This window comes from Zonotrichia leucophrys, chromosome 14 (assembly GCF_028769735.1).
Source record: "Zonotrichia leucophrys gambelii isolate GWCS_2022_RI chromosome 14, RI_Zleu_2.0, whole genome shotgun sequence".
Classification (NCBI taxonomy): domain Eukaryota; kingdom Metazoa; phylum Chordata; class Aves; order Passeriformes; family Passerellidae; genus Zonotrichia; species Zonotrichia leucophrys.
Genome location: NC_088184.1, coordinates 14,131,682 through 14,265,859, shown reverse-complemented (window position 1 = coordinate 14,265,859; position 134,178 = coordinate 14,131,682). Strand labels below are relative to the sequence as shown.

The 134,178-nt window shown below is 56.2% G+C and overlaps 10 protein-coding genes across 17 annotated transcripts; 3 read left to right on the top strand and 7 right to left on the bottom strand.

Moving 5' to 3' along the window:
* Window positions 1-8,256: 8,256 nt before the first annotated feature.
* On the bottom strand, window positions 8,257-28,675 carry PRPSAP2 (phosphoribosyl pyrophosphate synthetase associated protein 2). 4 transcript variants are annotated; one of them, XM_064725763.1, is made up of 12 exons: window positions 26,008-26,142; window positions 23,824-23,943; window positions 23,259-23,409; window positions 22,130-22,182; window positions 21,941-22,007; window positions 21,158-21,330; window positions 20,135-20,250; window positions 16,114-16,169; window positions 11,857-12,005; window positions 10,462-10,532; window positions 9,442-9,588; window positions 8,257-8,930 (listed from the first exon to the last, which is right to left on the bottom strand). In XM_064725763.1, the coding sequence occupies exons 3-12, from the start codon at window positions 23,375-23,377 to the stop codon at window positions 8,772-8,774; spliced, it is 1,110 nt and encodes a 369-aa protein (XP_064581833.1). In that variant the 5' UTR covers window positions 23,378-23,409; window positions 23,824-23,943; window positions 26,008-26,142; the 3' UTR covers window positions 8,257-8,771. The 4 variants fall into 4 exon arrangements, with proteins under 4 accessions (XP_064581833.1, XP_064581834.1, XP_064581835.1 ...); XM_064725764.1 differs by having other exon boundaries at window positions 23,881-23,943; window positions 26,008-26,134; XM_064725762.1 differs by lacking the exon at window positions 26,008-26,142 and adding an exon at window positions 28,657-28,675 and having other exon boundaries at window positions 8,620-8,930.
* Window positions 28,676-33,227: 4,552 nt separating this feature from the next.
* Window positions 33,228-34,462, bottom strand: LOC135454206 (chemerin-like receptor 1). The gene has a single exon (XM_064726128.1). It carries the CDS (start codon window positions 34,454-34,456, stop codon window positions 33,371-33,373), a length of 1,086 nt encoding a protein of 361 aa, XP_064582198.1. The 5' UTR covers window positions 34,457-34,462; the 3' UTR covers window positions 33,228-33,370.
* A 1,361-nt stretch (window positions 34,463-35,823) lies between these two features.
* Window positions 35,824-41,320, top strand: SHMT1 (serine hydroxymethyltransferase 1). The gene is made up of 12 exons (XM_064726342.1): window positions 35,824-35,911; window positions 37,042-37,159; window positions 37,435-37,580; window positions 37,854-37,969; window positions 38,060-38,220; window positions 38,371-38,452; window positions 38,672-38,884; window positions 39,108-39,224; window positions 39,562-39,684; window positions 39,845-39,961; window positions 40,074-40,184; window positions 40,582-41,320. The coding sequence occupies exons 2-12, from the start codon at window positions 37,067-37,069 to the stop codon at window positions 40,749-40,751; spliced, it is 1,449 nt and encodes a 482-aa protein (XP_064582412.1). The 5' UTR covers window positions 35,824-35,911; window positions 37,042-37,066; the 3' UTR covers window positions 40,752-41,320.
* SMCR8 (SMCR8-C9orf72 complex subunit) lies at window positions 41,314-50,526 on the bottom strand. The gene is made up of 2 exons (XM_064726341.1): window positions 48,036-50,526; window positions 41,314-46,107 (listed from the first exon to the last, which is right to left on the bottom strand). The coding sequence occupies exons 1-2, from the start codon at window positions 50,381-50,383 to the stop codon at window positions 45,654-45,656; spliced, it is 2,802 nt and encodes a 933-aa protein (XP_064582411.1). The 5' UTR covers window positions 50,384-50,526; the 3' UTR covers window positions 41,314-45,653.
* A 213-nt stretch (window positions 50,527-50,739) lies between these two features.
* TOP3A (DNA topoisomerase III alpha) lies at window positions 50,740-62,254 on the top strand. 2 transcript variants are annotated; one of them, XM_064726339.1, is made up of 20 exons: window positions 50,740-50,864; window positions 51,402-51,646; window positions 52,925-52,984; window positions 53,508-53,581; window positions 54,237-54,312; window positions 54,838-54,946; window positions 55,379-55,522; window positions 56,009-56,179; window positions 56,392-56,492; window positions 56,626-56,700; window positions 56,815-56,897; window positions 57,017-57,224; window positions 57,386-57,571; window positions 57,737-57,866; window positions 58,204-58,317; window positions 58,397-58,562; window positions 58,957-59,100; window positions 59,388-59,510; window positions 59,753-60,483; window positions 61,397-62,254. In XM_064726339.1, exons 2-20 carry the CDS (start codon window positions 51,467-51,469, stop codon window positions 61,573-61,575), a joined length of 3,054 nt encoding a protein of 1,017 aa, XP_064582409.1. In that variant the 5' UTR covers window positions 50,740-50,864; window positions 51,402-51,466; the 3' UTR covers window positions 61,576-62,254. The 2 variants fall into 2 exon arrangements, with proteins under 2 accessions (XP_064582409.1, XP_064582410.1); XM_064726340.1 differs by having other exon boundaries at window positions 51,399-51,646.
* Window positions 62,255-63,302: 1,048 nt separating this feature from the next.
* MIEF2 (mitochondrial elongation factor 2) lies at window positions 63,303-67,842 on the bottom strand. 3 transcript variants are annotated; one of them, XM_064726285.1, is made up of 4 exons: window positions 67,801-67,842; window positions 67,175-67,349; window positions 66,575-66,752; window positions 63,303-65,612 (listed from the first exon to the last, which is right to left on the bottom strand). In XM_064726285.1, exons 2-4 carry the CDS (start codon window positions 67,340-67,342, stop codon window positions 64,579-64,581), a joined length of 1,380 nt encoding a protein of 459 aa, XP_064582355.1. In that variant the 5' UTR covers window positions 67,343-67,349; window positions 67,801-67,842; the 3' UTR covers window positions 63,303-64,578. The 3 variants fall into 3 exon arrangements, with proteins under 3 accessions (XP_064582355.1, XP_064582353.1, XP_064582354.1); XM_064726283.1 differs by lacking the exon at window positions 67,801-67,842 and adding an exon at window positions 67,664-67,784; XM_064726284.1 differs by lacking the exon at window positions 67,801-67,842 and adding an exon at window positions 67,726-67,777.
* A 79-nt stretch (window positions 67,843-67,921) lies between these two features.
* Window positions 67,922-77,725, top strand: FLII (FLII actin remodeling protein). Its single transcript, XM_064725983.1, has 30 exons — window positions 67,922-68,060; window positions 69,036-69,146; window positions 70,192-70,263; window positions 70,390-70,470; window positions 70,774-70,859; window positions 71,001-71,162; window positions 71,257-71,360; window positions 71,451-71,626; window positions 71,706-71,863; window positions 71,953-72,037; window positions 72,316-72,463; window positions 72,577-72,710; window positions 72,822-73,034; window positions 73,115-73,294; window positions 73,368-73,450; window positions 73,530-73,604; window positions 73,822-73,905; window positions 73,971-74,142; window positions 74,225-74,329; window positions 74,534-74,725; window positions 74,930-75,118; window positions 75,209-75,348; window positions 75,463-75,688; window positions 75,876-76,030; window positions 76,139-76,199; window positions 76,273-76,401; window positions 76,481-76,587; window positions 76,724-76,829; window positions 76,913-76,978; window positions 77,137-77,725. Exons 1-30 carry the CDS (start codon window positions 67,998-68,000, stop codon window positions 77,269-77,271), a joined length of 3,798 nt encoding a protein of 1,265 aa, XP_064582053.1. The 5' UTR covers window positions 67,922-67,997; the 3' UTR covers window positions 77,272-77,725.
* Window positions 77,726-77,844: 119 nt separating this feature from the next.
* Window positions 77,845-89,692, bottom strand: LLGL1 (LLGL scribble cell polarity complex component 1). 2 transcript variants are annotated; one of them, XM_064725984.1, is made up of 23 exons: window positions 89,530-89,692; window positions 87,005-87,102; window positions 84,874-84,955; window positions 84,660-84,790; window positions 84,128-84,286; window positions 83,883-84,045; window positions 83,496-83,631; window positions 83,352-83,406; window positions 83,112-83,269; window positions 82,809-83,026; window positions 82,647-82,714; window positions 82,206-82,359; window positions 81,707-81,811; window positions 81,228-81,520; window positions 81,004-81,157; window positions 80,774-80,927; window positions 80,417-80,700; window positions 79,947-80,211; window positions 79,737-79,851; window positions 79,539-79,633; window positions 79,308-79,431; window positions 79,156-79,235; window positions 77,845-78,974 (listed from the first exon to the last, which is right to left on the bottom strand). In XM_064725984.1, the coding sequence occupies exons 1-22, from the start codon at window positions 89,608-89,610 to the stop codon at window positions 79,157-79,159; spliced, it is 3,171 nt and encodes a 1,056-aa protein (XP_064582054.1). In that variant the 5' UTR covers window positions 89,611-89,692; the 3' UTR covers window positions 77,845-78,974; window position 79,156. The 2 variants fall into 2 exon arrangements, with proteins under 2 accessions (XP_064582054.1, XP_064582055.1); XM_064725985.1 differs by having other exon boundaries at window positions 84,675-84,790.
* A 1,449-nt stretch (window positions 89,693-91,141) lies between these two features.
* ALKBH5 (alkB homolog 5, RNA demethylase) lies at window positions 91,142-108,037 on the bottom strand. The gene is made up of 5 exons (XM_064725986.1): window positions 107,757-108,037; window positions 106,760-107,582; window positions 100,931-101,011; window positions 96,624-96,779; window positions 91,142-95,037 (listed from the first exon to the last, which is right to left on the bottom strand). The coding sequence occupies exons 2-5, from the start codon at window positions 107,482-107,484 to the stop codon at window positions 94,854-94,856; spliced, it is 1,146 nt and encodes a 381-aa protein (XP_064582056.1). The 5' UTR covers window positions 107,485-107,582; window positions 107,757-108,037; the 3' UTR covers window positions 91,142-94,853.
* Window positions 108,038-108,636: 599 nt separating this feature from the next.
* On the bottom strand, window positions 108,637-132,099 carry MYO15A (myosin XVA). Its single transcript, XM_064726318.1, has 63 exons — window positions 129,217-132,099; window positions 128,368-128,450; window positions 128,073-128,136; window positions 127,862-127,971; window positions 127,535-127,609; window positions 127,287-127,386; window positions 126,742-126,845; window positions 126,214-126,277; window positions 126,016-126,129; window positions 125,704-125,865; window positions 125,495-125,608; window positions 125,340-125,398; window positions 125,026-125,149; window positions 124,849-124,944; window positions 124,643-124,774; window positions 124,250-124,375; window positions 124,014-124,091; window positions 123,490-123,644; window positions 123,319-123,364; window positions 123,079-123,203; window positions 122,714-122,831; window positions 122,450-122,625; window positions 122,280-122,364; window positions 121,951-122,004; window positions 121,719-121,800; window positions 121,506-121,636; window positions 120,504-120,599; window positions 120,179-120,414; window positions 119,128-119,306; window positions 118,956-119,028; window positions 118,622-118,813; window positions 118,394-118,488; window positions 118,220-118,308; window positions 118,015-118,141; window positions 117,836-117,891; window positions 117,272-117,335; window positions 117,049-117,187; window positions 116,235-116,325; window positions 116,050-116,146; window positions 115,714-115,835; window positions 115,573-115,632; window positions 115,254-115,329; window positions 114,800-114,915; window positions 114,605-114,723; window positions 114,384-114,525; window positions 114,049-114,160; window positions 113,836-113,910; window positions 113,275-113,480; window positions 112,429-112,562; window positions 112,296-112,350; window positions 112,129-112,201; window positions 111,849-111,922; window positions 111,685-111,767; window positions 111,391-111,521; window positions 111,176-111,270; window positions 110,701-110,778; window positions 110,352-110,448; window positions 110,104-110,264; window positions 109,870-110,003; window positions 109,636-109,769; window positions 109,240-109,373; window positions 108,901-109,041; window positions 108,637-108,809 (listed from the first exon to the last, which is right to left on the bottom strand). The coding sequence occupies exons 1-63, from the start codon at window positions 132,097-132,099 to the stop codon at window positions 108,708-108,710; spliced, it is 9,648 nt and encodes a 3,215-aa protein (XP_064582388.1). The 3' UTR covers window positions 108,637-108,707.
* Between the last annotated feature and the right edge of the window lie 2,079 nt (window positions 132,100-134,178).

Below are 134,178 nucleotides of genomic sequence, written 5' to 3'. Positions count from 1 at the left end.
CTCACAGGGGTCTGAGGACGGGGGAAGAGATGAGGATCTGACTCCATGTTTCAGAAGGCCGATTTATTATTTTGTGATATATTATATTAAAATTATACTAAAAAAAAAAAAAGAAAGGATTTCATCAGAAAGCTAGCTAAGAAAGAATGATAACAAAAGTTTCTGTCTCGGACTCTCAGCCAGCTGACTGTGATTGGCCATTGATTAGAAACAACCACATGAGACCAATCCCAGATGCACCTGTTGCATTCCACAGCAGCAGATAATCAATGTTTACATTTTGTTCCTGAGGCCTCTCAGCTTCTCAGGAGGAAAAAATCCTAAGGAAAGGATTTTCCATAAAATGTGTCTGTGACACTGCCCTCCTCCTGCTCTGCTCCAGCACATTCCCCACGAGGTGAGGATCAGCAGCTGATGCAGAGGGGCCCTGCAGGATCATGCAGGGCAAGAGCAGAGGGCTGAGCGGCCCAGGAGGGCTCCACCAGCCCAAAACCCAGGAGGGGAACACAGATCCCTCTTCAGCACAGCCCAAAAAGCCCTTCCCCAGCACTTGAGTGTTAGACACAAGCTCAGTTAAATCAAATCAAACCAGCCACAAGAGCACTTACACCATGAGGATCCTAATTCAGGGCCTCTTCCATGGCATCTGGAGCAGGCTTTACACCACAGCCATGCCAGGCATTCCCAAGGGAGGCACTGCCTGTCCTCAGCTGCACTTGGTGTGTCTGGGAGAGTCCCTGTCAGCACCAGGAAGGAATTCAGCCCTGCAATGACCTCCTGAAGAGGAACCAACCCATGGGCAGCCACGCCATGACCTCCACCAGTGGCTCCTCAAATGTTTCCCCACTGCAAATGCAACCCAACCACAGCTGGATACCCCTGAGCAGCAGAGCACAGCTGAAGCCCTCACCCAGCACAAATCCCAGTGACAAGGCAGAAAATCCCCAAGCAAGGGCTCTCAGCCACCTCCTCCCAGCACAGCCTGAAGTGGGAACCCAAGAAAGGCTCAGCTTTGCCAGCACAGTGCCAGCCAAGCATCCTTGGTGCCTTCCAGCCCCTCACATCCCTCAGAAGGATCCATCACTTGCCACGTCAGCACCAACCAGGAATTTTTCTCCTCTTCCCTGATTTTCTCCCCCTTTTCCAGCAACCCTTCCCCAGAGCCCAGCTGGAAGATTCAGCCCTGGACAGGAGATTTCATCATCGCTTCTCCTGGATTTCTCAATGCTTAATCATTTTTGCAGTCGTCTGCAGATGAGTCGGAGCCTCTGCTATGAGGAAGAAGAGGAATCTCCTCCTCCCTTCCTGCTAATCCTGCAAGGGTGGGAAAAAAATAAAAGCGCATGTGACCGAGGCATTAATAAGACATCCCAAATACAAAAACAAGCTAATTAAAACCAGGTATGACCTATTCATAAAATAAGTTCCTTTCAACCTCAAGAGGAGAGGAGAAACCTTTGAAGTCAGGCTTCATAATCCAGAGAGATCCCTGCCTCCACCAGTGACCTCACCTGGAAACTTGTTCTTGCCCAAGTGTCACTAAAGCCTTCCCAATAAAAGCTGGCTTTGGAGACAGCTTGGGATGAACAATTGGTGCAGCAGAAGCTCGGCAGAACGAGTTCCCCAGGGTACAGAGGAGTCTCCAGGGGCTCTTTGCCAAGGTTAGGATGCCTGTGCAACTCCTCTCACGTTCCCAGCTGGGTGGGAAACCATCTCCCAGCAGGGTTTGGGGCTGCCCTGCTGCACCCTGCCAGGAAATGTGGCAGGTTGGGGAGCAGCAAAAGGAGATTTCCAGAAGAGGAGGGTCTGACATCCCCTCTGCCAGAAAGAAGAGCTGAGGGAGCAGCACTGCTGCAGTGCCTCAGCTTGGGGGAACGTGGAGCAAAACACACCTGAAAACACAACATCTGCAGGGAGAGGAGGCAGAAAGAGCCCAGAGAACCCTGGGCTTGAGGCAGCCCCAGCAAGGACCAAAGAAACCCCTCAGGACACAGCCCTGCCCAACTGCCCCGAGTTTCACCCTTCCCTCCCACACTCGTGGCCACCTCAGGGATGGGGACATCAGGATGGGGACATGGGGCCAGTTTGGGAACGCCCCTGGTGTCTGCAGACACTGATCCCAGCCCACTGCTGGAAAGAGCCATTGTCTGCAGGATTTGCTGTGAATGCAGCCAGATGCCAAGATAATCCCCTCATTAGCCTGGTTCCTCTTCTGCTGCATCCTGCCTGACTCAGAGATCACAGAAAGCTCAGCAGACCAAAGGAAGGGCAGCGGTGGCTGAGGGAAGGCTCGGGAAGGGCAGGTTGGGAGTGTCCGTGGAGCTCCAAACACGAGGCTGGGTGGAGAAGGGCCCAGAGAGCTGCAGAGGCTCCTGCTGGAGCAGGCACTGCACAGGGGTCACCTGCAGGTTCCTCTGGGGCCAGGCAGGAGGTGACACCACAGCACCCCCAGAGCCAAGAAGGAGCTGGGAGGAAGGAGATCCATCCCTTGGATGGCAAAGCCTTGGAGAGGCTGCAAAAAAATGGATCAAGCATGTCCTCATGGCTTGGCAGGACATCAGCTGAGGAGGGAAAAGGGACTGGGAATGCCTGGGGAGAGGCTGAAACCTCAAGTACCAGTGATCTCTTCCTTCAGATTCAGACCAGCAAGAACAAACCATCCCAGCACAAATCCTCCATCCCAGCACAAATCCTATCCCAGCTCCCTTTCCTTTCAGATGCCAGCAGGGATCTGTGAGAGCCCCACAGATCACAGACACACACGGGCTCCAGCACAGCCCCTGAGCTCCTCCTGGTCTTTGCTGGCAGATGTCACACACAGGGGAGTGACTTTCAGTTTACTGGATACCAGGACAACCAGAGATTAATCCAAATGTCACGGCCCAAACTTGCAAGCTGAACTTGCAAACATTGATTATCTGCTGCTGTGGAATGCAACAGGTGCATCTGTGGTTGGTCTTATAGAGTTATTTCTAATTAATGGCCAATCACAGTCAGCTGGCTCAGACAGAGGACCAAGACACAAACCTTTGTTATCATTCTTTGCTATTCTTAGCTTACCCAGCCTTCTGATAAATCCTTTCTTCTATTCTTTTAGTATCGTTTCAATGTAATATATATCATAAAATAATAAATCAAGCCTTCTGAAACACAGAGTCAGATCCTCATCTCTTCCCTCAGCATAAGACCCCTGTGAACACTCACACCCAGAGCTCAGCCCGGGGGCTGGGGCTGCAGAAACGCCGTGCAAGGAGCAATGGCACATCCAGGGACACAGGGACAGACACTGAGCACCTCCTTCCTCAGCCTCTGCTCTGCAGAATCTCTTTTCTTGCTGCCAGCCACCTGCAAAAGCACATTTCTTTCGGCCCCAGCAGAGCCCAGGTCAGATCCACCTGTTCCATCAGAGCAGGGCTGCTCCCTGAGGCAGGTTTTCTTTCTCTGCAGCTTTTCTGAGCTCTCTGCTCTTGATCTCTGTCTCGCTGTCTGCAGCCCCCCGGGGCTGTCTGTGCCAGGCTCTCTCCTGCTTGCCCTAGACCTGGTATCACAGGCTCTGGAGCTGTTTTACCTCGGATAAACCCTTCCCGTGGTTACCAGAGGCTGCACACAGGGAGCTGTGAATGAGGTTAAAACGAGGGGAAAACATCCCTGTGGAAAAGTGCCTCATTTCCAGGCACTCCACAGGCTTGAATATCCTGGAGCTGCTGCAAGGCTCCCTTTCCTCAGAAAACCCACAAGCCCCAAAGGAATTAATTCATTCCCAGTTCAGTCCCTGGCTGTCCCAGGTCCTTTGGGAATGCTGGAAAGCATCACTGCCAGAGATTGGAGACAAACCCAGGCAATGCAGCCCAACCTCTGAGAAAAAATCACCCACAACCTCTGCTACCAGGCAGGTTTGGGTATCCTAATACACAAGCACATCCATCAGGGCCCCTGGAAAGGACCAGCACTGCTGGATCCATCTTTGAGCTCATGGGATGGCTCACCCTCAAGGGCACATTTACACCCACAAATGGCTTCAGATACCCTTGATGCCCTTTTGGGTATGGGGACATTGTGGAGACCCCCCGGCACCTCTGCCAGCAGGAACCTGCTTCCCTCAGCCCTTCAGCTCCTGATGGGACATTTCCCACCAACTCCTTGAGCACCACAAAACCAAATGTTTTGGGCTTGTGGGGTTTTTTTTGTTTGTTTGTTTGTTTTTTTCTCCAGGACCCAAGGACTTTGGGGGAAGCAGGGAATTCAGTCGTGTCCCTGTTAGGAACCTGCAGGGGCTGGATTAGCAGCTCGGCTCCAAAATCTCCTTTTCCCTGAGCACCTGGAGGGAGCTGAGCTGACTCCAACCTCACCGTAGGACACTGGAGAAAAGCTGAGTTAGCAGGGCTGTGTTAATTACCCCCTGCGCGGCTCCTCCCAAAGCTTTCGAGACTGTGAAATGGCCCATCTGCTGCGACAGAGCTCTCATTGTCTTAATCACACGACACGCTGGTGACATTCCGCCCGGAGCCGGCGACAGCGACCGAGCCCTCGCTGCTGGCCAGGAGCGAGGCACCGATCACAGGAGCTCAGTGCCCTGCCAGCCGAACCAGCTTTGGTGCTTCCCCAGGGGATAACTCAGGAAAAGGAGGTGGAAAAAATAAGGTTGGAACTGGAGCAACCAGGGCACGGATGTCCCCGTTGTTACTCAAAGTAAAGTGTGGCCAAAGAGCCCCCGTGTGGGGTGAGGGATATGTGTGTGTATTTAGCAAGAAAATCCTTTAGTACATAAAGATTAAGGTAGCTGAGTGTGATGCTCCCACAGCCCAGCTCATCTGGGCATCCCTGCTGGGTTTGGGATGGACTTTCTTGTCTCCAGGAGGATGAGGAGCCACACGAGGCTGTGTTTGCCACAAACCCCGTGCAAGGAGAGGAAACAACAGCCAGGTTGCCAAGATCTGACAGAAATAAAAGGGGGAAAAAAAGAAACTTGGGACAGCCTACTTTATTGGAGTCACCAGGGGCATGCAGGAATGGTGGAAATGGATGTTTGGCCCCATGGATCCCTCCCCAAGCTCAGAGCAGCCTGTGGGAAAACCCAACAAACTCCAGCATCCTCTGTGCCATGAGAAGGGAAAGGCAGCTCCAAGGACATCAGTTCTGGCAGGAGGAGGTGGGCAGGGTGGGGAAAGCGTGGGCAAGCAGTGCAGAAAGCAGGGGGGGATTCAGTGGGGCTGCTGTCCCTGTGCCCAGGGTGTCACAGAGGGCCACAGGTCTGTCTGTGCTCACTGGCCACCAGGCCATGTCACTCCCAGCCACTGCTGGTGCTCCTGTTCACCCTGCAGGAAGACTGGGAGCAGGAAAGATCAGCACAGAGCACCCTTTCCCTAAAAGCCAGACAAGCCACCAGGACCCAAGTCTCCCAGACAAGAAGCCAAGAGACAGGAGACTCGGTAATTAATGGGAGCTCTGCAACTCCAGCTTAATTACAGCAAACGGTGGCTGCACCCCAGGAACTTGGAGCCATGAATAGCAAAGGAAGCACCTGGAGAGGGGGAAGCAGGGAGGATGTTCGTGTCCCAGTGCCATCCCCAGCAGACAGGTTGGCTAATAGGACACAGCTCTGGCCAGGATTTTTCTGCAAGGCAGAATAAATGCAATTGGAGAGTCTTTATCTGAGGCTGCTGTAGCTGATCCTTGTTGCTGTTATCAGGGCTCTTATCAGGGCATTTGGCTCAACACCCTGTCACAGAGCAGGGGCAGAGCTGCTCACACCCAGCAGACAGAGGCTGGGGGAGAGATGGTTCATTGGTTCATTCTGTGGTTAATTCCACCTTGCTCCCAGGCTATAGGAGCCTTTCCACAGGGGGTAAAAGGGGCAGGGGATTTATACAAAACAGTCACAGAATCCCAGAATGGTTTGGATTGGAAGGGACCTTAAACCTCATCTTGTTCCAAACCCCTTCCACTGTCCCAGAGTGCTCCAAGCCCCGTCCAACCTGGCCTTGGGCACTTCCAGGGATCCAGGGGCAGCCACAGCTTCTCTGGGCACCTGTGCCAGGGCCTGCCCACCCTCACAAGGAAGAATTTTTCCCCAATATCCCATCTAACCCTGCCCTCTGTAGTGAGAAGCCATTTTCCCTTGTCCTGTCACTCCAAGCTCTTGCCCAAAGTTCCTCTCCAGCTCTCCTGGAGCCCTTTTAGGCACTGGAAGGGGCTCTAGGACACCCCAGACCTCTCTTTTCTCCCAGCCAGCTCTCCCAGCCTGGCTCCACACAGCACAACACACACAAGTGAAAACTACAAGAAAATAACAGAAGCTTTCAAATGGCAGAAAATATTCCAGCCCTGGAAAGAAAACTTATTCAAACAAGAAAGCAGAAAGGAACAAAAGGGTCTTACCCATATTCCCATATAAACTTTTAAGGAAAAATAAAGCACTACAACAAGGTCAGAATGCTGAACTGCTGTGAGGGGGTAACAGATCCAGCAGTGGAATTTAACTCCATTCCTCTGCCTCCTTGTTCATCCTCAGCCTCACAGGGGGACTGGATCAGTAACTCATTAGCAGCCCAAGGGCATTTATCATTAACAGGCCAGCAGCAGGAACTGTGCTTCCCAAGGTGCCTGGGTGGGCAGCCTGGCCCCCACTGCTTCTCATCCTCTCCACTCCACCTGATTCCAGCGTCTCACAGATGGGCAGGGCTGAAAAATGTCTGAGTGATGCCTCACATGCTTCCCTCCCTTTCCACCACTCTAACAAGAGCCAAAGGACAGCAGCCCAGCCTTATGTTCCCAAATTCCTGAGCCCTCATCGATATCATAATTGTGTAACTGCATGAAACCAGGCAAAGCTGGGGTTTCTGTGCTTTAAAGCAAAGGTCAAACAGGATCTGGGTGAATGGCTGAGGTGCAGCCTGGCATGGCAAGGGCTGACCAGGAGAGACCCCACAGAAGAGATCACAGAATTATGGAATCATTTGGCCTGCAAAAGTCCTCTCAGATCATTGAGTCCAAGCATTATTCCACATCTACACTGGTGATTCCACCACTGCTCTGGGCAGTCTGTGCCAATGCTTGACAATCCTTCCCCTGAGATTTTTCCTAATATCCAACCTAACCTCTCCTGGTGCAACCTGAGATTGTTTGCTCTTGTTAACCAGGAGAAAAGACCAACCCTCACCTGCATCCTCCTGTCAGGGAGCTGTGGAGAACTGAAGACAGCAATTCCTCTGAAGGAAGAGAGGAGACAGCATGAGACAGGCACAGGAAAGCACCTCAGAATCCCTTCTTTTGGGGTACTTAGCCATCAGTTTGCAGCACTGGACACTTGTCTGAATTGCTCCCAAGACTTCTACAAGGTCTCACTAATAAAATAAACAGGGTGCAGTCAATGTGCCCATCGCTGAGCCAGGTCAGCATTCCTGCTCTCTTTGAAGGAGCCGCAGCAGCTCAGCACAGCCCCGAGAGGAACCGACCTTCCCCCTCAGTGCTCAGCTGGAATTTGACCTGCATTAACACATCCAAAGTACCCACACGTGTCAATAAATCAGCCTGGTGTTTCCATTAGCATTAAGGAAAGCACCTGGTTTTATCCTTTCAAGTCAATGAAGCCTCCAAAGTCCTTGGAAGTTTGTCTCCAACATAGAAACGGTGTCAACAAAGGTTAATTTTCACTTGTGAACACGCCAAAAGCTTTACACTCGTTTGTAGGACATGATGGAAAGATGAAACCAAACAGCCTCGAAATGCTCATCAGTTCCACCACTGTTTTCTTGGTAACAGGTGAGGAACTGGGAGTCTCTGGGGCTGGGAGCTGCTGCCTGCCATTCCACCCACACCTGCCCAAGGAGGGCTGGGAAAACAAACCTGGACAAGTTCAGCTCTGCTCTGTGGCACAGATTTTAGCTCATCCACGCAGTCAGGGCAGGCAAGAAACCTCAAAAAAAACCCCCCAAGTTTACCTGTGATGAGCTGGTTTGGATTTTACCAGCTGGAACCTACATCCTCCACAATATTCCCAAGTCCAAGAGGCACAGAATGGTTTGGGGTGGGAAGGATCACCTCATTCCAAACCTTGCCATGGCAGGGACACCTTCCACTGTCCCAGGCGGCTCCAAACCCCATCCAAACCGGCCTGGGACACTTCCAGAGATCCAGGGGCAGCCACAGCTCTCTGGGAATCTGTGCCATGGTCTGAGCAAGGCCCTGTTGCTCCCTGACCATATTTAAGGACAGTTTGGAAGACAAAGGAGCAGCACATGAGCATTTTTAGAAAGCTCACACAAAACAAGTTTTTATTCTTTGTCGCAGAAAATAAATACAGGTGCATATTCCATATGCTTTTCTATAAAAGCACTCCTACAAAATCACTGGACTGCATACAACAGTACGACCTTTTTGGCTTTTAAAATGCAAATATTATACAGTCACTTCATTGTATTATCATTTAAAGCACTTGTAGCAAGCAGCTTTGGAAAAGGAATGCTTAATTTAGAAGCCAAATTCTTGCCTCAAGTGTTTTGTGGGATTTTTCCATCGTGTATAGTGCAACTACCCTAAAAGCAACTAGAACAGTTTTTCTGTAAAACGTTTATTCCCACCAACCCCCCAATTTCAAAAAAAACCCTGCAAAGGAAAAAAAAAAAGGTCTCAAAAACTGTTCTACCTTGATACTTAAACCAAGAGAAAACAAGAAGTGGCTCAATGGAAATATTAAGGTAAGCACAACGCTTCACAGCTCGTTCTCTGTTCGCTTCCAGTTTGGCCCGGGTGTTTATTTAGAGGAATGAGCTTTAATCATCCACTCCTATATTCCTGAAAAGGTAGGACATGGACTCCCCGTTGTGGATCCTGCGAATGGCTTCTGACAGGATCATGCTGATATCCACAGTCTTGATTTTAGGGCACTGAAGTTTTTGTATTTCATGTGGAATCGTGTTTGTAACAACCACCTACAGGAAGAAGAAATGGTCAGGAAGATGTAGCTCTTTTGTTTTCCACCTTTTAAACTGGAAGGGTGAAAGGGAGTTTTACAGATCCCACAAAACCACCCTGGCTGACAGAACAACATTTTACATTACAGTCAGGGTGACAGTGTCAGGAAGGGCCGTGTGTTGCCATATGTTCCATGTATCCATGGATACTAATGGCACTGTCCCTCCTTCATTCATTCATTCCTTCATTCTGCCACACAGATCCACAGGAGGTACAGAAATACCCCACCCACTGAAGAGAAAGGTGTGCTGACTCTGACAGTCCAGCATCTCACCCCTTCCCACATTTCCCACTGCTATAAAGACACGTGCATGCCAATATTCCAGCACACAATTCCATAGTGAGAAAGCCTGAAGCAGGAAACTCCCATCTAAATCCTTAATGCCAGCATCTGTCAAGAATCAATTCAGGAGAAAATGGCTTTGAAAAGGCCCAAATGCCTGCTCAGAGCTGACACCCCACAGTTACCTCATCGATGGCAGACTCCTCGATCAGCCGGGGAGCATCAGAGGACAGCAGGCCATGGGTGGCCATGACAAAGATCTTGTAGGCCCCTCTCTCCTTGAGGGTCTCAGCTGCAGCCAGGAAGGTGTCAACGTCATCTATGATGTCATCCTGCCAAAATCCCAGAGTCACTGAGGGTTCACCACATCAGACAGACCAGCACAGCTTTAACAAGTGTAACAAACCCCAAAGTACCTCAAACTATCAGAAAATTGTTCTTTTCCTTGACAACCCCGGAGGTTACACTCTGCTTTAGAGAAAAGTGCATCAAGGAATCACAGAATGGCCTGGGTTGGAAGGGATCTTAAATATATCTCATTCCAAGCCCTGCCATGGGCAGGGACACCTCCCTTTAGAGCTGGTGGCTCTGAGTTCCACACAGCCTGGCCTTGAGTGCTTCAGGGATGGGGCAGCCACAGCTGCCCTCACAGGGAAAAAATTCTCCCTTATATCCAATCTACCCTACTCTCCTGTAAGTCTGAGGCCATTCCCCCTTGTCCTGTCACTGCAGGCCCTTATAAATAATCTCTCTCCATCTTTCTGGCAGGCTTTCTTCAGAGACTGGACAGCCACAATGAGGTCAGCCCAGATCCTTCTCTTTTCCAGGCTGAACAATCCCATTCTCTCAGCCTCTCCTCATACAGAGCTGCTCCATCCCTCTGATCATCTTGGTGGCCTCCTCCAGACCTGTTCCAGTAACTCCATGTCCATCACCTCAGCTTCAGTGGCATTTCCAAACCCAGCAGTAGAACAGGGGGGTTCTCCCCTCCTCCTGTGGGGTGCGTGCAGCACCTGAACCCCTCCAGGTAAGCTCTGAACAGAATTCCCCCTGCTCTGCTCAGGGACACAAGGTCCCAGTGCTGCCCCATCCCATCAAAGTCCAGCAGCAGCCAAAGTTCAGAGGCTGACACAGAACAGCTGCCTGATTTCTGCAGCTTTGACATGTTTGATGTAATTGATGAGAACTGATGGCACCTCACTCACCACGATGATAGCTATTCTTCCTCCTACATCTCCAACAACTGTGATGGGTGGCTTTTCCTTGGGAATCAGCACTGGTTAATGGCAGATGTTTTCAGAGGGGGAGAAAGGAGAAAGAAAAGAGGAAGTTTATATAATTTATTTGAACTATGGAAATGTCTGATGGGTCACCACTATTAGAGACATGAAGCAGCAAGATTTCAGCATCACTACTGAATGAAAACCATCAGGATTCTAATATATAAATATTTTAAGCTTAATTAAAATATTAACTATATTAATTTATACCTGAATTCTTTACAATTCAATTAATTCTTAATTTCAGCACAGAAACAGAGTGGCTTGCAGACACAAGCAGTTCAGACACCCACAGTGGTTTATGCCCTGCAGTTCTGGTGGTGCAGCTGAAGGTCACATCCACACTCAAGCAAGAAGGAATCCATAGTATTTGTAGGGGGAGAGAAATCATGTATTTGATTTTATTTTATTTTATTAGAAGGCTAATTATTTTATTATACTATTTTATTCTATATTATATTACATTGTGTCTGAACTGAATCTGCTAAGCACTTAACTTTGCACAAAACTGCACAGAACTTGTGACTGTCAGCCAACAGTCCCAACACACACACTCTTGGCCCTGATGGGTTAAGGAAATAAAACATCCTTACTTTGGTAAACAATTTCTATATTGCATTCTACTTTTGCACAAACACAGGCACAGCAAATGATAAGAATTATTTTTCCTTTCTCTGAGGTTCAGAGAATATGAAACCCAGAAATTTCCTTGGGAAGAACTGTGCCTTGCTTTTCTCTTTGAAGAGAAATGTGGTGACAGAAATCACATGTGATTCACTAAGCAAAAAATGTCATGGTTTGAGCCTGGCACAGAGCCAGTGCCCCCATGAAAATGCCCTCACCCTGGTGTCTGCTGTGAGATGTGACCAGGAATAAGCAAAACAGGCTTTAGCTTAAACATAAAGAACACTTTATTACCTAAACTACAGGGAAATAGGGAAAAACTATAAGGAAAAGAAAAAAAAATTGAAAACCTTACAAAAACCACTTTCCTCCTCCCCACTACCTGACTTTCCCAATCCGATACATTCTCCCAAATCACTGCCCAGCCTGGCACCACACTTTAGTATACTCAAACTTCAGTTCATGAAGAGGAAAGGAGTCCTTCTTGTTCCATAGGCTTCCCCTGGAAACACACTGAAACCTCGTGTGCTTCCCTGTCACTTCGGCATTTCTGAATGTGATTCACTAAGAAAGACGAGGTTATTTTTTCCCCCTCTGTGAAGAACCACTCCTTTTAGCCAATCCATCTGGGCCAAACCCAATCCCTAAACCCCCACGAAAGCAGCAGGTAACACCTTCCCCCCTACACTTACTTACTGGGGATCTCCAGGCTGGGGTGGATGGCAGCCACGTACTTGGCTGTGGGAGGGGAGTGCCGCCCGTCCACCATGTCAGACTCGGCATCCTGGGCTTCCCCGTGGATCACCGCGATGCCCAGGCGCAGGCGCTCGGCAAAGGACTGCGCCCTGCAGGGAAAGGGTTAAACACCAGCAAAGGGTTAAACACCAGGAAAGGGTTAAACACCAGGAAAAGGTTAAAACCCCAGGGAAAGGGTTAAAACACCAGGGAAAGGGTTAAAACATGGTTAAAACACCAGGGAAAGGGTTAAAACACCAAGGAAAGGGTTAAAACACCAGGAAAGGGTTAAAACACCAGGGAAGGGTTAAAACACCAGGGAAAGGGTTAAAACCCCAAGAAAAGGTTAAAACCCCAGGAAAAGGGTTAAAACCCCAGGGAAAGGGTTAAAACCCCAGGAAAGGGTTAAACACCAAGGAAAGGGTTAAAACACCAGGGAAAGGGTTAAAACACCAGGGAAAGGGTTAAAACACCAGGAAAGGGTTAAAACACCAGGGAAAGGGTTAAAACACCAGGGAAAGGGTTAAAACACCAAGAAAAGGGTTAAAACACCAGGAAAGGGTTAAAACACCAGGGAAAGGGTTAAAACCCAGGGAAAGGGTTAAACACCAGGGAAAGGGTTAAAACAGCAGGGAAAGGGTTAAAACCCCAGGGAAAGGGTTAAAACACCAGGGAAAGGTTAAAACACCAGGAAAGGGTTAAAACACCAGGAAAGGGTTAAAACAGCAGGGAAAGGGTTAAAACACCAGGAAAGGGTTAAAACACCAGGAAAAAGGGTTAAAACACCAGGAAAAGGGTTAAAACCACAGGAAAGGGTTAAAACACCAGGAAAGGGTTAAAACACCAGGAAAGGGTTAAAACGCCAAGAAAGGGTTAAAACACCAGGAAAGGGTTAAAACACCAGGAAAGGGTTAAAACACCAGGGAAAGGGTTAAAACACCAGGGAAAGGGTTAAAACACCAGGGAAAGGGTTAAAACACCAGGGAAAGGGTTAAAACACCAGGAAAGGGTTAAAACACCAGGGAAAGGGTTAAAACCCCAAGAAAAGGTTAAAACACCAGGCAAAGGGGTTAAAACACCAGGGAAAGGGTAAACACCAGGAAAAGGGTTAAAACACCAGGGAAAGGGTTAAAACACCAGGGAAAGGGTTAAAACACCAGGGAAAGGGTTAAAACACCAGGGAAAGGGTTAAAACACCAGGAAAAGGGTTAAAACACCAGGGAAAGGGTTAAAACACCAGGGAAAGGGTTAAAACAGCAGGGAAAGGGTTAAAACACCAGGGAAAGGGTTAAAACACCAGGAAAGGGTTAAAACACCAGGGAAAGGGTTAAAACAGCAGGGAAAGGGTTAAAACCCCAAGAAAAGGTTAAAATACCAGGGAAAGGGTTAAAACGCCAGGGAAAGGGTTAAAACACCAGGGAAAGGGTTAAAACACCAGGAAAGGGTTAAAACGCCAGGGAAGGGGTTAAAACCCCAGGGAAAGGGTTAAAACCCCAGGGAAAGGGTTAAAACACCAGGGAAAGGGTTAAAACACCAGGGAAAGGGTTAAAACACCAGGGAAAGGGTTAAAACACCAGGAAAGGGTTAAAACACCAGGGAAAGGGTTAAAACACCAGGAAAGGGTTAAAACACCAAGAAAAGGGTTAAAACCCCAGGGAAAGGGTTAAAACCCCAGGAAAGGGTTAAAACACCAAGGAAAGGGTTAAAACCCCAGGGAAAGGGTTAAGACACCAGGAAAAGGGTTAAGACACCAGGAAAAGGGTTAAACACCAGGGAAAGGTTAAAACACCAGGGAAAGGATTAAAACACCAGAAAAAGGGTTAAAACACCAGGAAAAGGGTTAAAACACCAGGGAAAGGGTTAAAACACCAAGAAAGGGTTAAAACACCAGGGAAAGGGTTAAAACGCCAGGAAAGGGTTAAAACACCAGGGAAAGGGTTAAAACACCAGGGAAAGGGTTAAAACACCAGGGAAAGGGTTAAAACACCAGGAAAGGGTTAAAACCCCAAGAAAAGGTTTCAGTTCTACCAACTCACCTCTCTACAACCCTAACCTGTTTCCATTTTATTGCTCATGTTTCAGAGAGAAGTCAAGCTATCCTAAAATTTTAGGAGAATTCCTAGAGAAATCAGCTGCCCCTCAGGATGGTTTTTTATCAGGTTTGTTAAAGTCAGAGTAACCTTCCAAGTGCCCATATGGGCCTAAAGCAACAGGATGGATGCTGCAAGTCACAAAATGCTGACTGCTCCCTTCTGCTTGCCCAAGAGCCAAAATAACACTTCCCAGCCTTCAGGGATCCCATGCTTCAGCAGGACACAGTTAACAGTAGCCAAGAACAGCCTTGATGTCTGGATTGTCTGCATTTAATAGGAAAAAATACTCTATAAAAAGAGAAAAAACCTGTTCACCTATTTATTTAGTAGTAAATAAAGACAATATCCCTGACCTGCTGACACATAACCTCAGATATCCTATGGAAAAGGGGATCCAGATGATCACTGCCTGACAAACCACACTTGGGAGTTGAACAGCTTGGATTTTTTAATTAGCTGACATGAAGTTCCTTCACACTGCAGTATTTCTTCAACTAAGATTAGAAATTTCTGGAAAGGAGTGTAAGGTCAGTTGGGGGAGTGGGAAAAGCAGAGAGTCAGGAAAATAGGAATTTGCATCCCAGATCCTGGAAGCAGCAAATACCAATGAGCACACCCATCCCAGCTCACCCTGCACACCCAAGGGTTTGGGATCCTGCCCAAGCACCCATCCCAGGCTCCTCTGGTCCAAGCAAGCCCAGCACATCCACAGGGATTCACTCTGCTCTAAATCAGCACCTCAGAGCCTGAATCACCTCCTCTGTCCTTAAGCCTTCCTTCACCACCCAAACAATACAAAGTCCAGACAGCAATTTGCCCATCGTGATACTCAGTTAATTAAAAATGAAGAATCTTCCACCCTGTGGTTATCATACAGTTGCAATATTTTTGCAAGTAGTTAATTATAGGTAATTATTATTACAAACAATAAGAGTTATGACTTAGCAGGAATAATCATATCAATAAAACTGTATTAATTACCTTAAAATGCAGTATTAAACTGAATCAAGTTCAAAGTGACAGCCAAATGATTTATTAATTTCCCAGTGAGCTCAGAAACCACAGAGACATTCTGAACTTCAACACACAAGGGTTCTTTTCCACAAGCAGGGATTCATCAGAAGTATTTTCCTAGATTGTTTTCAGCCTGGATTAGGCTGAAACATCCAATTATCCCTCTCTCAATACAATGTAACTCTTCACATACTGTCCTTAAGCATTCATAGGAGCATGTGAAGAAGCTAAACAATACACTTCTGGGATCCTCTCCTCCACAAATCACTGCATGATGTGCAACTCATCTATTTGCTGCCATTGACAATTAGTGGATAATCAAGCATTAAAATGCTGCAACAAACTCTTGCCTCCACCCAAGAGGCAACACTGACACCGTGGAAAAGAAATGGAAAAGAAACAAATGTAAAATGACCTGGCCAAAACAAAAGAAATCACAAAAAGTATTGCTGGAGAAAAAGATGACAAAAGGTGGTTTGTTACAGAAAATGAGGAAAACACAGAGTATCAGAATTCATTGGCATGGAAGTCCAAATATCTTTTCAACAAAGTCTGGTTTGTCACCACAGCCTCTCTTAAAGCATCATCCAGCTCTTACAGCACCTGCTGACAGCTCTGTAATTCCAGAGGTCAGGAACAGTCAGCTATAAAGCTTCATGGATTAAGAACAGTCACTCAACCACCAGAGACTTCACAATCACAATCATCTCAAACAGCAAACCCAGACTGACCTTCTGTGTTTAGGATCTGCTGTTCTTTGTTATGTCCACATTGAGAAACTCATCTGGATTAATGGCATTACACTTCCAGCCACTTTTCCTCACTTACAGATTTATAATGTAAATGCACACAAATATAACATAATTAAAAACCTTCTTAATCATAAGCACTGCATTGATTTATCACATCCTTTTGTAGGCTTTGTTTTTACTCTCCTTAGATTTATTATGATTACAGCAATGATGTAAAACCTACACAGCTGACAGAGGAGAACTGGGAGGGGTTTGAAGGCTGCATCTTCTAATTATTGAGTATTTGTCCTTGACTTGACCCTAAGAACAAAACCCAACAGAGATTTGCTGCTCTAAGAAAGAGAGCAGATCTTACCCACCTCTTGGCAGATGCAGGAGATTTGGCCACAATTACAGCATTCCTGTAGTCTGGTATCTGTAGTGAATAACAGACAGCAATGTCCACTTCATATCTTTACACAAATTTAAACTCAGTAAGAATCAGAGAACTTTTATTTTGCCAGAATTTTAAGCATTGAACATTTTACCTAAGAAAGTAACCTCAAGAATCCATGGTGCATGATCAGGGTTGACAGCTCAGTAAAAACACATATTTAGAAAATTCAGATATTAACTTCAAACTGTACCTTTTATAAACCCCATTTTATAGTACAGGTAACAGAAAAAGAACTGCTTTAGGACATCAGGGTTACACCCACAAGTGTTAAAACAGGAAACCATCAAAATTAAAGTTTCCTGTTCAAGCTAAATTGTCTTTCATCACTAAAAACTAGCATTTTACAGCTTCCTATTGTGTTATAGAGTACCCCAAGAAAAGTCACACCTCTCCATCACATCACATCACCCTGACTCTTTCTCTGGACCACCAGGAGGGATAAAACTTCCACAGTCACTGCACTGACCCTGGAGGCTCAGTGTCAGTGCTGCAAACACTGCCAGCCTGGTCAGCACCAGGGGATGCTGCTGAAATGCTGCCAGCACAAACCAGCAAGCCTGGCTTTCCCTCTGGTGTCTGACAGCTGCTCCAGTCAGGCTTCACCAGCACAGAGTTTGCTGCCCCTGCCCCAGCTCATGCTGGTTTTTCACTCCAGACTCCTGATCCACATTTAACTGGCATTTTAGTCCCCATCTCTCAAAAGTTTCTTTTCCTCATCTCCATTTTCCCTGCAAACAGTGACTCCACATCAGATTCATTGGTTTGTAACTTCCCAAGCATTCCACCATCCACACTTCCAGTTCTTTCCAACTGCAGTGCCTCTGGTACCCCATTGTACCCCACTCCTTGCAAACTCAGCCTTTTCCTTCACTCTGCTGCCCTGGGATGATCCATCTCTATGGAGAGCAGCTAAAAGGAACCTGTCTGTCCTTCTAGCCCCAAACCACAGTGCTGAGCCAAGCAAAGTCCCACAGAGCAGGTCCTCAGCATCCCAGTGTAAGGGATGGAAGACTCTTCACCAAACACCTGCAAATTGATCTGTGAGGGGTGGAATTCACAGATCTGTGGGGATGACACTGTCGGATCTCAAAATCTCAGTCCTGAGGTGCTGAGCCACCGAGACCACCTTGGGGGGCTCGGGAGTCCTGGAATGTTCCAGAAGTGCCTGGTAGCTGGACTTTAACCCTACACAGGAGACGACAAGGATGAGGGCTTCACCGGGGTGAATGGTGAAGGGATTGGTTAATTAGAGGGTGAGACACAGGGTTTAGGATTTCTGTACAGGGGGGTTTAGAGGAGTAAGATGGAGGAATTGGGGCGTGTCCTGTCCTTCTTCTTCTTCCTCTTCTCCTCCATCTTCTTTGGCCACGGTGGCACCTTTGGATTGGTTATTACTGAGAGTGCACCGAGTTATAAGAATAAATGGTATTGGGGAAAAATGATAAATATTGTACACGTAACCATGGGTATAAAGATAGGTGACTGTCCGGAGGGCAGCACAGTGTGCTCATGGCTGGCTGCTGAGCAGAGCTTTGTTTGGCTGAAAGAAAATCTTTTAGATAAACAATTAATAAACACAGAGACCGAAAGAAGAACTGAAGCCTCTTCTCGTCCTTCGATACGCGGCTGCCCCAAGGCCACCCCGGGCCTTTCCAGGCCCTCCAAACAGCCGAGATAACCGGACAACCCTGTCATGCAGCTCACCACCCTGTCAGATATCAAATACCCATTCCAGAGCACTGAAATACTTGGGGTTTCTGCCAACACAGGCAAAGTAAGTTCTTCCACAATCTGATCCACAATATACAAACTGCACTGGCTGATTATTTCCAAAAGCTCCACCTGAAGTAGGCATGGGAAAGAAAAAATAAGTTCTGAATTTGGGCAAGGGTTCAACCAACAGAAAATAAGAAATTTTTTGAGGACGTCAGGCAACGTTAATAATCCACAATGTTGGTAACTCCACCTATAAAGTGGGAATTCAGCATGTTCTGTCCTTGGCAAACACTGAGTTATACAAGAGGCTACAAAGATTAACATGATGGAAGGTATGGACAAGGCAGGGCCTGTCACTCGACATAATAAAGGCTTTGATCTACTTCAGACACCATTGCCTCATTTTTCCTCTGCCAAATGAACAAATTTGTTCTCAGCTCTTCAAAAATGAAGTCAGAAATGTCATCCCAAAGACTCTGAGGTGTCAACACGTCCATGTAACAAAGGGCTGTGTCACTCTGGGATTAACACCTGCTAAAAGCAAAGAGAAGCCACCAAGCATCCAACATGTGCCAAGCACACCAAACTAAACACCCAACTATTTTATATCACAGGAGCTTCACTGACTGCACTGTCTCCATCCCAGAGCAGCAAGGGATTCCCTTCACATCTAGGCATAAATTTCCAACAGGAAACAACTACAAGCCCTCATTCTCCCAACTTTCAGCGAGATGGTTTTTAACTGACTTTCATCCTTATCAAGCTGGACTCCACCTCATGCTCTTCATCATGATTCCCACAGCTTTGGAAGCTCTGGCATTCCCAGGGCAGGATATGCAGCGAGTTGTGGCCACCAGGAACTGGAGATGAATACTAAACTCCCCCTGAGCAGCAAAGGATCAAAGTTTTAAGCACAGATAAAAGATCTGGCTGGTGAAGGTACTTGCCAGAACAGATCTTGTGTGATCAGATCCACTCAGTTCACTCTGGTTTTAGAAAATCCCCTCATGGATGAGCAGAGGGATGAAGAACTGAAAGTATCTTTTAAAACTTCTCTACAAAGGGTCATTTGTTAGATTGCACAGCACTGTCAGACTCAAAGCTGCAACAATTCTGTGTAAACCACTGAAAGCTCAGGAATCAAAAGGTGCTTCAAGACCAAATCAGGACCATGATCTTGTTATTGACCATAAACCACACTTTCAAGCAACACATAAAGGCAAAACTTGACTTGTGTCTGTGTGTTTTGTTTTCCACTTTTGTTCTTTTTTTTTTTTAAAGTTAGGAAGTGCTTACAGTGTGCAATACTTCTTTCCTGGAACACCAGATGAATGACTGTGGCAAAGCCTGGAGTTTTGTTCTGCCATCCTCTTTGACTCTATTACCAAATGAAATTATAATGAGGAACTCAAATAGATTTTAATACTGTCATAACAAAATCATGTTGGTTTGGGTTTCTTTAAGGGGGTGGGGTGGGGTGTGTTTTGTTTTTTAAATTGAGCCATTCCTAGCTTTATAAAAAGAAATAGCTTGGATTCAAAAGCAAGAGTGAGCTAAACCCTTTCTCTCACCAGGAAGAAAGCATTTGCTTTATTCCAAATTACCATTAGTCAGAGGCTTAACGTGCATCTTATACCTACAATTATCATTTGCACATTTTGTACAGGCCAATCCACCAGGAGCACTTCTCAAAACCCTTATAAAAATAAGATGGAGGCACAGAACATCCCAAGTTAAGCTCCTCAAGTCAAGACATGCAGTCTGAACTAACAGGGAGTGAGATTTCCACCCACCAGCCTGACTTTCAGAGCACTATCAATAGGCTCTCTCATAGTTTACAACTTCCAAATGTTTCTTATTTTGTCATTTAAATTTATGCCCACACAAGCAGCCCTTCCTATAAATGTCAAGGAAACTGGAAATAGGAAAGGAAGAGGACATTGAGAGCAAGAAAATGCTAATTTTTTTCAGTGTTAGGGGAATATATCTAAGAGAAAAACCAGCATTGCTGCATGGGTAAGAAAACATCAGCTCTTCAAGAAAGTAAAAGTTAAATGTGGGGAAGAGAAGAATCAACAGTTCCCAACATCACTCCCTGCCCCAAGTGACCATTCTCCCCTTAAAATTCAGTTTGAAGAGTTATCTTTTCAGAGGGATTTGTTTCACATGCCCTGAGACATGACAAAAAAGAATTTAAAAACCCAACTGTAATAACAGGCCTTCCTCACCTCTTCTTGGATGTACTGGAGTAAAAATGGAGATGCTCTCAAGTTATCAACTGGAATATTGAAGAAACCCTGAATTTCCTTCTGATGTAGATCCATGGTAATAAGATGAGTTAGCCCTTTAAAATAAAATAGTGAAACAAACAGAGAAGCACATTAAGAAAAGTAAGAGAGAACAGACACTTTATTTTTCTAACTTTCACTGCAGTTTGTCCAGAAAATTTCTAAGCTGCATGAGAACACTGAGTGAAAATACATAATAAATTCATTTTAGTTCCTCTTAAGCACACTGGCATTAACATGTTTTGAGGCTTCCAGAGTGACTTTTTGAAAAGAACCTCAGAACCCTGCACATAACTGGCTCTGCAGTGCCACACTGAGGCAGGCAGGATCCTTCTCCACTGGACACAGGACAAAATGGAAGCATTGATTTGTCCAGTGTCACACAGCATGCTCATTAATTCTGAATCCTGAAAAATGGGCCAAGCTCCTGATCAAAAACCACTTCTCCCAAAATAACAGCCCAGATCCCACAGTTTGTTAGAACTGCCTGCTTCTTCCCAGGGATGGGAGTGAAAGGAAAGAAGTAGAAAATGTGTTGAAGGCTGTGAAAATGAATAATCTCATTCTCCCACATGGTCTCAGATGTAAAGGACAAAGTGCATTCATCCAACAAGTAAAAAACAAGACAGAAATGACAAGGCACAACTGTTCCAGACTGCAGGGAAGGCAAAGGATGGTACTGGGAGAGGTGATACCACAGCCCAAAGCTGCTCAGCACAGCAGACTCATTCTGCCAGCTCAGTACAACTCGGTGTAAAATGGTTCTATCCCATTGGGGGTTTTGATGAACTCACAATTTGGGAACATTTCTAATTACATTCTCCTTTTCACGTAGATTTAAACACATGAAAAGCTTGGCAGTTATTTTTAACCAGAGTCCAAACTTGTGTACAGATCTCCCTAAAGCTGGAAGCTGACAGCAGGAGCCCCCTTGCTCTGATTTAAGGACAGCCACATTCTTACCAGCTTTGCACATCATCGAGGCCAGCAACTTGGAGACAATGGAGCCCCTTTTCCTCATCTTGCACTGTTTGCTGTAGGGGAAGTAAGGAACCACTCCAATAATGCTTTTGGCACAGGAGGTTTTACATGCATACACCATGATCAGGAGCTCCATGATGGTGGTATTCACATCCCTGCAACGAGAAACATCTGCTCCTGGAGCTGCTGCACAAAAATCCTCAATTCACCACAGCATTCACACCCAGCAGACACAGAGAGGGCAGATTTTTAGAGAACTGGTCATCAGCTAAGATCTGCATTTCTGCTGCCATTAAAAAAAAAAAAAGTCTTAGCATTTGTAAAGTTCTTTTCAGATAAAATTAAAGAATTTCTGAATCACAGGACACATTGCCCAGGAAACATTCCTCCTACATCTTAACTTTGTGATGGTGCTAGAGACAGGGAGCTGAGAAGAGAAGAATTTAAGAGATTGACATAAACAACAGAATACACTTAGGGAAGGAATGCAGAGACCAAGGGGAAGGCTTTATTTTATTTTTTTTTTATTGCTATAGTCACTACAAATTAAAATTGTAGAAGCTACCTTATGCCAAAGCTGCCTTTGTGTACGTATAAAAACCCAACAAAACCAATACCCCAAACTCTCCACAAGCCTCTATCTAGTTAATATAATCTTATTAAACTGCATCACAAGCATAAAAGGTGATTAAAAATGAAAACAGAAGCATTGCTATGGACAGCCCAGATCAAATGCCAGCACAGGGTCTTTAAAAAGTTACTCACTTTGAAACTGTCTGGATGATAAACACATCCTTCCCTCTCACAGACTCCTGGATCTGCACTCGTGTTTCTGCCAAGAAGAGAAATATGTAACATTTACAGGAGCAAAACTCTTTCTAGAGTCTAAGAAAGGGTGAAGTACATTGAAATCAGTGTCAGGGGCATTTCCAGTGTTGCTCATTAAATGCTCACCTCTGTTTGCCTCTTGATAAACCTGAACCTTCCCCATCTCCACTCCCAGGCGCCTGCAGGAACAGAAATAAGGCAGAAGTCAGGAAGGGCAAATCAAATGTAAATCCCATAGAATACAACAGTCACTGAAAAGGCTGCATTCTGTGGGAGAAAACCAAGGAAAGAAAATCCCAAACCATAAACCCAGCAATTACAGTGAACACTTCTCTAAAAAGCACCTACAATTCCCAAAGCTGCACTGCAGACTATGCTAAACTTATTTTCCAAGCTCAGAACAAGCAGCAGGAAAAAAATGGTGCTGTAAAAATGTAACATTTTGTAATTTTTAATATATTTCTTGCCCTACATATACACACGCACACGTGGCAACATACATGTAAAAATACTGCTTTTAAATCACTCTTATCTATAGAAAAAAGTCAAAGCAGAGTGAAGAGGAAAGAGCAGCAAGCACCATTTTATGGAAAATGGAAGAATAATATCTGCTGTATTTATTCCTTGTCAGCATGAGCTACACCCCATCACTACAAAGAGATCAGAGTATTCTCTGCACTCAAGTTCAAATTCTTTCTACAAATAACCTGGGCTCCTCTGCACTGCCCTTTCTCTCCTAGCACACCCAACTTTGGGTAAATAAGCCTCTGGAAGAAATCCACCTTGTCTAATATTCCCAGTAATGTTATGCATCCTAATTAGCACAGTAAAAATGTACTTAAGTCCTAAAAGTTCTGCTAGAGAAATGCATGGATTTAAGCTAAAGAAATGTTCCCATCCAAAATATCCAGAGAGCAGGAGGGATGGAGCTGTCCTGCCCAAAAACACCCCACTACAAGGAGAGAAAACTTCTGCCATGATGATTTATCACTGTGCAAACATGAATTATCCCACGAGTTTCCTGTGAAATGCTGCAGCCAGTCACAGCCTGCCACAGAACAATTCAAACACAAATTACTCTCTCTGTTATTGAGCTGTTGAAATTTCCTCTCCTATAGAGCAAACTCCATATTCTTGCAAATCATGGCAGTTTTCCCATGTAACTTTCCTTAAATAGGGAAAGAAAAGTGTCCAGTAAAACAAATCCCATCAGAATAACCCCAAGCTGGGAAGATTCCCTGCAGCCTTTACTTACTCAGCAATCCTCCTGGACAGTTCCATGCACGAGGAGTTGGAATTAGCTGAGAACAGCACCAGCCCACCCTTGGTGATATTCATGATGGCCCCAATTTCAGTTGATGGCACACAAAACATCAACCCTAAGTTGTTTTGCCGCTTCTAAAAGACTGCAAGAGATCAAAAGTCATTTAAATCCATGTTAAAAAACAAAACAAAACAAGACACACATTTGCTCTGTTTAAAAAGTGTAATCTTTCAGAACCCTGGATATTCCAACATCATTAAAATCTGTTATCTCCACTTTAAAAGCTCTCCAAAGATCCCCCAAGAAAACCTTCTAGCACCAATTTTTTTTCCTTTTTAACTGTTTTCCTCAGGCTACCATCCAGTAACACTGATACTTTTTTTCCATCACCTTGTCCAGCTCATTTTCCAGAACTGAGCAACGTTTATTGACTTTTCCAAAATCACAAAGACAGGCAGGGGTAGAATTGAGCTAAAAAGAGCTCCTGGGCCCAGGCTAGAAGAGTCTATTGCCAAAGCTGAATCTCTTCCCAGTACTTCTGCAGTTATAAACTTACAAATAAGGATGAAATGTAAGGAAGAATTCAATAAAGCTGGCAGCTGTAAATAATGACCTCTTGCACAGCAAATCCACTTGCTGAAGCAGCTGTTGTCATTCTTTGAAAGCAATATTTCTCCTGTGAAAACAGGAGAAAAATATCAGGAGGAAATCAGTATAATTTGGTTTTTGTTTCAAATAAAGGCACAAACCACTAATCTCACCAAGGACTTGATGGGATTCCATGTTTTTATTATTCTTTGTAAATCACATTTTCATGGTTACTCCTACTATAAAATTTTAGTCAAATAAAAGGGGAAAAAAAAGATCCCATTGACCAGCAGCCCTGGATAGATGGAAGCAGTTTCAACTTAAAATCCTGCTGCATAAATAATCCAATCCTTCATCATCCATTTCAGCATTATTTAGGAGACTGGAAATAGGAAATACAAGTGGCATAATTTAAACCAAAATAAACAGAAGTTACAGTTAAATCAGTAACTTCTTTCCTGGTACACATCTCCCTGCTGAGAAACAGAATTATCTAATAGTCACACCTAATTGGTTAGAAAAAGCTGATGATGTATCAACTATTAAGGACTCCAAAGCAACAACTAAAATAAAGAGTTGGAGAGGAAGAGTTCACAGGAACAGCTGGCGGGGTCTGTAATGAAACTCCTTCACACCTCCTTTACAACCAGACAGTCTGGCTCAGTTTAACTCTGTCACAGGAACCCGATTCACTCTTGTGAAGAGCCAAAGTCAAGTCAGGAACTTCCTAACAACAAATCTGCGGGTGCCAAGGCTGAGCTGGGCTGAATGAAAACGCGCCTGGCACCAGAACTGTGCACAGAGCGCCAGCTTCAGCCCCCAGCACGTCTGAATGTTCCCCTGCACTAAACCCAGAGGGGCCCCCAAAGCAAGACCTGTATCCCTCTCAAATTAAATACCTAAAAAAAACCCCATTTCTTAGCTAGTGTTTCTCTGCTCCGCTGCTCATTCACTCTCTGCAACTCCCAGCTGTCAACTAATGGCCATCACCCATCAAATATTCATGATGGTGTTCAAGATCCATCTCAGCTCCACCAGAGCAAAGAACCTGAAATGCTTTTAGGTCTAACAGCACCTGAGAGCATCCTGCTTGTGGGCCTGGGTGGGAACAGAGTGGAAGCAACTTTCTGTGTTACTAAAAGCATTCACGGAGTGTTCAGAAGGTGTATTTTTATCCAGTTGTGTGTCTTCTTTGTTCCATAGATCTGAAAAGATGAGTTGTTGGTTCCCCACTACTGTTGAGGGTGCACTTTACACCACAATATACTGATGTATTTACAAGCAATAGTGAACATTGCTCTTCATTTTATTGTAGGTCAAGGACTTTCTTGTGGATGTACTTCAGCAGCTACAGGTGGGCTATGGTGTGTGTGGGCAGGGAAGTTGAATTTTAAGGGTAATATGGATATATAAACCTTCAAACAGGTGTTGGGATGAAAGCAAGCTCACGAAACTTTATTAGATGTGCAAAGGCATGACTCCACAGGGGTACATGGGACAATAATCTCAGGTGTGAGGTGGGCCAACCTTCCAAGGTTGAACACAAGCACAGAACAGGCTGCAGCACAAACACCTGCCTTTCCTTTTGGGCTGCACACGATTACACAGACACATCATGATGAGCACAACAATCACTGGGCACACACGGCTTTATGCCTCCATCAACTGAGCACGTCCACACAGAAAGCAACAGAGGCAGGAATAACTGGATGGGATAAGGAATGGAGCCCATGGGATGGAGGGAATCTGCACCCTCTCCCCAATCTCCCCACGGGGAATTTTCCCGTTCCCTCCACACTCACCGATCCCCGTGGGCTGAGACCCTTCCAGCCCACCCTCCCTGCGGTGCTTCGGGTGCTCCAGGTGGGTCACACAGGGCCCGTGTCCCTCATGGATCCCATCCCTCCGCCCCCAGAGCGGCCCGGGCACGCCGCAGCCCCAGCCGCTGCCCCTCACCTGTGGCACCTGCGGGCAGCCCGAGCAACCCCGAGAAGGGGCAGCCCAGGAGAGGGGCTCCATCCCCTGAGGGAAGGGCGACCTAGCCCATTCCTCAGGCGTCGGAACCCCGTGTGGGGATGGGGGATGTCCTGCCCTCACACAGCCGGCTGAACTGGGCTGAGCGGGCGGGAGCGCCCCTCGCTGAATGCCTTACCTGCCGGCTCCGGCCCCCCGGCCCCGGGAGAAGGCGGCCCGGCCGGAGGGGAAGGAGGGGGAGAGGCAGAGGCGGCGGCGGAGCTCAGCCCCTCCGGTGCTCCGCGGGCAAGATGGCGGCGGGGCGTGAGGGAGGGAGCGCGGGCGGGCGGGGCGGGCCCGAGGCGACGCCCCCCCCCCCTTCCCCCGCCGCGCTGAGGGGAGCGGGCGCCATCTTCCCCCTCAGCCCCCGTGCTCCTGGGCACCGGGACGGGTTACAGAATCTCGGAGTTCTTGGCTTTTAGAATCGTCAGTGTTGGAAAAGATCTTAAGGATCATCCAGTCCGACCGTCAACGCAGCAGTACCACGAGACCGCATCACCCACCGCCAGATGCGGGTGGCTCTTTCAACACCTCCAGGTGTGGTACTCCAGCACCTCCCTGGGTACCGGTGCCAATGCCTGGCCACACGGACAATAAAAAGATTTTTCTGATATCTAACCCGAATCTCCCACGTGTTAGCTTCCAAGACCAGCCCCCTCCTCACTACAGCATCATTTCAGGGAGTTGAAGACAATGATAAGGGCCCTGAGCATCCTCCAGAGTAAACAAACCCAGCTCAGCCATCCCTTATAAAAATAAATTTCCTAGACCCATCATCAGCTTTGCAACAAAAAGGGAAGTACAGATCTGAATCCACAGGTGGGAGGATGGGGGGACCCCAACACCACAATTCAGCTGCACCCCTACCAAAAATTACCCCTGGTGCAAAATCCATGTGGAATAATGCAATGATATCCACGGGCTGCCATAATTTTGGAGCTCCCACATCTGCATCCCCACCAGAGAGGGATGGGAGGGCAGCTCCATCCCCACCGGACACCGAGCTACCATCTGGCCTTTGCCATCAGCAGTGTTTATGGAAAAAAAGGCATTTCTGCAAAGGAAATTAAGAACAGAAACTATCAGTGGCCTCTCAGTTCCTTGTCAAAAGCGCACATGATTTATCCAGAGTCCTCTCAGGACTCTCCTTGCCACATGCATCAGTTGAACTGCACAAAGATTCTTTTGACATCTGAAATGAGGCTCTTATTTCAGTCACCCTGCTCAAAAAGAAAAAAAGCTTTATCCCAAGACACCCATGACAAAACTGCTTTGAGGAAGTTGCAGTCATCCCACACAGACACACATCCCTCCTTTAAATACAAAACCCAAACACCATGTTTTTTCCCCAGACTGCGCAGTTAGAACCTGTTTTAAATTACGCTTCTCAGTACGCCCAAGTTGAGCGGCATTTTGTGGATCAGAATTCTAGCATTTAGCATAAAACTACAAAGGTACTTTGTAAACCAGGACACCACTGCAGCTTTTCTCACAAAAAGCAATTAAATTTGCTTATTCCTGGGCTGCAGGGTGCACTGGAGCAAGGCTGATCATCCCATCAGATATTTCTGCCCACGCTGGCCTTAACATAAAAAAAGGAGGAAAAGCCACAGGCAAGCTCACCAAACATGACTGCGAAGGGACAACATTAAATTCATAGTTTGAAACTGTGTTTCTGCCACTACAAGCTGTGTTTTCCACTTTAAATATTCACAGGCCAGTGTTTTCCCCAGATTTCACATTTGTTTCTTGCTTCATGCATTCCAAGATTTGGTAGTTCCCTTTTTTGATTGTTTTTTTTCAACAGAGTCGGAGCTGGAGAAGGAGAAGCCATTTAATGTGGAGTTGTGGAACAGATGTTGAGCACTCCACTGGCAGGCTCACAAAGCCAGGACATCTGTTAGAAATATGTGAGCAGAGAGGCCATCAGTCCTCTTAGATGCTGCAGTGATCCTCTGCCTTTCCTACACCCCCTTTCAAATTACACTGAGGCGTAAGGGAATAGTCCCATCCCTCACCACCCCCATCATTCCCAGCCCATGTTTTTCTGCTTCCAGGCTGGTGCTTCCACACAGTCGATTCAGGATCACTGACCCAAGCAGGTTCTTTTTTTGTTTCAGGGTTTTCAGGACAAAAGGAAGGGGGGTGAGCTTTTTGTTGGCCTCTTCACAGAGCAGCAGAGATTTCTCTCAGCATCATCCTCCCTGGCAGGATCCCGCTACAGGCTGGTGTGGCACAGCAGTTTAATGCAGAACAACCAGAAACAACACATGGTGAAGCACTGAACCATAATGCAATTAGCAGCCTTCCCCAGAAGCATTTTTCAGTACCCCAGGGCACTCAGAATCTGCTGACTGTTTGATTTGTGCTGCCCCAAATTCCTGACATTGCTTAAGCAAACCACAGGACCAGGAACTCAGTGATCCTGTCTTCTGATCCTTTTTTTATAAGGCTACTGCTTTTGTTTTCTTGGAGAAAAAAAGATCCATTTCTTTCCCACCTCTGTCTTCCTGATCAGAGGAACACCAGTTTAAATCTCAGCTCCCAAGGGAGAGGGATTTGTTAATTTGACAATACTCTATTCAAACACTAAGAGTTCAACAAACACTTGCTCCAAGATGAGCACATGGATTTTGTTTCATTTGCAGTGATTCAATCAGCAGCCATCCAAGGAATTCTGAAAATTTGCTGGGTGTGAACACACTGGCTCACAGAGGTTTGTTGTTCTTGATCCAGATGTGACCCTGGCAAGCAGAGATGTGCAAAAAAAAACTCCCCCACACCACACCTGGTCCAGCCAAGGTGAAGGGCACTGCTCATCCTGCTCTGGGCTGACTGACAGCCTGCATCCATCACCTGAGAGAAGATAAATGCTGCTGTCACCCCAGCTCCTGAGCTCCATCCATCACTGCTCAACCAGGCTGGCTTTGGCTTTTGTTTGTTTGTCTGGAGTTGTTTCTGTTTAAAAAAAAAAAAAAAAAAAAAAAGAAAGAAAAAAAGAAAAAATACCAAGGATATTAGAGCTCACCTATCGGACCAGCTGGCAGTGAGAACTATCAGACATGGTGCACCAGAGAAACACTCTGATTTCATCCTGACAGAGCCCTGTGGATAGGTTTGGTCTCTCCCAACTAATAAAGGCATCCCAAAAACATCCTGTACCCTACACAGCCCCTGTGAGCCTGCAGGGAGGTTCTGCAGCACACAGACACCTCCACACTGAGCACAGACCAAAAGCCATCACCTCCCTGCTCCCCTGCCTCAGCTTTATTGCCTAGGACACAACTGTGTCCAGTTTCCAGAAGATTCTGCCTTGGATACGACCCAGCTAGGGAGGCAGAACTCAAAACAACCATAAATGCATTTTGGAATTGATGGAAGGAGGTGTAACTTTATCATATCTTGGGAGTGATCTGGAAATAGCATTCCCCATGTCTGCCAAGCAAAGTGCTTCAATAAAGGTCCTGGAGCAGGGAACACATCTTCTCTGTGTCAGGGGCTGTGGCAGTAGGCAGCACTCATTGCTTTATCAAATATTACTGCTTGGCTGTCTGTGGGAAACAGGCACAGCCTCATTTGTCACAGTCCTGCTCCCCCTGAGTCACAAAGCTCTGACTGAAGGCTCCCTTCAGGGTTTTTTTTTTTCTGTTTCTGACTGCACTCCCAGTTTTGGATCAGTCTGCAATGTTTAGCAGATCTGCCACAGCAGCCCCAGCACAGACACGGGGTTATCTCCAACCAGGGGACGAGAGGTTGTGGGAACACCTGGAGTGTGACAGCTCCTGCACAGACAGACAGCTCGAGCTGGATATCAGGGTGAGGGTTTGGACAAACACTGCACCACCACGGTGGTAGTTTCCTCTTGTTTGGTTCTCACATTCCCCCTGCTTTGCTGTGCGTGGGCAGCTCTGTCCTGCAAAGTCTGTGTAAGATCCTGTTCACGCCAATCACCTGGTGTTTATGGGTGTGGTTTGCCCTGTGATTGGCCTTTGGGCAAAATTGGTTGGACTGCCCAGTGAAATCATGTCATTTTGGGGAATTTGAACAGCTACACAGTCTATGACAAACACTAATTAGTGCTCTGTTCCTTTGTCCTACTGACTGGGTCCCAGCATGGTTTGCCATTTGCCTCACTAAGCTGCAGCTCCTGTCCAAAGGCACACGGGCACTGTGCCCTGTGCAGGCATTCAGTGAGCACAGCAAGGACTTCACTTGGTCACTGCAGGGCAACCTTGCAGATTAAAGCAGAATTCAGTGTATGAGAGCAGATCCTATGCTTTGCATGCACAACTGTGAGGTGCATAGAAAGGTTTGGTACCAGCCTTGGCCCATACACTAAAAAGGAGCTGGAAGAGGTGTAGGGAAGCAGCAAAGTGTATTCTGTGTCCTCCCCAGTTTGGCTCTGACCAGGACCAGCAAGAGCAGATTAATGCTTGTACTGGGGGTGGGACCCTCACTCTGCTGCTATACCAAAAAAAGGGCTGAGCCTTATCAGGACTCTTCAGCCTACTCCACTTAGTGACACTGTTACCAACATCTTCACACAGAAGCTTTCTACCAGAACCTCTCCTCTAATTCACTGTATTATTTCCTGCCTGATTTCAGCAAGCTCTGGAAAAGGTTCTGCTCTCAGACCTCTGTGCACTACCTTTGACCTTATCAAACAAGTCAATCCCCCAGGGTCAAGATTGGGACACTTAAAAGTTTTACTCACCAGGAAAGTCTCACCAGAAGAGAGGCGTGGGAACTGTGAGGCTTCCCAAAGGCTTTTATTGTCTCATTAAGCTCTTCTTAATGAGAATTTCCTCACCTGCTGCAGTCCCTCCCATTCATTTGCATTCACTATCCTGCTGATAGTACTCAAGGCTGTCAGCTCCCACTCCTTCCTTTTTCCTCATAACTATTCCGAGCCCGTTTTTTATCTCCCTGATCTCATCCAGGTCCCAGGGAGAAAATACTTTCTCCTCTTTTGTTACTGCTTGCCACATCCTCCTTGGCTGGTTTCCTCCCTCCATCTCTGCAGCTTCTCCTGGCTCCAGAGCCACCTGCAATCGTCTCCTCCAAGGCAAAGCAGCAACAGCTGCTCGTGGTGAGATCCCTGACTGAAATGCTCACTAAAAACTTGCTTGTTCTCTCAGCTAAGGCTCCCCCCGCACAGCCTGGGATCACACACACCTCAATGCCTGCCCCCCGAACACCACAGCGGCTCTGCCCATCCCAGCCGGTGTTTGTAGGGCGGGGCTGTCGGATCGGCCCCTCTGCAGGACCAATGAGGCAGCGGGTTCTGCACCTTTCTCAATGACTGCAAACACTGGGGGGTTCAGGCTGTTCCACCCCTCCCCTGGCATCTGAAAGAGCCTTGACAGCAGAGCTGCGTCAGAGGGGGCACAGCTGCCAAAGCAGCCGTTCAGCCTCCTCTGGTTGCTGTTGGGAAGTATTTCGCCATTTTTTTCATTCAAGCTTTTCTAGATAAGCATATGGTAAATGGAAATATCAGAGAGAATGAGCTGCCTCCTAGTTGGGAATGAAGGACTGACAATTATCCCTGTGATAATGAGGTAGTCTGAACATGAGGGAACTCGATACAATGGGAGATTTATCTTGGAAGCAGTCCCTTGGCAGCCTGGCCTGCCTTGCTGTCAGCACGGTTTCCCATTGCACAAAGGGCAGGGATCAGACCCAGGATGACAAATCCATCTCTATCCCAAGCTCATCCTGCCCTGTTACCTATGGCTTTTCCATGGTAATTCCTTAGATCACCCAGACACTGCTTCACTTAAACCATGCTGTCCCATGGGACTCTGTACCCACCTTGGATCTCCAAATGACCCAGAAAACTTTCTGCTTTCCTTCCTACCACAAACCAGGTCAACACTTCAAATCCTGACCTTCGAGGCTGCCAGGGTTGAGGAGAGAGGCAAGCCAGGAGTCCAAGGCCTTGGTCCAAGGCTCACGGAGACTCTTGTCACAAGGAATTGTGTGGACTCTGCAAAAAGATAAAGAAAACCAGAGAGAGCAAACCTGGGTCTGCAAAACCTTGACATGGCAATCGATGCTGTAGTTTACCATCAGGAGCAAGTAAATAGCCCCAGAGTTACGTGCTGCATGGCAAACATTGCGGTTTTATCTGCATGACAGGCAGCAATTTGTGACAAAGGTTAAGTCTCTTTGTTCACTCAAGTTTGACGTGTGATGGTCGTGTTACATTCCCCATTCTCAGCGGGTTTGTGCATGAATGTGCCTGTGTGCCTTCAGGATCACGACCTTCATTCAATACTGCATGGCCCAGCAGAGCCATAATTAATCCCCAACATGTTCAGCTGACAGCTCTCATTCATAACATCATCCATGCAGAATGGTGAGGTACGTGTAAATTCTTACAATCCACCTGGGAGTCAGAGATTTTCCAGCCACCGGAGCAGGGAGGCTCCAAGGCAGGTTTCTGACAGGATGAACAGGACAATTGGTAGGTTGGACTAATCTACAGGTAAATTGGGTAGGGCAGGAGAGGGAGGTGTGATACAGTCACTGCTCACTGAGGATGGGCTAGGAATGACAACACCTCGTTGCTGGCATTCCCTGTTACATAACCAACATTTTCTACTCACAAAAAATCTAAGAGGTCCAGAGGCTTATGAAGCCTGTAAGAAAGTCCCCACCTTCTTCACCCTGGACAGTTTGCAAACATGAAGCTTGGCCAGATTCAGCTCAGCCACTTGTTTTTCTCCCAATCACTGGTTTTCAAATGTACCCAAAGGTCTGAAACCCAAATAAACCATAACCATTGTCTGGCAATCAGATCCATGTGCCCCAGGCAAATCCTCACACCCAGGTCATGTCCTGTGTGCCTCACTCATAGAGCTGCTGCTAATACTAGTGGTTTGTTTCCACATTCTAGATATTTAATCTTTTTACCTGCTTGTTCTTTTACCAAAGATGAACCTGCTCAGTCGGGCTGGATCAAGTGTTTATCCCACAGGCAACACAACAGGGTGGGTATGTTTTACACAAGTTTATTGGGGGACAATATTCATTCACCAACAGCACAAAATATCAGATCTCCGCTATTTAAGGGCTGGGAGCATGTCAAACACAAACAGAGATTAGCATTGCTCAGAAACACATCAAATTTGAGTAACACCAGCACAACCACTGATTTGTCCTGTCTGAGGAGAGAAAAGAGTGTCTTAGTCACTATTCCATTCTCTACAAAAATACATACAGCCATTGTGTTTAACCCTATTTCTATAAAGGCTCCATACACAAGAGTCAAAAGACACAAGGAGTAAAATGCTGCTACTTGGACCCACCTTGCTGCAGCTCCAGAGAGCTCTTCCATCCCCATTGTGTGTTCAATCACAGCATATTTGAGACATCTCCAAAACACAAAATCCCACCTCGCTAGCATGTGCAGCCCCTCACAGTCCCCAGTCCCACGATTTGAGCTCTGAAATGAGGGAAATTGCAGAGAAAAGAACGGCCCCTTCCACAGCAGCCCCTGCTCAGACCCTCGGCACCTCCACTTCCGAAGCAGACCTGGACTTGCGCCGGCCGGTCAGGCTGCCCAGGACCGACTCCTCGCTGAGGGCCCCCTCAAAGGCGGACAGGATGGACTGGCGGAACTTCTCCTTGAAATCCGGCCCCACAAAGACATACAGGATGGGGTTGATGCAGCTGTTGAAGAAAGCAAGGCTGGAAACCAAGGGGATCCCTATGTAAAGGGCCAGTTTCATCTCATGGCTGGAAGAGTTGTTGGATATTTCCAGCAAGGAGAAGACGTGATATGGGAAATAACAGAGGAAAAACGAGACTGTGACAGCAATGATGATTCTGTAGGGCTTTGCAGAGTTGGCCAGCTGCCTTCTTTTCAGCTTGACAGCCACGACGCTGTAGCAGATGAGAATCACCACGAAGGGGATGAGGAACCCACATAAGAACCGCGTGACGATCATCGCCTTGTGCCGCACCCTCCACAGCCTGCGCGTCGCCTCCGATGTATAATCATCAGACAGAGCAAAATTATTGTAGCAACTGGTGACGTTCCTGGAGCTGACCAGGGTGTCCCGAAAGACGAGGTATGGGGAGCTGAGCAGCACAGCCAGGCCCCACGTCCCCAGCGCGATCCTGGCCGCCAGCTCCGGGCTCCTGCGGTTGTGAGACCAGACGGGGAACGCCACAGAAACGCAGCGGTCCATGCTGATCACCGTCAGGAGGAAGACGCTGGCAAACATGTTGAGGAAGGCCATGGTGCTGTTCAGCTTGCACAGCAGCTTCCCAAAGGGCCAGTGGAAGCCCAGGGCGGTGTAGGCGATGCTGAGGGGCAGGAAGAAGGTAAAGATGAAGTCAGCTATGGCCAGGTTGAGGAACCAGATGGAATTCACCGTCTTCTTCATCTTGAAGCCTGCAATCCAAATGACGAGGCCGTTGCCTGACACCCCCAGCAAACAGGCGATGCTGTACACCACCATGGAGAGGATGTGCATGGCCCTCTGCAGCCCAGAGTAGTAGTCATGGTCAGTGGCAGTGTCAGGCTGCTCCGTGGGGCAGCTGGCAGAGAAGGGAAAAGGGGAAAAAGAGGTGCTGTCCATCACTAGCAAGCCAAGACCTGGAATCACAACAGAGCTGTTATCTGCTGCTCAAGAGAGGTGAAAATCTTTGTGAGCAACTGTACACAAAATATGTATGAAAAGCTAGATTAGATAAATGAATTTATAATTAATATAAAGTCCCTCTCTATAACATCTGCATCTCACAGAAACCACCTCGACCAGAAAAACCAACCTCAAGTTTGCTGTTGATGTCAGCGTGTCAGAACAACACCTTCAACACCAGCCCACAGCAGCAATCCAGCATGGACCAGCAGCAAAGCCATGGAAACCCAGATCCTCCCATTGTGACCAATCCTCTTTGGATCACCAGTAACAAATTATAGCAGCAAATACTATTTAGACCAGTAACAATGATGTTAACAGACTATTTCTTCACCAAACCCCTTCCAGGGAGGTGCAGAACAACACCTGAGCTATATCCAAGCGTAACCACAGACCCTTTACCCACCCACCACCCTCTGGTGAGCCCACCTTCCTCCTCCTCTCTCTCCCGTTCATCTTGCACTTGCCTTGGCAGACCTGGCAGGACTCACCGTGCTGTTCTTGGCTGCTCTGCCCACAGGGTGGTCTCACCCTCCTGCCTGACTCCCCTTGTGCTGCTCCTCTCTGGGGTGACTCACACTGCCTCGCCCCATTTTCCCATGGCTTGGGATCACGAGGAATTTAGTAGGATCACTTTATTCCCTAATCTTCTTCCTCAATTTATGGTGTGTTGATTTAACCCCTGAAGCCCCAGGGGGTGCAGGTTCTTTGGGGCTGGTTGGCCAAGCCCAAGCACTAACTTGGATGTGATGACTGAAGAAAACACAAAACAAGGCAGCTCCCCTTCCTGAGCACCCCGAAATCCCTCTGGGCACCGGAGGGGGAACAGGGCCAGCTCTGCGCCCCACAACAGCAGCAACGTGCCCAGCCTGTGCCAGAGCCTGGAGACACGGCCTTGGCAGGGGGGTGCCTGGAAATGTCCCTGCCCGCTGCACGGTGTTGGGGTGTCCCATCCTTTGGCTCATGGGGGAAGTGGCGGGACACCGGGAACACCGCAGGGCTGGCGGAGAGGCACCGGGGGATGAATGGTTCAGGCATTGCCACAGGGGTGACAGCATAGGGGTGACAGCAGAGGAGGGGTGACAGCACAGGAGGGGTGACAGCACAGGAGGGGTGACAGCCGCGGGCCCCCCGCCCCTCCCGGCCCAAGGTCACCCGCGCCCCGGGCGCCACGTGCGGGCCGCGCCGCCAGCCCCGCCCCTGCACGGGCCAATGGGAGGCGGGGAGGGGGCAGAGCGCGGCGCTGATTGGCTCAGGTGCTTCCCGAGCGCATTCCCCGCCGCCGTTCCCGGGGCGGAGCGCGGCGCTGATTGGCCGCGGCGCGGAGGGGGCGGGGCCCGGCCGGGCTATGGTAGCGCGCGGGCTTTGGCGCGCTGGCGGAATCGGGAGCGGGTAAGGACCGGGACTGGGACCCGGGCACGATCGGGGTGTGCGGGTGGGGAGAGCAGGGCCGGGGCACGGCAGCCCGCTGAGGGACAGCGCCGGTCCCCGCCACGCGGGGCAGGGCAGAGGGGCGCGCCCCCAGGCTCTCGGGATGTGGGAAGTGATGGAGTCGGGATACAGGGGGTGCAGGTCTAGGTGGAGACAGAGCTTCGGGGATGGGGTTCCCCAGGTGAGGTACCAGGTGTGGGGGAGGTCTCATCCTGCCTGGGAATGGATGCCTCTGTCCCTCCCTGCAGTGAGCCCATCCTGGGCTGGGGGACATGCAGCACCTGCATCCTGCTCGGAGCCACAGCACTGCCCCTCGCAGCCTTTGCTCAGCCCAGCCTCTCCGGCCGTGAGGATTCCCACCCTGCCAGTGAGCCTGGGCTCGGGCCAGAGCATGGCTGAGCATCCCTGCCCAGCAAGGGCGGCGTGAATGGACTTTGGCAGCTTGGCACAAGGAAACCGCGTGGAATTGCTTAATAACCTGCTCACGGACCTTCACCCGTCCTTGGGGGTTAATGAGTAAAAAGATGGATTGTTTTCTGCCAAGGCAGCAGCTAGGCTGTTACTCCTTCCCCAAAAGCAGCATCAATTGGGCCAGAGAGCTCCTGCCAGGCCTGGGCATCACCCATGCCATGGAACCCAACAGAGGCAGAACTGCTGCCTCTCAGGGCCTCTCAGCTCCACAGGATGCTTCAGTCAGGGTTAGGGGCAGGACTCTGACCTGCTGGGGTTTTGCCCAAGGGAAAGCAGCCAAGAGGTTTAAGCATGCTGGGCATCACAGCATGTGTTAAATTGAGATCTGTGGGTACGAGCATTTCACTGCCCTTGAAATTAAACATCAGGCACTGCCGAGCTGGGCAGGGGCAGCTCAGGGAGGGGTGGTGATGGGAGAGTATCAGACATTATCAAAGCACCGGAATTAACAAACTGATCTTAAATCAGCAGGGGAAGCCTGAGGGTTGTGTGTGTTTTCCTCACCCAGCAGCCCGTGGCTGTTCCCAGGGAATACGTGGGATGGCAGCAGGCAGCACTCAGGGAGATGTGGGGGCACCCAGCCCTGCTGCCATCCCACAGACTCCCTGCTCCCCTGGCAGGTGACTCAGAGCCAGCAGCAGCACCATGGCGAGCTCAGCACAGGGCCTGCCCAGCGCCGAGCTCTGGGCCTCCCATAACAAGATGGTGATGGAGCCGCTGGACACCAATGACCCCGAGGTGAGAGCCCCTTCTTGGCTCCTGCCCAGCTGCCTCATTATCCCCCAGCCAGCCATGGGGATGCTGACCTGGTCAAGCCAAGGACGTGGCAGGGTCCAAGGCTGAGCTGCTGGAGCCCATCCATCCTCTGTGCTCTCTCTGGCTGGTCGGGATCAGCTGCACCAAGAAGGGATCACATCTCTGTTCTCCAGCACCTTTCCAAGCCCTGTTCCTGTGGTGGAACGTCCACATCTCCGTGCAGAGATGGCTGAGGCCATTTCTCTCCTCTCCCAAAGGTGCACAGCATCATCAAGAAGGAGAAGCAGCGGCAGAGGTTGGGGCTGGAGTTGATTGCATCGGAGAACTTTGCAAGCCGAGCAGTCCTGGAGGCCCTGGGATCCTGCATGAACAACAAATACTCTGAGGGTTACCCAGGACAGAGGTATGGGGCTGGGGCTAAGGCCCACCAACCCAAACCCTGGCAGGGTGGGAGAGGAACCAGAGAGGGAAGCAGTGTCCTTGTGCTGGCAGCCAGGCTCCTCCAGGACAGGCTCTGACCTTCTCAGCCTCTGTCCTTGGCCACAATGGGACAGTCTCAGCAGGGTCACATCTGCTGTGGCTGCACTAAAGGGGCACCACCCCAGTGTGTCCCCAGCCTGGTCACAGGGCCTGTTCTGAGTCCTGAGTTTGGTTTTATCCTTGTCCTGCACTGCAGGTACTACGGCGGGACGGAGTTTGTGGACGAGCTGGAGAGGCTGTGCCAGAAGCGAGCCCTGCAGGCTTACCGGCTCGACCCCCAGAAGTGGGGAGTCAATGTCCAGCCCTACTCAGGTATTGGGGTGCTCAGGAGAGCCAGGGCAGTTTGCCCAGGCCCCTGTGTGCCCCAGCATTCATACCCAGCCCGCTGTGCTCTCTCTGCAGGGTCACCTGCAAACTTTGCGGTGTACACGGCCCTGGTGGAGCCCCATGGCAGGATCATGGGGCTGGACCTGCCCGATGGTGGCCACCTCACCCACGGCTTCATGACAGACAAGAAGAAGATCTCTGCCACCTCTGTCTTCTTCGAGTCCATGCCCTACAAGGTAGGGAGCTGCTCCAGCCAGAGCCAGGATGCAGTTATCATTAGTGTTGGTGCCTCAAAGTTAAAAGTGCCAGCACTCCCTCCTGCAGGACAGCACTGCAGCTGATCTTCACCACAGCGAGGTGGCTGAATCCTCCTCTTCCTCTCCCAGGTCAACCCCAAGACCGGTTACATTGACTATGACAAGCTGGAGGAGAACGCCCGGCTCTTCCACCCCAAGCTGATCATAGCAGGTAAGGGTCACACCTGTACCAACCTCCCTGGTGGCAGGGCTGGGGTGGCTCCCTGAAACCCATGGATGCTGCAGCGCCAGGAGGAAACCTCCAACACAACCACCCCGCAAGGAGCTTGTGTACAGCCTGCTGGGCTGGCTGCACTGCAGGCCTGCTCCTGGGGCTGTGCCAGGCTGCTGCACATCCGCTCCTGTCCCCTGCTCACCGCTGTCCCCACAGGTGTCAGCTGCTACTCGCGGAACCTGGACTACGCCCGCATGCGGAAGATCGCGGATGACAACGGGGCGTTCCTGATGGCAGACATGGCGCACATCAGCGGGCTGGTGGCTGCTGGCGTGGTGCCCTCGCCCTTCGAGCACTGCGACATCGTCTCCACCACCACCCACAAGACCCTGCGGGGCTGCAGGGCCGGAATGATCTTCTACCGCAAAGGTGCCCGGGGTGCCGAGAGGAACGCTGCAGGCTAACGCTGCTTCCTGCTCCAACTGGGAAAGAGGGAGGGCAGAAAGATCCTGGGAGTGTCTGGGGAGCTTCCCTGGCTCAGATTTGAAGAGGAACAACCACTGTGCCTGCTCTGAGCAGCCAGGGGGTGAAAGCAGCTCGTGGGAGAAGGGTGGCTGTGCTGCCTTGTCACCATGTCCTCCCTGCCTCACAGGCACCCGCAGCGTGGACCCCAAGACAGGCAAGGAGACCCTCTACAACCTGGAGAGCCTCATCAACCAGGCAGTGTTCCCAGGGCTGCAGGGAGGCCCACACAACCACGCCATTGCAGGTATGCAGCCAGGCTGGCTGCCAGCTCCAGCACGGCAGAGGGAGCTGGCAAAGGGCTCCTGGCAGGGCTCTGACCCCCAGCAGCAGCACAGGAGGCTCCAGCTGCCCTACAGAGCTCACAGACTGGGGACACTGTGGCAAAAGGCAGCTGGTGATCCAGCATTGCCCAAGGAGTGACCAAGCCTGTCCTGTGTTTTGGCTCATGGCTCATGCCATGTTAAGGCAAAGGAAGGATCAGTCCATTCATTCATTCATTCAGCTCCTGTATGGCTTCTGCTGGCAGTGCCATTGCGGATGGGAGCCCCCCAAATCTGACCCTGGCCTGCCTCTATCCACAGGGATTGCCGTGGCACTGCATCAGGCCATGACACCCGAGTTCAAGGCTTACCAGCAGCAGGTGGTGGCCAACTGCAAGGCACTCTCATCAGCACTGATGGAGATGGGCTACGACATCGTCACAGGTGAGGACACGTCTCGGCAGTGGGATGGGGCTGACCCTGGGCAGCTCTTCAAGGACACCATGGCAGGGTTCTCTTGGCACAATTCCTCACCCCTTGTTAAATCTCAAGTCTTCTTTTGCTGAAGCACTTCCCCAATCCCACCAAAGTCCTCTCTTTGCAGGGGGCTCTGACAATCACCTGATCCTGGTGGACCTGCGCAGCAAAGGCACAGACGGCGGCCGGGCCGAGCGGGTGCTGGAGCTCTGCTCCATCGCCTGCAACAAGAACACGTGCCCTGGTGAGGGATCCCACAAGCTCTGCCAGCCCCTGCTCCGCCCCAGGAGCCGGGCTGGATGCCCACAGGTGGTTTCAGTGCCAGGTTTGGTCACGGGTGCCTCGTTGTGCTGCAGGTGATGTCAGTGCCCTGCGGCCCAGCGGGCTCCGCTTCGGGACACCGGCTCTGACCTCGCGTGGCTTCCGGCAGGACGATTTCCGCAGGGTGGCCCAGTACATCCACAAAGGTGAGCTGGGGGCTAGGGAGCCTCAGCTCCAGCTCCAGCCTGCATCAGGACAGCTCCCCTGCATGAGGAGGCACCAGCTGGCAAGGGAGAACACCCAGCAAGGAGGAACAACCATCCTACCTCCACATCTGGATGTGAGAGGGCAGCTGGGACCAGCCAGACTCTCCCCGCTGCAGGCAGTGGGCTGAAAGCCTGTCCCTCTGGCAGTTCTCTCCCCGTTGTCCTCAGGAGTTCCAAGTTGTGTCCCTGGGCAGCAAGTGCCTGAGATGGGAAGGAGGGAGGGAGCAGGGCTGTGTCATGGGGGGCAGCAGGGCTCTGTCCCGGGGGGCAGCAGGGCTGGGAGAGCCCTGGGCTGCAGCAGCTGTGAGGGCTGACCAAAACATCTCCATCCTGGCAGGGATTGAGCTGGCTCTGCGTGTGCAGAAGGACATGAGCCCCAAGGCCACGCTGAAGGAATTCAAGGACAAATTGGAGGACCAGAAATACCGTGGGGAGCTGAAGGCACTGAAGGAAGAGGTGGAAGCCTTTGCAGCCACGTTCCCGCTGCCAGGGCTGCCTGTCCTGTAAGGAGACACAGCCGTGCCTGCTCCCAGAGCCACGGGAGCACCCAGGATCACAGCACACCCCCAATCCCCAGCCTGACACCAACACCCCAGTGCCTTCTCCCAGCCCTTCCCTGTGAGGCTGCAGCAGCAGCAGCTCCTCCTTTGGCTCTTACTCCCCCTTCCCCTCCCATGTGGGGCACAGGGACCCCATGAGTACCACCCCTGTGGGGACACCAGCCCTTCACCACTGTGTCACCGAGCACCAGGTCACCCTCACTCACCTCATGGTGCCATCCAGCTCGTGCTGGCTGTGGAGCAGCAGATGAGATGTAGACTGGTCTGTCCACGTTCCCTGGACACCCTGCCCATGGCAGTGTGAGGGACAGGGGCTCCAGCTGCACAGGAACCTCACAGCCACTAAAAGCCCCCCTGGTTTCAGCCTCGAGGATTCCCCTTCATCCTGTGTGCCTTGCCACCTCACAGGCTACGACAGGGCCAAGCCTTGTCCTGAACATCCCTCCTGGGATCACCATCCCATCCTAACCAGGTCCTCCAGTATTCTCTGAGACCCCTTGGCACAAAGCTTAGGTTGAACCATTTTTTAATAAGCATGTTAAAATTAAGAACTGAACCACAACATATGACAAGAATTATAAGCTTTAAAAAATACGACCAATTTTTTTTTTTTTTTTTTTTTGTATTTCAAAAATATCTGAACCCAAATAAATATTTTTTTTTTTAAAAGTACATTTCTCAGACTAGTCATTTGGTGTTAACATCAGTTAAACTCTTGTGCAGTGACACTTACAGCACGACACTAAGACATGCTTGGGTTTCTCCCGGTCACACTCGCCCTAACTACTGACGCAAGCATTCGGCACGCACAGGCACACACACGGAACTCAACATGCAGGAATAGGATACAGTGCTTTTTTAAAATAAGATGAGAATTCATCACAGCCTCCTGGCAGCCTTCAGAGGCAGCTCCAAGCCCAGCCCCATCCCCGTGGCAGCAGCCGTGCTGCCGGCAGGACCGGGTACCCTGCTGCTGCCTTCCAGTGAAATCCGTCCCAGGGAGCAGGGGCTGGGGGTTTGTGACCCCTCCAATGCTGGGGTGCAGTTGGGTGCTCTGACATTGTGCTCTGGGGCAGGGCTTCTCCTGCAGCCTGGGCAGCTCCCTGAATTCCCTCAGACCCTGTTACAGGAGCCTCCTCACTGTGCTGCTGCAAGCCCCGGGTCCGGCCCAGCTCCTGCAATCTGCAGTGTGGGCTGGCTCCCACCACCAGACCAGGGGCTCAGGACCCTCACACTCAATAAAACCCAAAGAATTGGCCTGGGAGCACAGAGCCATCAGCTCCCACCCTGGAGTGCCTCCCCACCCTCCCACCACGGTGAATATTGCTAGAGTATAGGCAGCTCTGAGGAGCTGCTCAGAAGTGATTGCTATCAGATGAGAGGAAATCTGAGCATTGTTCTCTGAGAAATGAAACCTCTGTAGGGTTAAGATCACCTACAGCTATGGCTGAGCCTCCTGGGCTGGGAGCTGGAAGCAGAGGGGTTAGTGGGGAGCAGAGCAGGGCCTGGAAGGAGCAGGAGTGGGGAACGGGAGCCCTCCCTCCTGGCCGGGAGAGGCTTCTGCTCGGGTGAATTCTGATCAGTGAACACCTCCCCTCCCCGGCAGCCGGGGGAGCCAGCGGGGCTGTGCGGGAGGAGGTGGGGACATGCTGGGTGGCAGCACTCACAGAAGCAGGGGACACGGCCATGCAGGGCACCGCTGGCTGGTGAGGGTGGCACTGCCACTGCCAGGACCCCCCTGCTCCTCGGGGAAGGATGGCTCAGGCAAGAGAACGACACACACGTCATGGCAGGAGCTGTCAGTGCAAAGGCTGTGGCTCGTTGTTAGTCTGTGAATATCAAACTGGTCAGGTGCCACACCAGAGATGGGGCAAGTCCTAAAGTGCCAATACAGGATCTGCACTGTACAACAGCAGCAGAACAGAGACAGAGAAATTACAGAGGAAAGAGGAACTCAGCTCCCAGACACCAGCTGCCCTCAGAATCCCCCCAGTTTCTGCCACCACAAGCAGAGAGGGCTCCAAACGCCCAGAGGTGCCACAGCCCGGTGTCCACTCCCCTTTTCCAGTCCAAGTTCAGAGGTTACACTGCTGAGAGGAGCACAAGCACTCCAGGGCGTGTTTCTCCACAGCTCCCAGTTGCAGATAATCCCAGAGCTCCTGTTGGGAATCAGAGATGTTCCAGCCCCCGGGGCACCCTCCCCAGTCAGAGCTGCTGGGTGGCAGAGAGGTGAAGCAGGTCAGACAGGTGGCAGTGCAAGTATTGCTCAACACAGCCTTGAGTATCACATACTACAGGTTGGACAGAGGGAGTAAGAAGTGAGTTATTTCTCAATTTATGAGCACAGCTGAACACCACAGGTCGAAACCACTGTGACTAAAATGAGCCACCACGAATCATCTCTCCCACTCCGTGCTGGAGGAAGACGTGTGAGTGAGTCAGCAGGAAAAAAGTCTGTCTGTCCTTCCCTCCCTCCCTCCTCAAACCCAAACAGCACTGGGTGGTTTCCCAGCAGGAAACAAGCTCCTGGTTGGAGCCCTGCTCCAGAGCAGGCTGCTGGGAGCTTTCATCTGCCTGGTGTCACCTGCATTACTCATCTCCCTCCTCCCCCAGGGAATCTCACCTCAGCTTTAGTGTGGAAGTTTGGGTGTGCATGAATCAATCAGGGGGCACCTTGAGGCACCTCAGGAAGCAGAAAATTGGATGGACAAAGAGCCTTTCACCAGCAGACTCAGCTCACATGAGACAGGAGGGCACAGGCAGGACAGGAGAAGGCTTTGAACACACTGTAAAGGTGAGAAGCTCACCTTCAGCAAAGGCCACACCACCCTGCTTCCAGCCACAACCTCAAAACACCATCACAAACAACCCCTGACCCTGGAAATCCCTCTGGACAGAGCCACGAGGCCAACTTGGCTGAGCCACCACAAACAGCATAACCTTCAAAACACCTTTGTGCCCTGTGGGTTTGTACCCCAGAGAGCCTTTCCAGGGGAGAGGAGGAGGTGGCACAATGCTGAGGCACTGATGGTGGTGCAAGTGACAGCCTCCCCAAGGAGCCTCCCTGCCTCCAGACAGGGCTTTGGAGGAGTGCAGGTCTCACAGCAAGTCCCAGTGGGGTCTAAGCCACGCTGGGGAACCTCAGGCTGTACACAGAAACCTCCCAGGCTCAGAAGGAAGATCACATTCACCTCCAAAGCTGCCTCACATTATCACCATAAACAGAAGTTTAAAAAAAAAACCAACAAACTAAAGAACAGATCAGCTCTTGTATGATGCCAGCTGCTCTCACCCGTAATCAGCATTAAAAAGAATTAAAACCAAGATTAGCTTTCCTAGAAAGACTTTTCTTACTTGGAAGTACCTTGGGAGCTGCTGCTGCCCATGGCACTGGGCAGAGCAGCCCAGGATCACCCATGAGACTCCAGAGGGAAGTGCTGTGCTTGGGCACAAAGCTGTGGGCACTGACAGGAACCACCTGGGAGTGCCACCACGTTGTTGGCACCTCCTTTATGGCACAGAAACTTTGAAAGGAAAAGTTTTCAGTAGCCAGGCTCAGGAGCAGCAGTTCTGCCCCATCCAGAGCCACTCAGGAGCCCTGGGAGAGGTAGGCAGGACATGACAATGGCTCAGCCAGGAGCAGCAATGCCAGCTCTGTTTCACCACAAAGCACAAACGCCAACTCCCCAACAAAATAAAAATAAGTAAAATAAAATAAACTATTATGGATAAAACACAGAATCCAGTACATTCATCCCCGATCTCCTGAGCACTTGCACCTCACCAGCCTGTGCTAACAGCCTGCTGTCTCACAGCGTGGCTCCAGCTGAGCCATCATTCCTCCACCACAAAAAGCACCTCCAAACAGGGCCCTCACCCTCCTTCAGTTCCCTCCTGCCTTTAAACCTTTAAAAAGCCACCCCCGACCTCACACGCTCTGAGCATTCCCAGTGTCCCTAAGGATGCACAGTCCCCCTGCAGCCTGAGGAGCATCCCAAGGCTCCCTGCAGCCTGAGGATGATCCCAAGGCTCCCTGCAGCCTGAGGATGATGCCCAGGCTCCCTACAGCCTGAGGATGATCCCCAAGCTCCCTCCAGCCTGAGGAGGATCCCCAGGCTCCCTGCACACCCAGCAGATGGGATGTGACAAATGAACAAGGCACAGTGCTCTACATTCGCAGCGGCCGGCGCCTCGGGGCTCACCAGCCTTAGGGACTGCTTTCACCTTCCTGATTTTATCCACGCTGGGAAAGCCTTTCTGGAGAGAAGCACGTGTGCCTCCACTGTGCCCCCACTCACCCAGGGACAGCCTATCCTGGGAAGTGCCCAGAAACTCAGTGCAGGAAGGGACAGCACCCACTGTGGCTGTGCACAGGCCTGTGAGCTGCTGCCCTGCCAGGGGGCTCTGAGCTTCACTCCCATGACAGTCACATTGGTGGATACAAAACTTCACATGGCCTTTACACCTCTGGTCACAGCCCTGGCTCCATGAAGGACCTGACAGGGCTCAGGGTTCTGGCAGAAGCATGCAGGACACTGTGCTATGTGGGGGGCTGCACACTGGTCAGTACTGATCCCCGAGATAGCTCACCTCCCCTCATGCCATAACCCCCAGGATGCTGCTGTGATCCACTATAACAGTGCCCCTTCTAACATTTACAGAGTGCCTGATGGTTTATGTGATGGAACACCCAGAAATCCAGAAATCCACTCCCACAGCCCCAGATTTCTGTGGAGCACACACCAACACCTGGGCCCCTTCCCCACGTGTGAGAGCTGCTGCAGACAGCAATGCCAAGCATGGATGAGCTCTGTCAGACCCTGCACGTGGGCACAGGGCCTGTGCAAGGCTAGATTTTGTACAAAAAGCTGGGCACATAGTCAAATCTGAGCAGGGGGTTCCTCCCCTGCCCCGGTTCCTGAATGTAGTGCAGCTTCAGCAGCTCGGCCAAGTACTGCACGATTTTGACATCCTCATTGGCAAGGCCCAGCTGAAGCTTCAGGAAGTTCATCCTGCGATTCACGACGGACTCCTCCGGTTCCCTTTCGCTGATGGGGAGGTGCAAATGGTGGCAGAAGGTGAAGAGGAAGGCTTTGGAGCACAGCTGGGTGAGGATGCTCTGCACGTGCATGTAGTAGGTGCTGCCCCGCTTGATCTGGGTGCGGTGGTCGGCCAGCCTGGCCACCACGCTGCCCTTGTACAGGGGGCACCGCAGGGTCTTGCTGTCGGCGTCCAGGATGCTCAGGTAGCGGCTGTAGCGGCTCAGGGCGTGCAGCACGTTCACCCCGCCGGGGGACACTGCCCTGCAACGGCAGCACACAGGTCAGGGCTGCAGGGCAGCCACAAGGAAGCAGCACGGGGCGTCCGTGCCCTGTATGAGCTAGTGGAAGATCTCTGGGGGTGAATAAAGCCTAAAAGGGGACAAATTGACTCTAAAGAAACCTCGATTCCCTGGATTCCCACGTGCCCTGATCTGTACTGTGCATGCTGCAGCATAAACTGCCTCACTTCAGGTCAGCTCCCTCCCTCAGTGACATGCAGAGGGACTCACAGGACATCTCTGGTGAGCAGACACCTTTTACAGCAGCTCAAAGCCTCCCACTGTGACTCAGAAACCCAAAGCATCCCCTTTCCCAAGAGCTCCCCCCAAATCCCCTTGGAATGGAGCTGTTGTGAGGTGGTTGAAGCCCTGAGTGCAGCAGAACCTTCTGAATTTCCTAAAAGACAGAACCATCCTTAACCCAAAACATTTCGTGGCTGAGCCTATTTGTCACTCAGGTGCAAACCCACAGCTCACAAGGATGCAATTACCCACCGAGCTTAACCTAATGGTATTGAAATGCAAATGAGCAGCCTACGCACACCCTTCAGCTCCTGCATGCTTTGTGCTGACAGCTGCTGGGCTGAGACACAGCTCCCAGCCTCTAACTGGGAGCCCTAACTGGTGTAGGGGCTGCCCCAGTGCCCAGGCAGCACCTGGCCATAGGAGACACTGGATCCTCACTGGAATAAATAGTTCAGCCTCTGAATTCCTTCCCAGAGCCCTCCTACAAATGGTTTGTGGAGAGCAGCCACATTAAACTGAGCACTTAATTAACATTCCACGGAGGAGAGCTGAAATGACTGACACATGTTACAGGCAGCTCTTAAATAAAGATTTCTGTTTATAAAAATGGCATCTAACCACAAATATTGAGCAACAAGTAAACACTTGGGGTTTTTAAAAACCTCCCTGACAGACAGAGAGCTTGTGAGCAGCTGCTGGCAGAGCTGTCATCCTGCCTCACAAGCACAGAAATGAGAGCAAACTCACAGTTTTGGATAATTTCCCCCAGCAATACAATACTCTGCAGCTCAGCAAGCAGGTTTCTGTGTTTTAATTTTCCTGCTGTTTACAAACACTCCTGCAGGAGCTGTTCCAGCCTGGCTCTGAGCACTGTCTGCCACTCTGACTCATGTTTTCCACGCTGGTGACAGCAATGGCCATTCCCTGCCATACCTGCACCCAAAGCACAGAACACATCCTGGAACACACCAAAAAATCCTTTTCATCAACAAGGGCAGGGCCCTTGAGCTGAGCAAACATTCTTTGCTAGTATGAGCTAATAAGTGAAGCCACAGCTCAGGAATGGGTGCTGGGAAGGGGCACTTGTTTTTGGGACAGCTCTCACCCTAAGCAGAGGTTTCCTACAATCCCAACACTGCTCCTGCACAGCTCCAGGGACCTTTCTTCCTCACCAGCACAGCCTGAGGTGCTGCACTCCAATTCTGACCTACAGATCTCATCACTTCTTCAGTAGGCTCCAGAAGGTAAAGAAGGCTCCTCCCCTCAAGCACAGCACCATCTACCCTAAAATTCCAGTCAGAAATGTGAGAAGAGTTCCAGCAGGAGATGGCAAAGCAGAGCACACAAGGAACTCCATGAGCACTTGTACCAGATCATCCAGGAACCCAGCAGGACTCAGATGTTTGTTCTCTGCTTTGCCAGACAAAAACCTCCTGGCCAAATAACTCACCTGAGACAGGCAGCAAGTGCCCAGCAGATGTTTTAAAGATTAACTCTCAAGTGAGGCTGGATGCAGGGATAAATCTGCTCCTTTTCCTACCAGCAGAAATTCGTGGCAGCTACGTTGGTAATTCAGAGACCTCCCCTGCACACTCATTGCCCTCTGAGATGAAGCTCTCACCACACACCTCAACCCTACTTAAGCAACCAGACCCTGGCATTTACCTCTGCAGTCCAATCAACTTCCACTTCTGGAAATCCACCAGGTGCAGAGCGGAGGTGACCCAGTGCTTCACGGGCTTGGCGTACCCACCACAGCTGGGCACGAAGATGGAGAGCGCCGTCACCAGCCTCTTGACCATGGCCTCGTCCTCGCCCAGCACCACCAGGGTCCTGCCGCTGAGCAGGGAGTAGATGGCGGGGTGGGCAAAGGGGTACTGGCGGATGAAGCGCAGCGCGTTCTGCCCGGCCCTCTTCCTGTGCCTGTCCGCGGCCGCCGCGCACGCCGGCTGCGCCGGGGACGGGGTCCTGTCGGAGCACGTGGAGGCGGCGCTGCTGATGAGGCTGGTGGAGTCCGAGCACTCGTCCAGGCTGCTCTTACTCACCTCCCTGCTGCCCGTCAGGCGGCGCGAGTCGGGCTCGTAGGGCAGGAGCCCCCCCGAGAGGGCCTGGTGGGAGGGGAAGCCCCCGCGCAGCCCCTGCTCGGCCGGGCCCCGGTAGGGCTGTGGTGGGATCCGCACCACACCGTCCTCCTCGCACGGCCTCTGCCCCAGCTGCTCGGCCAGCGGCTCCAGGAAACTGGGGCTCTCCTTCCCGATGCAACAGGCAGCATCCACCTGCACCAAGCTCTCCTGCTTGGAGATGTCGTCCTGCCCGTCGTGCGCGCCCGGGTTGGCTCTGGGGGTGAAGCGAAGGCCTCCCTCGTCATCATCCGCGTAGGGCTCCTCGTTAATGGCACTTGGGTAGCTGGCTTTGAAGTCCTCTGGGATGAGGGCCTCGGAGGGACACGTGCTGAGCACCTCGATGCTGTCCTCGCTGACCGTGCGCCGGCTGCCCACCTTGCTGCGGCCGGCCTGGGGGCTGGCCATGGCGGGCAGGCTGGCCTGGCTCTCTGATTTTGTCAGCCCAGAGCCCGACTTCTCCGTGCCCAGCACCTCGATGCTCTCCCCGCTGCTGATGCTGCCTTTGATATCTGCATCCAGATAGTCCAGGTTCTCCTGCTGCTCAGACATCACGGACTCAGACATCTTGGGTTCTTCACAGTCCTCCATTTCCTGCTCCATCTTGATGGGCACACACTCCACGCTGGATTTGTAGGAGCCCAGGCTGATGACCACTTTGGGAGCAAGGGACTCTTCCAAACATTTTTCATCCATGGCATCTTGGCCGAGCCCCTGGCAGCCTCTGTATTGTTTTTCAGGAGGTTTTTCATCCAGGAAAGAGACATCCTCAAAGAGGAAGTTGGTGACACTCTGCTGCTTGAGGAGAGCCCGGCTGATCTGCTCTGTCAGGAGGTAACAAACATCCCCTCGAAAAGTCCTCTCGATATGGTGCAACTGGTCAAGGGTCTGGGTGAAAAAATAAACATCACAGAGCTCCTCCAGTGTCTTCAGCTTCTTGTCAAAGCACTTGGCAGACTTGGCTTTGATGAGTTTGGGGGTGTAGGATGGCACGTGGGTGTAAAGGTGAGTCTCACCAGGCTCAGAGGCAGTTGGGTCCTGATCATGGCTGCCCGCATCAGCCTGGTCCAGGGCACACTCTGGCTCGTAGGCGTGGAATTCAGAGTCCTTCAGCTTCCTGTAGGGATACGACCGGATTTGCCTCAGCAGGTCTTGATGCTCTATGATCGATTTTTCCACGCTGGCCAGCTCGTTGGCCTTCTCAATGGCCTGGGTTGTGTAGTAGCCCTTGTCGTTGGCTTTCTTCTGCTGCTCAGTCTCGTTGTGCAGGACGGTCCTGGTGTAGTCAAGATCTTTCAGTTTCTTTTCCAGCTCGTTGGCAAACGCTTTCCGGTTCCCCGTCTTCAGGCATTCGGAGGCTTTGGAGAACTCGGTGGAAAGTTCCTGAAACTGCTGCATGATTTTGTGCTCGTCAGCAGAAATGTAGGCCATGCAGAAGGGCCTCACAAAGCCCCTGGCTTCCAGGTCATACAGGGTCAGGTGGTGCACGTAGGCAAAAGCCCCTTCCTTGGAGTCCCCCAGCACCACCTTGGAATCCTCCACAAAGTTCAGCTTCGGGTAGGCAGAGCCAGGAGGGTGCCCCACGAAAGATGCCTGGTAATCCACAGACATGATCCGCAGGGAAAAGTAATTGAGATCGAAGGTGCCCGACACTTTGGCGTCATCGGGGATGGTCAGGAGGGGCTGGGGCCCCACTTGCTCCGAGAACTCGGAGATGAGGATGAAGTCCCGGGTGAACTTGGAGCCGGCGACCTTGGCCCAGGGGTTGGCGCCCTGGCCGGAGAAGGGGAACAGCGGCACCGAGTACTCCTCGGGCAGGGGCGGCTCGCGGTACAGATCATCCTCCAGCTCCTCCTCCCTGGTGAAGGCCACCACGTCAGGGGCGCTGATCATATTTCCCGCAGGACGGGACCGACATGGAGCAGCGACGCGCCCCCGGTCCCCCCGCCACCGCCGGGCCCCGCGGGAGGCGCCGGCGCAGCCCCGGCCCGGCCCCGCCGCTGCCGCAGCCCCGGGTTCCCCTCACGCCGCCGCCATGGCCGGAGCCGCCGCCTCCTCACGGACCCGCAGCCATCTTGGAGTCACATGACGCGCGGCCTCTGACCCCGCCGGCAGGAAGCGACGCCACCGCCTCCTCTTCCTCCTCTTCCTCAGCTGGAGTTGTTTATATTTACCGTCGTCGCTTTTTGTCGTTACCGACCGTGGGACGCGCCCAGAGGCGGCGGGAAATGGGGAAAACCGAGGCGGAGCGGCGGCGGGAGAGGCGCCGCGGAGCATCTCGGGAGTTGTAGTTCGTTGGCGCCGCCGCGGCTGCGCTTTACGGCAGGACGTGACGGTGACGGGGAGCGACAGCGGAGCGCGGGAGGTCTGGGAGGTGAGGGGAGAACGGGGAGAAAAGGGCGAAGGAAAAAGAAAGGGAAGGGGAAGGGAAAGGGACAGCCCGAGGGGGATCGGGGGTGATGAGGGGACTGCGTTACCCCGGTACGGGAGAGCCCAAGGGGGGATCGGGGGTGATGAGGGGACTGCGCTGCCCCGGGTAAGGGACAGCCGAGAGGGAGCAGGGATGATGAGGGAACTGCGCTACCCCGGTAAGGAAGAACCCAAGGGGTGATCGGGGATGATGAGGGGGCTGCGCTGCCCTCGGTACGGGAGAGCCCAAGGGAGGGATCGGGGGTGATGAGGGAACTGCGCTACCCCGGGAAGGGACAGCCCCAGGGGGATCGGGGGTGATGAGGGGGCTGCGCTGCCCCGGCTATGGGGGAGAGGGCAGCCCCAGCCCCAGCAGGAAAGGGCCGAGGGACGGGCTGCAGGACCCCCGACAGCTGTGCCTGCAGGGGAGGGGGTGACATCTCCATCCCCCAGGGGCTGCCCCGAGCCTCCCGGTGACCCCGGCGCTCTCTCATCCCAGCAGCACCGGCCCGGGACGCGGAGCAGCAGCAGCAGCAGCAGCAGCATGCCCTGGCCTCACCCCCTGTGATGAACGTGTCCGTGCGGCTGCTCCGCAGGGCCAGCATGCTGCCCCAGCCCTGGCGCTGCTTCTCGCGGGCCGCGGAGGAGGTGGCGCTGCAGAGGATCCGCAAGGTGCTGTGCGTGGCCGAGAAGAACGATGCTGCCCGGGGCATCGCCGAGCTGCTCTCCAACAGGAGGATGCGGCGGGTAGGAACGGCCCGGCCACGCCGTGCTATCCCCTGGGGCACGGAGACAGGGGTTGGGCGGGTCTGTGTTGTGTATGGCAGCTCCAGCACTCCCAGCAGAGCTTGGCATGGCCATTTCACATCAGCACATGGCACACTTGGTACTGGTTTTGTCCCTGGACACACGAGGGTACAAGAATGTTCTGCGGACAGACATCACTTGCCCAAATGTATTTGGGAGTCTCAGGTCCTTGTGGGTTAAGCCGAGTGGGAATTCAGCTCCCTCTGCCTTCCCGTGGTGAGAGCTCCCTGGGTCCTTCCTGACAAGGGCTTCAGAAACTGACACCATCCATTGGCATGCATTTCCCTGTCTAAAAGCAGCACTTCTGCAGCATCAGCAGTGTCAGGGGTTTGCTGGAGGTCACCAAATAAAACAAAAACGGGCTGTGGTTTGGAGAAGAAAAATTAAATTATTTCTACTCTCTGCTGCTCTGGTAACAGTTTGCATAATCACTTCCTGTTTCCAAACTAAGGAATTTCCAAACTAAGGTGCTGCTAGACCTAGGCCAGAATCAGAGAGTCACTGAGGTTGAAAAAGACCTCTGAAATTATTGAATCCAACCCATGATCCCCACCTTGGCACCCAGACCTGAACACTGAGTGCCACATCCAGGTGTTCCTTGAACACCTCCAGGAGTGGTGACTCCACCAATTCCCTGGGCACTTGCAATGCTTGATAACCCTTTCCATGAAGAAATTCTTCCTGATGTCCAGCCTAAACCTTCCCTGGGACAGCCTGAGGGTGTTCTCTCTCACCTTGTCACCTGGGAAAAGTGGCTCCAACCTCCTTTATTTGAATAAAAGGTGTTATTGAGAACCTGGATGCTGACAGTCCCAATCAAGACATCAATCATCCCACCTCTGTAAAAAAAGCAGTAAATACACAATCTAGAAGCTTCCATGAGTCCCAGTTAGGTGGGAGGTAGCCTTGGGGACACTGCTTGTCACTTGGAACAACATAGGAGTTTCTAAAAACTGGCCAGCCCCATTAAATAAATCAGTTCCTCATTATTCATGGGGAGATAACCCTGGCACCACCTTCAGGAATGGTTTAAAATCCTCTTACCTTGGGAATCACCATTTCAGTGCCTCCATAAATGATACAGGAGATTTCCATCCCAGTGTGGACAAAGCAGGGCAGGATGGATTTGTTTCCTGTTAAAAATTTTAATTAAAAAAAATTTAAGAATTTGTGTCCTGTGAAAATCCAGAAACTCAGGAATTCTCCTTTTCCTTCCAGCGAGAAGGGTTTTCCAAGTTCAACAAAATCTATGAATATGATTACCAGATGTTTGGCCAGGTAAGAGTTCTCTCTCCATCTGCTGCTGGATTAATGAAGTACAAATACTAATTAATAAAAGCCATTTCTCAGGAGTTAAAAAACACAGGGATGTTCTGCCCAAAGATGAGAAAAAGTCAGATGTTGTTTTCTTTGCTCCACCACCTGTTTTGTTGCTCTAAATCTTTTAACTTTCTGGTTTTATGTCTGTCAAAAATATGTTGCTGTTTCAAATTGGGAGCTTCCTACAAAAATTGAGGATAAGACCATGGATGGAGCTTGTTATGATGTTGCTCCATCCCTGGAAGTGTTCCAGGCCAGGTTGGATGGGGCTTGGAGCAGCCTGGGACAGTGGAAGGTGTCCCTGCCATGAAAGAGGTGACACTGGATGGGCTTTAAGGCTCCTCCCAACCCAAACCACTCTGGGATTAACAGGAGAAAGGTGTCACTAATCATTTAAACTGAGAACCAAAGGGAGATTTTGGGGCTGTGAGTAGTTTTTGGTGAGTGATGGGCACTCATTTCCTCGCTGTGTCTCTTGCAGAACGTTACCATGGTGATGACATCCGTGTCAGGACATTTACTGGCTCATGATTTTATCATGCCATTTCGCAAATGGTTGGTACCTTGTGGCCCTGGCAGGGAGGGGAAGGGCTCTGTCACCTCCTGGCCCTCACAGGAAGGGCTCTGTCACCTCCTGGCCCTCACAGGAGGGGCTCTGTCACCTCCTGGCCCTCACAGGAGGGGCTCTGTCACCTCCTGTTCCCATCCCTGACACTGCAAGCTCAAAGGGGCAGGGAGCGACTCTGACTCAGAGCAGGGTGATGAGTTCCAAATTTTATAGAAAATAGCCAAAATATTGTTTCAAATTCCTGTCTTCAGAGTGCTAAAACCCCCTCAAGATATAATACTGGTTAAAATACATCAAGGCAGGCACAGGGAGTTAAACTGACCCCAAAATGGGATGGTTTTGTGTTCTTTGTTCAGCTGGGAGCTGTTCTGGGAAGCAAGGTGCTTTCTTTGCCTTACCTCCTTTTGTACTCTGGGCTTCAGATTGGACAAGCTGCTTGTTGCCTTCCAGATTTGCTGTTTTCTCTGGCTGGTTTTTCATTCTGTTGCTTTTAAATGTTACTCAGCATTTCATTTCTGTTGTCTGAAACCAGGCCTGTAATAAAATACATTAATTCCAGTACTTAGGGAGCACCAAGTAGTGTCTCACAAAGGGTCTTTTAGTTTATGTGATGCACACACACGTTTCTCCTCTGTTTTCCAGGCATAGCTGCAACCCTTTAGCTCTTTTTGATGCTGAAATTGAGAAGTATTGCCCTGAAAATTACCTGGATATCAAGGTACATCATGGTTAAGACTTTGAAACTGAGCTCAGGGGTTGGCTCAACAAATCTTGTCCCAGACAGAGGGATGATCTTACCTTTGTCCTTAACATCCACATTTCTGCAGTTTAGCAGATTCCTCCTACATTTCCTAGGACTGTATATGCTGTTCATTTGTGGCACTGAAACTCTTGTTCATGTACAAGTAGTGCAGTGAAGGAACAGCTAAAAATAGAAATGTTTTTTTCCAACAAGGTGGAATTGATGATTGTGTCTCAGTTCTACAGAAAAAGACATTTTTAGAAAACAGATTGTGGCACAACCTGCTCCAAGCCAAACTTTTTAACAGAATTAGATGTAAATAAATGACTCAATTCTTTTAAAAGCTGCCTGATCTCCCGAGACACACAATTACAAAATGTTATTGCAACAACCCATCTCCATGGATACACATTGCATTTGGTGTTCAGTGAGTCATTCTGAAATGAAATGACAGAGCAAGTGGCCTGGAATGTTCTCCCTGTGTTGTTTTTCTCCTCTCAGAGAACCCTTGAACGGGAAATCCAGCAGTGCCAAGCCCTGGTGATCTGGACTGACTGCGACCGAGAAGGAGAGAACATTGGCTTTGAGATCATCCACGTGTGCAGAGCTGGTGTGTAGAGCATCTCCATCACTCTGATTCCATTAATGGTTCAACAACTCCTTCAGCAGAGGCAAATTCTCAATTCTATTGTGTCCAGGTTAAATGCTGACTAATTATAATAATGTGGCCATACTACACCAGAAATGCAACCAGCTGTTGGAACACTGTAGAATCAGTTGACAGCACGATCTCTTAAGCACTCTGACTCAGAGCAGGGTGATGAGTTCCAAATTTTATAGAAAATAGCCAAAATATTGTTTCAAATTCCTGTCTTCAGAGTGCTAAAACCCCCTGAAGACATAACACTGGTTAAAATACATCAAGGCAGACACAGGGAATTAAACTGACTCCAAAATGGTTTTGTGTTCTTTGTAAGTGTTTATCAGCTGCTCCTTTCTGTTGGTGATGGAGTCCCTGTGCTTTCTGTGTGTGTGTGTGCAGTGAAGCCAAACCTGCAGGTGTTCCGAGCACGGTTCTCTGAGATCACCCCTCACGCCGTCAGGGCCGCCTGCGAGAACCTCACCCAGCCCGACCAGAGAACCAGCGACGCCGTGGACGTCAGGCAGGAGCTGGACCTCAGGATAGGCACGTAAACATCTCTTACTGGAACCTCAGCTCAAGGCAGAAATGCCCTCTGTAGTCTCATGAAACTGATTTTTAGATCAGATATGACTAAAAGACATCTCATGTTTTACTGGGAGTGTGCTCTTTGAATCAGAGCATCATCAACTCCCAAGAGTGAATCCAACCTGTGACTGATCCCCTCCTGTAAACCAGAGTCCTGAATGCCACATCCAGTCGTTTCTTGAACATCTCCAGGGATGGTGACTCCACCACCTCCCTGGGCAGTCCATTCCAATGTTTCAAAGCCTCTTCTGTGAAAAAATTCCTCCTGAAAATAGGAAATTTCTCCTTGAAGCAAATATTAAATTTATAGCTCATGCAGCACTGACAAGCTTCTTCAACTGAGTATTATAAAATTAATGCTCAGAATATTAAAAAGATCTGAAGTACTGTGATTATCACTCAGCATTGTTGTACTCAGTTGTGGTGCCCATTTTGTTCCCCCAGGTGCTGCCTTCACCAGATTCCAGACGCTGAGGCTGCGCAAGATCTTCCCTGATATTTTAGCAGATCAGCTCATCAGCTATGGCAGCTGCCAGTTCCCCACACTGGGATTTGTAGTTGAACGCTTTAAAGCCATCCAGGCTTTTGTTCCTGAAGCCTTCTACAAAATTAAAGGTATGTTTGGGGAAACACTCCTGGGCTCCATCTTCAAGGTTTTGATGTGGATAAAAAGGAAAAACATTGGAGCAACTGACACAAAAACGCTCCAGAGATATTTTCCTCTTCCTCTGCCATGAACACTGAGGAAAGATGGAAGGTTTCCAAGCTCCTTTGTGGTATTTCCATTTTGTGGCTCCTGCATCAGCCAGCTCTGTTGTCCCTCACAGTGACCCACGACCATGAGGATGGCAGCGTGGTCTTCAACTGGAAGAGGAACCGGCTCTTCAACCACACGGCGTGCCTGGTCCTTTACCAGATGTGTATGGAGGTAGGAAAGCTTGTAAATAGTTGCATAATCCAGATTCAGCCAAGCATTCCCTGTATCTGTCTTGCTCAAGACTTTTAAAGAACAGTTTGTGTAAACTCCTGAAGGATATGTGGGTTTTGCTTGCTCTGTTTAGGATCCGGTAGCGACTGTTGTTGATGTTGTGAGCAAGCCAAAGAGCAAATGGAGGCCCCTGCCCCTGGACACTGTGGTATGTTTGAACTCTGGGTAGGGTTTCTCTGAAAAGAGCTTTGAACAGATGTTTTACTCACTGCTTTGAATTATCCACTAATACTTTTGGGTTTTCTGGCTCTTCCCAATGCAGGAACTGGAAAAATTGGCTTCCCGCAAACTGAAAATAAATGCAAAGGAAACAATGACAATAGCAGAAAAACTCTATACTAAAGGGTAAGAAAGCAAGACTTGGCTTGGTAAACTTAATTCTTCTAAAACTAAATGGCCTTTTGTTAGAAATGGGAAGCATCTTGGAGCAAGTCTCAAATTGCTCTCCTGTCTTTCTTCCCAAGGTTCATTAGTTACCCTCGAACTGAGACCAACATTTTCCCCAAGGAGCTGAACCTGTCTGCCTTGGTAGAACAGCAAACACAGGACCCAAACTGGGGAGGGTTTGCACAGAGGATTTTGGATGAGGGTGGGCCGACCCCTCGGAGTGGAACCAAATCTGATCAGGCTCACCCTCCCATTCACCCCACAAAATATGCCAGCAACCTGCAGGTGGGTGTAACCAGAGGGAACTGGATGGGTTGTGTTGCTTGATAAATAAAGATAAAATCTTAACGTGATCATTAGCACAAAATCCTCACCTGAGACCCCACTGATTTGTGATGTCTTGTTAATCTGGGAGGACACTCACCCTTCTCACTGTCTGATCTCAGGGCAATGAGCAGAGACTCTACGAGTTCATCGTGCGCCACTTCCTGGCTTGCTGCTCTCAGGATGCCAAAGGACAGGAAACAACTGTGGAGATCGACATTGCCAACGAGCAATTCATTGCTCAGGGACTCATGATCCTGGCCAGAAATTACCTGGAAGTGTATCCCTATGACAAGTGGAGTGATAAGGTAATCCCTTTGAGTAACATAAGTGGGAGAGGCTAAAGTAGCACTTCACTGCCAACTTTAGATCTCTCTGCACAGCATCTTTTGCCCATTTCTGTCTGATTTAGAGCCTTTGTCCTGAGTGAATGGACCAGGAAGCAGTTTCAAAGAGACTCTCCTTCCCTCCAGGTTATCCCTCTGTATCAGAAAGGGTCTCGTTTTCAGCCCACCACGGTGGAGATGGTGGATGGGGAAACCAGTCCTCCCCTGCTCCTCACAGAAGCAGATCTCATTGCTCTCATGGAAAAACACGGCATTGGTCAGTACTGGCAGCGTGGCCTCTTGCTCTTGGCAGAGGGAATTCTCCCCAGGGAATTCTCCAAATGTTGCTGTAGATAAGAAATGACTTAAATGTGCAGAAAAAAGGGATATAAAGGGCAAAGTCCAGACATCCTCAGGAGCCTGCAGAGTGCCTCCAGTACCCAGGGAGGGGGGAAATTTTTTGGTTCAGGGTGTGCTGCCAGCACTTTGCTGACCTCAGTGCCAGCAGGGCACAGGGGCAGTGCTGCTCCTCACCATTAGCTGTGTCCTTGTCCCTGGGCATGGGAGAAATCACGTCTTGGCTCCTGATTTGGCTGACATCTCTGTGCTTCCAGGGACTGATGCCACCCACGCCGAGCACATCGAGACGATCAAGACGCGCATGTACGTGGGGCTGACGGCGGATCAGCGCTTCCTGCCCGGCCAGCTGGGCATGGGGCTGGTGGAAGGTGAGCAGAGAGCCCTCACAAAGGTGCCAGGGGCCTTACTGGCTCCTTCCTTTCACTTACCATCCCACGTATTCCTCAGGCTATGATTCCATGGGCTACGAGATGTCCAAGCCTGACCTTCGAGCTGAGCTGGAGGCTGATCTAAAACTGATCTGTGAGGGGAAGAAAGACAAATCTGTAGTGTTGCAGCAGCAGGTCCAGAAGTACAAGCAGGTCTTCATTGAAGCGGTGGCCAGAGCCAACAAGTGAGTCCTGTCTTTGCCCTCTTCCTTCTGCTTTGTTTTGCTGGGAGGTGCTTGCTGCTCTTCTGGGGCTCAGCCTGGAGTGGGGGATCCTGTCACACTCTTTTCCTGGAGCTCTGCCCCCCATGTTGTGGTATTTGTGTGGGAAAGGATGACTCAAAGCCTGGCATGCTGTCAGGAGTTCCTCCCAGCCAAGGGTTTAAACCAGGATGAGCAGTTAAGATTAAATTTGGGGATGGCAACATGCACTGACCTCTGATGTTGTACCCACACCTTTCCTGTTCCAGAAACGTGGTGCTGAGTCAGTGTGCTTGTGGAGGAGCTCAGAGGGGCTGTGTGGGGGGCAGCAGGCTCTGAGTCACTGCAGCACCTCATTGCTCTGCTCATTTCTTTACAGGTTGGACCAGGCCCTGGCCCAGTATCTGGGAGAAGCTGCAGAAGTTCCAGAGCAGGATGAGGTGTACCCAGCCACGCCCCTTTCTGTTCGGAAATGTCCCCAGTGCAACAGTGACATGGTCCTGAAGACCAGGAAGAACGGCGGGTTGGTGACCTCCCCTCTTGTGGCCTCCTGTGTTGGTTTGTTGTGTTCGTTTCTCCAGGCTTTCATTTTTACCTCCTTTGGTGAAAGCTTGGAAACCTTGGGCTGCAGCTTGCTGACTCCACCAGCTACCTGAGCTGTGTGGACTCAGCTGAATCTCTTCTCAAGTAGGCATTTCCCCTGTAAAATTGCAGTTTTGACAATTTCTAATGGCTGAGAAGACACGAGAAGGGATCCCCAACTGTCTTGAGTTTGCCTCTTCCTCATCCAGCACCTTTGTCCCTCGGCAGGTTCTACCTCAGCTGCATGGGCTATCCAGCCTGTAAAACTGCAGTCTGGTTCCCTGATTTTGTGGTGGATGTGAGCAGGGATGAGAGCATCTGTGATGTGTGTCAACCCCATCCAGTTCACAGGTAGGTCATGCCAGTTATCCCTTGTTGGACATTGGGGCAGAGACTTCCATGGGCTAGGCTGGGCAACCATTTTCCATTCCAGCCTTGGAAAGCTGGAGTAGCACTTGGCTTGGGGATGGAAGGAAGAGGAGTTGGGGAAACTGGCCTCCATATAGCAGAATCAAAACAATAAATAAAAGTCCAAGTGTAAATTGAGGTCTGTTGATGAGAAACTGGGAGACTGACTCTTCCTTTCCCTGCAGACTGAAGTTTAAATTCAAGAAGGGCAGCGTTCCCCCTGTGATGCCCCTGGAGTTCGTTGGCTGCATTGGAGGCTGTGATGAGATGCTGAAAGAGCTTTTGGACCTCAAGTACTTGCACAGATCATCCCAACCTGCACCACCCACCCCCCAACCCGGGCACCACCTGCAGGCCAACCACTCCCTGAACAGATCCAGCAGCGAGACCAGGCAGGCCAGGGGGACCTCAAATGTGGCACGGGGACACCTGCTCTCCATCAACACCCCCAGAACCCCCAGGGCTGCTCCTCCAGCTGCTCCTCCAGCTGCTGCAGACGACGGCAATGCTGTGGTGTGCAACTGTGGCAGCGAGGCGCTGCTGCTGACCGTGCGCAAGGACGGCCCCAACAAGGGCCGCCAGTTCTACAAGTGCGGCTCCGGCTCCTGCAACTTCTTCCTCTGGGCTGACGAGCAGCCACAGGACAGAGGCAGCTCCACGCCGCTCCAGCCCGCTGCTGGGAGAGCCCCAGCAGGATTCCAGAGGCCAGGAGGAGGCAGGGAGCCCCTGGGAAGCAGCAGCTGGGACACTGGAGGTGGCAGTGGTGGTGGCACGGTGTGCAGGTGTGAGCAGCCCGCGGTGACGCGCACCGTGCAGAAGGACGGCCCCAACAAGGGCAGGCAGTTCCACACCTGCCCCAAGCCCCGGGAGCAGCAGTGTGGCTTCTTCCAGTGGGCAGATGAGAACGTGGCACCAGGTATGGCCGGGCTGGGGGCACACTGCAGGGCTGCAGGCTGTTCTTCAGCTGAACAGAACAAGGAGATGCTGGAGAGGGTCCAGGGGAGGCCACAAAGGTGGTGGGGGGTCTGAAGCATCTCTCCAGCTGAGGGAGCTGGGCCTGTTTAGTCTAGAGAAGAGAAGACTGAGAGGGGATCTCATTAATGCATGTCAATATCTCAGGGAAGGATGGTGCCAGGCTTGTTTTGGTGACAGGATGAGGAGCAATGGCCAGAAACTAAAACACAAGAAGTTTGACCTCAACATGAGGAAGAACTGCTTTATATTAAAGGTGGCAGAGCTCTGGAGCAGCTGCCCAGGGAGGTGACAGAGTGACCCTCTCTGGAGACATTCAAACCCACCTGGCATGCCAGGCAAACTGTGCTGCTCCCCCTGCCCTAGTTTGGGGGTACAGGGAAAGAGCAAGTCATTCTGGAGCTTTGGTCAGAGGTGAAACTGGAAAGATGCTGAAAAGAAAAATAATGACAAAACAAGGGTGCAAAAGAGAGAGAACTGACAAAAAAGGACATAACCAAGTACAGAAGGGGAGATGTGGTCTGTGAGAGATCTCCCTCCTCAGACATTGAGCCTGAAGGGGCAAAGTCAAACTTTCAAAATTACTTAGACCCCAAGTTCTTCTCTGCCATGTTCTGTTTCTGCTTCAGCTGCAGACCAGAGCATCCAAGCAGGCAGATCAGCTCCCCCTGTGCTGTTCCCACAGGTCTCTAATGCTGCAAGACAAATAGGGAACATTTCACTGTTCAAACAAGTCTGAAGCAAATGCAGGTTCAGGAATAATCTCAATATCTTTGATCTGCTATTTTGAACTTACCTTGTGTTTCTCACCTATTTATGTTTTCAAAGATCCTTAAATTCAAGTTGTTTATCTCTAGGCCCTTCTGGAGATGACTCTTTGAACCACTTTGGCAGCAATGGATACTCCAGGGGCTTGGGAAGCAAGGCCAAGAGACCAGGCAATCTCTCCTCAGCATCTGCTGCCAAGAAGCCACGGACCTGCAGCATTTGCCACCAGCCTGGGCACACGAGGAAAACCTGTCCTCAGAACCACTGAGCTGGGATGGAGCTGTGAGAGCCTGCCAGGACCAGGGCTGTGAGCTCTGCACAAGGAACTGGACTTTGGGAACAAGTCCCTTGAGTGTTTTTTGGGGGGGCTGGCTGCAGGCTGCTCCTGCCAAGGGATGCCATTTGTTTCAGCAGGGGTTCAACCAGCTTGGAAAAGTGATTCCACCACCAGGTTTTGTTTCCAGCTGCTCTTCTGCTGAGCAGTTTGGGACGGTCTGAACATTTCAAGGAAGCACTTGGAAGCTGAGTCTGTGGAGAAAACTGCACTGCATCATCCCCTGCACCATCCTGGTGTTGTTCCTGGCCTCTCCATGCAGGGAAAAACTGGATCAGGACAGACACCAGGACGGACACCAGGGCTGCCAAGCTCTGCTCAGGCCCTGCCTTTCCACAGTGTGGAATTTAAGTTCCCTTCTCAGTTGATGTTATCTGAGCAACATTCCCCTTATTGTCACCCTTACCTGGGTTGTGAAGGAGGGTGAGGTGCTGAGGAGCTGGGTCTGGTGCTGGCCCTGGAGGAGCTCAGCTGCAGTGCTCAGGAAAAGCCCTCATTTTAGATGGTTCCTGAAGTTGAAGGCAAGTTCTTCCTCAAACTTTGAGACATGCCTTTGTGATGCTGCTAGCTGATGAAAGTAATTTTTGTCAAACTAAATGAGTTTCTTATTAAAATATTATTTAAATTTTAAATTTGATGCAGTGACACCTTAGCTTTCCCTAATTATTTCTTCCTACATCAAATAGTGAAGCTTTTACTGTGAAAGCATCCAGCCAAATCTTGCTCTTTCCAATCACTGGAACAATAGAGGAGCTTTCTTGGCAGAAACTCCCCACAGCAATTTAGAAGTGAGCTACAAAGAGATGGGAAAAAGTTTTTATCTCACCAGCTGCATCTGCTGATCTGGGACAGACAGACAGAGCTGGCTGAGCTGAAGAGAAGCTCTGTTTTCCTGTTCTGAGTTCAGGCTGAACTCCCTGGGAAGCCAGGCTGCCTCTTCCCTCGCTGCTGGGGCTTCCTCTGTTCATCAAAGGAGGGGATCTGCAGGATTGCTGTGTGCTCTGCTGCCAGGAGCTCCAGGGCTGCTCAGGGTCCTGCACAGAGCAGTTCCTGGGGCCAGCACTGAGGGGGGACAGCCTGGAGCCCTTGGAGGGCAGCTGGAATCAGAGCCCACAGCTCTGAAAGAGAGCCTGAACCCTGCAGCAGTCCATTGCTATCAGGCCCAAACCCATGCAGACAGCCAGGAGAATTTGGGTTGCATTTCCCTGTAGCCCTCCCTGCCACCATCAACAGCCGTGGCCTAAAAATACCCTGGGCTAAAATACCAACATGACAAGGTTTGGAATGCAGCCACTGAGCCAAGGCAGCCTGGCCAGACACCTTGGAATGGCAGCAGCTGTGCAGGACACAGGGAGAGGTTAAACCTTGCTGCTGGATCAGCCAGGAGCAGCTTTAGGAGCCTCAGCCTGGGCAATGCTCTGCTGAGCCCTCTAAGTACAAGCTCAGTGTCCAGACAGCTCCCACACTGCAGCCAGGCACTCTGGGGCTTCAGGGCTTTGGAAGAGGAGGAGGAGGATGAGGAAGACTGTGCAGGATGGGATCTGACCATCACCAAGCTCTCCAGGACATGCCCTGGGTCGTTCCCAGGAAGGCCACACAGCTGAGGAGTCATTTCAGCCCTTGGCAGGGGAAAGGAGACAAAGGAGAGCTGACAGCAGAGAACCAGTGTGCACAGGGAAGGTTTATTCTCATCACTAACACCTGGGAAGTGGTTTGGAGGAACAAAGGCATTGTCAGACTGGGAGGAAAAGCAGGTTTTTTTCCTCCCATAAACAAGATGGTAGCTGTAAAGAAAACTAAACCACAACAGCTGCTCACAGTGAAGTCCACAGGATTTCTCCAGCTCCACCCACGAGCCAAACCAGCTCTTCCCATTAAATATTAGAATAAATTGCTTTTCTCTGGGACTAGAGCCAGACCAAACCCTACTAGCAGCCACTCAAAGGAAAAGAAAAAAACCATCAAAATACCCAAACAAAATATATCTTCTTAATAAAAAGCATAAACCACTTCAGTTCTTGCAAGCACTCTGCTCACAACATTCCTGCCCCACTTCCCCACCCCATTCCAGGGTGCTCCAGGGAAAAAGGGCCTCAAGACAGCAGCATTACATGTGTGAAAAGGTGACCAGACAGACTGGGAGGGGACAGGTACCTGCAGACAGACACTGGCAGCCAGCCACCCACTGGGGAGGGCAAACAGCCCTGCTGCAGCCTCCAGCTGAAACCAGGAGCTTCCCCAGAGCCAGCAGCGATTTCTCAGGACATCTTCCAGCCAAACACTGCATGGGACAAGGGCTCCTTCTTTGGGGCAGCATCAACACTGTCAGAATAGAGAGGTAGGGCTGAGCTCACCCCTTCTGGCAGCTGCAAGAGTCTCCAAGGAATAAACCCCCATTTGCTATGGCTGTACCATCCACAGGGCTTATTCTGGATTGGCAAAACCCTGCAGGTGGGTGAGGCTCCCCCTGCCCTGAGTGCTGGCACAGTGAGGCCACACAGGGTGCTGGTGACAGGACCAACCCAAGATGTGGCACCTGAGGGGTCTGCAGGACACAGCAGCAGCAAGGGGCTGCTCCCCTCCAGCTCCAGCTGGTCTCAGAGCCTGAGGGGAACCTGACAGCTGGGGCAGGCAGAGGACACTGGAGCCAGAGCCCAAACATGCTTCACTGGGCTCCCAGCAGACAGAACTCACTTGTGTGGTGTGGGCTGCCCTCACCCCGGGCTCAGCAGAGCCTCTGAGCCAAAGGCTCCTTCTGCCAGCACCCACCTCTGCTCAGGCACGTTTTATTCACACAGGAAACGTGGGTTTTTTCCTCATAAAGTGCAAGAACCTTGCCTCTTACTGACTAGTCAACTAGAAGCATCACAGCCCTCAGAGCAGGGAGCAGCAGGCAGGGGAGCAACACCCCACATTCAGAAGCTCCCAACACTCCAGTCACTTCAGCAGGACCTCTGGCTCAGTTATGGCCCTGTAGAGCACAAAGCCCATCTCATCAATTTCCTCTTCCAAGAGCCCGGAGAACAGGTTGATTTTGGGGTTGAAATAGCAAGGCAGGACTCCTTTCTCCAGGGAAGCCACCAGCTCCTCGAGCACCTGCTGGAACCTGTCAGCAAGGCTCTCCTGTGCCCAGTCCGAGGTGGTGTCACTGAGGTGCAGGATCAGGTGGGTCACAGGGCTGCCCCCCAGTTTGTGCAGCCTGGGCTGGCGCTTGCAGGCGCCATTGAGGATGCGCAGGCAGAGCTGCCGAGCCCCGGAGTCAGCAGCATCCAGCTCCTTCAGCCTCGACACCTCCGCCCTGTAAAAGCTCTCCAGCCACAGGTTTTCCACCGGTCCTTCAGGAGGAACAGCCACGAGAACCTTGTCCTCCATTTCCACCACTGGCAAGAGGGTGATGCTCAGATCAACCTGATCGTGTTTGACTTCCAGCTTCAGCTCCCGGGAGGCCACCATGGGGTGGATGGCACAGCCCAGCAGGCCACCGATGGCAGGCCAGTTGATGGAGGCCACCAGCAGCTTGTGGAGGATCTCGTTGAGCACGCTGGAGGACAGGTACCTGCCCACCATGAACCTGTCCCAGGGGCTGCACCCACGAGGGAAATAGCCCAGGTCGATCCTCTTGATCATCCAGTACTGGGGGTTCCTCACCACGGTGTCCTCCCCTGAGATGAGGCTCCAGAGCCCGGCGTCGAGGACCAGCGGGAGCATGAGGTGGACGTGGTCAGCTGCCAGCACCTCGAGGCCATCGAGCAGGGCCCCGCTGAGGGACGGGCGGCCGAAGGGCAGCTCTGGGAATTTGCTCCTCAGGAAGTTCTGCAGTTGGCTGCAGATGCTCCTGGCCAGCTGTGGGACAAGGGACACTTGGAACTCGGGCACGGCCAGCTGGCTGCTGTGTGAGAGGAGCTTCTCCTGCAGCGTGAGGCTGGACTGGACCTGAGGAGCCCCCAGAGGGACAGAGGAGCCCCTGGGATCTGTGGGGGGAAAAAGGAGAAGTCACAGCTCTGAGCACATCACCTGAAACCCTCAGCAACACAAGGTGGGTGCCCAGCTCTCAGCCCACCCCTCTGGAGCTGACACCAACCTCACCAAGGGCCCCCATTGAGCCCACTGATGTTAAGAGCACTTCTCAGCCTTGCAGAGCCCAAACCAACCCCAAACCTGGCTGTTCCCAGCCTCACTCCTCAGCCAGGGATGGGAGCCAGGCAAGGGACCTGCTGCCAGGGTCAGAGAATCACAGAATGTGCTGAGTTGGAAAGGACCCACAAAAATCATCCAGTCCAGCTCCTGGCCCTGCACGGACACCCCAACAATCCCACCCTGCCCCTGAGAGTGTTGTCCAAACACTCCTGGAGCTCTGGCAGCCTTGGGGCTGTGCCCAAACACCTTCTGGGGGAAGAACCTTTTCCTAATATCCAACCTGACCCTCCCTGACACAGCTCCTGCAGTTCCCTCACGTCCTGTCACTGATCATCAGAGGGATCAGTGCCTGCCCCTCCACCTCCTCACACGAGGATCCTACACACAATCCTGCTCTGGGCCATTATCTCAGGACATGCCCTGGACCCAGCTGGGCCAGTTTCCCACTTGGACAAACGCCATCTCCACAGGCAGCTGGACAAAGCAGCCTTTGTCTGCAGCAGCTCCCAAGCACACCTTCCTGCAGGCACAGCTGACCCAGAAAACGAGCACAGCCAGAGGAAACAACCCCCAACAGCCCTGCCAGGACACCCTGGTGTCACCACAGGTCCTGCTGAGATCCTGTTTCCACAGGCATTGCCTAAAAAGGGGCTGAGGCTCGGGAGCCTCCCAGGAGGGCAGGCTCAGTGGGGTCGGCTTTCCGGACACCGAGATAAAAATAACACAGAGCTCTGGCAGGGCCACCCAAGCAGGAGCACAGCAAGGTGATCCTCCTGCCCGGGCACCAGAGCCTCACCTGGCACCACGGGCTGGGCTGCAGACAGCAGGGGCTCGCTGAGGTCTTCCCTCCTCTGCTTCTTGGCGGGTTTTGGTGTTGCCTTGATCAATGGCAAGTCCTGCCAGCTGTCCTCCAGGGATTTCTGCTCAGCTTTGGGATCGCCCTCATCCCGAGGGCTGGTGGCTCGGTCGATCAGCTGGAGGGAATAAAAAACCCAAGAGGACAAGTTGTTGTCTTTGTTTTCCATGATTTATGGGTGACAACAGCCCTTCTGGAGCACACACGTGGGGGGACAGCCCCACTCAAGGCTTCTGCTCAGAGAAATTTGGGGGGGGGAGCCACAAACGTGCACATCGTCTTCATACAGGTTTTATGTGGAAAACAGACACCTAAATACAACTTAAGTCCCTTTTGGGATGGAAAAGCGTATCCCAAATGCTCCAGGCAAAGACAGATACATGCAGCTCCATGCTTACAGCACTGCTACCAGCACCAGTGCCATTTGTGCCATATGCAAGGAACCATCTCAGCAGCAAACATCGAGATTCGGGGCACACTGGGGCCAACCCAGCTCTCCTGGGCACCTTTCTGGTGCCCTGATGCCCATCCCAGCCTTACCCTCTTGACAGCCAGCGTGGCGATGGCCAGCACGGCGGCGCCGCTGACGCCCAGCACCAGCCTGGCGTTGGCCAGCAGCACATCGAACACGCTGCCCAGCCCGTCCAGGACGCTGCCCAGCCCGCCGCTCTCCTGCCGCCGGCCCCGCTGCTGCCAAAACGCCGCCATGGTCACCCTGCGGAGAACGGGAGGGTCACCCCGGGCTGGGGGAGCTGGCACCCCGGGACGGGCACAGCCGCAGGGTTTGGGGAATAACGGGTTCCGCTGCTCCGCTCTCCTCCGGGATAAAGGCTCCCGGCTGGGTGCGGGCAGGGGGCAAGGGTCACCCCGGGGAGCGACACACCGGGGAAGGGACACACCGGGGGAGGAAGGGGCAGCCCCGGGGAGGGACACACCGGGAAGGAAGGGACACACCGGGGGAGGAAGGAGCAGCCCGGAGAAGGAACGGACACGCCGGGAAAGGGTCACCCGCTCCTCACCCAGCCCTACCGCAAAGCCTCGCGGGGCACCGTGGCGGTACCGCGGGAAGGGAGCCCCCCCCCACCACTGACCGAGGGGGACACGGGCACCGGGACCTGCCCGGGCCCGGCGCTGCCCGCCCGCGCGCGCCCCCGCGCCGCACTCACCGCGCGCCCCCGGCGCGGCCCCAGCCAATGAGGGCGCAGGCAGCGTGGCCCCGCCCACCAGCGCGCGGAAGTAGCTCCCGGCCCCGCCCAGGCCCCGCGTGCGTCACGGCCGGGGCGGGGCTGGGGGCGGGGCCTGCCAGGGGCGGGGCCTGACGGGGCGCGGCGCCGCCTCAGGGTCCCCCCTCCGCCCTTCCGCCATGGCGGCCACCGGCGTCCTGCCCTTCGTCCGCGGCGTCGATCTCAGCGGCAACGACTTCAAGGTGCGGGGGAGAGGGAGCGGGGCACGGCCCGGCACACAGCGCCTCGGCGGGACCGCGCCCCGCGGGGCTGTCAGGCCTGGCTCGGCCCCCAGGGCGGGGGAATCCCGGCCCCGGCCCCGCCCGGGGTGGGTGACCCGGGGCAGTCCCAGTCCCTACCCGAGTTGGGGGATCCCTGACCCCTATCAAGCCGCTGTGGTTGAGCAACCCGGCCCCCAGTCCACGGGGTCCCAGAGAGACCGGTGATCGCCGAGCCTCCAGCTCCCGATCCCATAAGAACTGGGCGATCCCACAGGACTGGGCGATTCCGGCTCCGATCCCATAGGACTGGGCAGTCTCAGCTCCCGATCGCATAGGACTGGGCGATCCCAGTTCCCATTCCCATAGGACTGGGCAATCCCATCTCCCCTTCCCATAGGACTGGGTCTCCATAGCCCCCAGCTCCCAGTCCCCTAGGAATGATTGATTCCCATCTGCCAGCTCTGATTGCCCTAGGACTGGGTGATCCTGGCTCCCGATCCCATAGGACTCGGCAATCCTAGCTCCCATTCCCATAGAACTGGGTGATTCCAGCTCCCAATCCCATAGGACTGGGCGATCCCATAGGACTGGGCGATCCCAGCTCCCAATCCCATAGGACTGGATCTCCATGACCCCCAGCTCCCAATCCCCTAGGAATGATTGATTCCCATCTGCCAGCTCCCAATCCCCTGCCAGCTCCCAATCCCAATCCAATTCCCATCCCAATCCCCAATCCCCAGCCCTCTAGTTCCCAATTTTATGGGCCAGCTTGATCCCAATCCCCACATCTCCCCATCCCCTAGCACTGGGTCATCACAACCCCACACTTCCCAGTCCCATAGCACTGCTCGATCCCAAACCTCCCCTGACCAGAGAGCCTCAATCACACTGAGATCCCCAGATCCTCATCCCATGGGGCAGTTCCTCACCCTCCTCCTCCTCCTCCTGTCCCTGCAGGGCGGGTACTTCCCGGAGCACGTGAAGGCCATGACGAGCCTGCGCTGGCTGAAGCTGAACCGCACGGGGCTCTGCTACCTGCCCGAGGAGCTCGCTGCCCTCCAGAAGCTGGTGAGCCCCAGCTGGTGGTTTGGGCTGGAACGGGGCTCCCCTGTCCCGCTGGGGCTGTAGGATCTGACAGGATCCCTGCCAGCCTCGTGGCTCAGCAGCAGATGCTCATGTCTAATAATAGCACTGAGCTACAGTGTGTGGTTGAAATGGGATGCAGGAGCTGTCAGGAGTGGGGTTGGCGTGGCCTTGCACTCAGTTTCACCTTGTTTTCCTAGAAAACCAGATTAAAAACCGTGCTTAGATCCTCTACCCTGTAGCAGAAGGGAAGGGTGATGGTTACAATGGGGGCAATCAAGGTTTTTGGGGCTTTTTTTCCTTCTCCTTTGCTGAAGTATATAAAAAGCAGGAGCTGGCTTTGTTTTTTGGGTGGTTCAGCCAGGCCCTTGGTGGGGTCATGGCTCAGCTTGGCTTTGGTGGTGTCCACAGCACATCAGGGACCTCCTCCTGTCAGTGCCAGACAAACTCAGGGCTTTAAACACTGCCAGGAGTCCCCATCCCTGTGCCAGGTGCAGGGAATCCCTCAGTGCCAGCCCTGCCAGCCCTGCCAGGTGCTCGGGGGCCACAGCAAGACTGAAATCCTGGCATCCCACCCACAGCCTGCCAGTGCCTTGTGTTCCTGAGCAGGCAACAGCCGGGCTGTGATGCTCAGAGCAAAACATTTCCCCAGGGAAATTCCTCCCACCCCAGCAGTGCCCACGGCTGCCTGCTCCCAGTGAGAGAGGCACTTCCAGGGACTGGGATCTGTGTGCACAGGGACTGTGGGGGCCAGCTCTGGGCATCCCAGGGCACCCCAAACCCCACAGCAGGGCTGAGGTGTCCTCATCCCCAGGGGATGAGGGATGTGGAGGCAGCACAGGCACGCTGGGCCACCAACCAGTTTGGGACTGGGAGTGTGCCAGCAGCCCTGTGTGTGACAGGGCTTCACAAGTCCCCAGCTCTCCTGGGGTGGAGGAGCCTCCCCATCAATCTAGGGGCTCAACCCTTGCCCTGCACAGCCCCAGCTCCTCTCTCTGCTCACTGGGGCTTGTCTGGGCCTTCCCTGCAGGAACACCTCTCCGTGAGCCACAACAGCCTCACCACACTCCATGGGGAGCTCTCCGGCCTGCCCTGCCTCCGGGTGAGTGTCCCCCCCTTCCTCAGGGTCCCCAGGCACCTCTGGGGTCTGAGGGCACACACAGATCACACCTGGGCACCCTGGGGGCTCAGCAGGCAGCTGCATTCCTGCCTCTCTCCCCCTTTGCAGGCAATTGTGGCTCGTGCAAACAGCCTGAAGAACTCAGGAGTCCCTGATGACATCTTCCAGCTGGATGACCTCTCAGTGCTGGTGGGTGCACAGTCTCCTCAGCTGATGCAGGAGCCAGCTCACACTCCTGGGTCCCATTCCTGCACCTTGGTGACTCCTTGGGAGCACCAGCCCCAAGCCCACGGCTGAGCTCCAGGGCAGCTGGCTGTCAGCAGGGTGACCCTGTGGCAATGCCTCCTTTAAAGGCTGATGCCATGGATGGGCTCCCTGGGGTCCCTGTGTGCTGGTCCAGCTGCTGCTGTGCCCCTGGAGATGCCCCCCAGTCCTGAGGTCTGGGTGGTGGTGGCTGGGGGTGACAGTTGCTTTGTGCTCCCATTTTCCCAGGACCTGAGCTACAACCAGCTCACAGAGTGTCCCAGGGAGCTGGAGAATGCCAAGAACATGCTGGTCCTTAACCTTGGCCACAACAGGTGGGTCCAGGCTAGAGTGACCACCTCCCCTTCCTGTCCATGGCCACCTCCATTGGTCATACTTTGCTCCCTCTGCAGGAGGGAGACTCAGGGCTGGTGTGCTGGTCCTAGGCCCTCCTGAATTTCCCCATATCCCTGCAGCATCGACACCATCCCCAACCAGCTCTTCATCAACCTGACGGACCTGCTGTACCTGGACCTGAGTGACAACAAGCTGGAGAGTCTCCCACCGCAGATGAGGCGCCTGGTGCACCTGCAGACCCTCATCCTCAACAACAACCCCCTGCTGCACGCCCAGCTCCGGTACAGCCCCGCTCCCCAGGCTGCCAGGGCTGGCACTGAGGCTCCTGGCACATCCTGACCCTCTCTGTGCCCTCTGGCTCTCCCTGCTCCTCAGGCAGCTCCCAGCCATGACAGCCCTGCAGACCCTGCACCTGCGCAACACCCAGCGCACGCAGAGCAACCTGCCCACCAGCCTGGAGGCCCTGGTGAACCTGGCAGGTAGGGCTGGGGCACCCACAGAGCCCTCCAGGGGCTCTCCCAGCCCCAGTGGTGGTCTGGCTGGTGGTGTCACCCCCTTTCTTTCCCCAGACGTGGACCTGTCCTGCAATGACCTCAGCCGTGTCCCCGAGTGTCTCTACACCCTGGGCAGCCTGCGGCGCCTCAACCTCAGCAGCAACCAGATCACAGAGCTGTCCCTCTGCATCGACCAGTGGACCCAGCTGGAGACCCTCAACCTGTCCCGCAACCAGCTCACCTCCTTACCTGTATGTCCCTGCCCTTTTGTGCCACCCCTGCTCGTGGTTCTGTGGTTCTCCCTCACCCCACCATCTCCCCCTTCCCCAGTCGGCCATCTGTAAGCTGACCAAGCTGAAGAAGATGTACCTGAACTCCAACAAGCTGGACTTTGATGGGATCCCCTCGGGCATTGGCAAGCTCACCAACCTTGAGGAGTTCATGGCAGCCAACAACAACCTGGAGCTCATCCCTGAGAGCCTGTGCAGGTAAGGAACACACAGCTGGGTCTGCTGTGTCCCCAAGAGGGAACACAGAGGTTGTGTGGTCACAGGTCACAAGGATCACTGTCCCACAGGTGCTCCAAGCTGAGGAAGTTGGTGCTGAACAAGAACCGCCTGGTGACTCTGCCAGAGGCCATCCACTTCCTGACAGATTTGGAGGTGGGCACCCAGAACCTCTCTGCCTTGGGCTGGCTCCACCACGGCCCCAGCACCTCCCTGGGACCCCAGGGCTGTAGGGTGGGCTGGATGAGGTGAGGGCAGGGGAGCTCAGGGCCAGTCCCTGCAATCTGCCCCATGGTTCAGCCCAGGCTGTGGAGCTCCTCCACATCCCCTCATCTCACCAAAGCCTGAAGTGCTCCGGAGGTCTCCATGCCATGCCACACTCCAATGTCCCTGTGAGCAGGTGCTTCACCGAGGTGTCTGTGCCCTCCCTGCAGATCCTGGACGTGCGAGAGAACCCCAGCCTGGTGATGCCCCCGAAGCCGGCGGATCGCTCCTCGGAGTGGTACAACATCGACTTCTCCCTGCAGAACCAGCTCCGCCTGGCCGGCGCCTCCCCCGCCACCGTCGCTGCCGCCGCCGCGGGTACACCTGCAGGGAGGGGGGCACGCAGCCCCTGCCTTGGCACAGCCCTGGCAGAGCCTGGGCAGCCAGCCCTGCTCCACAGGGTGCCCCTCACCCTGTCCCTGTGTCCCCAGGGAGCAGCACCAAGGACCCGCTGGCCCGCAAGATGCGGCTGCGGCGGCGCAAGGACTCTGCCCAGGATGACCAGGCCAAGCAGGTGCTGAAGGGGATGTCAGATGTGGCCCAGGAGAAGAACAAGAAGATAGAGGTAGGGTCTGGGGTGGGAGAGAGGACCTGAGGGCATCACAATGTCCCTGTCCTACCTTGGGTTCTGGCAGGGTTCTGGTCATCCCTAATTTGACCCGTTCCCGTCCCACAGGAGAGTGGGGAGGCAAAGGCACCGGACCTGAAGACACGGCGCTGGGACCAGGGCCTGGAGAAGCCCCAGCTGGACTACTCAGAGTTCTTCAGCGAGGACGTGGGGCAGCTGCCCGGCCTCTGTGTCTGGCAGATCGAGAACTTTGTGCCCACGCTGGTGGACGAGGCTTTCCACGGCAAGTTCTATGAAGCCGACTGCTACATCGTGCTCAAGGTACCCGGGGACGACCAAGGGTCTCCTGCATCCCCTGCCCGGAGCTGCGGCCATCCCATCTCACTCCCTGTCCTTCCCAGACCTTCCTGGATGAGAATGGTTCCCTGAACTGGGAGATCTACTACTGGATCGGGCAGGAGGCCACACTGGACAAGAAGGCCTGTTCAGCCATCCACGCCGTCAACCTCCGCAACTACCTGGGGGCTGAGTGCCGCAGCATCCGGGAGGAGATGGGGGATGAGAGTGAGGAGTTCCTGCAGGTGAGGCCAACCCCCAGCTCTTCTGTAGCCTCCAGCCCCTCCTGTCCCACCCTCACCCCCTCCCTGCCCCCAGGTCTTTGACAATGACATCTCCTACATCGAGGGTGGCACAGCCAGCGGTTTCTTCACCGTTGAGGACACGCAGTATGTCACCAGGTACAGCTGGGGACAGGGGCTGGGGGGATGTGTGGGGCAGGCAGTGCCCCATGTCCCACCATGGCTGTCCCTTCCCCAGGCTCTACCGTGTCTATGGGAAGAAGAATGTCAAGCTGGAGCCGGTGGCACTGAAAGGGACATCGCTGGACCCCCGGTGAGTGGCCAGGGGACAGAGGGACCTTTAGAAGGTTCAGCAGGATCCCCCTGAGACATTATAGCTGCAGTTCTGTGGTGCAAATGGGCTATGCCAGCACCTTTCTACAAAAATACGGGTTCAAACCCCCCCTTGGTGCCCTGCAGGGATCCCCAGGATGGGGAGGATGCTCAGCACACCCCATTCTCTCCTGACTCCTCTCACCTCTCTCCACCAGGTTTGTTTTCCTCCTGGACCACGGCCTCGACCTCCTGGTGTGGCGTGGGAGCCAGGCCACGCTGAGCAGCACCACCAAGGCCAGGTAGGGCTGGTGGGGGTGCCGGGGTGTGGGGAGCCCAGCTGCCATCTCACCTGCTCCCACTGCAGGCTCTTCGCCGAGAAGATCAACAAGAACGAGCGGAAGGGCAAGGCCGAGATCACGCTGCTCACCCAGGGCCAGGAGACCCCCGAATTCTGGGAGGTGCTGGGGGGGCAGCCCGAGGAGATCCGACCCTGTGTCCCTGATGACTTCCAGCCCCACAAGCCCAAGCTGTACAAGGTGGGGATCTGCATCCATAGGGCCACCAGCCCTGCTGGGGTCCTTCAGCCCCCACTCACCTCTGTCTCCATCTCCTCTGCAGGTTGGCCTTGGACTGGGCTACCTGGAGCTTCCCCAGATCAACTACAAGCTCTCTGTGGAGCACAAGAAGAGGCTGAAGGCTGATCTGATGCCAGAGATGCGCCTGGTAGGATGGGGCGGGGAGGTTCTCCCAGTCTGACCAGTGGGACTGGTTCCATGCCCCTTGTGCCTCCAGCCGTGCCCTGGGAGAGGGAGGTTCAGCCAGCAGCGCCTGGCTGGGGGATGCTCTGCTCTGCTGGGAGCTGGCTGGGTGATTTCCAGCTGGGAAAGCCTGCAGGTGCCTGACCCCTGTCCCCTGCGGTGCCCTCAGCTGCAGAGCCTGCTGGACACCAAGAGCGTGTACATCCTGGACTGCTGGTCCGACGTCTTCATCTGGATCGGGAGGAAATCCTCGCGGCTGGTGCGGGCGGCGGCGCTGAAGCTGAGCCAGGAGCTGTGCACCATGCTGCACCGGCCCAAGCACGCCATGGTCACCAGGAACCTGGAGGGCACCGAGTGCCAGGTGGGGCACAGACCCCTCAGATGGGTGCTGGGTGCCTGGGAGGGGGCTGAGGCCGAGGGTCTGTTACCTGCTCCCCAATTTACACCTTGAAGGACTGGACGTGGCACTCGCTGCTCTGGTCCGGTTGATGAGGTGGGGATGGGTCGCAGGTTGGATTTGATGTTCTTGGAGGTCTTTTCCAGCCTTAGTGATTGTGTGCTGCAGGTGTTCAAGTCCAAGTTCAAGAACTGGGATGACGTGCTGCGCGTGGATTACACGCGGAACGCCGAGACCGTGCTGCAGGACGGGGGCCTGGCCGGCAAGGTGCGCAAGGACGCCGAGAAGAAGGACCAGATGAAGGCCGACCTCACCGCGCTCTTCCTCCCCCGCCAGCCCCCCATGCCCCTCAGCGAGGTAGGGCTGGAGACCCCCATGGATCCCCCATGGCCTGGGCTGGGTGCTGATGGAGGGGCTGGGGGCTGACACAGCTTGTGGGGGCCACAGGCGGAGCAGCTGATGGAGGAGTGGAACGAGGACCTGGATGGCATGGAGGGCTTCGTGCTGGAGGGCAAGAAATTCACTCGCCTGCCCGAGGAGGAGTTTGGCCACTTCCACACCCACGACTGCTACGTCTTCCTGTGCAGGTGACAGCTGGTTTGTCCCCTCTCAGGGGCTGCTGGACCACCTTGTCCCCAACGTCCCTGCCCAGCCCTCCCGACTGTCCCACCCCTCACATCACTCCCTGTTCCCACCCTCAGGTACTGGGTGCCAGTGGAGTACGAGGAGGATGAGGAGAAAAAGAAGAAGGGTGAAGGCAAAGGGGAAGAGGAGGGTGAAGAAGAAGAGGAGGAGAAGCAGCCTGAGGAAGACTCCCAGTGCATCGTCTACTTCTGGCAGGGCCGGGAGGCCTCCAACATGGGCTGGCTCACCTTCACCTTCAGCCTCCAGAAGAAGTTTGAGAGTCACTTCCGTGGCAAACTGGAGGTGACACAGTTTAGGGGTGACACAGGGGTGCCCCAGCTTTGCCCCTCTTCTTCCCCATCCCCTCTCTGCCCCTCAGGCTGAGGCAGGGGACAGCAGCAGAGATGGGAGCTGGCAGGGGGGTGCAGCTGGGGCTTGGAGCTCTGTTTGGGAAGTCCCAATGCCCCTTCTGACCCCCACCCCTGTGCAGGTGGTGCGCATGACCCAGCAGCAGGAGAACCCCAAGTTCCTCTCGCACTTCAAGAGGAGGTTTGTGATCCACCGGGGCAAGAGGAAGGACAGGGTCAGCACCCCCCAGCCCAGCCTGTACCACATCCGCACCAACGGCGGGGCCCTCTGCACCAGGTCAGTGCCAGGCAGCACCCACGGGTGCCACATCCACAGGGGATACCTGCTGGTGGGCACAGCTGCCAGCTCTCCCTGATTTGTGCCTCGGGGGGGCTCCATCTCCAGGTGCATCCAGATCAACACGGACGCTGCTCTGCTCAACTCCGAGTTCTGCTTCATCCTCAAGGTACTGAGCATCCTCAGGGCTGCCTGGGGGCCCTCCTGCCCCTCTGGGCAGCCCTGACCCCACTGTCCCCCAGGTGCCTTTTGAGAGCACGGACAACCAGGGCATTGTCTACACCTGGGTGGGCCGGGCAGCTGACCCCGACGAGGCCAAGCTGGCTGAGGACATCATGAACCACATGTTTGATGACTCCTACAGCAAACAGGTGAGCCGGGCTCAGTGCCACCTTACCTGAGTGACAGTGACCACCGGGGCCACACTCAGCCCTGTTCTTCCCCTTTCAGGTCATCAACGAGGGAGAAGAACCTGAGAACTTCTTCTGGGTGGGCATTGGGGGCCAGAAGCCGTACGATGAAGATGCTGACTACATGAAGCACTCACGGCTCTTCAGGTGGGCACTGGCCTCAGAGCCCATCCCCTTTGGGAACCAACCAGCCAGAACAGCTGCTCCATCACATCCCTGCCCTCTGCATGAGCCGAGTCCTAACAAACCATGCCTGATGCTGTCCCTGTCCATCTCCCTGCAGGTGCTCCAATGAGAAAGGTTATTTCTCCGTGTCAGAAAAGTGCTCAGATTTCTGCCAGGATGACCTGGCTGATGATGACATCATGCTGCTGGACAACGGGCGGGAGGTGAGCTGGGGACACGAGGCTCTCCTGGGCCAGACCTTCCAGTGGCTCTGTGGGCTGAGCCCAGCTGCTGATCCTTTCTGCAGGTCTACATGTGGGTGGGCACCCAGACCAGCCAGGTGGAGATCAAGCTGAGCCTCAAGGCCTGCCAGGTAAGACCCCCCTCCATCCTGGGACTGCATGGGGGAGGATTTGGGCACTTCCATCTCCCCTCAGGGCCCTGACCTGGGTGCTGCAGAGCTCTGGGCTGGGGAATACCAACCCCAGAGGTGGGTGAGGGCCAGGACCCCACGGCAATGCTCTGCCCCAGGTCTACATCCAGCACATGCGCTCCAAGGACCCCACCCATCCCCGCAAGCTCCGGCTGGTGCGGAAAGGCAACGAGCCCTGGCCCTTCACCCGCTGCTTCCACGCCTGGAGCGTGTTCCGCAAGCCGCCCACCTAAGGTTGGGGGGCACCTGGTGCCCCTGGCACGGCCCCCCTGGCACAGCCAGCCTGGCACCCGCTCTGCCGCCACCGCCAGGCTCAGCCTGGAGCTGCCTCCCCCGAGCTGGGGCCAGGGGGATCACTGGGGCTGTCCCTCTGTCCCCCCCTCTCCCAGCACAGGGCCCAGCTCAGCCCCTGCCCTTCCTGGGGAGCATTCGGGGTGCTGTGGGCTCCTGTCACACCCTGCTTGGGGATGCTGCTGCCCCAAACCAGTGCCGAGCTCCCCCCGTGGCTGGGGGACAAGAGTGACTCCCAGTTTGGGTGGGAGGATGCTTTGCTAAGGAGAACAGGGGGGAGTGAGGGGCTCTGAGCCCTGGGCCTTACAGCTGGTCCCTGCTGTCCTGGGGGATGGATGCCCAGCAGGGATCAGCCCATCTGGATCATATCAATAAAGGCTGTACTTCTCACCTCGACCCTGTCCCAGGCTCTGACTCACTCCCAAATGGGGTCACCCCCAACCCTGATCTTGCCCCTCTGCAGCTCAGCACTCACCTGGCTCTGAGGCTCAGCAAACACCTGCAGCACAGGCAGCTGATATTAAATGCTTTATTTTCAATATTAAAAACCAGTATTTTTAATAACTAAACAATGCTAAATTCATCTTACCAAAAAAAAAAAAAAAAAGATGAGGTTGGAGGAGGGGGGGTTCTACCAGGGACGCTACAGCCCCGGCCTCGGCCGGCAGCAACCGAGCCCGAACCCCCCCAGCCACACACGTACCACAAGGGAGCCCGGGGGGGCCACAGCTCCCCAAAGGAGAGGGGCAGGGCCAGCTGAGCCCCGTGGGAACAGCCACCATGGGCCAGGGGACAGAGCTGGCCCACAGCCACCTGTGTCACCACAGCCCCCCAGGAGGACGAGGCCAGGCTCAGAGCCCAGGGGGGATTTGGCACAGTGAGACCCCCAGGGTGGGGCAGCCCAGCCTGGGGCAGGAGGGGGCTGGGGTAACCTCATCTGCCCCCTCCCAGCACCAACATGGACCAGGAGCAGGAGCCCGTGTGTGATTCCACAGCGTGATCCCATCCCAAACCCACCCCGTGGCAGGAATTAGTGTCAGAAAGGAGCAGCAGGCACAGAGCCCAACCTGGAGAATAGCCCTTGGAGAAGCCACTAAGAGAAAAAGGCCACCTGTGACCCCCCAGCGTGCCCCTCCTCGGGCTGCTCAAGGCCTCTGCTGCCCACCTGGGAGCCAGGGGGGGGACAGTCCCTGTGCAGCAGCCAGAGCCTCCTGGCAGGCAGGGAACGGGGCTGTAAACTGCAGGGAGCCGGGCATGTAAACACAGACCAGGGTACGGGGGGGCCGTGCCCGGGGGCTTCTGGCCCCCCACTGCCCCAAGGGACCAAAACCAGGGGACAAGGGGGGGTCCACAAGCCCCAGCCCTCCCCGTGGAGCCGGGGAAGCAGCAGCATCCCCCAGGAAGGGGGCTCTGGAGCAGGGGACAGTGACACTCGACCGTGTATAAAAAAGGAACTGATCTTCCCCGGGAAGAGTTTGTGCCCCACGGCGCCGGGGCCGGGCAGGGGTGTGGGGAGTGCCGGAGCCGGGGTGCAGATGTTAGAGAGGAGCCAGTCTACGTTACATGGGGAGGGGGCGGGGGGTCCAGTCGAGTCGCGCATCCCGGGAATCCGAGCACTGAGATGGGGCAGGGAGGCCGGCGGTGCCTGTGGGAGAGGCGGATCCTCAGCAGGAGTGGCGATCAGGACAGGCACTGCCCCTGCTCCCCTCCTCTGCAAGCCCCAGGGATCACAACTCCATCCTCCCATGGTGGATCACGAAACCAGGGCACTGTGCTGGGGTCCCAGCTCCAAATCCCACCCCAGGGACCTCCAGCCCCTCACAGACCTCACTTGATGAGGATCCCCGTGGGCCGGGCCTCGTCCTCGCTGGTGTTCCTCAGGTTCTGCTCTGCTTCCTCCGAGGACCTGGGGCAGAGCAGGGTGAGAGGCACTGCCAGGGTCCCTCAGCACCATTCACCCCATTCCCACCCCACTCACGCCAGGAAATCCTTCACTTCCTCCACGGTGATGTCCCCGGTGGTGTCCAGCGGGGTCTCCAGGCTGCTGTTGGGGGAGTCGATGGGGCCGGGCGAGAAGGCGGCCGGGTGCTCCTCAGGGGACCCTGGGGAGTCAGGGGACAGGAGGGATTGGGGACAGCCAGGACACAGAGCCAGGCTTGGAGCAGAGCTGTGGGACACGCTGTGTGTCAGGGACAGGCTGGTCACTCACGGTCACTGTCCGAGGGTGAGTGCTGGCCCTCAGAGCTGCGGGGGACGTGGGTGCCGTTCGCCTGCGGCAGCTTCGGTGTCACCGCTGAGCTGTTGCTGGAAGGAAACAGGGAGAAGTTATGGCCAGAACCAGCATTATGGGGTGGGTGTACAGGGGTTCCATCACAGCAAAGCCCCCCACGCCCCCGAGACAGCCCACCTGAGGCAGGAGGTGTCCTGGAGCCGGGCGACCTCCAGCCGGCACAGTGGCTCTGTCACATTCCTGGCGCTCAGCGAGAAGCGCTCAAACTCCGATGGTGAAATTAGGTAGAAACCTACGGGGGGGACAACAATGAGCCTCAGGCATCCCCCATAGGGCTGCAGGTGAGGTCAACATCCCATCCACACAGATGTCACCTGGTGTCCTCACCTTGGCCGTGCTTGGTGAAGACACAGGAGGCGATGCCGCTGATGTCCTCCTTGCGGATGCAGCTGTAGTGGACCTGGGGCCGCAGGCTGGGCACGGTGAAGATGTGGATGTCCCCCAGGTTGGTCAGACAGGCCAGGCAGTTTTCCAGCCTCTCCTCGGAGCCAGCGCTGGCCAGGCTCACCAGGGCCACCTTCCTCACCCGGCAGCCCTCGTGTGCCGTCAGCTTGAACTTGGTCTTGGCACTCACTTTGGGCAGCGTGAACACCTGGGGGGCAGGAGGAGCCGGGCTCAGGGGAGAGCAGGAACCTGCAGGGTTTAGGGGGGCAGCTTCCCCTTGGATTCACCACCCTAAAACAGGCACAGGAGTGCCCCCAAAACCTGACTGGTCACCTCCAGTCCCTGCGTGATGAGGACAAGGGACATTTTGTGTGCCATCTCTACCACAGCGGGATGCTGAGCCTTGCACTCACTTTGAACTGCTCCTCGGAGGAGATGAGCATGGAATGGCTGCCCTGCATGTCGGGGGCCTTGGCCAGGTCCCGAGACACCTCGTAGGGCTCGGGCAGGGGGTTCCCCCGCCCGTCCAGCACCGCAATGGCCACCACGGGCGCCCGGTGCATCAGCTGGATCTCCTTCCCCAGCACGGCCTCCACCGCCCGCTCCGAGAACTTCTCCTGCGACGGCACCTCCAGGGCGTAGGCGAACACCGAGCCCGAGTTGGTCCCTGCCCACATCGTGGGGCCGTGGTGGGCGGCTGTGGGGGTGGAGCAGTGTCAGACCCAGCCTGGGGGTTTTTCAAGGGGAGAGAAGGAGGGAGGGGGTCTCACCGTCACGGAGGAAGGTGTCGGCAAAGTAGAGGCACCTCACGACCCCCGAAAGCGAATCATCGGCCGAGCGCGGCTCGATCCGCCGCTGCACCGGCGTCATCTCCACCTCGGGGGGACCCGCCTGCTCCGCCAGCTGCGCGTTGGCCTCCTGCACCTGGCAAGGGGACACAGGGTCACTCCCTGCTGGGGGGGACGGGGAGCTGCCACAGCATTCCCTACTCCCTGCCCACCTTGCTGGAGGGGCTGCTGGCGTTGAGCCTCTTCTTGCCCGACACGCGGCTCTTGCGGATGCGGCGGAAGGACTGGCGCAGGGACTTCTTGAGGGACTTCACGCGGGACAGGGGCCCCTCCATGGCCAGCGAGTCGTTGGGGTGCAGCGTACACCTGCGGGCACCGAGGCTGCTCAGCACCCCCAGGCCATCCAGGGGTCCCCAGCACCGAGGTCCCCCCATACCTGGCCAGCACGGGGTTGCGCCGGTAGTAGTCGAAGAGCCCGAAGCCGTGGCTGGTGCCGAAGGCCACGAGGTTCCACTCGGAGTGCAGGGTGACGGCGGTGACGGCGGCGGGGGGCACGCACTGCACCAGCACGCTGGGCTGGAAGCCGGGGGGGAAGTGGAGGGGCCCGTTCCGGGGGGCCAGCCGGTCGTGGCCCTTCCAGGTGAAGCCCTCACGGTCCTGCAGCAGGTCCACGGTGGCCACGCTGACCGCGTGCTCCGACTTCTCGTCGCTCAGCTCCATCACCAGCACCTGCAGGGACAAACACAGACAGGGGGACATGCTGGACCTCCCCCAGACAGCCACCCTGCTGCACACCGGGGGCTAAACCCAGGCTAGGAGCCCTTCAAGGACAATCTGGGGGTCTGTAGGGTCTGTAGCCCCCCCATGCTGTGGGTCCCCAATGGGGAAGCCCCTGCTCTGTCCTTGTCACCTTACCTGCCCCGCCGTGCCAGCCACCACCATCTTGGCCGTGTACTTGCAGAGCGCGATCTTCTGCACGCCCAGGCGCGGGTCATCGCTGTAGGGATCAAAGCAGCCCACCTGCGGGAGGGGACAGCTCAAGGGACAGCCAGGACCCCGCACACAGCTGTGGCACAGCCCCCCTGCACCCCCACGTCCCTCCACCAGCTGTGGCACACGGGCCACTCCGGGCATCACGCCCAGGAGAAGTCTGTCCCCACGCACCCCCCGGCCCTGTCCCCCATGCTGGGGCAGACCCATGGACGGAGCCCACGGAACAAGTGTCCCTTGTGTCCCCACAGTGCGTCACACCGCAGCTGTGCCCTGAGCCGGGGGACACGTCCCCGGGGCGCAGCCGGGATGGCTCCAGCAGGTGCATCCCCCGTGCCCAGCTCTGGGTTTGCCCCCTCCAGTGCTGGCAGAGCCGGCAGGGTGCTGTGTCCATGGCAGCGTCACCCTGCCCAGGGCACCTCACCTTGCGGAACGGAGGCCACTCCTCCTCGCCCGCCTGGTTGAGGCTGTCGTTGTGCTCACAGTCTGTCTGGAAGATGTTGGCGGTGCCCAGCTTGTAGAGGGGCTTCAGGGAGACCCCCGAGGCGTCCCAGAACCGCACCGTGCCGTCCTCGTGCCTGCGAGGGGGGTCCTGTCAGCGTGGGCCCCAACATCTGCCCGGCTAACAAGGGCTGCCTGTGTGCTGGCAGCCACCGTGCCAGAGGGGGGGACACGGGGGACAGCGCAGCGGGTGACACACTCGTGCCCAGGCAGAACAAGAAGGGGCAGCTCTCCCGAAATGAGGGAGTGGATGCCACCACCCCATCACATCCCACCCCATTCCCCCACTGCAGAAATGGGCGTGGATGTGTCCTCCCCTCATTTTAGGTTTTTCAGGCCCCCTCCCTGCTGCCAGCCCACTCACCCAGTGAGGAGAAGCCCCCTCTGTGTGGGCTCCTGGGCCAGGTTCTTCCCCCCATCAATGGGCCAAGCCTGGAGGAGGGATGGAGAGGGGATGGAGGAAGGGATGAAGCCTGGAATGCTGGAAGGGCTCAGCAGGACCCTCCCCAGCACCCCCATCACTGACCGCAGAGGATTGCCGGGGGCTCTGCTGCTCCCCCACGCTGACGATCCTCTCCCAGAGCTTGAGGGGCACGTTGGAGACATGGCAGGAGCAGGTGATGGCAGAGGAGTGCAGAGGCGCCAGGTACGGGGCAGGGATGGTGGGCCAGCCCGGCGTCTGCAGGTCGATGGCCACCAGCTCCTCCTCCACCAGCACCACCAGGGCTCGGGGGTTCTCAAAGCCTGGGGAGGGGGGAGATAGATGGCTGCTGCACGTGGAGACCCCCACAGCAGCACCCGCTGCCCGGGTGGCCCTGGCAGGACGTACCTCCCTCGGGCACCTCTGCGCTCTGCACAGTGAAGAAGTCAATGACGCGGGAGGTGAAGTCGAGCGTGGCCAGGGTCTGGCCCTGCAGCACGCTGACACAGTGCCTGTCACCGTAGCTGGCCCGTGGCATCCCCCCACTGAAGATGATGAAGGGGTTCCTGGGTGGGACGAAGCAGCTGCCATCAGACCCTGGACCCCCAAGTGCCCCCTGTGCCCCCCATGCCCAGCCCACCCACCTACCCTGACTCGCAGGTTCGCCAGAGGATTTTGCTGATGGCTTTGCAAGGGAACGGCCCTGAAACGAACACACCAACACTGGCTGTAGCACCGGGATATGGGGGGATCATCTCCATCCCCAGAGCCCCCCAAACCCCCATCCTGTACCGTAGGGGATGGTGGACATGACGGGCTGCTGTGTCCTCAGGCCGGTGCCGCTCGCTGCCCACACCATGTACCCGCCGTCGCTGTGGGAGCTGACGATGCTCGAACCGCTCTGCTCCCAGGCCAGGCTCTCCAGCTGCTGCGGGGCCACACGGGGGGCTCAGCACTCACATGGGGACACACAGGGACACAGCCCCATGTGGATGGGGACACACACACACATGCACACATGGATGGGGACACACACACACAGAGCCCCACATGGATGGGGACACACAGACACACATGGACACATGGATGGGGACACACAGACACACAGGGACACAGCCCCATGTGGATGGGGACACACACACACACACAGCACCACCAGTCCCATGCCAGCCCTGGTACCTGGTTGCCCAGGAAGAGATGCAGGACAGCACGAGTGCTCTGCTCCCAGAGCACCAGCAGCCCGCGGCTGTAGCCGATGAGGAGCCGGCTGCCATTGCGAGGGTGCTCCTGGATGGACTCCACGGGCCCCAGCGCCTTCCCACAGCGGTAATCATCGGGGACACTGCGGGGGGACAGGCACAGGGGGTCACAGATGGGCTGGGGGTGCTGGAGATGCCGGGGAATGGGGCCTGCAGGGCTCTCACCTCTGCAGGATCTCATCTGGGAAGAGGGTTTTGTCCTCCAGCAGCGTCAGGGTGGGCAGCGTGACAAAGTACACGGCACCGCCCTCAGTGCCCAGGCAGACCATGGCACCAGCAGCCATGGGCAGCACCACTGTCACCCGTGTGATGCCAGGGGAGCAGCTGTGGGGGGAACAGGGGCTGCTTCAGCACTAGGTTGGGTCTGGGGGAGTGTCAGAGACCCCAGACCTGCCCTGCTCCATCCCTCCATTCCCATCTCCCTGAGTGCAGGAGGACAAGGGCAAGGACAGCCTCAGTGCCATTACAGCCATTAATCACTGGTCCAGCCAGCACCATGAATATCCAGAGCTGCTCCCTGCACTCAGCATCTCGGCTGAGCTCAGAGGAGCATCCCAGTGGGGAAAACACCCAAACACCACCACGGAGAGGGGACCTTGGCCACCACCCCGCCCCGGCTGCTCCCCAGCGCCGTTCCCGGCCGGCACCGGCGCCGCCGCAGCCCCGCGGGGAGCGGCTCCGACCCCCGGGCAAGTACTTAGCGCCGGCGGACCCTGGGCGTCCCGGGAGGCCGAAGCTGCGCGTCTCCTCCAGGTGCGAGCAGCCCTCCTTGTGGCACACCTCCCACAGGTGCAGCGTGTTGTCGTCCAGCAGCGACAGGAGCCAGCCCTGGCATGGAGGGGGGATGATAGAGGGGTGTGTGAGGTGCTGGGGGGCTGCTGCCAGGTTCCCCCCCAGGGACACCCTCGTACCTGGCCGGGAAGGAAGTGCAGCTGGGTGACAGTGGCCGTCTCCTTGTGCAGGCCTGTCAGCTCCACGCCTGGTGCGCCATATCTGGGGGGGCCGTCAAAGAAACAACGAGGGAAGAGAACCCCCCCCACATCCTTCCCCAGCAAAATCAGGACCCTCCGAATTCCCTCAGGTTACAGATCTGCCTGCAAACACCAGTTCAGCCCCCTGCCCCCAGGAGAGCCAGGGCAGAGCATCCGTGACTGCACACCATGCCAGAGCTGGTCTGGGCACCACCATCCCCATCTGGGATCCACCAAGCAGGACACTCTGAATCAGCCTGAAATCCACCAAGCACCTCCAGCTGGGACATAGCAGGTCAGGCTGGGATCCACCGACCACTCCAGCCGGGCTGTCCCAGGTCAGGCTGGGATCCACCGACCCCTCCAGCCGGGCTGTCCCAGGTCAGGCTGCGGCCAACGCTCCCAGCTGGGCTGGGTGTGCGAGAGGCGCCGGCAGCCCCGGCACGCACCGGCGGCGGGGTGGGGCTCGGTATGCGCCGGCACAGCCGCACTCACCCGACTGGTCCCGGCTCCTTCGGCGACGCCGCTCGGCAGGAAGGGCAGCAGGAGCCACGGCAGGAATGGGCAGCAGGACTGCACGGAGCAGCCCAGCCTGGCATCCCCGGCACCCCCAGACCCGCCGCTGCCCCCAGCCCGGTGTCCCCAGGGCACTGTGCAGCCCCTCCGGCCGTGCTGTGTGCTGGCAGTCCCTGCCCCTGGCCACCCTCCGGTGCCCGGGGCACGGGGAACCAGCCCGGCGGCTCTGCCCGGCCCGACAGGCAGGAGCTGTCTGGCAGTGCTGGGCACAGCAGAGCCGGCAGAGCCAGGGGACAGCCACGGAGTTTGGGGACAGCAGGGAACAGGGCACGGGAATGCAGCAGGGAGCACGCAGAGGGCTCTCGGTGCTACACGCATGGGGGATGCCACCCATCCTTGCTCATTCTGGGGTCTTTCCCCACCCAAAAGTGTGCCACGAGCTGAGAGCCCTCAGGGCAAGTGGCTCGGGCACATCAGTGTCACCAGCAGGTGGGACGGGGGTCCAAGCACAGGGACCCCCAGCTGCCCCCCCAGGCGCCGGCTGCCCCTCAATGCCGGGCTGTCGGCACTCAGATCCGCCCAGCCCGGCCGGGGAGCACCCAGGGGTGCCCCCGCTAACCAGTAACGCCAGTCAGGCCAGCTCCGGCTGCTGCCTCGCCCGGCCCCGGCTTCCCCGGCACCGCCAACCTCCAGAAGCATCTTTTAGGAGGCAGCCAGAGCAGGGCCGGGGTACCACGCTGGGTACCACCCCAAATCCATCCCCGCAGAGGATGCTCAGAGCGCCGCAGCCCCCCAGAGCCGCATCCCCGCCGTGCCGGGGGGGCTCAGCTGGGACCGGCACCGCGGGCCGGGCGGGCGAGCGGGGCGGCCGGCGACGTCGCGGCCGGGCTGGCACCCGGGCGGCCCCGGCAGAACAAAACACGCCATCTTTGTGCTCGGGAGGCTGCGAGCCGCCGGCCTGGGGGAGGGGGAGCGCGGCCGCCCCCACGCCCCGACCCCGCGGCCGCCCCCAGCCCGCATTCCTGCGGCGCGGGGCCCCCCGAGCACGGCCCGCATCCAGCGCTGGCCGCCCGCCAGCAGAGCCCTCTCAAGTCTCCCTGCACGCTGCCGCCAACAAAGCCCGGCCGGCCCCGCTCGGCGTCCCCCGCTTCGGCCCCCCACCCGCACCGGGCTCCGCGCCCGCCGCAGCCCCGGCCGGTCAGAGCCCCGCTGCCCCCTCCCCGAGGGCTGCGGGGATGAGGATGGACAGGAGCCCCCCGGGATGAGCGGGGTAACAGCGGGAAGGACCCCATTGGGATGCCCCCGAGCCTCTTTTTTCTTGCCCCGGTGTTTTGGGCTCGGTGGGGGTTTCCTGCAGCCGCCCCCTCGCCGGCCGGCCCAGCTGCAGCACAGCTGGACGCAGGGATGGACGGCAGCCGAGTGGGGGCTGCCGGATGGGCCAGAAGCAGCGCAGCCACGTCTCCAAGCGCTCTCCGGGATGGGGACAGGCAGAGGAGCGAGCGCAGGAGGGGCCGGGAGCTCCTTACCTCCTGCTCATGAGGGAGGAAAAGGATACAGCTTGACGGCTCCCGCCTTGGTGCCGATGGCCATCACTCGCAGGACCGGGTCGTAGGCCAGGGCGCTGGGCTGGCTGGGGAAGCCGTGCTCCACCGTCTGCCATGGGGACAGCCAGGTCAGAGCGGGACCCCCCACCTCTGACACCCCCAAACCTTCCACAGCTCCCCTCACCCCCGATCCCGCACCAGCCTGAGCATCACCCCTGCGATGGGGGATCACAAAGATGCTGCTCTGTCCCCCAGTGCCACCAAGGAGGGCTTTGAGGAGAGGGGACATCCCTCCTCATCCCAAAACGCAGCCCAGCAGCCGCACCGCGGGCCGGGGCAGCTCTGACCTTGACCTGTCCCACCGCCCGGCAGCACTTTGGGGATGGGACCCCTCTGCTCTACAGCCCCGCGGTGAGGACACCCCAGGAGAGGCGAGCGGGACCCCGGTGCGACATCGCCGGGCGGCAGAACCAGGCGAGCGGGACCCGCCGGAGCCGCGTGTGGCCCGGGGGCACCTTCCCAAGGAAGTGCGGGCCGTGGGACGTGCCCGGGCCCGCCGGCCGGGAGGGGCTGCCCGGGCAGCGGGGGGACGCGGGGGGCGCCCACCGGGCCGGGCCGCGGTGCGGGGAGCGCGGGGCTCCCCAGGGCAGCCGGGCTGAGCAGCCACGGCGCGATCAGACGATCCGGAGCCAGCCTGGCCGGATCCTGACCCGCTCCCTTTGTCTGGGCCATCCGAGCGGGGCTGCTTTCCCGCACCCGCCGGCGGCACCGCTGTCACCCCGGCTCGGCTGCCCTCCCAAGGGACACCTTCAGCAGCGTGAAAGCGTCCCCAGCCCGTCCCAGGCGTCCCGGCACATCCAAGGGGGTCCCAACACGTCCGAGGGGCGAGGAAGGGGATGCTCGCGGGTGCCGACCCACGCAGGGTGACGGTGAATCCCCCGGGATGCACGGAGCTGGGACAGCAGCACAGGGACAGCACAGCGATGCTTTAGGCCAGAAACCAACACGGTGACACTGGCAAAGACTCCCCAAAAAGCGCTGGCGCGGTTCCCCAGCGCTGCCAGCCCCAAAGGGGGACCCGGCTGAGCCCCCCGGCCGCAGCCCCCGCTCCCGCCCGCATCCGGCAGGCTGTGCCGGCCGGCCAAGGCGCGCTCCCGGCCAAATTACAGCAAATCCCAGGCAGATCTGGAGCTCGGGAGGAAAAACAACCCTTAATGGGAGGCAGGTGGGCAGGCGGCGGCCCCAGGGCTGGCAGAGGGGCTCTCTCTCCTCAGTCTGCCCCCAGCACATCCCACCGGCACATCCCCACGGGCAGGACCAGGCCGGGGCACTGGGCTCCCCAAAAACGGGGGGCTCTGCCTGGGCTGAGCCTCGCACCCCGGCCAGACCCTCACCAGGGCAGCGAGCTGGGGGTCAGGGCTGTGCTGGGAGCTGGCTCTGACCCCTCAGCACCGCACACCCGATTCCCGCAGCCCCGTCCCGCTGCAGGACAGCCCGGGGGCGCTCCGGGGCACCCCACAGCAGCCGGGATGGACAGACTGATGGACACGGCTTGGGCTCATCCAGGGGAGCTGCCGGTGGTCTCATGCCCCGCGGCCACGGCAGCGGAATGGTCCCAAGGCTTCCTGGACAAGCTGCACCAAGTGCCAGGTGGGCACCCGCTGGCACAGGGCACCCCGAGGGAAGGGTCTGGCACCCTGGGGGTCGCTCCAGGGTTGTTTGATGAGCCTGGGGGTCTCTCCCGCCCCAAATGGGGGGTAAGTGGGAAAACTCGGAGGGAGGAGGGGGCAAGAGCTGACCTCTCATGTTCCCCATAGAAACACACTTTTGGGGAGCCAGGGAACCCCAAAAGCCCAGGGGTCCTATCACCACAGCCCTTCCAGCTGCCACAGGGGGTCCAGCCCCCCAATATCCCACCCCTGGGGACACGGGGGTGAGCCTCTCACGGGGGATGCAGCCAGGGATGCTCCAGGGCCAGACAGGGTGCGGGACCAGGGGTCACCCCAAAACGCCCGTGAGCGAGGCCTGGGGGAAGCCGCGGGACAGGGGCAGTGCGGGAACCGGGGCGCTCCGGGGAAGCCCCCAGGAGGGGCTGGGGACGGGGATGTCGCGCTGCCGAGGGGGTCGCATCCGCTCCCGGAGTGCCCCCCGCACCGCACGGGGAGGAGCGCAGCCCCCGGTGCGCATCCCGCACCCGGGGCTCCCGGTGCCCGCCCCCGGGGGTGCATCCTGCCGGGGCGGCCCAGCAGCCCGTCCCGGGATCCCCCGGGAGGAGCGATCCCTGCCCTTTCTGCGTGCCCCTTCCCCGGGAGCGCGGAGGTCCCGGTGCGCGGCTCCCCCGGGGCTTCAGCCGGTCCCGGGGGGCGGTGCCCCGCACGCTGCTCGCCTCCCCGCGGGCAGCATCCCGCCGGGGCACCAGAGCCCCGCGATACCGGGGGCTGCCCGCTCGCCGCACCCTGCCCGGTACCCCCGGTGCCTCCGGTGGTAGCCGCCCCCCGGGATCCACCGCCGCGCCCCCCGCTCGCCCCAGACGCACCTTGCTAAAAGCGAAGAGGTCGTGGCGGAGGCGGTCGCGGTGCGGGTCGGCACCCTGCCGCCGGAACCGAAACTTCATCATGGTTGGGCCGGCGGCGGCGGCGGCGGCGGCGGTGGCGCGGTACCGGGCGGGGCGGGCGCGGCCGGCGGTCCCGGGGCCGGTCCCGGCGCGGCGGTGGCGGTGGCGGGGCCGGGGCGCGGCGCGGGGCGGGGCCGGCAGGGGGCGCGGTGCCCGTGCGGGGTCCCCGGTGCCGGTGCGGGGTCCCGGTGCGCGCGCCCGCCGAGCCCGGGCAGGCACCGCCGGCGGGCGGGGGGAACTAGGACAGTCCGCATCCGCGCGGCAGCGCGCCGCGGCGGCGCGGCGGACCCCGACGCCAAACACCGCGCAGCGGCGGGCCTGCGCCTGCGCGCGCGCGGCCGATGGGACGTGTAGTCGTCCAACTCAACGCCCTCTGCGCTGGGTTTATTTATATTGTTTTTAAAATACTCTTCTTTCGGTTTCTTCCTTCCCCGTGGGCATAGTGAGAGACAGTGAGCCTGCCCCAAGCCTAGTCACCGTGGTCACAGCCCCCCACAAACACGGGGTGTCGTGGATTTAGGGTCTCATGGTGTGCCCCACAGCCATGGGGTGCATCAACATGGCGGCGGCCCGGCTCCAGGCCCGCAGCATCCCGCCGGCTCCCACAATCAGCATCCGAGCCTCATTCCCGGTTGGCCACTCATTCTCCCCACTACGGCACCGGGAATGTTGTTCCCCATTCCCCCCACGGCATCACGGCAAGGTGGGAGGGGGAGCAGCCTGCCCTGCGCCCGGTTTTGGGGTGAGTCAGCCCGGGCAGGGCACGGCTTCCCCTCCCTGCTGACTAACCCGGCCCGGGGGGATCGGCTCGGGGCTGACGCGGGGGCTGGGGCGGAAAACAGCCCGGGGCCAGCGGGGAACACGGCCCGGTGATGGGCTGAGGGTCACGGGGGGATGGATGGAGGGGCCTGGAGCACCGGCACAGCCCCCGGGAGTGAGGGCGGGCAGGGTGGGCCTGCTCTGAGGAGAGAGAAAAGGAGGAAGAACTCGGAGGAGGAAGGAAAATGAAGGGAGTAGTGAAAAGGGGAGGAGAGAAAGAGGCGGAGGAAGGGGATAAGAGGTAAAGAGGTGTGAAGAAGAGAGGGAAGGAGCAGGGAGAAGAGGAAGAAGAGAGAGGAGAGATGGAGAGGAGGATGAGGATGGGAGAGAGAAGGGAGAAGGAGAGGGAGAGGAGGAAAGAAAGGAAGAAGAAAGGAGAGGAGAAGCAATACCACAGACCAGGAGATCCCATCCATGCCCCCTCTGGCACCTCACACCCACCCCATCATCTCCCTCTTGCAGGAGGGAAACACCTGGAGGAAGAGGAGCTCAGACGAGGCCGAAGCCCAGGGTGCTGGAGGAAGGCAGAGATCCCTGTCCCTGCTTTCTAGGACAGCACAGGAAGCACAGCCACCAAGTTTGGCCACCCTGTCCCCAGGGAGATGGTGACTCCCCTTTATTTAGAACCAGTTCCCTGCTCCCAAACCACTTCTCATTCCTGCCAGGGGGGATCGAGGCACATCCCAGCTCCCAGTACCACACAGCCAGGCCAAGAGATGCTTTCTGCTTTTATTCAATTAATGCAGCAATCTATACAAGAAAAAAAAAAAAAAATGAAACCATGAAATTCCAAACCCTGACAGTGAAGAACCAAATTCTTCCTAAGAATCAACTGGAATTAAAAGATTCCCCCACCTCAGACTGTACATAAAATAATCTCTGCTCCATTTACAGCGTTTCACACAGTACTTCTCGTATCTCAAACTTCAGAACTGTACAACTTTGTTACAAACCACGCTTTTTCCTAGGAAAAGCTTACAGAAAAAAATATTGCCACTTTCTTTTTTATTATTATCTTTTTTTAATTTTTATTTTTTTATTGGTAACAAAAAAAAATTAGAATCTTTTAAAAAACAAAAATGAAAGTCAGCCAGAACTTCTAAGTGTGGGCAGGGAAAGGAGCAGAGACATTTCTCAATCGAATGTTTCTCCTCCCAACAGGGAAAAGGGAACACTTTTGGCAGGTAAAAGACTCTGCTGCTGGTGGGGGTCTAGACCCTGGCCCGCCTTGAGTCCTGGTGCTGTTTGGATCCATGGGCTTGGATAATTCCACCACTGAACCTTCTTGAGATACGGTAACAGCAACAAACCCCAATTTCCTCCTGTTCTTGGTGGAAAAGCAGGGATGAACCCCACTTTGCTCTCCCTTCCTTAGGAAAGACAGTTCTGCTCTGGGCTCTGGGCACATGGGCTGTCCCACTGGATGGAGCTCCCAGTGTGGGGCTGAGCACGGACACGCTGTGGGTGGATGGAGAGGTTGGACCACACACAGCCAGATCAGACACACACAAACCAACAGGATCAGGGCTCTGCAGGAGCCTGGGGAGAAGTTTTACCTCCAAATCCGAGCTCACCCCACTCCCTGCTCACCCCCAGCCCGGCCTGATGCCTGTGTGCAGCCCAACAGTGAAAACCAGGAATTCTGAGCCACAGTTCCAACCAGACAGGTTACAGGAAGGATCCAGACCTCTGGATCCATGTGAAAAATGTCTTCTAGTTTCGAATCCAGGTTTCACTCTGCTGTTGTTCAGTGCAAAAGAGTTAAAAAACCATGTTATCTACACATATACATCCGTGTCTATAGAAAATGTCTGTACAAGTGGGGAGTTGGCCCTGCCTGCACGCTGGGGACTCCTCTCCTGAGGGATCCTGCTCCCTCTCTCTCCAAGGTGTCAAGCCCCAAGCAGTCAGGTTAAAAACCAAGAGCAGATGGTGGCTGGAGAGGAGCCCCTCCTGTCCCCCCAGCCACGGCTGCCAGCTCTGACCCACTGCATGGATGGGGACAAGGAAAAGGGGGAAGCTCCCGAGCAGGACATGCAGGAATACCAACACAAGCTGGGGAAGGAATCTTGCACATGTTCAGCCTGCACAAGGAGCAGGATGAGGTGGTGGCTGGGAACAGGCTGGAGGTGTAAGAGCTCAGCATTTCCACAGCCAGCTCCTCATCCCATGGAAGTCCTGCTCTGAAAGGCCAGCTGCTCCAGCTTCATTCTGACACCAGGGTAGAATATCCATATTGGAGAGGGAGGGATAAAACTGGGAGCCAGGAGGGGAGAGGGCAGAGCTGAGACTCTGGCAGTGACCTCTGTCCCCATCTGCACCCACAGCAGAGCCTGGCACCGTGACAGGAACAGGGCATGGCCAGGATGGATCCAGAAACACGAAGCCACCAGGAGGAGAAGGGATCTGTGCTCCCTGCGTGCAGTTTTGCTGTCAGGGGGATGCCAAGCTGCCCAGAACAGGGGGTTTGTAGCCAAGAGCTGGCCTGGATTCGCAGCAGAAAGCTGGTGGGGTGAGGAACATCGCTTCAAATGCTACATGAAAATGGCATTTCCAAAGTTTCACAAGCAGCAGAAGCACAAACTTTTGGGTCTCTGGATTGACAAGCCACATTCTTTCAGAGGCTGTGCCTCAGCACAGAGCCAGTGGGGGCTCTCACCAGGCAAACCAGGCACTGGGGACCTCACCAACACCCCCACAGCCAGCTGAAGGTGATGGCAACGTCCTCTGAGCTCGTGTGACAAGATCCAGCCTGAGCAGAACCCCAACACCAGGTGAAACTCAGCAGGGAAGGAAAAGGACAGTGGGACCCAGATGTCACAAATGTCCTCGATCAGCACTGCAGGGAACAACGCCTGGGGTGGTTGTTTTAGACCAGGAGCCCCTCAAGACAGCAGCAAACAAGTTTCAAAATATATTACATCTTTTTATTGCCAAGCGTGCAGACCATGAAGTGTGTGGGGGACACGACACTAAGAAAAACTACAGTTGGAGGGAGGGCAAAGCAGTAAAAATTTAAAAATAAAGACTACTCCTTACAACTGCCAACACTTGGGTTCAAAGAATCAACTGGAGGAAGTTTTCCTTAAAAGTACAGCTCTAAATATGGCATTGGGCCCCAAACTTTGCAAACACCAAGGCTTTGGTCTGGGCTAACACAAACCAGGTGGGAGGATGATGATGATGATGATGGCAGATGCTCTATCACAACTCCATGGGGCTGAATGCCTGATTCTTCTCAGCATTTCCTGTAGCAACCAGAAAACTCCCTACCCCAGGAACACAGGCAGGAATACGCCAGGAGAAAGCAGGCAACCTCAGTGCTGGATGCACTGAACTGGGGCCAACCTGGAGCCCTGCAGTGTCCCTGCTCCCAGAGCCAGCCTCGGAGGGGACAGAGCTGCTCAGCTCCCCCAGGGCCACAGCAGCTCCTGCTCCATCAGGATGGGACACTGTGCTGGCAATGCTGCACCGACTCAGCTCTCCCCCCCTGGAAGGGGCAGTGGAGAAGGGCTCTTCTGGGGGGTCCCAAGGCACAAACCCTCACAAGCACAGCGTCTCCTACTCCTCCTTGCTATCCCCAGCTCTGGGAAGCAGCACGTGCTCAGTGTGATCCCTCACTTGGCAGCCCTGAGATTCCAATATGGACCTCAGGACAATGCTGGGCCACCTTTCCCTCCTCCAGACCAGCACTGAGAAACCAGAGCTCTTGTACATTCTTCTTGGAGAGGGCAGCGCAGGGACACAGGGCTGCGAGCCCATGCTGGCTTGGGAAAAGGGTCTGGAAAGGAAACCTACGGCATTTAAAACACTAAAGTGCAACAAAAATGTCCTAAACCCTTTGAAATCGATCGCAGCAAGAGGGGTCTGCAAAGCTTCAAACTTCCAGTTACTGCAGGGCATCCTTAAAACAGACCCGACAACCACCAGGTAAAAAAGACCAAGGAGCCCTTTGGTGAAACAAGGAATACCAGCCCACCATGGAATTTCAGCTCCTGGGGTCAAACATCATATTTAGAACATTTGGAAAGGAAAAGTGTTAAAGCAAAAAAAAAAAAAAGAAAAACAAACAAAAAAAAAATCAAAACAAAAATACAATTCTTGAATCTTGCGCAATGAAAGAGTTAAACTTTTTGGTGTTTTCAAAAGAAATCCCAACAGACAACCTGGCATAACTTTATCTGCTTCCTAAGGGAGAGATGCCCACTTGAGCCACGACTCAGGACACCATGTGCACTGGACATGTTCCATCCTCACGTATGTCTCAGCATTCCTCCATTCATAAAACCAAATCCTTCCTGTTTACTCTTCAGCCTGAAAGGAAAAACCAAAACTGAAGCTAGATGGAAGATAGCCAGAGGGAGGAGAAAGTTTTCACAGACTGGAGGCCAATCTCATCAGCTCCACGAGCCTGGCAAGTGCAATCCTCAGTGTCGCCTCATTTTAACCTTCCTGGCGGGGCTGCCGTCCTCCTCCTCATCCTCACAGTCCTCCGTGTACTCGTACGACCGTCGCCAATAGTTCTCAGAGCTGAAGTTGCTCCGTCTCCTATGTTTTGGTAAGAGGACTGAACGCCTGTTCTCCTCCTTATCCATTTCTAGAATCCGTGGCCTGTGCAGAGGGAGGAAACAGGAGTGAGAGCACAGCACGATGGGATCCAAGGGTTCCTCCTGGGTGCTGTCTGCAGTTACCTGCACTGACAGCTCTGCCTGTTTTCCCACTGCTCTCCCAGCACTGGGCACTTGGCAGAGCAGGAACAAATCACCAAGTTCCACCTCCCCAGAGGAGCTGAGAACTTGGCTATGATGGGCCAGCTCCTTCCCTTCCCAAGGCTCTGGCCTTTACCTCCACCAGAACACTTCCAGCCAACCTCTTTAACTTGCAGTTTGTGGCCCCAAGAAAAATCCCTTGGGCAGAGGGTCTGTCTCTACTGCAGCAGAATTTAGAGCACAGAGCTGAGCTCCTTATGGTGCAGGATCACACCACAGCTCCAAAATCCTTTGTCCTCTCAAATATTAACAGAGTGTAATTGTTATTTCTGCAGAGCTGCCTCTGATAACTTTCCAGCAGGACTGGGTTGGTGGGCAGCACACACCACTCACTTTATCTGAGTGGTTCCTGACAGATCCCACTATGATATCCATGAGAATTACCTGTTATACTGGAGCCTCTGAGGCCAGAGAAAGAGAAAAACATGTTTTTCACACCCATCTGCTGCAGGAGCCTAGGCAAGCCATCCCCCACAGCCTGATAAGGTCACACCAGGCTGAAAAACAGCTCAGAGGGATGTGCACATTTGTCCCGCATGATCGCTCCTCTAATCGGACACCCAGGGAAGCTGCATCTGCAGCCCAGCCTCAGACCCTCCTCCATCCTCCAGCCTGCATCCAGGTGAATGAACACTGCTCACAAACAATCCATCCCCACCCTCCTCCCTCCAGGACAGGTTCAAACAGGGCTGGGACTGCGTGGCAGCCAAGCCCTGCGACCAAGTCAACTTTTGGGTTGTACCCATTGTGCAGAGAGTGCCATCTGGATCCTCAGGAAGCTTTGGAATTGGAATATGCAGGACAGCTGGCAGGCTGGCCATCACTCACAGCCATCAGTGTGCTCACACCAAGGTGTTTAAGGGAAGCCTTGCTGCAGAGCTCAAGCTTGTCTGAAACCTCAGCAAGGAGCTTCCCTCAAGGTCAGGCTTAAACATCCACAATTCTGGTTTCTCACACAAAAATGCACACACAGAGCTCTGGAATCAAAACAGGCCTGAGAAGCTTCCCAGGAAGTCCTTAACCTTTCCCAGATAGCAAACCCTCACGTTCCCTCCCAGGACTGCTTTCATAATATAGTTTAACGCAGCTGCACAGGTTGCTTGGCAATAGAGGTCAAAAATGATTAGCTGCAGGGAAACTATTGTTCTGAACGACTGCATTATCAAAAGCCAGCCAAATCTATTGCTTCTTCATTATGCCACTCACAGGATAAACAATGTAAGCTGCTTACAGCCAGAGCTCAGCCTCCACAAGTCTGGGAGGAACGCATAAAGAGCTCATTCTGATAAAACAGATCTGGGCATTGCAGAAAGCACCTGGCAGGTGCAAATCAAAATGGTTTTAAATATGTTCTGAGCCAGGGACCTCAGCTATGCACTGATCCAGAGACAACATCCCAAACAGGGCTGTTAGGAGAGGTGATCTCACCTGTGGGCAGCATCGGGGTCTGCTTTGCGATGGGACCGCTTTGGTTTCAGGATCTGGTCCCGGTTGCTCCCCGACAGGCGGTCAGAGTTATAACCTGGTGGCAACACAGAGCTACTCAGGGATTTTGTTTCCAATCGAGGTGCATCTAGTCTTGTTCTGCAAATATTGAAAGAGAAGAGAATTTGCAAGGAGTTTCTACAGGATCACAGCAGAGCCCTCCACCCCAACCACACAGCTCAGGAGGAGGGGCAGGAATACCCCATTCCACAGCACAAACTGCAGCTTTGTGGTACTAGAAACTTCACAGAATGACAGAATGGTTAAGTTGGAAGGGACCTTGAAGATCATCTCATTTCCAACCCCTTGCCACAGGCAGGAACATCTTTCACTAGACCAGACTGCTCCAAGCTTTGTCCACCTTGGCCTTGGACACTTTGAAGGATGGAGCAGCCACAACTTCTCTGGGCAACCTGTGCCAGGGCCTCAGCACCCTCACAGGAAAGGATTTTTTCCTTATACCTAATTTAAACACTCTCTATCAGTTTGAAGGCATTGCCCTTTGTCCTGCATTGGCTTAGGGACACACAGTCATGAGGTGAAGGCAAAAGGTGCTGAGCTCACTGCAACCCCAGCTCTGGGAGAAGGAGCAGAGCTGCTGCAGCAGCTGTGAAATCCCATGAAATCACCTGGCAATAACTCACAGCTCCAGTTAAGCCACCTGGCTGGGAGATGCCCTGCAAAAGCATCATCACCTGCAACAGTAATAACTGCTTCCACCTGGAAACTCCCTCCTGCCCACGGATCTCCCGGGGTCAGGTGTTCCTCAGCTTGACTGCAAAGTGCAAGGAGTTGAAGTACGAGTCAGGAGGAGGCGTAGCAAACAGAAGCTGCTCCATACATCCCTTCCAGCAGCTCTGCACACACTCAAGCTGTGCTGGAGAGCAAGCACAGCTCATCCCAAAAGAGAACTGAAGGCATGCACAGGTGGAGGAGGCAGCAAAAATGAAGGGGGAGAATCACTTGCTCTCCAGTGCTGAACTTCAGCTCCTGAGGGAGGTTTCCACAGGAGAATCCCAATCTAAACCTCCATTAGGAAGCACATCCAGTTGCCAAGGAGAGCCTCTTCAGCTAATCAGGGTGATGCCAGTCTGGCACAGGCAAAGCTGGGCATGGCAGCCTGAGTTTGCCCAGCGTGCCAGAAACAAGGAACACTTCCACAGGCAGCTGCCAGGTTGGAGCCTGTGCTACTCCACGCTGTCATCCTGAGCTGTTCTGAGCTCCAGGGCTGGACCCAGTCCAGCCTCAACACCAAAGGCCCTGCAGATCCTGCCCGTGACAAGGGAGGTTGTTTAAATACCTCTCAAATACAGCAGCAACCACAGGGCTGCAATTCTAACAAACCAACCCCTAACACACTGCAAGGGCAAGGGAACAGCACCCATGCTCCCTCTGGCCAGGTGCAAGGAGAGGTGACACTAAAATGGAGAATAATATACCTACAAACAGAGAAACTCTGCTTATGAGAGTGAAAGCAGAATGGCAGCAAAAGCCTCCAAAATTGCTTTCAAGACCTGGTTGAGTAGGTCTCATTTCTACACCCACCTCCCACGTTACCTCTCCCAACATCTCATAAATTGAGAGCACCATTCCTCCCCTCCTCTGGCTCAAAGCACTTCCAAACCCTGCTGGCTCCCGGCAGCCCTGTGATCCAACACAGGAAACAACGAGCACTGAAGTGTTTATGACCTGCTTGGTAACCACACAGCTCTGGAGGATCCTGCAGAACCCCACTGCTCCTGCAGCTCCCACAGCTCTGCTCTCCTGCTGCTGTCAGTGGGAACATGCTCAGAGCAGAGCCAGACTCGCTGGGACGCAGCAGGCTCCGGCAGAACTCTGAGCTGAACATCCCAGCTCCAACTGGCATGATCCAGCTGATCTGATCTGAAAGCTCAGGGCTGATCCTCACCACCAAGAAGAGGAAGAGGAGTTTTATGAGGAGGCCAGCAGGGGAAGGAGGTGCTTTCCTGGTTGCACAACAGCCTATTCCAGGCACGGCCGCAGATCCGGGCAGCGGGAACGGCGCTGGTGCAGCGACCCTGGCACAGCAAAGGGCACACTCTGCACACACAGGGACACGCAGGGGACACAGGGAGGTGGCTGCCCTGGCCAGGGGATAAGCAGCAATTAATAAGCTCTAATTGGCAGCAATCACAGCCCAGCCTTTGGCAAACATCGCCACGGATTCACCACAGCTGCAGAGGCTACGCAGAAATAATTCCCAGGGGGTTTGTGCTTTGCTCGAGAGAAAAATCCTGGTGTGGTTTCATCTGGTTTGTCTGTCGGGTTAGCCCCTCACTGTCTGATGGGCAGAGACACTTCTGCTCTGACATGAAGCAAATCAGGCCCCAAAAATCAGGGTGGATGGGCAAACAAAGCCAGCAGAGCTGCAGGCTCTGTCCCTTCAGCAGGAATGCAGCAGCTCAGCTGGGTACAACTGGGGACACCTCACTGCTCCTCCCAGGACTTAAAGGGGGCTTATAAAAAACACAGAAAACAACTTTTTATGTTGGGAGATGGGCATAAGAGGGACCAGTGTTAAAAGAGGGAAGATTTAGATTGGATATTAGAAAGAAATCCTTTGCTCAGACAGCAGTGAAGCACCAGGTTGGACAGGGCTCTGAGCAACCTGCTCTAGTGGAAGGTGTCCTTGTCCATGGCAGGGGCTGAAATGAGGTGATGTTTAAGGTCCCTTCTTGCCCTGATGCACTTTGAGGGCAGCCAGGCTTGACTGAAACAATCCAACACCCTCAGCTCACCAAGGCTGGAGAAAGCAAGAGGCAGAGCCAGTTTAAACAGGTACACTGGACACCTGCACCAGTTTGGGCAGCTTTAGCTTATTTATCTGAGTCTGTCTTTTCCACAAAACTGCTCCACAACCTAGGACAGGCAGCTTCTCTTTCCCAAAGTCCAACCAAAGCAGCTCCAAGGCTTGGAGATGCCTCCTTGTCAGCACTGGTGCTGCCTTTCCCTGGCTGCTCCACCACCACGAACACAACAGCTCTAAGTTCTTATCAGAGCCTCTCACCCCACACCTCACAGGGCCATACCCAGATGTGGGGTGCTTTGGCTGCAGCCTGCCTTTCATCCCACTCTATCTCCTGCCACATCTCACCCTGCCTCCCTGGGTCTGATTTTGCTTGGCAAATGCCTCAGGGCTGCTGTTTTTCCTGCCTTCATTCCATGGGTTTCTCTAACCAGATGTCCAACTCCACTCCACTGGCTTTGTGCCATATCCTCATAATGTTGCCAGACTTGTTTTGAAATCAACTAAGCCATCCAAAAGCTCATCCAGCCTGGATCCAGACCTCTTGCCTGCGAGCCTTATGCCAGCCTGGGCCACAACCACAGCCCTGCCACCAATGCCCACGGTTTTGGCTGGGTTTACAGGACTCAAAGTGTGTATTTTCATTTACAAAGATGTTTCTTGACAGCAGAACTACTGCCAACACCTTTCAAGGCACAATCAGCAAGGGTCAATGTGTGGCAGTCACATGTTTTGGTCTCCTAGTAGAAGGACTGGTAACAGAGGACATTTCTAGGCAGAAAAGGTTTTACTGAGGAACTTTGGGGTGGGGTTAGTTCACTTTGTCTCTCATTTTCTTAAGAGCTTTAGGAACAAGCATTGATTGATGAAATGCCATCAAGAGTGCTTTTCTAGAACAGGAAGCCCCTTTCTAAAACAGCTTATGGAGCTTGGCTTCCCAACACAGACTCAAAGGACAAGCTCTGCACTGAGCACTGAACTCTCTACATGTTTCCCTCCAAGGCCAGTGTCTCGCTCTCTCCCCAGGAAACAACAGCCATGATACCAAGAAAACTTCCTCTGCTTCACAGGACATTCCTCATCACAAGCATCAGCTTCAAAAGACCACCCAGGTAACTCACACACGTGGGTCTCACATGACCAGACACCTGAACACACAGCCCAAAACAAGACAGTTTGATACCCTGGGTGTTTGGAGCTGGACAGCCAAAGGAAAGCCAGTCTGGGCACCAGCAGGGCTTGCAAGCCCAGACATTACAACAAAGGGCTGCTGCACAGAGCCAAGAAGTGATGTTCCCTGCAGGAACAGGTCCCAGCCACTTCCACTGCCAGGCACGGCACGACACAAGTGAGCATCAGTGACACCTAATCAAGGTGCGAGATCAAGCCAGCAAATTAACAAGCAAGGTAAGTTTTCAAGTGTTTAAGCATCCTGACACCACATCCACGTTGATCTTGCTGTCTGGAGGGCTTCAACACTTACTTTCTGAGGATGATGACAGCTCTCCTCTCCTTGATGTCCTGTGGTCGAATGCAGTGTGTGATTTCGTCGGCCGCATACCCACTGACAACAGAAACAAAAAGCCACCATCAGGGAGATGCCAGGCACAAGCAGAAAGTGGTTTCCAGCCTCAACAACTCAGTTTGGCCAGTACTTCCTAACTTGCACCAGGAATTTCTCCCCCAAACACCACCCCCCAGGCACACAGGACTTGCAGGAAAGAACAAACATTGGGAAAGAATCGGGACAGTCAGGGGGTTTTGGGGGGTTTCATAACTCAGTTTTTCAGAGGAAACTGCCACCTGCTCCAGCACTGTGAATAAAACATGTACAAATGTAAAACTGTAGATTCAGACAATTAATTTATGAAGAAATTAGAAAGCAACAGGAGGGCAAATGAGCACATTCCTCCAAAGCATCATCTCAAACATGCCTATGAGAAAAGCCATCTCTCACAGCTCAGGTGTGCACCACACCCAGACCCAAACACGTAACACATCAAGGAGGTTTTTTAGTCACAGAGGGGTGCAGTCATGCAGAGCTGAGCCTCTCACCCCCTTTTCCTGCTCATCATCCTCCCCATCAGATGGCACATCCTCAGCCACCACAAGAACAGCACCAGCCCTAACCCAGCACTCGTGGGGTAACCTACAAATTCAGACCTGCAAACCAAGCTGCACTCCTCTGTAACAGGGTGAAGCAGCTCCCTGGGCTGAGGAAAAGCCAGGCTCAAGCAGTGGCTGTTGTCAGCAGCAGTATTTCACTGTGTGAAATAATTCCAGATACTCCACATTTTCAGCAGGCTGGAGAAAAGCCACGGCCAAGGACAGCCCACTGGAGCATTTCCTGATGGCTGCTTCTGTCTCCAGGTGAAATCAGAGCAGGTGAAATCCCGGTGTGTCCATGGAGAGCAGCCACCAGACCTGCTGTGACACACAAACCGTGCTGGGAGCACATCCCATCACGGCAAGGGTGTGAGCAGCACATCCCAGCGCTGGGGCTGCCCTCTGCCTGCCGTTTGGAGAGTGTCAGCTCACCGAGAGCCCTCTGCAATCCAGCACGGGCTAAAGAGAGGCTGAACACCTCCAGAGCTTCCTCAAACACCCAGCAAGGGCAGCAACACCTTGGGTGAAGCTGCTCAAGCCTGCACGCCCAGCCTGAAGCAGAAATCAGCAGCCCCAGTGTCCCCACAAGGCTTTTCCAGGCCAGGGTCAGGGGCTGGCAGGTTATTCAGGACACCCTGAGCAGGGAACAGAGCTCACACACACAAGTCTTCTCTGGGGACAGGACCGGGTTTTCATGATCTGGTTAGATAAGCCACCCACTCACCCAGAAACGCCTCCTCACACACAGATTTACTGCTCTGCAAGGACAGCTACAAGACCAAGGCCTGACCAGCCGAAGCAGGAGTGGTGTCCATCCCCACCGTGCTCCAGGCATTGCAGAACACAACAAGGGGCTCGTGATGATGCTCTATTATGTTCCTGGAATCTCTGTGTCAAGCTCCAGTGAATTCATGAATATCACCCACGTTAGCATTCAACACAGCATCCTCAGCATCACCCTGAACACCAGGGAAAGGTCTCCTTCCAGACCTGCTTCCAGACCCACAAGGTGTCAGCCTGGACACCCCTTTTCACTCCTTGCCAGGCAAGAACACCCTCTCACCCTTTCCAGATCACTTCCAGAGTGGCACCAGCAAGTCTGTGGTCCCAGATCAAACAACAGCCCCACCACACTGGTCTGAGACCATAAGGGGGACACACCAGTCTGCCCCAGTGCCAAACTGGTGTGGAAAACTCTGCACTATACCATATGTAGTGATGGAGTGCCTCTGCACAGGCAGGGAAATGAAAGGATTATTTGGTTGTGCCACACTTGTGCTGCCTCGTGCCAGCATGAACTTCTCACCCACTGCCCAGCCCTGCACGCCCTGAGGATGGGTGAAGGGGCAGACCCTGAAGAAAAACACCCATAATGATATCAAGGGTCTACACACACATTTCTTGCCCAGAGAAGAAACTCAAAACAATCTGGAAAGGAAAATCATAAATTCCTGCCCACAAGAACACCTGAGTGTGACATCTCCATCCCAGAGCGTTTTCCAGAAGAACAGGGGAAGTGCTGATGTTTTCCACACACTACCCCAAAACAAGTCCCCAATTCCACACTAACCTGTCAAACCTTACACCCCCAACTCTCTCCTGAGTCTTTTTACACCTGGAAGAGCCTCTGCTGAGCCAGAAATGATTCACACAGAGATAAAAGTGGATATTTCTGCGCAAACATCACCAGAAAGGAAGCCTTGAAGTTCTACAGACTTTAACAAGAAAAGCTTGAACAAATCTCTGCCTCATCACCACTGGCACACGTGGAACTTCCTCTGCAGCAGAGCCTGCTCTGAGGGATCAGGCTATTTTGGAGCAGACAGCTGCACAGAGATCCCTCCAGCTGGGAAGGAAGGAAGGAGCTTCATCCTCCAGCGACTCCAACCTGCTCTGACTGCGCTGCCATCAGGCACGCCTGGAGACAACAGGAGGGACACACATCACAGCACTCCCCTGCCATTACAAACTGCCACGAGATGACCCAGAGCACTCTCCAGCTGAGGGAAGCCTGTAAGGCACAAGCTCTGGGAACTTGGGAAATGTTACCTATGCCTTTCGTTCCTCCAGCTGCAGCTGCACTCTTCCCAATGCTCACACAACATACCTGGCATTTCAGTGCTGAGATTTGCCTCCTGTGACAGCAGCTGCAGGGCAGGGATCCACCTGGAACCCCCAGCTCAGGTGGCTCCACACACCCCCTGTTCCTTTCCTTTTTCCCAAGCATTCTCAAAGCACAGATGAAAAGGCAAATTCCTCCATCTCCCTACCACTGCTTCTATCGATTGATGCTCACCAAATTGTTGTTAAAACAAGAAAAACCCACAAGCTGATGGGTCACAGGACTGGGATCCAGCAGCACACCCTGAGCTGATGCTTCCTGCTGGCCTGGCTGCCACTGGGACAAACCTGCAGGAGCTCCTGCTCCCCAGGAAAAGAAGGGACTGGAGAAGGTCATGTTCTAGATCACAAAAGCTACAAGAGCAAATCTTCCCTGCAGATGTGAAAAGGGAGGAGAAAGGGCTCATTACAGGTCATGGGGTGGCTCAGCCTTTGCCTTCTGGCAGAGGGGCACAGCCCAGCCACGTGAATCCTGTTCCACCTCACCTGTCACTGGAGGGCTGAACGCTTTCCAAGCAGTCTGAGGCAGGTGCAGTGTTGGCAAACACCACATCCTGCTTCAGGGCAGGCAAACAAAATCAAGGGAGGGAAATGGGGAAAGCACCTCTACAAAATCCCTTCTGGCTCAGCAGCTGTGAAATCAGGAGCAGGAAGGGGAGAGGGGCAATCTGGGGCCAGTGTGAGAGTGCTGTGGGGTCAAAGAGGATTCCAGGAACATGACAGCTTACTTTAGACCCTCAGGACTTCCACAAGGCTTCCCTGGAAAGGCTGCAGCCACTGACCCAGCAGGATCTGAATCCCAGACATTACAGGCATGCCACCTCTATCTGTGCCCGTTGCCCATCTCCAGGGTAACTGCCTCCAGCAGCTGTTTACCCAGAGGACAAAATGCCAAGTTTGGGGAGTTGACTCAGTCACGACCAAGGGCTGGATTTGGTGCCACACCCCTGAGCATGCTCTGCACCTCTCCTGCTCCTCCTGACTGCTGGGGGGAGATGGGAGAGCAGGGGATCTGCTGTGAGGCCAGGAATTGATCCCAGACGGGATCCTGTCAACACACAACAGTCAGTCTGGCAGAATCTCCCATAAGTGAGTGTAAAGTACCTGCTAACTGCTGTACCAAATTTGAAATAATCCCTGTTTTAAAGTCTATTACTTGCTGGAAGGAGGAACATCTGACTGTGATCAAACTGCAGTGGGTGGGTCAGAAAGCAGCCCTTGGATTTGGAGGGAAAAGATATCAAGGTATCTTCATGTTGTTTGTAGGATTCCTTTAGCTACATTAACAAACTGATTACAGCACCTGAGTGACACTGCCAACAACCCAAACACCCCTGGGAGACACATCACTCCAATTCCATGAGCCCTGAGCCAGCAGCCTCTTCCCAGCAGTTTTGAGAAGGAAGAGCAAGGGTCTGGAATAAGAAAACATCATTCTCTGGTCCTGGAGCAGAGAAAGCATCTCTCTTTCCTCCCACCATCCTCCACTGCAGATCCTCCTCCAGAGTTTTTCAAGAGGCTTTGACTGCAAGACTTGAGGCTGACCCTGCATTAGCAGCTCTGCCAGAATGCTTCCAAGCAGGATAAAACTCTCACTGTCCTTAAAAAACAGAAGGCCTCTGGCTGTAAAAGCAAGGACAACTATTTATCCAGGCCTGACGAGGAAAGACAGCAGAGGGGTTTGCACCAGGAGCAGGAAAATTGGGGCAGAAAGTTTCCCTCCTGGTATCTCAGAGCAGTCAGGGAGCAGAGCAGCTGCCTCACACCCAGCAGTCCATCCCTGGGGATGGAGCTCGCTCTGCAGTAAAAAGATACAGAGCAGGATGGGTCCCCTTGGGTCCCATTTCACAAAATCACCCCGACCTCTGCCCCCCGAGCCCTGACAAACCACCAGGGAATGAGAAAATGTCCTCAGCGCCATTCCCGCCTCCCTCTGCAGCCTCCCTCATCCCTGGCTAATCCACACAAGTTACCTAACACCGGGGTACAGCAAGGATTAGTTAATGTTTGTGCAGCTTTTCCGAGATAAAAGCGACGCGAGATCTCGGCATTTATTATTGATGCACCAGTCAAGGAGGCCGTGTGTTTGTGGGGGGAAAAATTCCTTCCCGAACCCTGCAGCGATCAATTTACAAGCCAAAGCAAGGGATTGAATTACGGCCTGGGAGCCCGGAAAACCGGCCTGGACCTTCACCAGCCCAAAAAAGCCACCCCCCAAAGGAGGATACAGCTGGTAGCACTGCTGGCACAGCCCTGGTGATCCCTGCTGCTGGCAGGGAGCACTCTGACCTTCAGGGACACAAGGGACTGGCAGCACCAATGCCAGGCTTCCAGCTGCCCTCCCCAGGAGCTGGAGACAGCAGGATCCCGGTGCTCCAGCCCTGTCCCCTCACCTGCCTGTCCCCTCACCTGTGTGGGCAGCAGTGGCATTAGCAAGCAGGCGTTCCCCGGTGCCAACCCCAGCCTCACTGCCGGCCAACTGCGTGACCTTGGGCAGGTCATTCCACCTTCCAGGGCTCTTCCTCAGCGCACACCAAGTCCCTTCCTGTGCCCGTGACCCGCTGCACTTCCAAGTGACAATCACGCGGGGCTCTGCACTCTGCTCTCCCCATCGTCACAGCGCAGGGGAGGGCTCAGCACTCCCAGTTTACAGACTGGGAAGGACGGGGCCATTCACACCTCCTCTCCACGGTTAAGGTCAGGTCAGAGAAGCACCGGCCCAGCTAAGAATAGACCCAGGAGCCCTGTCCCTACAGCTGCTCCGCTCTGACCACTCTTGGGCAAAGGATCCATTTTGTGTCTCATCGTGTTACTTTAACCATTCACAGGAACTCAGTGGCCAGCTCAGCTCTGCTCCCACCAGCATTCGCCTCAAGCTCCATGGAGAGGGCACCCACCCAAATCCTCACCCACAACAACGGCAGGACCACCCCCCTAAAATCGCTGTTTCACCCCTACCAGCACAGCGAGCCCCCGAGCACCGACCGGAGGAGGAGATGGAGCCCGAGGCGCCGTCGGGGCGCGCATCCGTGCGCCTCGTGATCCGCGTTACACAACCGGGGCCTCGGCAACGCGGGCGAGTTACCTGAGCACCGTGACGCTCCCCCTCTTGACGGGCAGGAACAGAACGGGCTCCGACACCCGGATGGGCTTGAACTGGAATTTACACCCGAAGCAGAGCGCCGAGTCGCTGAAGAAGGACACGGAGACGATGGGCCTCTCAAAGATATGGATGGGGTCCACGTGGGAGACAATGCAGCCCCCCGGCTGGTAGTCGTTGATGACGGCACTGTTCACAAAGCCCTCGGGGATCACCCGGTGCTCCACCAGCTTCCTGATCACCAAGTCGTGCACCCACTCGGGGATGGCGTCCACCTCCCCCCGCGGGTACAGGCGCTCCTGGCCGGGGCCCCGCCGCTGCAGCTGAGACCCGTACGTGTAACCTTCCCCGAAAAAATACTTGTTCCGCAGCGGCGCCCGGTCCACCGTGTGCTCCTTGTAGAGCCCCTTCTCCGCCCGGGACACCACGTCCTCGATGCGCGCCTCGATCTTGGCGCACTCCTCGGCGCTGAAGAGGCGAAGCTGGCGGATGCCGCTCTTCACTTTCCGAGCTTCCTCCTCCTCCTTCTGCTCCTCGTAGTCGCTGGGCTCGGAGCCGGAGTCCTCCTGGTGCCGCCGCTTGCGCTCGTACGGCGGTTCGGGGGGCTCCCGCGGGAGGCCGCCGCCGCCGCCGCCGCCTTTGTGGCCGTCCCGGTAGGGCATCATGGACTTGAGCTTCTCCCGCAGGTCCGTGTAGCCGCTGCCGGCCATGGCGCGTCCGCAGCCCCCGCCTCTATCGATCCCGGCGCTGCAGGCGGCGGCGGGCGGCGGCGGGGGACGCGCAGCTGCTGCTCATGGCACCCGCCGCCCTGCCGGGAGAGAGAGCCCCGCAGGACGGGGAGGTGAGCACGGGATCCCGGTACCGCGCCAGACCCTCTCCCGGCCCCCCTTCTCGGGAGATGGGACCCCGCTCCCGGCGCACGGAGCTCCCGCCCTCTCCCTCCCTCCCGGGGCAGGGGCGGCCCGGCGGACGCCACACTCACGGCTTGGCCCGGGGCGGGCGCGGACGACGCTGCCGGTGCCGGTGCTCACGCGGCGGCAGGGCCTGGCACATTCCCAGCGGCGGCCCCGGACTCCCTGCCCGTTCCCACCGCCGCGGCTCTGCCCATGGCGGGGGACAACCGGAGGAGGCGTGGGGGGGTCCCGTGCCGTGCCGGGGGACGGCGGCGGGCGGGGGTCTGGCGCGGCCCTTCCCGCTACGTCACCAGGAGCCGGCCCGACATCCCGGATCGCCGCGGGGCCGCCCCGCCCCGCCGCGCACGCGCCGCCACCGCCCCCGGCCCCGCCCCTCCCGCGCACGCACGGACAGAGCGCGCGACCCGGCCCCGCCCCCGGCGCGCGCCCACCGGCGCCGTTAACCGGCTGAGGCGGCCCCGCCCCGCTCCGCCCCGCGCGACGCTGATTGGCCGGGAGGCGGCCGCGAGCACCGCGGGCCGGCGGCTGATTGGGCGGCTGGAGCGCGCGCGCGCGCGGCGGCGGTGGGGAGGGTGGGGCGTGGAGGTGGCGGCGGGCGCGCGGCACAGGCGCCCTCTGGCGGACGCGGCGAGCGCGACAAGCGGGCGGGAGTGACTGAAGGAGGGGGGCACGGGGAAACTGAGGCACGGGCGAGATGGAGGGGAAACTGAGGCACCGGCATGGGGAAACGGACACGAGACCGGTGGGGGAAACTGAGGCACGGGAATAGGAAACACATGGTGATCGGTGGGGAATCAGACACGGGGGGCAGCATCCCCCCTGCGGCAGCGAGCGCAACACAAAACTACGGACACCGAGTCGTGCCGGGCTGCCGGGTGTGTATAAAACCGCAGAAGAACAGCGGGGTGGTGACAGGGGGACAGCGGCCACTGGCCAAGCTGGGGACAGCCCATGGTCACGGCACCCTCTGTCCCCGCTGCCGGGGATCCGGGGTGCCGGGGGTCCGGGCCGTGGCGAGCTCAGAGCAGGGTGATCTCGCTGGGCGGCAGCGTCAGCCTCTTCTCCCGGGCACCCAGCAGCCGCTCCATGTGCGCGGCCACCACGCGGCACAGCTCCAGGCCCTGCAGAGGGACACGCCGATGGGCAGTGGCTGTGCCACCGCTGTGAGAGCCCCAGCAGGGCCTCCCCATGATGTCCCCAGGTGTCCCCGACCTGCTCCAGCTGCAGCTGGGTGATGCCCTGGGCCAGGAGGTCTCCCAGAGTGATCTCCACGTAGGGAGAGCTGGATCCGGCTGTCGGGCGCTGTGTCCGTGTGGACTGGATCTCATTCAGCGAGAACTTGGCCATGAGTTCCTGAGAGGGGACAGGGGGGTGGCCTGTGTGCCCAGGAACCCCTCTAAGGGGACGAGGGAGCCCAGTTTGGACAGGGCTTGGAGCAAACTGGCCTAGTGGAAGGTGTCCCTGCCCCTGGCCAGGGGGTGGAACTGGATGGGCTTTAAGGTTTGTTCCAACCCCAGCCATTCCCTGGGTCCCACACGGCCCCACACCTACGTGGGTCTCCTTGCTGAGGAAGTTGAGGCCGTTCTGGTTGACGGCCAGGATACAGGGCGAAACGATGGCGTTGTTGCTGCAGCTCTGGATGTAGAAGAAGGACGAGCCAAACATGGGGTAGGCGCTCAGCAGCCCTGCAGGGCAGAGGACGGGGGGTCTCAGTGCCCACTGCCACCCCCATCTGCCCAGTCCCCAGGGTGGCCTTGCACCCAGGAGCAGCCAAGGGAAAAAATGGGTGTCCCTGTCCTATCCTGCCCTCCATGTGCAGCACCCCAGGCTCTGTGCAGACAACCAGCATCCCATCCCCATCATCATCACCCTCCAGGCAGCATTACATCCTCATTAGCACTATGTCCTCATTAGCATCGCATCCTCTCTCTGTGGCTGTCCCCTCACCCAGGAACTGTGCCCTGGCCTGGTGGGCGCTGAGTGCCTGGGCTTGCTGCACGTGCTGGGTCACCATCTGCAGCCAGGACTGCGGCTTCAGCAGGCGGAAGAGCTGCGGGGGGACGTAGTCCTGCATCTCCCTCCTGTGTGGGGAGCCCAAGGTCAGGCCCAGCACCCCCCAGTGGGTCCCCAGTCCCACAGGACACGTGTTTCCCCCTCCAGGTGCCCCGTGCCGTGCCGTACGCCGTGGGGAGGAGGTGGCGGTCCTTGGCTCGGTGCTGGAGGGCGGCCAGCTTGGCCACGTGCGGGAAGTGCTGCTCTCCCGGCCTCGCCGGCGGCAGGACGGTGAACAGCCCCTTGAGGTAGTCAGGCAGCACCTGGGAGGGGGACAGAGCACAGGGACACGGCTTGGGGACAGGGCACGCTCTGAGGGCGGCAGGGAGGTGGCCCTGGGGGAGGCTGGTGGGGTGGCCAGACCTGGTTGTAGTGGACGGTGACATAGAGCTCGTTGTCGAACTTGAGGGGCTGGCCCCAGACCACGCGGCGGCACCAGAAGCTGTAGCTGCTGTCCCGGAGCTCGGTCTCTGCAGCCACGTCCAGGACGTATTCCCGGCGGGTCAGGGGCCGCACGCTCTGCCCTGTGCCACCCAGGAGTCTGAGAGTGCCACCACACCACCCACATGGCCGTCCCATCCCCGTCTGTCCCACCCCTGCCGGCTCCTCACCTCTGTCGGTCACCACAAAGAGGATGTATTCCTCCAGAGCCTCTGGGTTCTGCAGCCCCATCTCACAGCACAGCTCCTCGATCACATCCAGAGCCACCTGGGCACAGGGACAGGTGGCTGGGACACTGCCACGTCCCCCTGTTGTGCTCTGGGCCACCAACTTGTCCTGAGGCTCATCCCAGTGATGAGCTGCTTTTCCCAAAGGATGAAGTCCCACAGCAGGGACAGCCAAAGGGTGTAGCACCCCCACATCCACCCCCTCTGGGTGCCCACAGCTGAGGTGTCACCATAATATTCACCATAACCATAATTTTGGGGTGCACTGAGCCTCCTGTCCCCTCTGGCTCACCGAGCACGTCTTGATCTTGAGGTGCCTCTCGATGCCACCGGGCAGGAGGAAGAGCTGGCGCTTGGCGCTGCGTCCAGCCTGCACGGGAGGACACGTTGGGGTGCAGCAAGAACCCCCAGGACACCCCAAATCCTGCAGCTACCCCTAAGGAACCATCCCATTGAGATCATCCTGTCTCTTGCCCATCCTGTCCACCTGAACCATCATGCCCCCAACTCCACGTCCACAGAGCTCCATCCCCACTGGGGACCCCTGAAGGCTCAGGGTACCCCCAAAGTGGTGAAGAGCAGACCCTAAAAAGGGCTGTGCGGTCTTGGGAAGATCCCCAAAAAGGATCAGCTCCATTCCAGGGTGGTGTCTGAGGGAGATCCCAAGCCCACAGGGAGGACCTGACCCCATGTGGGTACCCAGAATTTCTGGGGGGGATCTCAAGCTGACACCAGCCCTGTTCCACCCCGCGAGCCCCCAGCCTCACCACCATGGCCTTGAGCTCCATGCTGCTGGGGAAGAGGCTGCGGCCACCGAACTGCAGGGTTTTCCTCAGGTTCTGCTCGCAGGCTTTGGCGATGCCTGGCAGGAGCAGGGACCGGGATGAAGGAAGGGGCTGAGCTGCTCAGTTAGAGCTCCTCCTGAGCTCTGTGACACCTGGGGTGTCCTTTCCCAGCACCCTGGGGTGTGCACGGCCCCTACCATGGAAAGGCAGCTCCGGGTGCCTGCTGGCATCCTGCAGGAAGGCCAGGAGGAAGGGCCGGAGCACCTCGGAGCACTTGTGGTAGGCAGCGAGGATGTAGAGCAGCCTCCAGCCCCTCTGGCAGCTGTCCCTGTGGGCACAGCCAGGGCTGATCCCCCAAGCAGGGCGAGGGTGCCCACGGTGGCACAGGGATGAGGTCCCCAGGTGTCCCCCAGGCTGGAGCAGCTGGCCTGGCCAGGGTACAGGTGTCCCAGTGCCAGCCTCTGCTGTTCCACGTGGGTGGAGGGACTCACGGCTTGGAGCTGGTGTTGTTGGTGATCTGCTTGATGATCTGGCAGTACACCTCATCCCGCAGGACCTCGTGTGCTGCACACAGCTGGGGACAGGCACAGCTGCCACCTCTCTGTCCACCCTGCCCAGGCCACCGCAGGACTGAGCTCCCCAGGGGTGGATTTACCTTGAGCATGGTGCAGACGATGTCCAGCTCTGTCTGCCCCCGCAGGGGATGGTCACCCATGAACTTCATCACAGCTGGGGACAACAAAGCCACACGGTGACACAGGGCAGCACGTCCCTTCCCCAGGGACACACATCCTGGGCACATGGAGCACTGGGAACACAACTTAACTCCCATAGGACACCCCCTCTGCCCATCCCAGTCCAGCCCCACCCTCCTCCAAGGACAGGGCTGGGGATGGCAGAGGGACAGGGGACAGGACACTCGTGCCCCTGCCTACCTTGGAAAGCCTCAGCAGCCAGTTTGTTGAGGCCACCATCCACAAATTCAATGAGTGACTCCTGAATGGGGATCTGGAGCAGGGGGAGAGGGCCAGCTCTGGACCCTGCTGGGACCTCAAAGGGTGACAGCAGGACAAGGCCACCCCAGAACTCCACCTCCCCATACCTTGGTGAACGTCAGCATCTCCAGCACACTTGGCAACTTCATCCCACGGGAGTCCCTGGCGGAGGGACAGGGGAGCAGGTGAGCACAGGTGTCCCCACCATGGCACAGCCCTGTCCCAGCTCTGGTCACTCACATGGTCCCACGCCGTGCTGCACGGAAATGCCTCTGGGCAAAGGCCAGCATGGGACAGGCACCGGTGACATCCCTGAGCTGCTCATCACCATCTCCCTCCGGACCCTCCACAAAGGTGGCACTGGCTGGGGACACCTGGGGAACAGAGAAGTGGGCACCAGGCACGGCCAGCACCGGGGACAGCCCCGGGCCAGGACCTGTGGCGGTGTTTGAGGGTCCCAGGGACGAGGTGAGAGATGAGAACATTGACTCCATGTTTCAGAAGCCTGATTATTATATTATATTATATTATATTATATTATATTATATTATATTATATTATATTATATTATATTATATTATATTATATTATATTATATTATATTATATTATATTAATAATGCAATATATGTTATTGTGTTGTTATTATTATATAATGTACAAATATATAATAATTGTAAATTATTATATAATGTAATATTATATATATTAAATATAATTAATATAATAGACAATAGTATAATGTATAATATAATATAATATAATATAATATAATATAATATAATATAATATAATATAATATAATCTGAAGAAAATTATATACTAAAACTATACTAAAGAAAGAGAAAGGAGACATCAGAAAGCTAGAAAATAATTGAAAATAAAATCTTGTCACTGCTCACAGCCTCGACGTAGCTAGACCTGTGATTGGTCATTAATTAAAAACAATTCACACGCTGGGTAATCAATTCTCCAAATCATATTCCAAAGCAGCAAAACATGGAGAAGCTGAAGCTTCCCAGCTTGTGAGGAGGAAAGATCCTAGGGAAAGGATTTTTCAGGAGATGTGTCTGTGCCAAGGACTCACCTCGGTTTTGCGGTCCAGCTCCTGGGCAGCAGCAGTGGAGGCCACGGCCACGGCCACGGCCGCCGACGCTGCCACCTTGCCCTGCTTGTCCCTGGGCTCCTCCTTCCTCTCCGCAGGCAGGTGCACGAAGTCGGGCGCTGCCACGGGCTGCACGTACTCGGCAGGGAAGAGCCCTGACCTGCCGTGGATGGCCCCAAACTTCCACCCTGTGCCAGACACACGGTGGGGATGGCCCCGGGCTGGCAGCCACGGGGGTCACCCCGAAAATTCTCTGCCTGATCCTTCCCACCTCGGCACCCCAGCCCTTTCCAGGGATCTGGCTGGAAGCAGCTGCAGTTTGGCATCACTCAAGGGAAAGGTGCAGAACAGGGGCCACCAAAACCTAGTCACCTGAGGGACATGGGTGGGACCTGCAGGGGAGCATCTCCCTGCATCAGGTCAGTGCCAAAAAGACCCCAAACCATCCTGCTGAGGGGTGACAGAGGCAGGAGCCTGCCCCATGCCCCAGACCCAGGAGGGGACACAGCTCAGGGACACACACAGGGACAGTGTGACACCCACCAAAATCCTGGGTGCCAGTCTTCAGCTCCTCCAGGTACATCACCTTCTTGCGGACCACGCAGCCATAGTATTGATCTGCAGGGACACCATGGGGACACCACGGGGTGTCACAGGATGCAAGGCAAGCACACAGCCACCTCCAGGGCAGGGCTAGCCAGCAGTCTGTCCCCCATCAAAGGCATTTTGGCCTGGAGGGCTTTGGGGGTCCCTCACCTCTCTCAGGGTGCTCCAGTGACTGCAGGTGGATGATGTCCCCTTTGTGGAAGCTGAGCTGGCGCCTGTCCTCTGGGCTGTAGTTCCTCACGGCCACCACATACTGGGAGTCCTGGGCACAGGGGGTCTGGCACAGCCCATGCACGTAGGGACACCCACACCCCACCCAGCACAGGGACTCCCAGCACCCACAGCCTCAGCACCATTCCCCAAATCCAGCCACGGTCCCATTCACAGGATACTCCCCTCTGCCCACCCCAACCTGTCAAACACAGACACATGAGCAGGGTCTGACCCCCAGGACAAACCCACCCTGGCCCCAGGGCAGCCCCCACCTTCCTGAGCTCTGTGATGAAGTGGTCCACCATGACCTTGACCTGGGGGGCTTTGGGGGAGAAGAGGATGAGCTTGTCTCCGCGCAGGTTGAACTCCAGCATGTTCCTGGATGGGGTGGTCACGAAGAGCACGTCGGGGTAGCTGGGGCAGGGCGAGGGGAGGCTGAGACACCCGGCATCTGTGGCACCCTCAGCACCCAGCCCACCCTCGCCACCCATACCTGTAGGCTCTCAGCACCCGCAGCTGCTCCCCGGGCACGTTGGTGCCCTTCACCACCCGCAGCAGCTTGATGCCAGCGTGGGACACGGCCAGGATCTGCACACCCGTCCCCACGCTGCCCTGGGGGCCAGGACAGCGCCTCAGCCAGGGTCACAGTGACGCTGTGGGTCCGTGCTGAGCACAGCTGGGCCCTCACCGTGGCAGGGAAGAGGCGGGAGAAGTACACCTCGCAGCCATCCCGGGCCGCAGCAATGATCTCCCTCTTGACGCTCTCGGTGGCCACGGGGCTGAAGGAGTCCAGCTTGTTCTCCGCTGTGGGGAGGGGGAAACACCTCCCGTGAGCTCCCCCTGCCTGGAGAGGATGTGGGCAGAGCTCCCAGCAAAAGCAGGGATGCTCATGCCCTTCCCAAGCCTGGCAGGACTGTGCTGCAGAGACAGATGTGTGTCCCCCGGCAGCTGGCTGAGAGCTGACACAACTTGTGTTGTTGTGGAGCACAAAATTACAGGGGAGTCGCTGCTTTTAGAGGCAAAACCATCCAGGGCTAAGCAGAGCCAGTCCTGGCTTGGAGACAGACATCCAGGAGATGGGGACAGGCACAAGAGTGGCTGGGTGAGAGCCCCCAGGCAGGGAGGGCAGCACACAGCGTTACCAAAGAGGGATTTCAGGCGGAGCCGCTCCTCGTGGCTGATCCGGATGCAGCTGTCAGACAGCACATCATTGAAGATCTGGGAAAGGGGGTGAGGAGCAGTGGGATTGTGTGGGGAGGAGCAAAAAACCCCCCAGCCCCAGCGTGCAACAGCCCCAGTGTGCAATGGCCCCAGCTCCTCCACGGCAGCTCAGCAGGGGAAGGCAGGGTGGGCACAGTGGGAAGGGTGGGCACAGTGGGATGAGTAAACCATCACCCCACTGCGGTGTACCCCAGCTCCCAGGGGACCCCGGGGGGCTGCAGGGCCAGCTCGGTGCCTCACCTGCCGGAAGATGAGGTCGAGCAGCAGTGGGTGGTTGATGTTGTCCTTGGGGTAGAAAACCTGCCAGGAGAGAGACCAGGGCTTGTGTAAGCCCCTTATCCTCGGCACCAACCTGTCCCCAGGTGTCCCCACAATCTGTACCTCCTTCCTGATGAATATTTTCCAGGGCACGTTGTGGTAGGTGTAGAAGTCCTCGCTGCAGCTGCGGTGCAGCTGCGTCTGGACCTGCTGCGCCTCGGACGGGAGCTCCCGCGACACAAAGACTGCAAAGGGACAGAAAGCCTTGCAATCCCTGGGGAGAACCACCAACAGCTGCCTCACCTGGGGAAACTGAGGCACAGGGAGCAGCCCCCTGGCTGAGCTGGATACAGCAATTATCCCACCAGGAAATCCCAGTTATCCCAGCTGTGCCACTGGCAGGGTGAAGTGCCTCACTCTACCATGGCCCCTCAGTGCCAGGGATGTGCCCAGCAATACCTGGGGGCTGTGGGGCTGCAGGACGTCCTGTGGGTGCTCGCAGCTGGTACCTGGCACTTGGCACCGGCTTCACCGCAGCCACCACCTCCTTGGGCCCCTGCAAGGCACAGAGGGGCTGTGGGCAGTGCCAGCGACACCCCAGCCTCGTCAGGGGGACACGGGGGCGGCCACATCCCTACCACAGCCGGTGGTGATGGCACCCGGGCTGCTGAGAGCTGCTCCTTCAGGATCTGCATGGCTTCCTCGTGGGGGTCCAGCTTCTTCCCAAAGAGCTTGCTGCCAGGACAGAATCCCACATCAGCTGAACCCCAGCACCAGGTGCACGCCAGCATTCCCTGCACCTGACACCACCTGCAGCCACATCACTTGGGGCACCCCAATCATCCCCTACACTCCAGCATTCCCTGTACCCGACACCACCTGCAGCTCCATCACTTGGGGCACCCCATCATCCTCTACACCCCGTTATTCCCTAAATCCCGTTATTCCCTACACCCTGGCATTCCCTGCACCCCATCATCCCCTCCACCCCGTTATTCCCTGCACCCCGTTATTCCCTACACCCCATTATTCCCTACACCCCATTATTCCCTACACCACACAACTTCCTGCACCCCATCATTCCCTACACACTGGCATTCCCTGCACCCCATCATTCCCTACACCCCATCATTCCCTACACCCCATCATCCCCTACACCCCGTTATTTCCTACATCCCATCATTCCCTACACCCTGTTATTCCCTACACCACACAACTTCCTGCACCCCATCATTCCCTACACACTGGCATTCCCTGCACCTCATAATTCCCTGAACCCCATCATCCCCTACACCCTGTTATTCCCTGCACCACACAACTTCCTGCACCCCATCATTCCCTACACACTGGCATTCTCTGCACCCCATCATTCCCTACACCCCGTTATTCCCTACACCCCAGCATCAGGACCAGCCCATGCAGGAGAAGCCCGAGGCGTGGCTGGGGCCAGGTGAGCACCTGTGGGGCTGGGAGCTGCGCGGGGCGGGCTGGCACTGCCGGATGATGTTGCGGATGTCGTGCGTGGGCCGCGGGAAGTGCTCCGAGTTGAGGCGGGAATGGCGCACGGGCTCTCCCGGCCACCGCCGGCCCACGGCGGCTGCGGGGCCAAGCACAGAGCTCAGGGGCCCTGGATCAGTGCCACCAGCCCCTGTGGTCACCTTGTCCCACCAGGACTCCTTACCGGCTTTCTGGGAGTAGGGCCGGGGCTGGGGGACATGGGCTGGTGTCCCCTCTGTCGCTCTGCCCTGCAGGGGACACGGTGCTGTCAACACCTGGCACCTCCAGCTGCTGCCACCCCCAGGGGCTGCCCCTGAAGCAGAGAAGGGACTCGACCCCTCCCGGCCCCATGCACTGTCACAGACATCTTTTCATTAAAATCCTTTCGTTAAGATTTTTCCTGCTGAAGCTGAGAAGTTTCAGCAACAAAGTGTAAACAATGGTTATCTGCTGCTGTGGAATGCAACAGGTGGATCTGTGATTGGTCTCCTGTGGATGTTTGGATTAACTGACAACTCATGGCAGAGCTGCTCTTGCTCTCTGCAGAGACATAGATCCTTTGTTATTCACTCCTTTCTATGCTTAGCTAGCCTTCTGAGAACTTTTCCTTCTATTTCTTTTCAGTATAGTTATAATGTAGTATATATATCATAAAATAATAAATCAAGCCTTCTGAACATGAAGTCAACATTCTCGTCTCTCTCTCTCACCCTCAAAACCCTTGTGACCACTGTCACAATGCACTGACCGAGGCTGCGGGTGGCTGGTTGGCATCTGCCCGGCGCTGTGGGGACGGCTCTGGCTCTGTGACAGCAAAGAGGAGGGCTCAGTCAGAGCTGTGGGGCTCTGGGTGCAGGGATGCTCCCCACGCCAGGGAAACTGAGGCAGGGGGCTGGGAGGGGATGTGGGGGTGCTGGAGGCGCTCACCCCTCGGCTGCCGCGTCTCCGCGGGCATGGGAGGCTCGCTCCGGGTGCCATCCGTGCCACTGTGCCCCCCTCCCACGCCACCTCCTCCCTTCAGCCTCTGCGAGAGGATGGACGGCTTCTCCAGCTCCTGGGGGACAGGTGTCAGGGCACAGTGACCAGGCCACCTGCACCCCAAATGCCTCGGGCAGGGGGACACCCCTCTCACCCCATTGCCGTAGGAGAGCACGGGATCAAAGAGACTGTCCAGGTACCGGTCCAGACCCTTCTGGCTGCGTGGCTCCCCAAATTCCCCATCTGAGAGGGGACAAGGCATGAAAAAGGCATGGCAGGGCTTTGTCACAACACTGGGGGACAGGAGCTGGGGGGAACAATGCCCTACCATGGGAGTGATACGCCTCCATGGAGGGCAGTGTGGGGGCTTTCACAGCTGGGGGAGGAGGCACTTCATCCAAATCAAATCCATGTCCCAGCACCCTGCAGAGAGGGAGGATGCACTCATGGAGCACCCACTGGGCACCAGGTTCCCCCTCAGGGGTCCACCCATCCAGCCCAGTGCCAAGATCCCCCCAGCCCCACAGTGGGGCACCACCCCTGCCCGGGTACCTACGGCCGGCTGCCCCTGCTGTGGCTCTCGCTGCCATCCCACGCGAGGAGGAAACAGGATTTCTGTCTGGGGAAGCCCCGCAGCAGCTCCAGGTCGGAGACAAGGTCCAGCACATAATCGTGTCCAGCCAGCTCAGCCCACTGGGCACCCGCCTTCATAGCCACGGACCAGCCACGCCAGCCCTCTGCCAGCCCTCTGCCAACAGCCAGACACGGGATGGGCACAGGCTCCACAGGGACACCCTGCCCATGAGCTGGGCATTCGGGCTCCCACATCCTGGGGACACCAAGGTGACACCGTGACCCACGGGGTGGGTGGGTGCCGAGCCAGCACCTACCTGAGCTTCAGGACATCCCCTGCCAGGTCCTCTCCTGTGCTCCAGGAGTGGATGGGGCAGGAGAATTGGTCACCTGGGGAGGGATGGACGGTGAGCAGGTGCCACCAGCCCTCCCTGCCCATGAGGGCGGCCACCCTGAGACCATCCATGCCCAGCACCCCGGTGCCCTCACCGTTGAAGCAGTGCAGGTCCAGGGCCATGCTGGCCTGGCGCCGGTTCGCCGTCCACTCGAGCAGCGACGGGGGGAAGGTGCGGGCGGCGGCGGCGCCCAGCTGCGAGCGCGCCATGGCCTGCATCAGCTTGCGCTGGCACACCGGCTTGTAGCCAGCGAAGGCGTAGTCAGACACGAACCTGAGGGCAAGGGAGGCTGCTGCAGGAGGGTCACGGGTGCCAGGATGGCACAGGGGACCGCAGCTCTGTTCACAAAGAGCAGCAGGCACAACTTTCCCGAGGATTTTTCCTGGGGAATGCAGGGAAAGCTCAGAGAAAACAATTCTCTTCTCTATTCACTGCTCCTGTTGTTTGGCACATGTGGAACGTGTTATGGAGATTGTTTACCCAAAGTGATTTGTTAATTAGGCACTGGTGAAGGTTGTTTTGATTCCTTGACCAGTCAGATCCACGTGTGTCATGACTGTCTGGAGACAGTCGTGGGTTTTTCTTTACTATTCTTTAGTATAGTATCTCTTTAGTATAGTTCTAGTATAGTATTAGTGTAACATAGTATAGCTTAATAAAGCATTTGTTCAGCTTTCTGAATCATTGGAGTCTCAGCACATCATTCCCCACATGGGGGATTGCCTGTTTCTACTATACAGAGGGATTAAGAGCATCCCTGGAGGGATTTCAGCAGCATCCTGGGCACATGTGCCAGGCTGGCCCAAGGCACCTTGGAGGGATCTCAGAGCATCTCTAGTGCGACTTGGCCAGAATCCCTGGGTACATGTGCCAGGCTCCTGGGGAACCTAGAGGGACGTGGGCACATATGCCAGCTTGGCCAGGGGGATCCTGAAGGGACCTCAGAGCATTCCCAACAGGAGCTGCCCATGTTTGCCAGGCTGGCCCAAGCAATTGTGGAGGAAGCAGCTAGGATGTAGGCAGCATCCTCAGCCACAGGTGCCAGGAGAGCCCTGCAAAGCCCCAGCAGCGTTCCCAGGAGTGAGGGGCCGTTCCCAAGGATCCCAGCCATGCCCATGCCCACCCAGAGCCCATGCCCAGCTCACTTGAGCAGGTACTTGTCGAAGGCGGCGGACGGGGGGAAGGCGCTCAGGCAGGTGGCCAGCAGCAGCCAGCCCCTCTCCTCGTTGTTGACGTTGGTGTTCCTCCACACCTGGTTGGCAGCTTGTGCCAGGAGCTCGTCCCGCAGCCCCGGCACCGACAGCCCCTTCTGCACGATGTAGTTGCCAAAAAGGGTCTCCTGAGAGCCGCCCAGCCCCGGGTCCCCCATGAAGCGCAGGATCTGCCACAGACACAGCCAGGTCCTCCCTCTGAGCCCAGCCCAGGGCGGGCAGGGGGCTGTGGGGACGGAGCCCGTGCCATCCCACCTACCAGCTGGAAGAGGCTGAGAGCCTCGTGGCACAGCTCCTCATCCAGCCGGGTGAGGGGGGCTTTCAGTGGGGCCGTCAGCATCCCGAAGGCAGGTTCCTGCGGTGACACCCGCACCCATGGCTACCTGGGCACAGCCTCAGGCCACGAGGGGCTGGCCCCACGGTGCTGAGCATGGTGTTGGTGCTGGGTGGAGCCTGTGGGGCTGCCAAAGGGCTGGGGGGAAGGATGGGGGCAGCAGCGTCCTGGGAGTGGGGCAGGGAGGGGCTCAGGCTGTGCTGGCAGCGCCAGAGATGGGTGGTGAGGCACTGGCACACATTGCCCGCAAAAGCTGTGGCTGCCCCATCCTTGGAAAAGTTCAAGGCCAGGTTGGACAGGGCTTGCAACCACCTGGGATAGTGGAAGGTGTCCCTGCCCGTGGCAGGGGGTGGGACAGGTTGGTCTTTAAGTCCCTCCCAACCCAAATCATTCTGTGGTTCTGTGGTTCCATGGCAACACCTTGGCAAGGCTGAGAGCCTTATCCAGCCCCGGTGCTGTCATTCAGGATGCCGGGGACTGGGAAACGCGGGGCAAAAACCGGAATGAGGAAGAGGAACGAGGCAAAGTGTCGGTGTTTGGGGCCGGGGTCCGGGAGCAAAGCGACCTGGTCTCCCGCCCCAGCGTTCCGGATCCGCCCCGCGTCGGGCGTCCAGGAGGGCTCAGCGGGTCTGTCTCTGTCCGATAACCTCAGCAGGGTCCCCCCGGCCTCTGGAGACGACAGGAACCCACGGGGAGGGACGGAGGTGGCAGCCAGCTCCCCACAGCGCCACAGCCACCCCGGATCCAGCCTCTCTTGCTACCGTGGCGTCCCCGGGGTGGGAGCCGGGGCAGAGCCCGGTGGGACAGCGCGGGGATCCACCCTGAACCTCGCTGCTCCGCCACGGCCGGGGGGGCGCCAGGGACTCCCCAAAAGCTGTCTGCCCGTCGGGAAAAGCTCCCCGCTCCGGGCCGCGGCGCCCACCTTACCTGGAAGTGGCCCCGCACGTACTTGGCCATGGGGTAATCGTTGATGTCGAGCGGGAGGGTGAGCTGGGGGTCGGGCTGCAGCGCCGGCGGCGGCACCAGCACCACGCAGCCGGCGTTCACCTCCCGGGCGGCTGCGGCACAGCGGGAAGGGTCGGCACGGCCGTCGGGGGGGAACGAGGGGCTGGGAGTGATGGCAGTGCGGGACACGCTCACCTGCAGCGGCCTCCAGCAGCCCCATCAGCTCGGCCGGGATCTCCAGGTGCGTGACATCCACCACCTCCCTCCGCGTCAGCTCCTGCCGCCGCAGCACAGGGGTGGGACACTTGACGTGCTGGTTCCTGCCCCAGCACCCACGGGTGCCATGGCCAGGAGCACAGGGATGGGCAGGACAGCACAGCGACACGGGCTGCACAGGTGTGCTCCCACCAGGGCTGCACATCTTTACCTGCTTCCTCCTCTCCCTCTCCTCCTCGGCCCGCCGGCGAGCATCCTCCTTCCTCTGCAAGCAGAGCAGCCGTGCTGAGTCCCACCGGGGGAAGGGAGACCCTGAGGCATCACGGCACCCTGGGTTGCCATTGCCCCCTCCCCAATATCAGCAGGGTTTTCACCCCAAAAAGGCACTGCCCACTCCCAATGGGACACGGAGGAGTTGTAGGGTGGCACATGGGAGGGCTCACAATCTGGGGGTCCCACTGTGTCCTCTCCAGACTGAACATGCAGCAGGGTGGCAGCAGGTGCCCTGGACCCCCTGGGATGTGACAGGCCCCACCTCACCTTGAGGTACCTCCGGCGGTTCACGTAGATGTGCACCAGCGACCTGAACTTGATGAGCGTGTGCCGCATGCGCCGGTACCGCTGCCTGCGGGAGGGCACCCGTCACCCTCTGCCACCCGTCACCCTCTGCCACCCACCTGTGCTCACCCGCCACCCCCAGGGACCCCCACCTGGCCAGGTATCCCCGCGCCCGGCTCTGCAGGAGCACGATCTTGCGGCGCAGGGAGCGGAAGCGCCGCTTGATGAAGAAGGTGCGGGCATAGCGCTGGAGCGTGAGCGCGGCCAGGTGATGGGCACGGCACCGCTTGCTCTCCAGAGCCTGGTACAGCTGCTCCTTCAGGAAGAGCTGGGAGCAGGGGCGAGGCTGTGAGCTCCCCGCCGTGGCCACCACCCCCAGGGCAGCCCCAGAGCCAAGCCCCCTCGCGGGACAGCACCTTGGTGACACCGACGTAGTACATGCTGGGGTTAACGGGGCACAGGCTCCTCAGCATCTCCACGCAGTTGGGCCCATTGGGAATGACATTGGACCACATATCAACGAGGCAGCGGTACCTGGGTGAGCCCATGACACTGTCACCACAGAGGGCCCCGCCGAGACACCAGCACAGGCCCTCCCTGTGGTGACAAACACTGCTCCTGGAGATGCAGCTTCTCCCAGAGCTGTGTATTAACACCAGGGGTTCCCATCTCCCACTGTGGGTGAACCCCAGCCCAAACACTGCCCCCAAAGCTCCCACAAGCTCTGTGGTGTCCCCTGGCTGGGATGGCAGTGCCCAGCCTGCAGCCCCCGACAGGGCACCTGTCGATGAAGACGATGAAGGGGATGCGGACGGGGTAGCCCTCCTTGCGGATGCGGATGGTCTCCAGGATCCCCGAGTACCGCAGCTGGGTCCTGACCACGTCAGGCTCGAAGAGCCCCGGCTCCTGGGGTGGGGATGGGGAGAAGCATCAGCAACTGCATGGGCAAACCCCACCTGCCCTGTGCCCACACACTGCCAGTGCCAGCGGGGCAGGCAGCACAGGCACCAGCAGCTCTCACCTTCTTGTTGTTGGGTTTGATGCAGCGCACAAAGAAGGGGTTGCACCTGTGACAGAGAGACCCTGTCAGCCACAGGGAGCAGGGGACAAAGCCAGCCCAGGCACCTCGGGCTCAGGTCCATCTCCCAACAGCCCAGAGGATGGCCTGGCTGCCCACCCTGCCCACACTGACCTCTCCATCCTCTCCACCAGCTCCAGGAGCGACTGCTGGAACCGTGCGGCCACGGTGGGAGCCTTGTAGCGCCGTGTCCTGGTGCTGCTCCTCCTCATGAGGCTCCTCTGCCGCGCCAGCACCTGGGCGTGCCCGAAGAACAGGTTGGCCACCACCTTGGGGACACAGGAAAGGTCAGAGAGGAGGAAGGTGGCCGGGATGGTGCAGCTCTCCCACATCCTCTTCACAGCACAGCCGCTCCTTTTTTGCCCAGCCCTAATCGTGGCTGGATTGCCTGGATAGGGATGGGGATGAGGATATGGATAATGCAGAGCACAGGAGCAGCCCATGTGCCTGTTTGTGTCAATGCTTGAGGGGTCAAAGCCCAGAGGATCCCATGAGTGGAGCCAGAGGCATCCTCTGCTTCTGGTCCCTCTGGGCTTCACTGGCCTTGGGGACGTGCTTGGGGACATGGAAAGGGACATATGGAAGGGGGCTGCTGGTGGCCAGTGTCACTGCAGAGCCAGCACCAGGCAGGGCCCTACCTTGGTCCTGCTGCTGAGGAACAGATCCAGCACATCCTGACGGACCTGGTCATAGTTTTTATCCAGAAACTTGTGAACCTGGCAAATAGCAAAACCTCATGGTGAGCAGCCTGGCAGGATGACAGGGTGAGGAAAGGAGCTCCAGGACCCCAGCCAGACCCCCAGAGATGCATTTCCCTCCTTGGTGCAGGATCAACCTCCTCTTTAACCTGCCCTAACATCCCACTTTCACACACCTGGTAGGTCACCTTCCCTGCGTAGTGCTTGATGGTGAACTCGGGCAGTGGCATCTTGGGCTTTGTGTAGAGAGGGTTTGTCCCATGGTGGTAGTGACACTTCTGGAGGAACGTGTGGTCAGTGGCCTGGGAAGGGACACAACAGTGACACACAGAGCAGATTCAGCAGCAGGTTGGAGCTAGGTGATCTCCAAAGTCCTTTCCAACCCAAACCATTCTGTGATTCCATGATGTTTCTATGATTCTTTGGGCTTATCCAGCCTGGAGGAACCCAAGGGCTTTCCCAGGTTGTCCAGGACAGCCCAGGCGAGGAGCAGCCCTGGGCCATGGTGATTCCCCAGCCACAGCGACCTCCCAGTGCTGGCTGCACCTCACCACCAGGCAGCCCCTGACCTGGGGGAAGCAGCTCTGGTCATCCAGGATGCGGAGGATGCCGTAGGGTTTTTGGGAGATGAGGTCAATGCAGGGCTGGTTGTCGCTGAAGGGGATCTCCTTCCACTCGATCTGCTCCCGGATATACTCCTCCTGCAGGGTGGGCACCGGGTCAGCCCTGTGCCCCCAGCCCCACAGCAGAGCCCAGCACTGCCCACCAGCCCCACCTGCTCCTCCTGGAACACAATCCTGTTGAAGAAGAACTGCAGGTACTCGTTGGCGTAGTTGATGCACAGCTGCTCGAAGCTGTTGAAGGTGAGGTCCTGCGAGAAGGAAGATCCATGGAGCCTGGCAGGATGGGGCTGGGACTGAGCCAGGATGGAGGTGGGATGACTCCTGCTCACCTCGAAGCCGTAGATGTCCAGGATGGCGATGGACAGGGCCTCCTGCCGCGGGTACACCAGCTTGTTGATGCGATCTGTGAGCCAGCCGAAGAGCAGGGAGTAGAGGGTCTTGGCAATGGCATCCCTGGGAAGGGGAGAGATGAGCAGAGTGCTGGAGCTCTGGAATGGCACCAGTGTATTCCACTGCCACAGCCAGCACCCACCACAGCATCAATTTTAACCACCACAGGACCTAATCCACCTGATCATCCCCTTTCCCAGCTGGCATTTCACTTCCCATGCCATCCCTGGGGTGCAGTGCCCCTTCCCTCTACCTGGCATCCACGGCGCTTTCCACAGTCAGAGGGGTAAAAATCTTCTCTCGCTGTGTTTCCTGGTTGGGAAATGGCACGGTGGGGTTGCAACATCATCAGCCCAGGTGGTCCCCAGGGGCCAGAGACCCCCTCCCAGGCTGTGCCCCTGCACTCACCGTCACCTTGAAGGTGATGGCTTTCTGCAGCCCCTCAGGGGACACCTGCAGCAGCTCAGCCACCGTCCGGATCTCGGTGGCGCTCACCACCATGGCGACCTCCTGGCAGTCGGTCTGCAGGACACAGCGATGCCCTGGCATTGGCAATCCCCCCTTTGCCACATCCCAAATCACACCCCAGGAGCACAGCTTGGCCCACCCTGGGCTACCTCGTATTTCTCAAAGTAGACGTTGCCCAGGTGCAGGACGGAGGAGAGGATGCGGAAGATGCTGTTCTGCTCATCCACGCTGAAGTTCAGCACCTCCATGGTGTTGAGCAGCCGGCGGAAATCCTCAGCGTCATCCTTGCCAGGAATCTCACAGTTCCCACCCTGGCACAGCCATCTCAGTCCATCAGTGGGTCAGCACCCAGCACGGGGGGTCACCCTGTCCTGAGCATCTCCTCATCCCCACATTGAGGGCTCAGGAGCCCACCAGCCCCCCAGAATCAGGCTGTGGGGGGACCAGGGAGGGCACAGTACCTGGTTCAGGTAGTAGTAGGTCTCGGCGCCCTGCAGGAAGTAGCGCTGCCGCTGCTGGGACGGCAGCCCTGCCAGCATCTCGTAGAAGATGTGGTAGTTGCGCTCGCTCTGGGCCTGGGGAGCAGAGGGCAGAGCTGGGGAGGGGCTGGCAGAGGGGGCAGAGCGGGGGGCAGAGCTCAGGACCCCCTCACCACGCACCTGGAACACCACGCGGGACTTCTCCAGCAGGTACTGCGAGGTTATGGCACCGCAGATCAAACCACTGTAGGGGGAGAGTGGGCACCAGGCTGGCAACCTCGGTGTGGGCAGGGCTGGGGCCCCCCAGCACACCCACCCAATGTCCCCCAACAAAATGGGGCAGTCAGTGCTGCTCCCCAGATCCCCCCAGCAGAGATGGGTGGGCAGGGAGAGGTGTCTGCACCTGGCTGTGATAGTGGGCACCCCCTGTCAGGATCAGTGGGGCCAAGAGAGGATGGGATGGGATTGAGGACAGGAATGGGGACTGGGAATGGTAAAGATGGCAGCCAGGTCACAGCATCCCTACCCCTACCCCAGCCACCTGTCCCCAGGTGCCACCACCTTTCCAACACCAGGTTTGTCCCAAAACCATCCCTATGTGTCCTCCCAGAGCCAAGGGACAAGGGGCTGGCTTGGGCTGGACACCCCTGGGGCAGCAGGGGACACGGGGTGGGAGCAGCCACTCACAGGTCACTCAGCATTACTTACTCCTCCAGGAAGATTTCCACAAATTTCCCAAACCTGCTGGAATTGTCATTCCTCACGGTTTTGGCGTTGCCGAAGGATTCCAGCAGAGGGGTTGCCTCCAGGATCTGCCGTGGTGAGGGGGAGAGCTGGGGGGTGAGCCTGGGCACCCGGGGGCATCTCCACGGTTAGGGCCCCCCTTTGGCACCCTGCCACCCTCCCTGCCACCCCATGCTCCACGCACCCACCCGAGGGTGCCCAAATTCGAGGTGTGCACCACAGCCAGGTTAAATGAGGCTGTGAGAGAGCACAAAGACTCCATCTGTGTGCATGCGCTGATTTCCTGCTGTCCCTCCCCCCTTTCCCCATGGGTGCCACCACGATTCTCTGCCACCACGATTTCCCAGCCCACGTGTCCCCTCGGTACCTCCATCTGCCATGGTCCAGGTGGAAGCGTTGGGACAAGGAGAGAGCAGCAGAGCCGTGAGAAGGGAGGGATGGAACAGAGGGATGGAGCTGTGAGAGGACAATGGGGACATGGGGACTCAGGGATGTCCCCAGGGCAGCACCCTCCCTACCTGTGGGGCAGCACTGCGTTTCTGGCTGACGGCTGCCAGGTAGCTCAGGATCAGCTTGGTGGCTTCGGTCTTCCCTGAGCCGCTCTCCCCACTGAAACACAGAGTGGGGACATGGCTGGGGGCATCACCAGGCAAGGGGTGCCCACCCCAAACCTCCATAAATCGATGGGGCCGAGCCAGGCTGGTGGCAGTGACCCAGCAATTAGGGTGGTGGTGATTAGGGGACAGCCTTGTCCCACCTGATGACGATACACTGGTTGTGTTTGGCATCCATCACTTTGGAGTAGGCGACGTTCGCGATGGCAAAGAGGTGCCTGGGGTGGGGAGAAATAGGAGGGTGGGAGGTGCCACACTAAACCAGTGCCACCCCCAAAGTGCCCCGAGCATCCCCGTGCACAGACACAGCTGCTCCAGCACCCAGTGACCCAGGGTCCGCTGCAGGAGCCGAGGGTGGCAGTGACCCCATCCCCACAGGGCATTGGGGACAGCCTGGTACTCACAGCAAGGGATGGAGGGTGGGAGTGACCCCATCCCCACAGGGTGTTTGGGGACAGCCTGGTACTCACGGTGGGTTTTCACCCAGGGCTCTGCCTTCGTACTGCTGCACCTGCTCCTTGCCGTAGATGTTGTAGAGCCGGTAGGGGTTCACCGACACCAGGATGCTGCCAATGTAGGTCTGCCAGAGAGAGAGTGTGGGGCTGTGAGCCCTCGGAGGGGGGTGACTCCCCAAATCCCCACCCCACAGTCCCTGGGGGATGCTGTGTCCCCTGAGCTTACGTAGATGAGCTGGCGCTCGAACCGTGTCCGGATGTTGCTCAGCACTGCAGCCTCCTGCAGGTCCCTGGTGTGGAGCAGAGGCTGAATTAGGGGGTGACTGAGGGACAGGGAGGTGACAGAGGGACTCTGCTGTGCTCAGAGTGTCCTCAGCATCTCCAGGCCCAGGAGGCTGAAGCAGAGCCCGTGTTGGGATCAGGTGGGGTGGGATAGCAGGGTCAGGGGTATGGGGTTGGGGGCTGCAGCCCCGTTGTCCCCCACAGCACTGAGTTACAGTGTAGGGGACAGGGACACTCACTCCAGCTGGGTCATGTCCTCCAGCCCGTCCTCCTCCTTTGGCTCCTGGTACCGCACGATGGGCAGGCTGCACAGGGACTGCATCTGCATGGAGCAAACACCCCATCATGGCAGGGATGTGCCAGCACCCTCAGATGTCCCACCCAGCCACCACCACCACCCCAAAACACCATCTGTGACCCCACACCAGGAGACACACAGTCAGCAATGGCAGGAACCCCAAGAAAACACCCCACAGCCCCAAAAGCAGTCCCCCAGCAAGAGCACTGCTGGAACACAGAAACATGAGGCCACCAAGGCCACCTTGGGGCTGGTCGCAGGAAAACCTGCTCCTGGGAATCCCGGTCCCGTTCACCGTGGGCATCACCCTCAGTGCAGGTGATGGAAGGGGCTGGGGCTGCTCCCCCCGGCCACGTGCAGGGGTGACACAGGACAGGTGTCACAGGACAGGTGTCACAGGACAGGTGTCACACGGGAGCCTGGCTGGCCCCCGGCCAGGGGGTGGGCAGGAAAGCGGACACCCCGCCGGGTCACCGTGCCACCTGCTCCTGTCCCCGCGGATCGGATCGGGTCTCTGCATTTCCATACGCCAGAATCAAGTGTCCCCAGAGGGGCCGCTCGTGGGGGGACACACAACCGGTGACGATCCCCTCTTGCAGCCTGCTCCCCACGGGGGGACCCCCACCAGCACCCAGACCACTCCCAGCCATTTACCCCACCCTGGGCACTGCAAACCCCTTCGTGCCTGCTTGAGCCATCAGGCTCCCTTAACTCGCCCGACTACCCCGGGTTCCAGCTGCCAGCTCACCCCGGCTCCATCCATCCCCCGAGGGGCTCCCCGCGGTGTTACCTTGCTGCGCCAGGGCTGCTTGCTGCCCAGGTACCCCTCAGCCCAGGGGTGCCGCTCCCTCCAGCCGCCGGCCGGCGGGCGCTGGCACAGGTACCGGGCGATGTCGGCTCCCCACTGGCCTGCCCAGCGCCGGCCGCGCTGCGTGGGCTGCCGGGCCAGGCCCTGCTCGGCCGTCCAGGGGTCGGGCATCTCCCGCACCCGCACGACGTGCTGCGTGGACCAGTGCTGCTTGTACATGCGGGACGCGCGCCGCAAGGAGCCCAACCTCTGCACCTGCGGCGTCACCACCGCGTAGCGCCCCGCGCCCTCCTCCGCGGCCGCCCCGTCCTCCAAGGGCTCCGGGGCACGGGGGCCGTACCGGGACACGGCCGGAGAGCCGGGGGCTCGCCCGTGCGGGGGCGGGAAAGCGGCGCGGCGGGGCGGGGAGGGGCTCCGGTGGCCGCGGGGGCTGGAGGGGAGCCCGGGGCGCCCGACGTCCGCCCAGCCCCGGCGGCCCGGGGGTGGGCTCGGAGAGCGGCGGGTGCTGCCGTCCCGCCGGGATGGGCGCCGGGGCAACGGGGGCGAGCGAGTGGAGGGAAGGCGGCTGGGCGGTGAGGATGAGGGGGTTTTGTTGGAGGATATGCTCTTTACGAGCAGCGAAGCCAGGGACTGCGCCACGGAGCGCCCCTTGGAGAGGCTGCGGCCCCCCGCTTCAGCAGATGGCCTCGCTGGGGGGGAGTGGGGGGCCATCCCCGCGAGGGGCTGCCCGATGCGCTGGATGAAACTTTTGGGGGTGCTGGGAGCGGAGCTGGGCGGAGGGGGCACCCCCGAGGGACCCCGCCAGGGGGGCAGCTCCTCGTCCCACGAGGGGCCGAGGCGGCGGCTGCCGGGGCGGGACGAGGGGCCCAGGAAGGGGCTCCTCTGCAGCGGCTTCACCGCCTTGGTGGGGGGCTCGGGGAGCCGGGGCCAGGCCTGCGGGAGCGGCAGCCCGGGGGGGCTGCTCCGCCGCGATGACAGAGACCGCCCCGGGACCCCGGGCCCGCCCAGGCGCCTCCCCCCCGGGCCCGGGGAGCGGGGGGCGGGCGGGGCGGGGGGCTCGGGGCCGAAGCGGCGGATGCTGGAGCCGAGGGAGGGCGAGCGCCGGGGCCCCTCGCCCCGCGTGCTGCCGGGGCGCGGGCGGACGGGCGGCGGCGATGGGGAGCGCCCGGCGTTGGCGAAGGGGTTCCGGAGCGACGGGGACCGCGCGGCCCCCGGCTGCCCCCAGGGCCCCCCCGGCGGGGAGGAGTCCCCCAGACCGGCGCTCTCCATGCCCGGCAGCCTGTAGCTGGAGCGCCTGTGGGAGAGCTGGGGGGTGCGGGACCCCCGGAACGCCCCGGCCCCTCGCGGCGAGCGGCTGGCAGGGATCGAGAGCGATCGCTGCAGGAACTGGCCCAGGGGGCTCCCGCACGCCCGCGCTGCCGAAACCGGGCGGGCCGGGGATGCCGCGGGGCCCGGGGATGACGGGGGCGGCGGCGGCTCGTACTCGTCGTAGTCGTCCTCGTCGCGGGCGGAGGGAAGGTGCGGGGACGGCGGGAGGGGCACGTCCAGGCGGTCCCTGCCGAAAAGCTTGACCTGGGGTCGGGGGAAGAGCCTGAATTTCCTGTTGAGGGAGAGCTTGGAGGAGAGCGTCTGCCGCATGCCCCGCAGCGAGGAGGCGCTCAGGAAGGAAAAGGGATACTCCTTCTCCTCTTCCTCCTCTTCTTCCCACTCCTCGGGCTCCTCGCCCTCCGCGATCTCCTCCAGGCCCAGCGCGTAGGGGTTGCAGGAGGATTGGGCGTGCGGCGCCCACCCCCCCTCGCTGTACTGGATGCGATGCTCGGGGTACTCGCCCCCAGGGTACCCCCCGGCAAAGGGCTCCCCAAAGTCCTCGTAGGGGTCCCCCCTGTAGCCGAAGGGCCCCGCTGCCTCCTCACCGTACTCCGGGTCGCTGCTGTACGGGTCATAGAGGCCATGGGGAGACCCAGCACCAAACGTTCCCTCATCCTCGAGCTCTGAGTCGCCGTAGGGGTGCCCTGGCTGGTCACCATCCTCCCAAAACCCCCCGTAGTAGTCGTACTCCTCCTCTGTGTCATAGCCAGGGTAGTCAGGGTAGGTCGGCCCCATGTCCTCGAAGCCGTACCCTGGTGGGTAAACTGGGTTCTGCACGTAGCCATCCTCCTCCTCGGAGTAGTTGTGCCGCGGGCCGTAGGCTCCATCCTCCTCCCCATTGTAGCCGTCCCACCGGTTGTAGGCTCCATCCTCCTCGGGGTACCCGTGGTGAGGGCTGTAGGCTCCATCCTCCTTCCTGCCATAGCCCCGGCGGGAGCCATAGCCTCCATCCTGCTTGCCATAGGCTCCATCCTCCTTGCCGTAGCTCCGCCGGCGGCCGAAGGCTCCGCTCTCCTCCTCGGCCCAGCCGTAGCGCGGCGCGGGCGGCTCGGAGCGCTGGGAGCGCCGCCGGCTCGGCCGCCTCGCCATGCTGCCCTGCCGCGGAGTGCCGGGCTGCCCGACGCCGCCAGGGATCCGCTTCATGTTGGCGCGGTGCCTGAGGATCTCATCTTCCGCGGGGAACGGCAGCTTCTTGGCACCGATACGGGACAGCCAGGCCGTGTCCGTGGCCCGGCCGCCCCCCACCAGCCGCCCCCGCCGGGACAGCACCTTCCTGGCCAGCCAGCCCGTGGCGGCTGCCGCCTTGCTCAGCACCTGAGCCCGGGGCTTGAATTTCCTTTCCGGGCGTCGGCGGAAGAGCAGCGAGTTGTGCTCGGGCTCCTGCTCGCCCCGCCGCATCAGCACGAAGGATGGCCTCGATGGTGACTCCTTCTTGGCCTCCTCCTTGGCCGCCTCCTCCTCCTTCCTCTTCTTGCCCACCTGCTTGAAGCGCATCATCAGGTTGGAGGTGGACTTGAGCACTGCCTTGTTCTTCTTTTTCTTCCTCTTCTTGGTGCTGTGCTTATGCAGCCCCCAGAAGAAGCGGGATGTGTTCTTGAACTGCCCCTTCTTGGGCCGGCGCAGCCCCAGGTTCTTGAAGCCCATGAAGAGCTTGGAGGTGCTGCGGAGGCTCCGCTTTGCCCGGGCCTTCGGGGGTGCTGCCGCCTCCTCCTCGGCTGGGCTGGCTTCCACAGAATCCTTGGGCTCGCCCTTGGCCTCTGCACCCTTGGCCCCTTTCTTCTTCTTGTCGGTTGCCAGCCCCATCATCAGCTTGGAGGGGCCCTTCGTGTTCTTCTTGGCTGTTGCAGCGCTGCTCTCACCCTCCTCTTCCTCAGTCTCCTTCTTCCCACGGCCCAGTTTCTTTCCCACTCCTACCTTGGGCAATCCCTTCTTCTCCTTCCCCTTCCCCTTCTTGGGCTCCTCTGCAACCACCTCCTCCTCATCTTTCTCCTTTTCCACCTCCTTTTCCTCTTCCTTTTCCTCCTTTTCTTCCTTCTCCTCCTTTTCTTCCTTCTCCTCCTTTTCCTCCTTCTCCTCCTCCACCACCTCCGTCCCCTCGCTCTCCTCTGCCTTCAGCAGCTCCGCATCCGAGCCATCCTCCGACTCGTTGGGATCCTCCTTCTTGCCTTTCTTCCCTTTTCCTTTGCCCGCCTTCCCTTTGGGCTCCCCCTTCTTGCCGGCCATCCCGGCGGCGGCGGCCGCTCATGCTCCGGCCCCGGCGGGGCGCGGGGAGGGGATGATGCCCGGTGCGGGCAGGATGCTGCTCCCGGCACCGCGGCCGGCTCGGGTATTTACCTGTGCCCGGGTTTGGCGAGGCACATGCCCGTGCGTGGCTGCCGGTGCCCGCCCGCTTGGCATGGCGCTGGGGCGGCGGGAGCGGCCCCGGGCAGCCCGGCGGAGCTGCTCCTGCCTCCCGCACACCCCGGTGCCTGGGATCCGGCTGTAACCCAAGCGCCAGGCTCGCGGGGCCATGAATAATGTAAGGGATGCACCACGCCAGCCCCGAGACTTTTCCGAAGGAGCAGGGAAGGGTCCTTGCTGCTGGGAGCATCCTCCCAAGGGAGCGCTGCAGGGGCAGCGCCGTTACCCCAAAACGGGACCCTGGCACCTCCCCACGCCTCGGGGCTTCCTCTGCCCCTCCCTGAGGTATCAGCCCCTTCCTCCGAGCAGCACGGAGAGGATGGAGCCCCGGGATCCATGAAGGGATCCGTGAAGGCAAACGGCGGCACCGAGAGAGAGGTGACAATTCTGCAGAGCCCAAGGCAGCACCGGGAACACACCCAAGGGGAGCCCAACACCAAACCAAATTCCACAGCCCTGCTGGGAAGCACTGATGAAGAGCCCAGAGCTGCAGGGGCACTCCTTGTGCCATGCCAGGTGGCAGGTATGGGCAGGGTGCCACACGTGCCCACACACAGCTGGCAGGAGGGGCTGCATGTGCCACACGTGTGGCCGTGGCAGTGCCAGCAGCGTGTTTGCACACACACGTGCCCGGGAGCAGGGTGACCACATCAAATGTTAATGCCAGGCCTGGATTCCTGCAGCTCATCAAAGTTTAAGCAGCAGCAGAGGGAACTCGCTGTCCCACATGGATCACCTGTGGGCAGGGGCAGCTGCACCCCCTTACAGGGGATGTGTTTGGGGAGACAGAAGCGTCCAGCAGCAGGTGCTGGACTGAACCCATTGGTCTCCCCCAGGATCAGAAGAGCCCAAGGCTGGCACCTCCTGGCATTGTGTTGTACCCAACCTTGTCCCTCTGTGCCACTTCTACCACATTCACCATGGTCCTATGGGGCTTTGCTTACTCCCTGCATTAATTTCTGTGATAGACACATCCTGGTCTGCACAGGTGGAGGCAGCTCTGGAGTGCAGGGTGGGCAGAGTGCGATGAGGGGCACCTGGTGGGCACCAGGACAGGGTCTGTGACAGACACACAGGGTCAGCAGGAGCCCTACCTGGCACTGTCACAGTCCACAGCTCTGCCACGGCCACTGAGCCATATGGGGCTGACAGAGCCTGCCCTGCCAGGCGCACAGG

Bases quoted from the DNA above. Each gene is read 5' to 3' on its own strand.
- FLII (XM_064725983.1), top strand. From the start codon at position 67,998: ATGGCGGCCACCGGCGTCCTGCCCTTCGTCCGCGGCGTCGATCTCAGC. The intron at 72,464-72,576 runs GTACACCTGCAG...CTGTGTCCCCAG, and splicing joins CGTCGCTGCCGCCGCCGCGG to GGAGCAGCACCAAGGACCCG. The intron at 73,451-73,529 runs GTACAGCTGGGG...TCCCTTCCCCAG, and splicing joins GACACGCAGTATGTCACCAG to GCTCTACCGTGTCTATGGGA.
- ALKBH5 (XM_064725986.1), bottom strand. From the start codon at position 107,484: ATGGCCGGCAGCGGCTACACGGACCTGCGGGAGAAGCTCAAGTCCATG. The intron at 101,012-106,759 runs GTAACTCGCCCG...TTCTGTTGTCAG, and splicing joins GGGAGCGTCACGGTGCTCAG to TGGGTATGCGGCCGACGAAA. The intron at 96,780-100,930 runs GTAAGTGTTGAA...CAATATTTGCAG, and splicing joins GCTGTCATCATCCTCAGAAA to AACAAGACTAGATGCACCTC.
- SMCR8 (XM_064726341.1), bottom strand. From the start codon at position 50,383: ATGATCAGCGCCCCTGACGTGGTGGCCTTCACCAGGGAGGAGGAGCTG. The intron at 46,108-48,035 runs GTAAATGCCAGG...CTGCCGTTGCAG, and splicing joins AAGTTGATTGGACTGCAGAG to GGCAGTGTCCCCCGGCGGGG.
- SHMT1 (XM_064726342.1), top strand. From the start codon at position 37,067: ATGGCGAGCTCAGCACAGGGCCTGCCCAGCGCCGAGCTCTGGGCCTCC. The intron at 37,581-37,853 runs GTATGGGGCTGG...CCTGCACTGCAG, and splicing joins GAGGGTTACCCAGGACAGAG to GTACTACGGCGGGACGGAGT. The intron at 39,685-39,844 runs GTGAGGACACGT...CTCTCTTTGCAG, and splicing joins GGGCTACGACATCGTCACAG to GGGGCTCTGACAATCACCTG.
- PRPSAP2 (XM_064725762.1), bottom strand. From the start codon at position 23,377: ATGTTTTGTGTGCCATCAACTGAAATTGGGGCCATCATGAATATCACC. The intron at 22,008-22,129 runs GTGAGCATTTAA...TCTTCTTGGCAG, and splicing joins TTATCAAGAGGCAAACAGAG to AAACACGAGTGCAGATCCAG. The intron at 12,006-16,113 runs GTGGGTAAGATC...CTTTCCCTGCAG, and splicing joins TCTCCTGCATCTGCCAAGAG to GGCGCAGTCCTTTGCCGAGC.
- TOP3A (XM_064726339.1), top strand. From the start codon at position 51,467: ATGAACGTGTCCGTGCGGCTGCTCCGCAGGGCCAGCATGCTGCCCCAG. The intron at 56,180-56,391 runs GTATGTTTGGGG...TGTCCCTCACAG, and splicing joins AGCCTTCTACAAAATTAAAG to TGACCCACGACCATGAGGAT. The intron at 59,511-59,752 runs GTAGGTCATGCC...CTTTCCCTGCAG, and splicing joins CAACCCCATCCAGTTCACAG to ACTGAAGTTTAAATTCAAGA.
- LLGL1 (XM_064725984.1), bottom strand. From the start codon at position 89,610: ATGATGAAGTTTCGGTTCCGGCGGCAGGGTGCCGACCCGCACCGCGAC. The intron at 87,103-89,529 runs GTGCGTCTGGGG...TCCCCATGGCAG, and splicing joins ACCTCTTCGCTTTTAGCAAG to ACGGTGGAGCACGGCTTCCC. The intron at 82,715-82,808 runs GTCAGTGATGGG...TCCCTCCTCCAG, and splicing joins GCCCCCGGCAATCCTCTGCG to GCTTGGCCCATTGATGGGGG.
- LOC135454206 (XM_064726128.1), bottom strand. From the start codon at position 34,456: ATGGACAGCACCTCTTTTTCCCCTTTTCCCTTCTCTGCCAGCTGCCCC.
- MYO15A (XM_064726318.1), bottom strand. From the start codon at position 132,099: ATGATGCGCTTCAAGCAGGTGGGCAAGAAGAGGAAGGAGGAGGAGGCG. The intron at 114,916-115,253 runs GTAACGCTGTGT...CCCTCCCCACAG, and splicing joins CCGCCTGAAATCCCTCTTTG to CGGAGAACAAGCTGGACTCC. The intron at 111,768-111,848 runs GTAAATCCACCC...GCCTGTCCCCAG, and splicing joins TCGTCTGCACCATGCTCAAG to CTGTGTGCAGCACACGAGGT.
- MIEF2 (XM_064726285.1), bottom strand. From the start codon at position 67,342: ATGGCGGCGTTTTGGCAGCAGCGGGGCCGGCGGCAGGAGAGCGGCGGG. The intron at 66,753-67,174 runs GTAAGGCTGGGA...TATTCCCTCCAG, and splicing joins CCACGCTGGCTGTCAAGAGG to CTGATCGACCGAGCCACCAG. The intron at 65,613-66,574 runs GTGAGGCTCTGG...TTCCCCCCACAG, and splicing joins AGCCCAGCCCGTGGTGCCAG to ATCCCAGGGGCTCCTCTGTC.